This window comes from Gopherus flavomarginatus, chromosome 5, assembly GCF_025201925.1.
Source record: "Gopherus flavomarginatus isolate rGopFla2 chromosome 5, rGopFla2.mat.asm, whole genome shotgun sequence".
NCBI lineage: Eukaryota > Metazoa > Chordata > Testudines > Testudinidae > Gopherus > Gopherus flavomarginatus.
Window position 1 is genome coordinate 143,432,626 of NC_066621.1, and position 144,179 is coordinate 143,576,804.

At 41.5% G+C, this 144,179-nt stretch overlaps 1 protein-coding gene across 2 annotated transcripts; it reads right to left on the minus strand.

The window, feature by feature from the left end:
• Positions 1–2,665: 2,665 nt before the first annotated feature.
• On the minus strand, positions 2,666–99,360 carry JAG2 (jagged canonical Notch ligand 2). 2 transcript variants are annotated; one of them, XM_050952523.1, is made up of 26 exons: positions 99,008–99,359; positions 97,923–98,246; positions 60,747–60,801; positions 50,041–50,295; positions 48,664–48,724; positions 33,037–33,167; positions 32,491–32,610; positions 29,357–29,470; positions 27,852–27,965; positions 27,143–27,256; positions 26,488–26,534; positions 25,986–26,159; positions 23,118–23,268; positions 22,445–22,609; positions 21,651–21,764; positions 19,646–19,759; positions 19,054–19,167; positions 17,900–18,016; positions 16,762–16,789; positions 15,401–15,486; positions 12,785–12,898; positions 12,483–12,598; positions 9,810–10,058; positions 9,184–9,315; positions 7,955–8,111; positions 2,666–4,743 (listed from the first exon to the last, which is right to left on the minus strand). In XM_050952523.1, exons 1-26 carry the CDS (start codon positions 99,086–99,088, stop codon positions 4,268–4,270), a joined length of 3,723 nt encoding a protein of 1,240 aa, XP_050808480.1. In that variant the 5' UTR covers positions 99,089–99,359; the 3' UTR covers positions 2,666–4,267. The 2 variants fall into 2 exon arrangements, with proteins under 2 accessions (XP_050808480.1, XP_050808481.1); XM_050952524.1 differs by lacking the exon at positions 27,143–27,256 and having other exon boundaries at positions 99,008–99,360.
• Positions 99,361–144,179: the final 44,819 nt, after the last annotated feature.

Here is a 144,179-nt window from a genome sequence, read left to right on the forward strand (position 1 = left end):
TCCATCAAACATTTTGCTGTGACACCCTAAATATATTGGGGAGGGTGTGTATTGGGTCACATTGGTCCTGTGAAGAAAATATCAGAGTGAAGCTTTTCCAAGTATAGGAAAGGTCATTTCAATTCGTATTAAATTGCTGCTATCACCCTTTACAGTCTCGTTTATCAACAGATAACATACAAGACACTAGGTTAATACTTGTTTTGGCGAATATGGGAAGTGGTTTGTAATTCTGCCGCCTCATTGTTTCATTCTTAATATCTTTATCACTTGCTTATGCACATAAAAAGGCACTAGTTTTTTTGGCACTGGTATGTTTTCACTTTGGAAGGTGTAAAGATAACCCTGCCCTTATGAAGCTGTTCAAAAACACAAGCAACTTCTACCTGTGGTAGACACAATAGCTATTTGAAGATTTGTATTTCAAGTGCAATGTTTTGTATTGCTTAGTGATCTCAAACATTATCTACTTACTTGGCATGTTACATCATTATTTAAATAAAATTAGCTTTACAAATACCATTTGTTAAGATCCAACTCCAAGATCTATGGTGGATAGCAAGACTCATAAAATAAGGCCTGTAATTTCTCACATTCTGCTGCAGTTGTAAGTCTTCACGATGGTGTTTGGACATCAGGTCATCCAATGCAGCCAGTAAAAACACCCCCTCAATTCCTATATCAGCACTAACTTCTAATACCAAAGTTTTTCCCCATCCTCTGCAGCAGGTAGCCACAGACATTGGCAGGAGTTCCCAAAGGCAATAGGCTGAGTTTCTGCATCTTGAAAAGATATTTTCTTCTCTGATCATCATAAGCAGCTAGTGCTGATCCCCTATTGATGTGGCACAGGGATATCTTCTAGCAGATGGGAGTCCTGGAAAAACCAAGATTGGCTTTGGGAAGTCACAAGGGGAGTGAAGTCTCTTCGCTATAGCTTTGGATGTTTTTTGTGGAACCAAATTTGTTATATGGTTCATGCACCCCACTGCAGGAATTAGGCTTATTAGCCTAAAGTAAAAGCAGATAATTCCTGAAGTATCTCAGAAACAGCTCTAGTTTAAGTCAAGCAATATCAGTTCTTCAGTGAAAATGTATGTATTAACTGTATGAAGATTGAAAAATGAGCTTTCAGGATCAATAGACTCCAGTGCCCCTGTTCTCTCCATCCCCAGATCAGATGCTAGGGCAACACCACAACACTGAGGCCCCTATTCCACTACAGAAATAGTCAGTCAGTCAATAGAGGAACTATTTATGGTAGAACCTCAAAGTTAGGAACACTTAGGGAATGGAGGTTGTTCGTAATTCTGAACAAAAGGTTAGGGCTGTTCTTTCAAAAGTTTTGAACTGAATGTTGATTTAATTAAGTTTTGTAACTTTACTATGCAGAGGAAAATGCTGTTTTCCATTTTTTTTTTTAGTAGTTTGCATTTAACAGTACTGTACTCGTTTTTTTAAAAAAGGTCTTTGCTGGTGCCTGATTGTGGACTTCCAGCTCCAAATGAGGTGTGCAGTTGACTGGTGAGTTCATACCAAGGCTTTGGAGCACAGGCCGGAGCAGCTACGAAGCAGTGGAGCTGCAGGTTTTTGCCTGGAAATGGAGCTGAGATGGAGCACAGCTCCACAGCCCTGGTTCATACCTCTGAGGTTCTATTGTGGTATGTTAGAGGCAACATAGGTTTGCGTTAATCAAATAAGTCACTTATGTTTAAACCATGTAAGTTACTACAATTGGCAAGAATATAGTTGTACCTAAAGCAGACCATATACTAATATGGTGTCATCCTGTACAAGAACTGGACAGCTGGAAGTCCACAGTGTGATTCAAGTACTTGCAGTGAATGTTTTAGAGAGTCTCCCATCTTTAACTGAGGAAGCAGGGGAATATAGCAGTAGAAAGGCTGCTGTTTACATTAGCCAACAGTTGAGGTTGGAGCCCCTCCATACGGCATGCAGTCCTGGTGGGTAGCATATCAGCTAAAAGCAGGCTTAGTGCTTCTGAAATAGAGATGGCGAAGGATGAAGTCTGGAATTTGATCTAGAAGCTGAAGGTGGATACAGTAGTGCCCCCAGGTTCAGTTTCTAGAGCTAGCAGTTATGCTAAACAGTGAAGTATTCCATTTTGATGGAGCATCAAGGCAGCCAGATAGCACAAGATACTGCTATCATTTTTCCTTAAGTGTACAGACGTTCACAGGAAGCCAGTTACTCATGGCTATAGGAACAACCCACAGCTAAAGCAGCACTCTGGTTCCTTGTTAATCTCACCTCCTGACTGACTCAAATTTGAAAGTGCTGCTGCAGAAGCAAAGTAAAACAAACTTCTTGAAATGGCAACTGACCCCACTACTCTGCCCTTCGAAGTCTGATGTGGTAGTGCAGTAGAACAAGGAGGGTATTGAATGCATTTTGAAAGCAAACACAGTTTAAAATGTATTACACACCATGAGGGAATCATTTTATTAGATTATGGAAGACAGCAGCATTTACAGTACAAAAAGTTACAAGGGTAGCAGAAAAAAGTATTTTTGGTTTAAATACTTAGGATTATACTGGGGAACATGTGAAGGATAGTACCCTTTCTAAAGCTACCTTCTAAACCAGGTTATCAAAATAAGTTTTGAATATTTAGCACAAAGTAAAAAAAAAGTTACAACAAACGTTGTTATAAAATGCTTTAATAAATAGTTTTCTTCTGAAAGTTATTTAAGAACATGTCAAACAAAATGTACTAAACAGAAGATCCTGCAAAACAATTCCTGCGTTCATGTATAAAATAATTGGTTTCAAAACATTCATGTTTACATTGTTCATTGGCCAGGGTTTATACTTTCAGATAAACATCCGCTCTTCTCACTGGTAAGATAACTAAGCATACGTAGTGTTATGTTTTTCCAGTAATTAAAAATAAACGTATAGTTTGCCCAGTTATAGCAATAATAAAGCTTTTAAAAAGTCAAACACAAAATGCACAAGCCTTCCATTACGAACAACCGTTTCTCTTGAGGTACTCCATCTTCTGACTTGGCCAACCTTTTTCTTAGAGCGATAGATGAATAAGCACAACAGAAACAAGAATGAGGAAAATATTGTTCCCTTCATTAGGCTTGTATTTAAATGCAAAAAAATATGTAATACCACATGTAATTAACATTCACAAAAGAAAAACAATGCCTTGCTATGTTGTACTGTACAGTATATGCACCCTCTAGTGTTCTTGAGATGGGAAGAACTTGGGTAAAATAAACGTTTCTGGACCTATTTACACGTAAAATGATTGTGTTCCAATGAAAATACAAAATGACCAACAGATTCCTAACATCGATTGTATCAACTAACATCTTCTTCTAATCTGGACATAATACAAAAAAAGTTTTATAAACTGCCATAAAACCTCCCTTTCGGCAACATAAATTAAAAGGAATGACGTAAAAAAAGACCAAAATATTTTAAGTTATTAAATCAAATATACAGAGTGATTCATTTAATATATACATATTTACAAAAGAAGCATTTTCACAATTACAAAATAAACCATGTCAGTTAGGGAAACAGTTCTCAAAATTTAACTATATCGGTATGGCAGTCTTTGACAGTTGCTATAGAAAAAGTTTAATCTCAAGGCACTTGTCACATGCTTCAATACTGCAATTCTAAAGCAATTAAAACAAAAAATAAAAAAGGCCACTTTTGAACCACAGTTGAAAGATCTCTATAATTTTTGTTCCTGTTACAAAGTGTGTAAGGCAAATTTGAAAAAAATCTTACAGAAGCTACTAACGTAACAAGTGCAGTGAGCTGCCATTAATAGAGATTTGAAGTCAAGAAACAGTTTAAGTTCACACAATTTCCTCAACCAGGAGGTTTTAAAGCCACCATTAAATTAGAGCAAGTAATAAAAAGAAATACATTCTGTAAACAGTGTACAGTCTCTTGTAATAAACTTTACATATATATTGAAAATACAACCTCTCTCCTCTGCCATACAGTGAGTGTATTACAAGTAAACTTTACAAAAATAGCAACTATCAAAGATTACTCTTTTTTTTTAAATCTGACAGTCATTGAATAATTTATACAAGGCTAAAGAAACAAAATAAACTTTTTTTATTTTATTATTTTTATTTATTTATTTTTTTTACGCAAAATAAAGAAACTATGAACATTTGACTCCAGATATTTTAGTCCTTGATGCAAAGTGGAGATGTCAATTTCCCCCTCCCCATTAAGTGTAGGCACAGCACGCCTATGTTCTGAATACAGGTTAGCCTCTACCGCCTTCAAAGTTTGATGCATTCACATTTTTTACAGATCTGTTGTCCATTTTGCTTATATGATGGGATCTCTTTACTGGACTGCTCTCTGACGTGTCAGATGCCTTTGCTGACAAAGGCACTGCGAGTTTGTTTGTGAGGAATTTGTCCATTTCCATGACCTCTCTTTCCTCCTCCTCCTCCTCCTCTTCCTCATACTCTACATACTCCTCCACTGCATCACAAGTTCTTTTTTGAGGAGATATAAAATTTTTACATTCATAACGAATGTCTTTGTTACTGTAAGGTTTGTCTATAGGATTTCTTATGGGATTTAAAGGTGCCCATTGGTTGTTGGTACTCTCTTCTCCAGGTGGGCGACTTCTCTCTCGCTCTTTTCTTCTCTTTCGAGTCCACCACACACAGATGATTATACAAGTCAGCCATACAATACTAAAGACTACACAGAGTATTGGAACCAGATAATCTAGGGGACAAACCAAAACAGAAAGCTTGGTTATTGAAACTAGTTAGACAATGCTGAGCATCTGCAATAAGAAATATCCATATATATGCTGTAGGTACATACTCTCAGAATCCTTTTGGAAAGGATGGAATTGCCACAATATATCAAGTTAATTTTCTCTACTCCTTTTGAGTGGCAAAAATGGTTCCTGAGAAATATGATGGCAGAAAAATCAGAGGAGATTTCTGTTCTACTGGACATTGCTACATGAGAGTATACCAGTGGTATGAAACACTATTGGAACTACACTGATTAGTTGACATCTGGATTGACTACTTCCTGAAAGGTAATTGGAAGAAAAGTTACATATGAACTATGTATTCATTGTTTCTCTCTCTTTTTATTGCATGTCTTTATGTGAACGTATGTACTCCTGATGATACAGCTATTTTCTAGAAAATGTAACTAATCCAAATACTTCTCTATATAGATATATAGATAAAGCACTCTCTGTATATCCTCACTTGAGTTAATGGAAACTATATTCTTTTCAAATATGTCATATGTTTTTGGGGTTTTTTTTAAAACTTGCTTGGTTTAATACCCTGAACAGTGATCATGTGAATTAAACCATTACATCGAGCACTCTGCTTGTTAGTTTTATTTCTAAAGGTACAAGTTTTTCATTTGTTCGAAGTTACTGATATTTGCCATGACTGCATTCCGTCAGTGCAAACAGATACCTTTGTAGTGTGATATGCAAAAAGGTAACAGTCAATCAAAGTAGCAGTTTTTCCTTTCTCCTTTCCAGCAAGCCCCAGTGAATGCTTCCACAGCTACATGAATACAGAAATATGGCAGAGAACAACCTAGTTGCCCTGCAAGTTATGTTTTTAAAATCAAACTCTGGGAGATCATTTGCTTTGGAAATGTATTTTTGCTAGCTACTTTTACATCCAGTGGAGGATAATTTTCAGTTTACTTCTCCAAAGTCCGGAAGGGAAGCAGTATTAGAGGCAAATACAGAAGAGAAAGTTTCAAGAGAATTCAAAAGATGGGATAGTTGGTGCTTTTCTTTGAGACTTGGGGTATTGCTAGGGAAGGATCATGCAAGATTCTAGCCATATCCTATGCCAGCCAACACTACGCAGTCAGTCAGATTGTGTAGCAGGAATACCATGCCATTAGATAGATTATGTGTGAGCATTCACCAGTATAAAAGTGTTATATGGCCATGGTACCTAGCTACACCAAAGATCTGGAACACACTTCCTTCTTAAACAAATGCCAAAGAGATGGATTTGTATGTCTGTCTTGCCTTGTCCAAGAAAGAAAAAGTTGTTCAGAAGTTTTTTTTGGACAAGCTATTTTCTTATGTAGAAGCCTCAGTTTCAGTTTATTGTGACTGAGGCAGCCAATGAGGGTTTGCAAATATGCCCTGCATGTCAGAACATCAAATGCAGCTTAGCCATTAAGACTGGAGGGTTGAGTCAACTTGGAATGCAGAGGGCCCATATTATATTTCATCCATTTGGAGGACGACAGACTTCTACAGAGTTATGCTTCCTTTTCCCTCTGTCACAGAGGAACTAAGTCACTGCTGTGCTGTCAAATTCAATTAGATGGTGGCTGAAGGCAGAATACTTCAAGGAGAGGAGGGCCATTCCCACCAACTTCACTGCCAAGATGAGGATATTAAACTTGCATTCTCATGGCAACTGACTTCCGCTTTCTGCATAAGCGATGTCGCATCACCACTGAAGTAGGTTTGTGCCCATGGTCACCTGAATACAAGAGGTCTTGGAAGGAGTCCCCCCCATTCAGGTAGGTGACTTTGTCCCATCACCAACCCCAGGATGGTCGGTCTGCTTAGATCTCAAAGTGTATGAGAGGTAGATGAAGTGTTTAGCTCAGAATCTCCTATCTCAAAAAGATGTGCCTGATCATCCCATATACCTTATGATTCAGATAGTCATGGATGGAGATATTGGCCTTCAGAGGCAGTTGAGAATTAAGAATGAGATACTGTTGCCAAGTTAATTTTAAAGTAGGCCAGAAAAAGACCATGAACAACAATATTAATTTGTAGATTCCATGTGTGTTCTTAGGAAGAGATGGAGCAATCAGGAGCCAAGCACACTGCACCTACTATTTTAAGGATGGGAGGGAGTATTTGATGAGCTTCCTACAGTTAGACTGGCTTCATCCTCTGGGGCCTTCTAATCTATTGGAGAAGTAAGTGGGAGACTAAGTGATCCCATTCCTCAAGAATGACTCTCCTGGGGGCAGAAGATATGACAGCCTGGGATCAGAATCTGGATCCAAACCTACCTGCCTCTAGAGAATTCCTGTCCAAGTATGCAGATTTTTTTTTTTTTTTGCCTTAGAGGACTTGGGGGAATACGTGAGGAAAAAATGTGTCAAATTTCTTGAAGGATAGAAAGTATCCCCTTCCCCACCCCAGCAGTGAAAGCAAGGAGGCCATACATGTGACTGACCAAGACTGTTGGTAGGAGGACTCCTTGGATGAGACCCTGGAGAAGTTAGGAAGAGACTGGGTATATCTCCCATCACCATAAGGCTCCCATTCTGGGATTTCTTGTTAAGTGGGGGCGGAGAGGAAAGAGTCCGCTAGGGATTTTCCACAACTGCTTCCTATACATCTCTTGTGCTGGGAGGGACTGCTGGTCTGGGACACCTAGCATCTAGATGTTCTGCACCTGCCCTCACAGTCTTCACTTGTATCGCCAAGTGAAGAATCCATGCAGAGAACCATAATACAATCTGAATGAATATGGAGAGCAATGACTGACTGTATCAGGCCAGATGTTAGGAAACGGTGAGTATCTTTAACTCTTATTGAAGTGACTAGGCATTGAGTATGTTCAGCACTTGAAAGGTTGCTCATATCATGACCTTTTCTGCTCCTGGGATGGAGACTTTGAAAGTTATACTATAGTTCCACTGGTGCCTTTTTCCCTAGGACAAGCTGGGGGGAGGGGAGGAGAAGAGACAGAGAGAGGGGCAATCCAGTGTGCCATTAAACGACACATTTGTTATGAGGCAGGAAACTGAGATCCTGCTACAAAAATGAAGTAGAGAGAGGGTGACAAAACAGCTTCTTTATGATTGACTGCTATTGCCCTCCTGGCAGGACATAGGAAGAAAGTTACAAAACTGGTAGCGTCAGAGCACTGAGTATACTTAAAACACTAATGTATCTTTGACTTACCCGATGATGAATGCCCAACAACTATGGTCTCTACTTTGACTTCAGTAACTGCCAGCATAACAGTGCTGTTTTGCCGTTTGGTGATTGCATTTACTATTGTATTAGCAGCGTTCTGTATTAGACTGTTATCTTGCTCATCTTGGTGTGGGATAAAAGACTAAGAGGGAGAAATGGCAAAATCATTTTTATAATTCCCAATCTGTACTTCTCTATATCAATGATTAATCTTAATTTAAATTAGTAGTACAGATTGATAGTTACACTGGAAGCAGTTTAGAACATCCTAATTTACTATTTCCACAGGGTGGCTGGTTCAGTTTGAAATAGTATGGAAATACTAGGACAATACTATACTCTAAATCTGTCATATAGCAGGAAGGCATTGTCTCCTGCTATACAGCAAGTAACAGCAGCAGACCTCTCTATTGCTTATACCGTCGAGCCAAACTTAATCATAGTGTAAAGAGTTTCAAGATATCTCGATATTAGCTTTCACTAATGACATAATCCATTATATTTAAACATTGCAGGTCCTCCTATTTGCATCATAGCTCAATATGCTCTTTACTGGCACTAGTAAGCAAAGATAGTCTGATAACACACCTTCTGGCTGGATTTACTGTCCTACAACCTAAAAGCAACTTACAAAATAGATCCTGCCCAAACTCCCTTACAAGGAACCAAATAGTTCACCAGATTTGAGTTAACTACACTTAGCTGACTCATATCCCTGACAGATCTCCCCCATGGCTCCCTCCACTAATGTTTTCAGTGCTTTCTCTGAGCATCCTGGAGGCTGAAGTTCTCTTTACCCACAGTAAACGTACAGCAGTCATGAAAGTTTCTTTACTCAGCTTATGTGCCCCACCAATAACTTTTTGCCCTCAAGGACAGTTTAGTGTCTCTGCTGAGATTGTCAATAATCATGCCAGGTGACTGTTTTTGTGATTTGGGTCACTGTGCACTAATAATTGTACTCTATTTATTTCAAATAGACAACTTAGCATAAAAAATAAGATGACAGCAATTATCTGCCAATGTGAGAACTGAGTGTTTTCATACAGATCTATGAGGTAATAAACAATCATAGTCAAAATTATAGTCAAACCTTAATAGGGATACTAGTTTCTGTGTTTGAACATGGGAAGAGTAAATAAAAACACATTCAAATCAATCTAACTAGACAAACAATTTTCATGTTTAGTTCAGGAGAACCGTCTAGTACTTACAATAGCAACTTCCACTGCATTCTCTGTGGAGTATGATAGATCACACAATACTATCAAAGTCCTGTCACTAGAAACACTCCGAGTGGCTGGTAAATATCGAATTTCAGAGCAAATGTTTTCAATGGTAGTGCCCTATTAGAAGAAAGATAAATCATATCTTTTAGTGCAAGTTAAAAATTGTATTTAAAAGGCTACTGGTGTATGCAGCTTTTTCCATCAATTTATTTTACATAGTTATATGAATTCTGGCAAAAACAAGCATGGGACAGATTCTCTGGTCTATTCTAGCAATATCTGGAGAGAACCAGAGCTGTTTGAAAAGCATATACTGGTAAGTACTTAGCTAGTTTTATATACATGTTTAAGGAGGAGAAATATTAAAATAAGCCTTATTTAGCCCTCTAAATTACAGTGGGGTTGTTTTTTTGCGCGCATTGTGGCTGAATGACAACATCATGGAGCAAAGTTCTCACAGTACAGCTACACACATGATAAAAAGCAGCTTTGTAAACAGAGGGCAGCAGCAGACATTGATAATAAGCATGTTTTATATGCACCTACACAGGATATACACCAGAATCTAGTGTTTCTATACGATTGGGCAAGTACAACATTTTTGTTCTCACCTGAGGTACCTTGTCTCTGTTAAAAATTAAAGTAATTCTGGCACAATTATTGTCTAAATATCCAGAACTAGGCGGACACTTGATATTGACAGGTAGAGGCTCTGATGTGCTGCATTCTCCCCAGTTGGTACAAGGTGGTTGAAAACATTTGATATACATTATCTCTTGGCATTCTTGACCAATGGGGCACCAATTATTTGCATGATCCTGATATTTCTGTAACAAACATGGTTTACCCCCACACCACACCTAGAAATTAAAGGAGATGAAAAATTCTGTGAGTTATTGTTGATTAGCTACAATAGTGCATTACAACTAGAATTTACAGGAATTACCAGTAAGCCACAGAAAATGGTGATGATCAAATTCGACTTTTATTCTTACTGAAAACAGTAATTTCCTAATTTCCTACATGTCATGTGCTGCAGTTTTAACTACTGTATCTCTCTAATAGTGTGCTTCAGATTTATACTCATGCTAAAAGCTTGGCCATGTTTTCCCAGTGTGACAATGATGATCATACCATCACCACCACAGCCTTACAAGACTTTTCATACAAAGCACTTAAAGATGCTAAGTATCATTATCCACATTTTTGGGAAAATGAGGCCCAAGGTCATCCAGCAGACTAGTGGCACAGCTGCGATTATTATTCGTATTACTATAACTTCTAGGACAAGGACCCCATTGGGCTAGGCACTGTACGAAACACAGAACAAGAGAGAGAGTCCCTGCTTACAAACTAACCGATGGATACAGAACATACAAAGGGAAGTGGACGGAAACAGTGAGACACTTTTGGTCCGTGCGATGGGCAGTAGGCTCAGCACAGCGGCAGCCTATGTGGTGTCACATCTTTTCTGTGATGGCTACAAAGAACTCTAAGGAGGAATTTGAAGGATGACAATAGTTAGTCCTGCAGATAGCTTGTGGGCCTCCTTCTAAGCTTGAGGAGTGTTCTATCCACTAGGCCAGGGGTTCTCACCTTTGTCCTTCTGAGCCCTCACCCCCCTGCCATAAGATGCTATAAAAATTCGATGGCCCACCATGCCACAACTGTTTTCCAGTAGATTAAAAGCCAGGGCTGGCATTAGGGGTTAGCAATTCAGAGCAACTGCCCAGGGCCCTGAAAAGCGAAGTTGCTCAGGCTCCAGCTTCAGCCTGGGAAGAAGGGTTCAGGCTTTAGCTTTGGCTCAGGACTCAGCTTTCTGCCCTGGGGCCCCAGAGAGTCTCATATGTTGGCCCTGCTCTCTGATTTATTTTGGAAGACCTGCTGAAACCTGCCTGTGGCCCCCCAGGGAGCCCCAGACTCCTCATTGAGAACCACTGCATTGGGTCATGTTACCTCTTCCTGATAACTTGGGGTGGGAAGAGACACTCAGGTGAATAAGTACCATGCTACCTCACTAACACACCTCCTTCCTAGGAAGGTGTATTACAGGCGAACACAGTTACTGAGAGGTATAGAACACCTCAAGCACAGCTACACTAACTGCATACACCAGTAAATGGTGTATCCTAATGTTATACAGATTCTTTTCCTAGGAGCACATATGGTGCCCTTGGAAGTCTAGACTGGATAGTAAGGATGTAGGCAGTCTTTGTCGTAGCCATGTCAGTCCCAGGACATTAGAGGGAATCTCTTTCACTGGACAACTTCTACTGAGCAGAGAGACACGCTTTCAAGCTTACACAGAGCTCTTCTTCAGGTAAAAAAGATATTACTTCACCCACCTTGTGTCTCTGGATATTAAGGAAGAATATATTTTATTCCATTATGTATGAAAGAGCCACAAAAACAAGCTGTTTATTTACTGTGCTATAAGTGGAATTTATCACACCTTTGATCACCTCACTTGCACTGCACCCACTAGTCTTCACTAGGACCATCATAATGAGCCTCCAAAAAGCTCGTAATCATGTTTTTAAAATATATCAGATCTCAAATTCACATTATAAACTATCTGAAAATGATCTAGAAAAATCTTAGTTATAATTTCTTTGCACCTGAGGCACGTGTAGCTGGACAAAGAATATAACAGCAGCTAGCTTTACTGCTGGACCAATCTGCAAAGTGGTCAGAGTTTTTTTTTTTTTAAAAACTTGGCATTTTTTCCTACAAATTTTGTAGGAGACTATACTGTGGTGTAGTATTACAGAGATTATTGGCGCTCACGTGAAATTAGCTCTATAGCTCACAAGCAAAGAGCAACATTGGTACTATTTTTCATAGCTCTCCAGCTGAAAAGCCAGTCTGAGTTAGTACAGCAAGTCCAACTGTACAGTCCTGAACACAAGCACTGTATTTAGTGATAGTCTGAACGCAGGGCAGAAGTTTGGAATGTTCGATATAGCAAAGTGGAGACGAATTAGTGGGCAGATGATGCATTCAAACTGAATTTATCATGCATCTTTGCCAATATGATACATATATGTATCATATTGGGTAAGGTAATGTATTATAGTATATAGTAGGGGTGATGTACATGGGGAAAGAATACAGAAGGAAGGGGACTGAAGACTAGTAATTGCACATGAAGAAATCCAGGTACATGGGGAAAGAATACAGAAGGAAGGGGACTGAAGACTAGTAATTGCACATGAAGAAATCCAGGTACAGAAGTACAGCTGAAAAGAGTATTTCAGAAGAATATTTATAGGTCTAATCATTACCTTGGTGCAGTCAATATGTCCATCCAAACAGTGGCAGTTGTTACATTCTTGATCCCATCTGCTGCCATGAGGAAATGACATTCCTTTAAGCCAGCAAGATTTTCCAAAACCAATTACTTTAAAAAAAATTGAAGTACAGTTAGTCTTTTAAAGCACTGAACTGACACAGGCCTAAAATTAATTTGATCTACCTACAAGAGCGAATAGCATAAACAATAAAAACTGTGTTAGTAATGAAATACTCAGTTGCTTCCTGAGTTATTCTACTAGTTAAAAAAAAGAAAAAGGAAAAAAAAAGTTACCTTCTTGACATCTAGGGCCAACTCTTCCAGGAGGACAGGTGCACCTGTATCCATTTATTTCATCTATACAGGTGGCACCATATGCACAAGGGGAGGACTGGCATTCATCAATATCTAAACAAAATCAACAAGTAAAACAGTCAGTGGCAAAGATTCAGCATGTTTCATTATATGCCTAATTACAAGCGATCAAATAGGACATGATCTGCCATCCTCACTTGTAAGGAATGTTTTGCTATGGGTCTGTGCAAGAAATAATTTGGACTTCTGTGCTACATGCAACATCTGCTTAGTCTCAGCAGGTTGAGCCTTATTAAAATGCATGTCCATTAATGTAGGCATCTGAATTCAAGCACTAAGTAGTAAATTGGCTTGGCCGTGCTTAAAACAAATGGACTTTGTTAATATAATTTGGCTCATCAAATGATGAAAAGTAATACTTATGAGTCTAGTCTCTTCTTCATACACCCATGTAACTTCTGTTAATGTCAACAGGAGAGGAAAACAGATCGAGTTAATAGTTTTAAAAAAAAATGGAGCTAATTATCTTACTTTAAAAAGATTTTTAGAATCTCCTGCAATCAGAGCAAGAATTTTCGAAAAGAAACTCATATGCCTGGCCATAAAAACCCACCCCTTTAAAAGAAGGGCTAAGAATCAAATGCATATGTAGATGCACAGGGAGATGTATTTTTTGTAATGCTAAGGAAATGAACAGCTGTCATTTATACAAAACATCCTTTAATATCAGAATATACACAGATACTTAAAGTTGCAAAACCATGAACACCGAGGGCAGGTCTACACTATCGGTTAAGTCAATCTAAGTCAATCTCAGGGGCGTGAAACTCCCCTCCCTTCCTAAGTGATGGAAGTTGTGTGCTGTCCACACCGGCGCTATGTTGGCAGGACATAGCTGATGTTTCTCGCCGAGGTGGAGTAAGGTGCAGCTGTGCTGCTATAGGGTAGACTTGGCTACTGTTGAAAAGGAAAACGCGTAGGGTGTCTCAGCATTTCTCCTTTTCCCAAACAAACAAACATTTTAAAACGATATTTGAAACTTATAAAACAAAATTTCTTCTCAAGATTCACCATCATTATATAAGTGAGTGTGGTTTTTAAGTTGTAGTTTGTAACTGGAAGTAAAAATGGTATGGAACAGCAACATGCCAGTTATCAGCACAGCTAACGGAAAATGACAGCAGAAGTACATGTAGTTCTCACTGTCTCTTATGCCTTCCTGGAGGGCCAAGGGAGTGGTTTACCATTCTGTGCTAGATTCTTGGCAAAATCCTACAATTGGCTGGTGTTTTAGGAGAATACAATAGTACCTAAACCAAGCGAGTATGTTACCACTCTTTGTTCCTTTCAAAAGGATCCTAGTTAAGTCTATCAAATCACCACATATATGTTGATCAGCATTCACTCAGTACCACCACTGTCACCCTGAAGAAAAGAGTCTTGGGTCAATTCTCTAGCTTACTACACAGTAAATAAGGAAGAGTGCAAATCAGGAATCCTGTAACAGATACAGCTGTAACCATTCTAATATAGGAGGATAGCTTTATCCCTCACCCCATAACTAGGCCACAAGAGAGTCTGCTTCAGCCTCCGACCTAATGGACTTGCTCATGCGTTTAGGTACAGATGTCCCAGGTTCAATATCTGCAGATAATCCAGCCACGGGCATTGTTGTAAGTAGGGTGATATAGTTGCCAAGGTAACCCCGGGCTCCCCACTTGATACCCCTTATTGGGTCATCTAGAGAGTAAACCCAGGAACTCTGGGCCTAAAGGCGTGAAACTCGTGCTGGAGTTGAAGGACCAGGTGCACAGGCACAGAGACAGTCTATGTGTGGTCTTGCCACGAAGGAGGACAAAGAGCCACACTATCAGTGTGGGTTACACAGTACTAACCATTTCGGGTTTTTATTTAAATTAACTACAAAGTTAATGTTTCAATGTAATGGTCATGGTCTTTTGGTCTTCCATTTCCCCACCTTACAAGCCACACAAAATGCATCAGTTAGTTTTTACACTTCTCATGGTCCATATTGACGGATAGCACTAAACTGTCCTTAAGATAAGCTTGCAAATGTGGTGCTACATGTTCCATGCATTACTCCTTATGTGACTATACCCTGCCCTCATCTTTTTGTTTCGGTTAGCTATGAAATTTCCAACCCGTTACATCGGCAGTAAGAATCCAGAGTAAAGAAACACTAAGTTATTACCACAAAGAAGGCATTTGTTATGGTTTAAGCATAAAAATTTGCAAAACTGTTCTCTCTCACTACAAAGCTAATGGCAGGAATAAAACCCGAACAAAACAAAAACACCTACATAAAATCCAGCAACAGATCTTTTGAGTACTATTTAAGCCAAGTCATTTTAGTTGCATTTATCAAATGAATAAAGGGATTCTGTCCCAGACAAAAAGAGCCCATTATTTACAAGGTGAGGATCAGTGTCTATGAATAATTCAGTTAGCTTCTGCTTCATTATTTGGAGTACAGCTGACCTAAGCTTAATGCATGAAATGTCAAAGGTCAAGATAACAAAGATTTTGGGTCTCGATGGCATGACCTCTCAGTTCTTCAGCCATACAGGTACTTACTAATTCTGCAGTCAGGACCAGCAAACCCGGGTGCACATTCACATCGAAACCAATTCACACCATCTACACAGATGCCTCCATTGTAACTGTAAAAATAATAAACCTATCATTACAATTAATGCTCTCAGGGTAGGTTCACAAGCCTAAATATAAGCAAAAACCTCAGTTCTTTCACATAGTCTGTTCAAATGCAAATTTCTATTGTCCCTATTCATGGTATTTTCTCACTGTTCAACAATATGGAATTAAAAATCCTTGCTAATTCATAATATGAGTATATTTAATAAACCATATGCATTGTTTTGTTGGTCTTTCTAATTAAACCTTTATTAATTAAACCTTCTGCTGCTGTTTAAAGGTATGGTCTGTTCCCACTAAGAGAAAGGCTATCTGGGATACTGTTAGATAAATTATATTGCTTAATAACGCATCTGATAAAACTATTATAGAAACTGTGGGAAAAAAGAATAAATTAGGAACATTTATAAAGATATGACCACAACTCAGGAAAAAAAACACAATGGCTGTGCACAAGCTGTAAAACAGAAATTGAAGGTTTTTCTCCCAGATTGTTTGGAAGTGTACAAAATGCAGAGTTTGGATCAGAAAATGAAAACTTGCAAGATTTACTGGATGTTTGCTTAACCCAGATGTCTGCATTTTAAAAACTTAAATTTTACATAAAACAAAAAATTATGGGAGTAGCGTTGTTAGTAGCAAAATGTGTTAGACAATGGACAAAGGAATCTGTATTTTCAGCATCAAGAAAACGTGTGTATGAATATCCTGCTACTTATCAAATTTCACTAAGACATTTTAGAAGATTCAGAACCAATATTTGATATTAAATGTGATATAATTTCTTGTATATATTATAGTAAGAGCTAAGCAAATAATTTTCAATGAATAATATGGGTGGACTAAAATTTGTGATGACTACATTTTTCTTTCAGGGAGTATTTTTCATTCAAACTTGATAGTAAATATTTTAATGTTGATCTTAGTTGAGATTCACTACATAAAATGCTATTTAATACTTCTATTCTTTGACTGGATGAGCTTTCAAAAGTACTTCTGGCATGAATACTAACACAAGATTTGGAAATAAATTCTTATAAATATTTTCACCAGTGAACTTTACATTGCTCTATTGTTGGCAGAAAGTAAAAACAAAAAGGAGCACAAAAAAAGCATATTTTGTTAAAAGTTTCAGCAAGAATGTTTTCTTTATAACCCCAGGTCTAATTATGTTTAGAGTGCAATTCTAATTCACTGAAGTATGAATATTTTTAAGAATAACACATAACAGTATGTTCAATTGCTATGAAAATAAAAATAAGCAGAAGTTTTTTAGTGCTTACCATGGATGGGGGTTGCAATCATTGGTATCTATAACAGAAGAGTAAATGATTTGTATGAATTTTAAAATATGTAGCATGCCAATTATAATCTGTAAAACTAAATCTATAATAAAATTAAAAACCTAAAAGGAAAAAGCATAGTAAGCCAAAAGAAAAAAATTATTTTCATCTACAATAAAGGAAATATAATATGGCATGAACTACAAAAAGGGTTGTTTTCAGGTGAAACTCCATAAGATGATTTAATATTAGCTTTTACATACATAGAATGTAAGTGACAAATGCTAAAGATTGTATCTGACCATTTAATTCAGTTACCTTTGAACTCATCTCAGTTGGACAGATCACAACTTCAGCGATTAAAGTGCTGTGGGATAGCAGCTAAATTCAGAAACAGATAGCAAGACTACATTGACAATTACAATGGTATTGGCTATTGCTAATTAAACCAGCCTCTAGTTTCTTAAAGGAGCTCTACTCCTTTGGCCTTTCATATGCATGTTTGCAATTTAGCCAGTTACAATAAAGTTTTTTTTAAAAAGTATTTATTTTACAAAACCTTGCAATTATAAGCAAATTCAGAGTTTTTAGGGTTAATATCACCAGTATATTCAACTCTGAACAATCTAATGAAGGCATAATTTCAGAGTTGAAATAAGGTGAAAATGTAGTTCAGATGCAATGTTTTCTTCATGTTATGTCTTGAAGTAGCAGAAATGCAAGTTTTGCCCCACCTAAACAAATCATCCTGTTGGTATGTCACTAAAATAGTGAAATGTTATACTAAAGGAAAATAAAAGCCAACCATTTTAGCATTTTAAACAGGATATATAGTTCAGTCTGCTTTTTCCTCCTGCTACTAGTTTGAGAGACAAATATCCAGAGAGAAAACAAATCTTTGTAAAGTTTTGGAAATAAACTTTCAAAGATCATTTCTCCATAGGAAATTAAACGTTTACGTTGGCAAAAGTTAGGTGCAAAACAAACAAGCTCTCACAGTCCATTAGACAAGCTTTGTCCCCTCTAGCCTGAATGATTCATATATGTTGGCACCTGAACATTAAAAACCTGCTTTGGTTTAGTTAACAGCTTTGGACCAGACACCCTAGTATCTTAGTGGAAAAAAGGGAAGTCTTACTCTGCGTGCATGTACGTCCTTCCCATCCTTCTTTACAGATGCAAGAAAACGAATCGCCACTGCCAACACATGTTCCCCCATTCATGCAAGGGTTAGGAATACAGCTGCTGTTTTTAGCTTTGATTTAAACAAACAAAACAATTATGTAAAACAGTATCAAAATCTAGGATTTCAAAAACTCTGAACCTATGAACCAATGAAATGGGGGGCGGGGACTGCCATACTGGATCAGAGTCAAGGTCCATCTGGTCAGTGGCCAGTACCAGATGATACAAGGGAAGGTTTAGGAATATAAATATAGAATATTATATCCCCTGTCTTAGGTCTGATCCTGATCCCTATTAGTCAGAGATTGCCGTAAGCATGAGGTTTAATATATCTTTCAAATTTTTGTTATGATTAACTCTTGGATTGAACATTTGTATGGATAACAAGAATATCCAAAGTCTTGCTAGTTTCTTGGCCTCATACTCTTCCTGTGTCAACATCTAAAGACACAATGTGGTAACACTGAATGCCAAGCTTTGATTTAAAATTCTATAACCTAGTTAAACATGGAGTACGATATATGTGAAATGGAACCAGAGCCCAGTGAAATGACTAAAACTGTGCTGTCTTCATTTTTCATCTCACACTCCTAGTGGAAGTTTAGTACTCATGAAAACAGTTCTTTAGAAAATGGAGACTGATGTCTTCCATTTGTTCACATCATAGGTACCCATCCCCCCCCCCCCCCAAAAAAAAAAACACACCGCAAAACAAAAAAAAACCCAACCAAACTACAAAAAACCCAGCCCCACAACACCCAACACAGCAATGCAAGCTTTCCCACATTGCTCCCAATGAACTTCTACCATGCTTCTCCATGCCTATTCCATCATTACCTGGAAGTCTTAGTAGGTAGGAGTCATGGTGCTAATTGTAATGCATATTTTTTATTATATGGACATTCTACTGAATACTGGGTAGAAAATGACAAAATTCCCATTCAGAGTCTACGTGAAATGAAAGGCATTAAAAACATGGTCACTGGCCACTGGGTTGGATTTGAACTAGCCCCTCCCAATTACCAAACATTTGAGAGCTATCGAGAATCCTCTCTGCCTCAGCCCATTTTGGACTGTACCACAGAGTGAGTAAAGTTAAAAGCTTACCAATGTTGCAAGTGCTCCCTTTCCATTCTGGAGGACATGAACATCTAAAAGTGTCTCCATCATCATAACATGTTCCTCCATTGCTGCAAGTATTGGCATCACACTGATAGTCACCTAGGAGCCACAACGAAACAAGAACTAAGCAGCACATCAAGAGTGAATGGAAGATAGCCAAGATATTAAACATTTTCTGTGACATACACTGCAGAGTACATTTGGATGTAGTTTGATTTCAAATTTTTAGAACAAACTTTATACTTCAAAGTAATACCATTAAGAAAGTGCACAGTTCCATTTGCTCTGGTATTATAAAGAAATCAAGCAAATGTCAGTTGTCTGTCTTCCACTGTTAATTCAACAGACCTAAAATGCAGCACAAGAGTTTTTTGTTTGTTTTTTTTAAAACGGGGAGGGGGGGGGAGTTCACTTTTGGACTGGGAAGGAGATTATGAATATGGACTTTGATTCCTCCACAGGTGCTGTCTCAAATTCACTGCAGAAAACTGGTAGTTTCCCCTCCACCCTCTATGGGAGAAAGAATACAAGTACCGTATGTGCACAAAAGATGGATATGAACAAAGTAAACACTTACGTGAATGGCAAGTTTTGCCTTTCCAACCATTTTTACATTCACAATAGAAGTCATTCACCAGGTCAATACATCGGCCTCCATTGTGACACGGATTAGGGGAACAGTCGTTAAAATCTATTAAAAAAATTCAAAATGCTCAACAAAATGCGATAGACTGGGATAGATGAGTTTCTTTTTCTAAAACTTAGGTACTGTATATTGTCTTTTGTAAAGAGATAAAATGTCTCCAGACAGAGACAAGAACTGGTCAGAACTGCAAAGAAAGCTTCAGACCTTGGCACAAACAGCAGCAAAAAGATGACATGAGAATCAAGGAGTTTAAGACTGAAAACCATGAATCAAAGAAGCCTTAGATGTTTAAATTTTCCTTTAAGAATATTTCAGATTCAAAACAATTGTTGGGAAAGGTACTATACTGACCAATCTGGATACCGAGCTTTTACTACCCATAGAACAGTTACTGCGTTAGAGCAAGCTTCCTTACACAGGGCGTGAGCCGAAGCCCACTGGAATCAGTGGGAAGATTCCAACAGACTTCATGGGGCTCTGGATCAGGCCCATTCTGCCCTACCAATGGCCTTGACCCAGACCTAGAGGGACCACCTCTAAGTGGTGTTCAGTATTTGTTAATTTAAATACTTGGCCCCTCTGATAAACTTTTTGGATGAGATAAAATCATCAACTGACACCATTAGTACTACCTGGGAGTTTTAGAACAGGAAGAGAAGAATGCTTTTTTCTGTTGAACGGGGGCAAATTTTTGTAGGCAGAACAATTATCTAAGATGGAATTTAGCCAAGACACTACATTAACATCTCTTGCAAAAGGACCAAAGAGTTAAAGGCCCTTGTTTCACATCTCATCTGAAAGATGGCACCTGCTATACCCTAGTAAGCCCCTAAATCCAAGGTTTAGAAATGCTTTTTTAATTCAGAGGGAAGAGAGATCTACTAAAATACCAACTCTTTTCTTCTTTGCAGTAATCCATCCAAGTACTGATCAAATACCCTCTTTGCGTTCATCAGTCCAAGGTGGTAGGAAGATAGGCCCTACTCATTCAAGAGGGGAAGTTTTTCCCTCATGGAAAAAGATCCAGATAGGATATAACTTGGTAACAATTGATAGTATATTCTAAAATCTAAGTTATATTAAGCTAGTTCTTTCCTTCCAAACTCAAATTACATCAAATTGTTATGGTGATGCTTTTTTAAAATATGCTAGTTCAATTTTTGCTATATATTTAATCTATAGTATTAGATGACTCAGTGGATTCTCATTAGTGGGGTGGATGGCATACCTCTGAAGCAGAAGTCCTTGGGGGAAAAAACAACACACAAAACTGTGCTCTGGGGGAGTTACCCAGGATACTCCAGTACATCAATTACAAATAACTAGTCTAGACAGCCTCTGGTTGGCATATTTTGGTTTGTACTCTAATAGTACTTCTGGAGGTATCAGTAGGAGGATTTATGATCCTATCTTAGAGTTTAATTGAAGAAAACAAACATCTCTGCAATGAAGACTTTTTGAGCTATTCCATTCTTCCAACCTCTAGCACTTAAGATATAGTTGTGGTGCATTAATCTAGATTTCCATCATAAAAAAGACTGATTCATATCACAGGTTTGTTTGGTTTTTACTACACCTGGACTATCAGATTGCTTTTGGTATGGTGACAACTGTGTTGCAAGAATGTTCTAAGAACCAGCATATGGTTTCCTCTAACTATTTAGAAAGCATTAGTTAACAGGATGAAGAGTGATAATTACTGAAAGCTTTTATCAAAAGCACACTATTGCAAAATCAGGTTACATTCACATTTAAATAACTGATCCCCTTAGAAGCTGCATTCTTAAAGCCTCCTAAACAGTCATTTGGCAAGTGGAATAGGAAATGCCATGGTTCTATAGAATGAGTTTCTCTGACCAACTCCAACATTATTAATTGCAAACTAAATGCCTCAAAAAATACGTTATCAAAGCTGGAAATTTTTAGTTGTACCCACTTGTGTCACACAATTCTCCTTCCCAGCCACTCAGGCAGAAACACCTAAATGAATCTACTTCATCAATGCAAGTCCCGCCATTCCTGCAAGGTTTTCCAAGACAGTCATTGATATCTAAAGAGAAAGTCAACACAGGGTTATAATTGGGACTATGTTAATCAGTGCATTAAATGCAGAAGACTGTTTCAGGTTTATGTTAAATATTTTAAAGAGCTACGTCCAACAAAGTGTGTGCCAGATTGACAGCTCTGGAATTTATGTGCTCCATTCGTCTACAGATAATGGGCGCGCACACACACACTTTCAAAAATTAAGTGGTTCTAATCATATTCTCAATGTTGATACTGGGAATTTCCTTCCATCTGGCAAATACTTTAAGCCATTGTACCAAAAATGCTAACAGTGTACGGCAGGCTCTCTTACACTACCTCACCAATATGCCTGAAAACCTGCTCCAAGAAAGTTCAAACTCTATGTCTGATGAATCCATAGCTTCCTGTGGAGGGATTGCCCATGAGGGTGTCATTTGTAAAGAAGACACCCATTCCCTAAAATCTGGATTAAAACCACAACTGGTTTTACAGAGAAAACTAAAGTTGTATCATAATAGTATCAGTCATTATCAAGATGATGTGGGTTTGAACGAGTGACCTAGAAGTGAAGCACTCTGTATAACATTAACTATCCATTTTTTAAAGAAAATTTCAAAGCAATATTCCTTTAATGATTGAAAAAAATCTCTAAGCCTTCAAGCTCTTTAAAAAGATAGACAGACAGGACAGACTTTCACTTACTTTCATGACAGTACGTTCCAGTAAAACCCCTCTCACAGGCACAAGTAAAATTCCCTCCTGGCTGACTAATGCACCGTCCATGAGGCCCGCAAACATTAGATGAAATGAAACGGATACCTTCCTGCGTAGCATTTGTGAATACTTCTATTGTACAGCTGTCTATTACTAAGAATAAAAAGGTAAATCAGTTACTCAACACCATTAACTATATATAGAAAAGATTGTGCCAACCAAGAACTGTGGCTTTAAGCTTAGAGTAGTGAAAACTTTGTTTGTATCTTATTGGAAGACATTCTATGCACACTCTAAGATTATAATATTAAGTAATACACAAAATTAGAAGCATATTTCTCATTTCCCCCAGCCATCATGTACTTGACATGGTCCAACTTCTGCTAGTGACAGACAAGCTTTTGAGTCACACACAGCTCTATGTGGCTTGAAAGCTTGTCTCTCTCACCAACAGCAGCTGGCCCAATAAGATATTCTCACCAACCTTGTTCTCTCTAATAACCTGGGACTGACACCGCTACAGCTACAATGCATACACAGGCTAACTACAGCACTTCGGTAAGAGACACCACTCCCTGCCACTCTATAATCCTCTCCATTTTTCTCCCATTGTGTTCTACATGACTGCCCCAGTAATGAATTCCTGGGGGACAGCACATACCTTTGCAAGAACTGTTCTTGCAGTGGTCCTTGAGGTGAGAACAATTCTTTCCATCATAGTCATCAGAGCAGGCACAGTAATAATCTCCTCCTAGATCATAGCATTTAGCCCCATTCTGGCAAGGATTAGGTTCACAGAAATCAATATCCATCTGAAATAAAGAGAATCAGCTATGAAAAACTATTTCCCAGTACAGTAAGCAGCATTATCAATATTGCCATTGACACAGATGAAATTATTTTATCAGGAAATTAATATTAAACACAATGTTTATAAATTGTCTGTATCGCATGCCATTCTATAGTTTGATAGAGGTTGCAAGTTACTTTAGTCAAGTTCACTGCAAAGCAGTTCTGTTACTACTATAAAGGATCATTTTGAAGATTCAGCAAGGACTTGTTTGCAATAGTTTAGTTTTGTCAGCAAGCTGAATGTGTAAAAAAAGGGTAAGAAATTATGCATAACTAAAATACAAAATTTAAACTCAAGAAATGTCACATGTGATTGCTACCTTTACTATTTCTCTGTGTATGCTCTCTAATACTCAATACTATAACCATGAATGTGCATATTTAAGAAAGGTGGTTTAAAAGATCTCTTAAATCCTGTCTGTTACTATCATTAGGATGAAAATGCCAAAAACTTAGACAAAAAAAAAAAAAAAAAACTCACAGCATCTAAACCTTTACAGACACATCCTTTTAAGGAAGTGACTCATCTTAATATACAGTCTTCGTATGTCTGCTACATTTGCTTAAGACAGCCCTTACATGTCACTGAAAGAAAAAAGTACCCTATACCATGGTACCTTTCCTACCGACTGCTATTCTCAAGGGCCTGTTTTACTTTAGGAAAAGCTTTAAGTACTGTCCTGTTTTAGTGTTCTGAGGGAAAAAAAAAGGAGGAGATTTTATTAGCTTCACTGCAGAGTTTTCATTATCCGTAAAGTTGTCAGAATTACATGCAAATAATTTTTTCAGACTGTCTATAGCTTAAAAAAAAAAAAAGAGTAAAACTTAAAGGCTCAAATATCATAGACTTGTTTCAGTTCAATGCAGCATGTGCAACTGAAATTAGAGAGTTTTCAGCAAGCTATTTTGCTCTATTCTTTTAAAGAGCATTTCATGCAGACTACAAAAAGCATTTAGATTCTGAGAAAGATATTCTCAGATCTTGTTCTATCAGACGTTTCCATTTGCTTCCTTCCATTAGAGTAAATTTCCCTTTCTCAATTCAAGTTCAGTAGCTGCTACTTTAGCATCTGGAATCAGCAGCAGTGATTTCCTGCAACACTCATGGCAGTCAGCCAACCCCCTCTATTATTCACCAGGTTTGATAAAAACTTATACATTGTACTAGAAACCATGCAAAAGGAAGATCATTCGAATGATCAGACCATGTAGAAATAGCATCTGAGCTGTGAATTAATGGATCAGTTTAAGAACTGGTCCACGGCTGTTACTGGCAACTCATTTTTTAAATTTTAAAGAAATGACAGGGTATTGGTACTGTAAAGTAGTTGTATTTCAAGCAGAGGAATTACTTTTGCAATCTTTTATTAAATTGAAGAAATCCCTAAATTCTAATCTTCTCTCACTGGTGGATGTTGCTGTTCTACAGTTATATCAATGCTTGTGTGACTGCTCAGAAATTCACATGATTGAAAATTAAAAAAAAAAAAACTAGATAATGGATGTTAAGGGGAAGAATTATAGGTTTTGCTTAGAAAGGGTTGAAAACAAAATCTTCAGCATCATGAGTGGTTTTAATTCTTACTCATGCTTTTGTATGCAAGTTCTAAACCCTGCTGCAAGCAACATCTCCACACACTTCAGGTGAGATATCAGATTTAATATCCAGATTCTGCACTCTACTCAGGACTGGTGAGGCCTCAGCTGGAGTACTGTGTTCAATTCTGGGTGCCACGCCTTAGGAAAGATGTAGACAAATCAGAGTCCAGAGGAGACTCAACGAAAATGATAAACGGCTTAGAAAACCTGACCGATGAGGAAAGTTTTTATTTAAAAAGTGGGCATGTTTAGTCTTGAGAAAAGACAACTGAGGTGGAGACTGAAAAACAGTCTTCAAATATGTTAAGGGCTGTTACAAAGAGGATGGTGATCAATTATTCGCCACGTCCACTGAAGGTAAGACAAGATGTAAGGGACTTAATCTACAGCACGGGAGATTTTGGTTAGGTAGTAGAAAAAACTTTCTTGCTATAAGGATAGTGAAGCTCTGGAATAGGCCTCCAAGGAATGTTGTGGAACCCCCATGACTGGTGCTTTTTAAAAACATGCTAGACAAACACCTGTCAGGGATGATCAAGGTTTACTTGGGTCCTGCCTCAGCGCAGGGGGCTGGACTTGATGACTTCCAGCTCTACATTTCTATAATTCATGAAACAAACACCTACCCACATGCTTATCTTGAAGCACATAGTCCCAGTAAAGTCAAAAGGACTACTCACAAATAAGTTTAAGAACAGGCTTAAGTGTCTGCAGGACTAGGCCTAAATACATATATGTTTTAGTATATCAAAAGAGCAGAGGTCTTTAACAAATTTTGCTCTGAATTTCTTTTTGGACTTGTTAAAGAAATAATGAATCTTAAAACACTTAGAAAGATTCACCAATACATGTGCTTACAACGCTTTACAGTTACACGCATTAGGCTGTAGCTTTAAATGTTACAACCACTATATCACTCACTGTACAACAAATTTGCTTATTCACACACAGAGTATCAAGTAACAGCTGCATTAATCTGTAATGCTCTGGCCTTGGGCTGCTCTAATTTAAACCTGAGATACCTTTCTTTCCAGAACTCAGTCCAAAGCTATTACAGCAATTTCAACACCGCTCTCACCTCACAGAAAGCTCCCGCAAAGCCCTGCTGACATAGACAACGGAATCCATTGACCAGGTCCTCACAACGTCCACCATTTTGACATGGATTGCTTGCACATTCATTTATTTCTATCTCACAGTTTTTTCCTAGATAACCGTGAGGGCATAAGCAATGGTAACCATTCACTTCATCCTACATAGAGGGGGAGGAAAGGGCAAGATTGGAAGGAAATGGTTATTGTAAAGTATGGTGTACCTCAGATTTTCAAGACTGATCTTGAATACTGTATTTACAAACAGCAGCAGTCAGATTTTGGCTCAATTAAAGAGATATAAATCAAACTCATGAATTAAGCAGTACACGAGCAGTTTGTCTCTCATCCCACTTATTGAACTAATCTGTAGATACACATATTGCATACAAGTGCTAATTAAAATCTAAATTAGAATTCATATTAAAGATGAGCACCTTTTCCTTTACAAAAAGTTAATATGATTAACATATTTTACAAAAGCATTACCTTACAAGTCCCTCCATGTTCACATTGTCCATGACAGTCATTAATATCTATTGAAAAAAATATACAAAGCCATTAAGAATTTAAAGCAGAAGTTGGACCCCTTGAAGTTTAAGGGTCCAGAAAATAATTTTTAAAAAAAAGTCAGTAAATTATTTTGAGGGAAGGATTTTGACAGGATGCTTAGGGGTAAACAGGTTTGATTTTTGACTGCCTTAAAACTCATTCATGTTTAAATCAGAATACAAGCTGAAGTATCATATCAATTACGCTCATTATTTGATAGAATATTCTTCTAAGGTAGAACGGAAAGACTGTATTTTAAACTATATTATTCAATATATGGTGTTTGTAGGTTTACAGTTTTAGTCCAATTCCACAGCAGAAATCAAAAGCTTAATATTCAATAAATGCTTTATATTCAATAAATAAAGCATTTCTATAGACTTCAATATGCACTCCGTTTACTTTGCCAAAAGTTAGGAAAGCTACAGAGACATTTTGAAACAGCATAAGGGTTCTTTTCCCTTCAGTCACTTAGAACTATGCTACCTTTAGGTGTGATAGTTCTTTTTTTAAAGAGCAAGTTATCCTGGGGTCGACACACACACACACACACACACACACACACACACACGCTAAAAGAAGAAATACTAACTGATATGACAATTTACTCCTTTCCATCCTGGAATGCAGTCACAGTAATATCCACCAATGAGATTTTTGCAAGAGTAAGCATTAAGACAGGGTTTCCCCTCACACTCATTAGCATCTGTGAAACAAGATAAAAGAAAGGAGAATGAAGAACAAACCCAGAAACAGATCCCCTTTGCACCAAGCAAAGCCTCCATGCAATCCAAGCACCAATTACAAGAAATAGTAGAATTTTACTTATGTATGCCATGAAAATTGTCTCTATATTGCAGCTTTTCAATGAAAATTCATTTACATTCTTTTACATGCAAGTAAAAGAAACATCTTCCCCTTAGACAAATCTCACAGATACTGTTAGTTATGGAAGTGAGAGAAAGCTTTTCTAAAATCAGCCATTGCCACCATTAAAAAGGAGCTACCATCACCACTATTGCATTTTGAAACAGAAAAAGTAAACATCCTCTAATATCTGTTACAACTGTATGTAGGTCTGGGCTTTAGATGCTTATAGGTACTAGTGTTGCTCATGTCCAGTTTTGCTACCAAAACTATTAAGCAGGAACCAAGACATCAAGAGTAAATGACCCACATCTTACAAGTTCACTGAAATATCTATCCTGACATAAGAGCTGAATACAAAAAACCCTTTAAAAAAAATGAGTAAATGCGAAGTGTGGAATTGTCTTCAAGAGTCATAAAAAGCAATTACTTACCAAGCTGGCAGGTTGCTCCAATCCACTGTTGTGGACATATACACTCAAAGCCATTAACACGATCAACACAGGTCCCTCCACGAGCACAAGGGTTGGATTCACATTCGTCAATATCTGTAAAAAGAAAAGGTAGCTGATATAAAACAGTTTTGGAAAGTATGAATTGAGTTTTTTCTCAAAAGGGAGCTGGGGGATTTAGTGTCACATCTTAAGTGAACAGTGTGGGTAAATCCTCTGCACTGCCCAGAAAATCTCAACTTTTGTTCTTATTTAACCTCAAACATGAAAAAAAAAAGTTTCAGGACTTTCTATTTGTGATCTATGACACCTCAATATTGTGACATTCAGCGATTTTTTTTGGTTTTGGTAGTATACTGTTCTGTATTTTCCCACTATATCCCAATAAAACTAAAATCTTTGGGGACTGAAGCCTGCCATTTAAAACACAGTTCTCCCACTGTACAGTGCTGTGTACACCATTGTTTATAAATTTATGAGTCCCAAAAATTTTAGGAAGCTCTCTGCCCTCGTAAAAGTAAAAAGATTCAGTGAATCTACTAGCACAGATTGAAAGGTTTAAGAACTACTTCATAGGTTGCCTTCAGTTAAAGCAAACCAACCCAAACATTGCCTAAGGCAGATGAACTAGTACACTCTACCCACAATGAATTGGTTATTAAATTCCACATATTCCAACTAAAAAGGCTTTCAGATCGCTAATATGAAGTCAGCAACAAAACATACTCTGCTCTTAAGTTAAAGTGGTGCTCCTGTGTGGTTATGGAGTTAAAACATTACTAATTAGCAACCCATACAGAATTGAGTACAAAATATTTACATATAAATAAGTTAAGCAGCTTGAAGAGAAACATTTTCATAACATTTATTGCAATGAGGGAAGATTGATTGATTTAGGTGCAAAGAAACTTGGAGCATAACATACATACGCTGTGTTACATAAAGCAGGTAGTTAGATGTAGGGCTTGTCTACACACACAGCGCTGCAGCAGTGCTGCTGTATCACTTTTGTGAAGATGCTACTATGCTGCTGGGAGCTTCGCCTGTCAGCATAGTTAAGCCACCTCTGCAAGAGGTCTTAGCTATGCTGACAGGAGAAGCTCTCCTGTTGAATAGCGCTGTCTACCCTGAGGGGTTAGAACGGTATAACTATGTCGATCAGCCGTGTAGATCTTTCACACCCATGAAGTTTGTATGCAAGTCTGATGTATGTTTGTAATGCAAACATGTCCTTAGTTAGGCTTCTGTTCACTTTTAGTCTTACACTGCAAAAATAGCTGCTTGTTTCAATGCCTTCCTGTTTTTCTAAGTAACTCAAGAACAATACCATAGACATACATGATAAAACAGTTTGGAATTCACAATTACTGAACAAAAAATCAACTGGTACAGCATGTTACCCACTTTACCACGTGGGAGGCTTATTTAGCCAAGTGTATAACAATCCTTCAAGCCCAATATGCTAAATTCAGCTGAATTGTACCTACCAACAGCACATGTTGGTCCGCTCCACCCTGATGGACAAAGGCATTTGAAGCCCGATGAAATTTCATGGCAGCTTCCACCATTCGCACAAGGGTTTGATACACAAGCATGCTCAGCTAAAGAGAAAAGAAAGTCTTTCTAAGTAGAATGATTACACAGTAACACCTCAAACAGGGTCTAAGATGATTTTTATTGGACACCACCTAGTCAGAACTAACTCACCAGCCAGAGGCAACATAAAAAGGGAGGATGCCTGCACAGATGGGAAGCTCAGGCTCTCCCATCCTTACCTGCTGTGATGGGAAGGGTACTAGATTCCTGTCAGGGGACTGAACTTGGACCCTGCTCAGGGGCACCATCTTTCATATCAGCCTCTCACCTCCTATAACTGCTAGGAAGCAAAAGGGAGACCAACTAACGCCTCAGAACCACCTGACGCTTGGAGATATCTCCACTAACTTATTTCTCCCTGCTACTCCCTCCACAGCCTCTGCTTTTTGATCTTTTACTTCTGAACTGCTCCAGTGCCTCTCTCTACTGGATAAACAGCAACAGTTGAAGTGAGAAGGTCTCATTGACAGAGTAATTTCACTCTGCTGCTGTTCCTTGGGAATTCTGGGGAGTAAGATGGCCAGTAATATACAGGAGGTCAGACGCAATGATCACAGTGCTCTCTTCTGGCCTTGGAACCTATAACGTACTGCTGTCTGCATTGTACTGGATTATTTTTGGAAGGTTTTTCCACCACCAGAGAAATAGTTGTTTTAAAATCAAGTTAGACTCTGGATCATTTAGGTCAGGGGTCAGCAACCTTTCAGAAGTGGTTTGCTGAGTCTTCATTTATTCACTCTAACTTGAGGTTTCGTGTGCCAGTCATACATTTTAACGTTTTTAGAAGGTCTCTTTCTATGAGTCTAATATATAATTAAACTATTGTTGTATGTAAAGTAAACAAGGTTTTTAAAATGTTTAAGATGCTTCTTTTAAAATTAAATCAAAATGCAGAGCCCACCAGACTGGTGGCCAGGACCCAGACAGTGCGAGTGCCACTGAAAATCAGCTCGCGGGTCACTTTCAGCACATGTGTCGTAAGTTGCCCACCCCTGATTTAGATGCTTATCGTTTACCAGGGAATGTTTCCCTTTTTGACCTTAACCCACAAGGAGTTCACATATTTAATGTAATTTGTCCTGGGCAGTAGATAGTCATGGGGAAACAGAAGTGATTTAACACTAGAATAGTGCAATAAACCATTCTAGCCCTTAATCTATAGTAATTATAGCTAAAAAGCCATGGCATTAGGAGCCACGTGTGCATTTTGAGCCCCCTTTTTGCCAAGAGAACTAGAAAGTTCCATCACACTTTAACAAAGTGATGAAAGTACTATATTGTTGTCCATGTTACCCACATTGGTGCAAGAAGCTCAACTAGCTACAACCATAGTCAAGATTGACTATTTCCGTAGCACCACTAGATCACATAGCTCTATAGGAGAATAAATTAACCCGGGGTATGTTTTGATAAGTTTACAGTCTATGTCTGGAGATAACACAATGAATCATCAATAGGTAAGTGGGAGAGAGAAGGAAGGAGGAAAAAAAGTGCTCAGGAGAACGAGCAGGGACACTGTTCCCCCTGCCAACAGTGATGATTCATGAACAGCAGCAGATTTTGATCATTTGGAAGAGTCACATTAAGAAGTTCCCATCCAATTGAGATTACATGCTGGAGTAGCAACGGGGAGCTCCAGTGGTGAGCACTGGAGGTTAGCAGTGGAACAGCAGCTGAAAGTGAGATTTTTGAAGGGGTTTAGGATGTTTGCCAACAAAAGAAGAGGTCTACAGAGTGGTCTGAAGAGTCCAGTGAGCAGAGTGATAGCCCATCAATTAAAATGGGCAGGGACAAGAGTGCAGAGGGCAATGGTGAGAAAAAGAAGTGAGATGTATACAGAAGATTCAAGGATAATCTGACCATAGTACAGTACACAGTCTTGAACATGAACAGCCAAAAAACCGGGGAAGAGAGAATACAGGAAAATATAGCATAGCTATGAAACTGTGGGAGAGGAAGTAATTTTCAGAGTGGAATCGGATAGACTCAGAGCTGCGAGACTGACATCAGGGAGGCTGAAGGGGAGGAGACTGAAATAGAATTATGCTTGAAAAACTCTTCTATGCTCCCATGAACAGAGTTTTGTAACTAACATTTTAGAATCAACTGTTCTTGAGAATACTCCATAGCAGGCCGTGAACAGAGTTTTCAAACATAGTTTAACCCTGATGAATAAGATCCAAACTGTGATATATCTTTGTGGGAAATGCAGTTTCTTTTCTTCAAAGTGAGGATCAGGAGACTAAGTGGCTAATTTTTGACTTTTTTAGAAAGTAATATTTTTTAAAAAAATTAAATCGATAAGTGCTCTCCTCCCTTTTCTTTGATCACAGTTAGAATACCTGCTCAGGTAGACTTCTACTTTACTACAGGGGTCAGAGCTAGAAGTGACTTTCACAAACGCCTGTAGCATCCTTAAGGTGATCCAGGTGTATATCTGCATGTGTGCACAGGAGGAAGACAGGGAGAGAGTACAGCAGAAAAAGGTGCACCTGCACCCCCTTCCCAAAATAATATGGTACAGTTTAATACTGGAGAGAGGAAGGGGAGGCAGCATAAGAACAAAACAAAAAACAAACAAAAAAAGGTAAGAAAGGAAACAAACTGGGCCTGATTCAATCTCCACGGCAGCCAGCGGAAGACTTTCCATTGTCCTCAGTAGTTTTTGGATTAAGCCTTTAAGAAGGAAGACAGCAGGTTGTTGCTACCCAACTTCATCTGTACCCCTTCCTCCAAGGACCTGAATTTGCAGGTGGGTGGAGAAATCTCTTCCTGCTTTCCAGAAAGGAAAAAACCTGGGATTTTGGAAGTGACCTCTTTTAATGACTCCCCTTAAAAGAAATAATTCCTTCCTCTCTCCATATGTGGCTTAGATAGGGGAGATCATCACTGCAGATGGGAGATCATCACTGCAGGGAAACCAGCAGGCTGCTTAGAGCACCAAGAGCACACAGCTTCCATTCCCCTCTACAACTGCTTAACATAGCATCACATTCAAGTAGATGCATGCAATGGTCATCAGTACCAATTTCACAATTCTTTCCAGAGTAACCATCTGGGCAAGCACAGTGATATTCATCTGGTTCGGTGTTCATACAGGTTCCGCCGTTCAAGCATGGATGGTGATTTCCACAGTAGTTTAAATCTGGACATAGAAAAGAAAACGCCAGTTGACAGGTGTAACATAAATCCCAAAGTTACTGTTTTAGTTCACAGTCAAGAGACTACAGGCAGACATACAACGCCTTACTGGCTTGAACAACATTATGTCCTCCTCCCCCTTAATCCATTTTGACTTCAAGTCATCAATCACTAGCAAGCCTATCATCCCATTGCTCTCCATGGAATAGGAAAGGATGGACAAGAGACAACTGTATCAGTAAGAGGGTAAAATGTATCATTCCAAGCCCCTGGCTTTAAAATGTTTTATTCTTATGATGGCTGAGCAGTCTTCTGCCACAAAAAAAAAGATTAGTGACAGATGTGCTCAGATAATTGCACGTTGCAAAAACTAATAAGTTACCAGTTAATCAAGCAATTTTATTATTTTTTCTTATACATTTTTAAGTACCTTTGTTACACAGCAGACCACCCCAGTTGGTTTCACAATTACACTGCCATGGTTCTTTACAGCTCCCATGAGCACAGCCTGGGTAGCGGACACACTCATCACAGAACTGTCCTTGCCAACCATAATGACACCTAAGAAGTAAGTGCACAGGTATTCAGAGTGTTTCATGTTGAACAATCCACTTGTTTAAAATAATGAATGATAAATGTAACAGAATATTGAAGTGTATTTTCTCTTTTAGAACTTGTTCTGCAGTTTGCCTAGTTGAAGAGTGGTATGCATCTTTACAGAACTCACTAGGAACAAAGACAGCAGACCCCCAAAATATCACAGTAACTTATTCTAACCAGTATGCACACATACATACCTGTTCTTTCACAAGAGATCCAGCCCCTACACAGTTAGAAATTATCTTGCTTTACAGCAGTGTAAAAAGATGGGTTGCAAAACTTTATTAGAAATGAAGACTGCAAATTCTTTTAGTGGACAAAGAGGCATACATTGTATTTTTGTTCCGTGAAGATGGCTGGTGAGAGATTAGCTAATTTGTTCTAGAGTACTACACTTCTTTCAGGACCCGGGGGTGATCAAAGATGCAGCTGTCTTGTCAATTTTCTCTGAGTTATTTTAAGAACTCTTTCTTTATGTTCCCACTGTTCTTTAGCAGCTTATTCTAGTGTCCTCCTTACTTGGAGCAGACGAAATAAAAAGTAACGAACACTTGAGAAATACAAAAATTAAAGCATTTAACACTTAGTAACAAAACTTAACCTGCTTTCTTCAAAAACCTTTCCCTTCTCATTGGATTGTTTATAATAATGCAGACATAGAATCATAGGATTGGAAGGAACCTCAGGAGGTCATCTAGTCCAACCCCTTGCTCAAAGCAGGACCAATCCCCAGAATTTTACCCCAGTTCCCCAAATGGCCCCCTCAAGGATTGAACTCACAACTCTGGGTTTAGCAGGCCAATGCTCAAACCACTGAGCTATCCCTCCCCACCATACATACTACAAGGCCAGAATTCTGTTAACAAAAAAATACCTGGTGTGCTCTATAGGGAAGCTTTGTCTTACACTTTAAAAAAAAAAAAAAAAAAAAAAAAAGAAAAGAAAAAGCAAGCTTTCCAATCAGAAGGTATGGCTTTAAGTCAGAAGGAAACTCTGAATAACTATAGCATTAAAAGAGAGACTGCCCCAAGAGAGCAGGTGTACTTATCTTAAATTGCCACCAACAAAAACAGCAAGAATTCCTTCCTTACCTCAGATACTCTCTTAAAAAGGACCATCTAAATATTCCAATACAATCCTATTTGACAGTTCATTTTAACAGACAACCAGTTTAACTGGCTGTTAAATATGCTTCACTATATCCAGAAAGTCTCATTAGAAAAATCTCTGTTAGACTACATTGTATGGCTATAATCCCCATATGCTCTGTGAGGGAGGTACGTCAGCCAATAAAGCTATATTTTTCATATCAATGATAGTGTCTCAGTACCAGTACTCCTTTGGAATGCAGGAAAAGAATGGCACTAACATTTGTAACCATTTTCTGAGTGGAAGAGGAAAATCAAACAGGGAATCCCCATTCACTAATGGGGACTAATATCTTAGACTGTTTAATAAGGAGTTGTGGTTTCTGAGACCATATGTTGGCAGCATGATCATGCTGTACTCCGTTAATACCAACACAAACTACTCCTTGCTTAAAGCTCTGAATTTCTGCTCTTCTGTATGTAGTTACAAAGGTAGCTTCTTTGGTGTACTCACACATGTTTAGTGTCTCAGTGGTAAACTTCTGGAACTATACTGTGGAAGTGAGAGTGCTAGAGATTCCTATTTACATACAAATTGTGGGGATGACAATGTAATTGTAAACTCAGTTATCTACTTATTTCAGGAGACAAAGTTTATTCAGATAATTAAAAGATTCAGGGGTTTGCCAGGAGTCTGCAGAATATACAAGCTCTATAGCAGTTCTCTCCTCCTGTGTTAATATATTGTATGTTGAAATAAGATAAATATAATCAGAAAGCTAGTTCATACTAAAAATTCATCCTCCTTCCTCTAGGCAGTACTAATTACATACCCACAGCGTACAGCTGTTTCCAGTGCTAGGATACCTACTTATAGCTAAGCATGCATGATTTCTTTAATGTTTTAAAATTTTGGCAATAGAATTCTGATATTTAAGTGCATTCTCAACACACTTCAGCTTCTGTAACTTGGTTCATTATTGCCAACACGAAACCCGTTTTAATCCAAAGAATAAATACCTACTGACAAATGTAGCATGTCAATGTGACTGACAGGAAAGTGTTTCAGTAACTCCTATTTAAATGGGCTATAAGAAATTGTGATAGTGCTCTAGGAGCACGGAGAGGGCAATGTAAAGTTATCTGCTGAAAAATGGAATTAAAAATGGTTTTAGTCCCTGCTGGAACACACAAAAATGCTTATTTGGTAGGAAAGGGTTACTACTTATTCATGACATTAACTGTAAACTTTGTTTCTAGTATAAGTTGAGTTACCATAATAACCCTAGGGAAATCATTTCTACAAGCTACCAGCAGTCCAACCAAAGGAACACTATGTTTACGAGTCAAAAGGTTACTATGTGGTAAACTGATCAGTCTTCAGTTTACAAGGAAGAATAAAATTAGGATTTCCTCTCAAACAGGAAGTCTGGTCGCATCCTACATTAGCAGGTGCTAGAACAGCTTTAATTCCACTTCCTTCTTGAAAGATAACTTTTACATGGATCTCTGCTCACTCTTAGAGCAAAATGTGATAAAAAGAAAAGCTTGTTCAACAGCATGTGTATTGAAACTTGTGAGAAAATCATGTAAAAGCATTAAGGAAAAGAACTTCAGTTCACCATGATAAAAAACAAAGGTTTAGAGAGGAGTGGAGTTTATTTAGAAAAAACAGAATTCATCTATTTCACCCCAGTAAACAAAGTCTAAAAAGAGAAGCTGTTTATGCAGCCAACAGTGGACTAGTTTAAATTTCTGCCATTATGAATGGAAAAGCATTACTTGACGTTTCCATAATCGGAGGATTAATTTTGAACCCAATTATGAATATTGTAAACCATTTTTCCTATTTAAAGTGGAATTCACCCTGTACAACAACCTAGGCTCAGAAAATGCAAGATTCTTGATTGGGGTTAATATCTTGTCCCTTTCTCCCTTTCCTTTTCTGCCAGTGTTACTAGCACTAACTTTATGACCATGGGTAAGCAAAAGCAAATCAGAGATAGCTTAATCTAAACTTCTGGGTTACTAACAGTACAAAGGAAGTTACCATAAATAGATTGTCATAGTTTAGGGATTTCCTGAGGGAAGGTTAAGCATACGCATCAAGTCTCAGACAGGTCCACTACGTCAGCGTTAAGATCAACAAAGGGAGTGCAACAGGCACATACTGGAATGATCTTCAGTAATTTTAATTAAAAACAATGATCAGTTCTACAAACCTATCTTAGCTGCTTTCAAAAGCAAATGAAAAGGGCTGCATTTTCTTTAGACTACAGAGGGATTGGTAACAATGGAAACCTAGTTTTGATTAAGGCTGAAGTAGGCTATTTTAAAGAAGTATTAGCAAAACATGTAGGGACATCAAATTTCACAAACTAAATAAAGGTAACCAAAGGAAACAATTGTGCCATAGATCACCACATATGCAGTTATTTTAAGAGATATGAGCATGAATTGTATCATCAATATATTTAAATTTGTATAAAATATTTGTTCAGATTAGAACAGAATATCAGGGCTGGAAGGGACGTCAGGAGGTTATCTAGTCCAACACCTATCTACCACATTACTAGTAAGTGTGGCATGAAGTAGGTAAATGAGGATGTTACAGCCAATACATTTGTAGAAATGCTAAGTTTGAGTGCATTAAGGCTGTGTGAAACAGCTGACACAAGGTCAAGATATGCCACAAGAGTTAAAAAAAACAAAACCACACACACACACACACACACACACACGGTACACACTGCAGCCCCAAATTGTATTCAGAAACAGCAGCAAAAAAGTATTGAAAGGCAATGACGGGTTGACAATGTGGCTGAGATATGTTTCTTTAATTGGAGTTTTGATATTCTACTACAAAGAGATTAGTTTTAAAAGTGTGAAGACTATACAAAGTTAAGAATCAATTTTTCAAACCATCATTTGTGAAGAGGAGTATTTATCAAGACAAGACATTTAGTAACCATCATGCAGTTGAAGGATCTGATCTGGCAAAGTGCCAAGATGTGCTCAGCGTCTATTGACCTTACTAGGGGTTAAGGGTTCTTGGCACCTCTCTGGAGGTGCTTGCATCTTCTATGATTGGGCCCTTAGTTTTCAAAGCCAGATTCTAAGCACATGGAATTATAAAGCTGCCTGTTCACTTGGCTGTTTCATGTAAGTCTTTGCCATTTATTACATGTAATTTACTTTATTTTCAGTTTTTCCAACTTGTTCCACATTAGCTTTTGAGAGGAACAGAAATTATACCACAAGTGTTTGCAAAGTAGACTCACTGAAGTCACTTGGATCTTATTCTCCTCTTATCCATCTACCAAGTCCATCAGGTTATCCCTACTGGTGTTTAAAATAGGCCAATCACTTTGAGGCTATAGAACAGCACACTGTACACTGGAATTAGTTAAATTATCACTCTCTCCCATAGCCAGGAAGTCAGGATTTAGTTGCACAGTTCTTTCCCCATGAGAGAAGTAGCTGAGCTTAAGTTTCACTTGGAAAAACTTGTAACATACATTCCTGTTAAACAAAACTAACATTTGTGACCAGAGAGAAAAAGTGTGAGAGGTAATATATATATTTATTGGACCAACTTCTGTTGGCAAGAGACACAAGCTTTCAAGTTACACAGAGCTCTTCTTCAGGTCTGGGTGGCCAAAGCAGTGAAACTGACATACAAAGAGGGATATCTTAATTTTGAGAGCTCCTCCCTTGCAGAACTAGAAGCCAGGGGAGTGTTTCATATGTCAGACTGTCACATGAGTCAGACTCCATGCATAGGGTCCAGGGATAGCACCCTGACAAGAATCTCAACAACTGAAAGCAGCTGGGCTGGGAATTGCATATGGACCTCCCTTGGGGACTCCAATTAGTCTTTTGCAACTACTTTTGGATAGTAGGCTTCGTGTTCTGGCTAAATATGTCAAGCCCTGGTGGTAACAAATCTCAAAACAAATATGAGGAAAAAAGGTATTTACACTCAGAGCTAAGGCCCACCTTAATGGCTAATTGTCTCTAAAATAAATTAACCCCCAGTGGGCTGAATCTAGTGATCCTGAATCCCACCACTTTGCTTTATTAGTCTATCTTTAGGAAAGAGTGACATGGAACTGAATGGCTTTTACACACACACACACACACACACACACCAAAACAAATTTGGGGGGCACAGATTTATGCCAATTTGCAGACCACACTTCTATAGACTGATAAAACTCCTCAAAATATGCAAGATTCTTTCATTATATCTGCACTAACAGGTACTTCTCCACTGCAGTTATACTTCAGTATCCCACTACCATGTATCCTGGCTGGCTGTGGAACATTAGGCTCCTATCACTCTTTCGGTTAAAGCAGTTCAAGGAAGCGGAAGGAACCTATTATGCTTCCAAAAGCTGAGCTGAAACACTTCAGCCTAAAATAAAAATCCTACATCCTGCAAGGCAGAATCAAACATCACAACTGTGTCCTGTTACTCACGTGTATTTTTTTCCCCCCTACAGAACCTTCCTGACAAATAATAAAACTCCTCCCGCACTTAGACTTCAATTAGAAATTTTAGCCAAAACATTCATGACAGGAAAACAAAGCAGATCCAGTGATGCCAATGACAGAAGCAAAATGCATCATTCAGTGGGTGGGAAAAAATCCACTAAATTTTATGATGACATACACAGGATGGTGTTGCACAAGCCAAAACAATAGTCATGTATAATTATTTACTTAAAATACATATAAAGGGTCTGCTTAATTTAAGAGTTAAATTGTTATATATTAGGAGACTATATGATGTAGTTACTAGACGCGGACACTGAATTGGGGGATCCAGGTTTTAAGACCTGTTACTGTACTAGCTCAATGAGGAGTGGTCAGCGATGTCTGCTCAGGTCTGTTAGAGGCTTTTCCCTCCAGATCTGGGGGGCACTCTGACTGCTCCAGGAGAAAAGCTTAAATTGGGCCTCCCTCACCTTCTGAGTTCTTTTCAAGAAAGAATGCCAAACTGAACACTTCTCAGGAATATGTCCTCTACACCAAAACAGAAAAGGCACCTTGAGCGCCAGGCTTGCAGCAGGGTAACATTAAAAGAGGAGAGTTTTGAAGCCTGGGGACTTTGCTTCAGTCATAGGTTCTAAACCCCCACGTCAAGGAAGGCCCTAACACTTTTTAATTAATTAATTATTATTATTACTGTTGTATTTGTATTAGCCAACAGCCTTTAAACAACTAATACTAAAACTACACCAACTACAACTGTACTATTTACACTAGTACTATACAGATACATACACACACAAAGAAAGGACCTAAATTATAGTGTGCAAAAAGCAGTGGACACTGCCAAGGGTTCCCTCTTGTAATCACAGGCAGTAAGAAGGAAATGAGGAATGATTGGGCCCATCTGCTCTTTATCCCTCAGATAGGGGGAGAAAGTGTAGCTGGGGCACTGACACCACTCCAACAAACACTGGCCAAAATCTCATTTCTAGTCTATTTGACTTAGTCTCTATAGGACACGTTTTTCTTTATCTCTAAGAAATGATTTTTTTTTAAAAGAACAGATGCATGATATACACCTACCCTAGTTCTATGCTGATTAAGTTTTACTTTAACATCATATTGAACACTGAGATTTGGCCCCTTTGAATTGTTTTTGAAGCAATATTCTCTGTAAAAGCTTAATAAACAAAAGGAAAGTACACACACTTTACACACAGCACTACCATCCTGGCAATGTGGGAACAATGAAGCTCGGATACTAGACATACCTGGAACTTCTCCAAACACATGCCAAAGTGGATTGTGAGGAAATGAGAGATTAAATTATTAAGTGTACTGACAACTCGTTGAAAAATGTTACCAAAAGACTCAGATAACCTATCTCAAAGAACTAGCCTTTAGGTTCTCCCATATCTATGGCCATCCAAGATCACTGTGGTGTGCAGAGCCCAGTTACTCTGAATAAGGTTATCTCAACAAATAACCGTTACACTAAAGTTAACCTCATTGCTGTGTAGCACAAACAATACAATCTAGTATTTAAGATCTACCGTTGTCCAAACTGGTTTAAAAAAAAAAAAAAACTCAACACTCCCCCACCCCACACACACACCCCCAGAAAACAAAGTGCCCCCAGCACCTGAACTTTTAAGCAATGGTCTGTGATGTGAATCAGTTCAAGGTACTGTGAAGTCACTTTTCAGAGTAGCAGCTGTGTTAGTCTATATCTGCAAAAAGAACAGGAGTACTTGTGGCACCTTACAGACTAACATTTATTTCAGCATAAGCTTTCGTGAGCTACAGCTCACTTCTTCCGATGCATAGAATGGAACACAGACAGGAGATATTTATACACACAGAAAACATGAAAAGGAGGAAGTATGCATACCAAAAGGAAGAGTCCAATCAACTGAGATGAGCTATCAGCAGGAGAAAAAAAACAAAAACAAAAACCTTTGAAGTGTTAATAGATGACCCATAGAAGGTGTGAGGAGAACTTAACATAGGGAAATAGATTCAATTAGTGTAATGACCCATCCATTTCCAGTATCTGTTTAAACCTAAGTTAACTGTATCTAATTTGCATATTAATTCAAGTTCAATAGACTCTCTTTGGAGTCTGGTTTTGAAGTTTTTTTGTTGCAAAATTGCCACCTTCAAGATCTGTCTCTGAGTGGTTAGAGGGGTTGAAGTGCTCTCCCACTGGTTTTTGAATATTGTGGTTCCTGAATAACAAGACCACTTAGTCTGCAACTTAAGAAAAACCCACTTTTTAAAGACAGATTAGTGGTCCCAAATCTAGCTATTTTATCACACAGTTTTAGCATCTGATTCTTGTCTACACAAGAAGAAATTGGTTTGATATCAATGTCATTTTGCCTGTCATCTGAGCAAGCTTTTCATTGTTGTTTCTTCTGAACTGACTCTGCAGTAAAAACCACTACCATATGAGGAAAACCATTTCTGAAGCACAGCATATTCCTTAGCAAGTAGAATTCCTGCATATATTTTAAAATTGCTTAACTCCATGTTGACACTTTTATTCTAGAATGAGGTGCTAGCATAATAACTACTTTCTCAAGAAAATAAAAACAAACAAACAAACAAACAAAACCTGAAAAATCCTCTTCCTCACTCCCCAACCACGAGACACAGACCATTAATTCTCAAGATAACTTTTTACAGGGGCTTGCTATAGGGGTTCCCAAAACAAGTTAAAATGAAGACCTGTATTTTTGTTTTCCTCTCTACCTTGCTAACCAAACAAAAAGATACATTGATAAATAGCTCAAGCAACACCAACAAAAGGACTTTAAAAAAAAAAAAAAGGAGGCAAGAAAGCTTTCCAGCAGATAAGGATGACAGTTCTGCTGCTGCCAAAGGCATAACTGAGAATTTCGTTATTTACCAGCTGAATGGCTACATCAGATTGCTACAGTTCTAAGGTCTGCCTCTACAGAAGCACTTAGTCCAAGGAATCACTTTGAATTACTTAATATCAAGAGTAAAAAAGCAAAAAAACTACTTCAGTAAAAAGCTGTAATTAGGATCCTCACACTAAATCAGAGATGAAAAACAGATTTTGCAATTTTTCTGTGTATAAAAACAATTGTGACGTTTGAGAATAAGGCAAATCAGTTTATGAGCCAGACTACTGGCACCAGCAGACTTCCACGCCTCTCACACCCATTCGCCTTCCTCCCATTTTTCATTTTCCTTTAGAATTAGAAAGCAGTCATTGTTTTTACCTGTTAAATGAGGGTGGCAATAGTCCAAAAATCCAAAGAAGGAATTTAGATTATAATTCAATAGCTCCAAACACAATTATCCCAAGTACATCTAAACAGTCTTCCTTGCAAGGCTGTAAACAACAAAAGGTCACGCCTGCAAGCCGTGTTTAAAATTCACTCCACCTTTTTATAAGAAAATTTCTACCATCTAGTCAAAGTGTTCTTTTCTAAGATTCACCGATCTCTACCATGGCATGCAAGTACGGGGTACACTAAGTACCACCTGTGAGGTTGGCTTATCCAAATCAGTAACAAATCATTTGTAGAAACATATTTTAAGACTTGTTGCATTAATGGAAGCTTTAGCATCATTGTATTAACTTCTATAGATCAGTCCAATCTCTCTCTGATGGACATGCAGATCAAGGGCAACTATTTTTTTTTTAAAATGGGGTATAAAAATTGTAGTATCGACCTACTAGTAAATCTTTGATACCTTAGTTGATTTTAACAGTCTCTCTACTTGCTAACCAATTTCATGGATTGGTGACATCACTTGTAGGTATGAGGCAAGTCTCCAAAGAGGGCTATATATTTGGAATTTAATGAATCCTTCTTCCCCCCCTTCCCCATCATATACATAAAATAAGCTTTCCAATGGTATGTTCAGAAGAGCTGTCAAGTGGTGCTGTAAGACTGTGAGGTGAGGTGAAACAATGGTATCCAAAATGAGAAAGGTCTTTTTTGCAATTCTAGAAATACTGCAACATGACTAACTTAAATAGCAAAAACTGTAGTCTATGTCAAACACCTTAAGGTGGTGTTTATTGGCCAAAACTACCATGTATTACAAGATTTTTTTGGTTTTGCACAGGCAAGTTCTCCCCCAGAAGCAAGGAAGCTATTTAACATGCAGAAAAAATGGCAAATATCTACATTTTGCAATATACTAACATGAAATGTTTTCATATGGCATATTCTTAATTGTCAAAGTACTTTACAAGGAAAACATTTTCTATACAGACGCTCCCTGGGTTACGCAAGATCCAACTTACACAAATTCGTATTTACGGAAAAAGTTCCATAAGCCGGAAATAGGATTTCTGAGGTGCAGAAATCTTTGCATAACGTACGGGTACACATTTCTGACTTATGCAAGGCTTTCTGGAACAGAACGATTGCATAAGTCGGGGGGCATCTGTATTTCCAATTGAAATTTGCTGACCAGATCAAGCTCACAGTGAAGATTGTGCACAGGTAGCATTAGATTGCATGCCGATAGTTTGTACTGAATATTGGGAAGATAATGTATGTGAATTCCTAATGTAATGCTTCTCCATTTGTACATTTTTGTACATACACTGTAACATGTAATTTGCCTGGAAGAAGGTTTTAGTTTGTAGCTGGCTCTGCGTGCAGTAATAGCCTTTGACATATTCTAGAAACTAGCTTTTTAATTCAATTATGCTTATGTATGGGTCAGCTATAGTGTTAGAGATGAACATACACAGCTTTATAGTATGAATATGCAAAACCTATGGAAGAAATGGCCAAAGTAGCAGCAAACATACATCTAACAAAAAAAGTCCTTGACTGCACCGAAGAGGGATGAAAAGAATATTCTACCTCTTCCCAACTATGTCATCCACAATATGACAAACCCATTTGATGCTGAGTCACAGCCAAAAGGTGCTTATCAACATATCTAATAGACTGCATGTGACAGACATACAAGAGTCTCTACTGAAATAGCAGATGTTGGTGAAGAATAAATGGAGAGATCTGAAAGAGGAACAGCTGATTCTGTTGGGCACGTAGCTTCTTCAGACAGTTAAGAAACCTGGCATCACTACATTTGCTGACATGGCCAAAACCACCAAATACAAGTCTGGCAAGAGCGGGACAATCACAGCAGCTATCAGTAAAAAAATGGTCTTCCACAGAGCCCTGTCCTTAGCAAGATGCAGAGATTACGTTTCAATAGCAACTGTTCTAAATCACCCAATAGGACCTGTGCCTATGTCCCTCTTCCTTGCTGACAAAACAAGGAGAATACCAAACACTTAATTAGGGCATCAGCTGGAAGAATCCATGAGCTAGGAGTATGCAACAAAGAAACCATGGTGTACATCAGAGATGACATGGTTGTTATACAAATGATGGCCAGAGAAATTTCACACACTTGATTAACTGGCTGCTGAATACTTGAGGCAGGTCGTGAAAGAATTTGACCAAGCTAATTCTGTAACTGAAGTCTTTGACAGATATGACAAAGTAAGTGTGAAAACTGCGGAAAGACTACACTAGACAGGATCTAAAGATGGCTACAAGAGATACCAGGTGATTGGTGGATGCCCTGTGCCTCCATGGAAAGAGTTCCTAAACATGGCATTCAACAAGCAGTCACTTTTAAACCATATATTCACGGGGGAATTTTACATGTACATGATAAAGTAGGAGCACGCCCAACACAAACGCTCCTTCTAGCTGGAGGCTTTTCCAATGGTAAAGCAGCAAAGTCCATCATCAGTAGAGGTGCTGAAGAAGCCCAAGAAGGTACTCAACAGGAAGTGATCATAAGGATGCCATGGTATTTTGGTCATGTGATACACATTTTGGTCCTTGCAGTTTCCAAAAATGGAACACATACAAAACATGGATTGAAACAGAAGCCATTACCAGCACTTCACATCTGTGCATGCAGCTTGTGAAGCACTCACTCCTGACTTCTGTAACATACTTCCTGCTATGTAAGTATTAGCAGGAGTTTCTGAAAGATCTTATTTGTGCCTGTACCAGTAGGGATCACTGCACAATCAACTGTCTCTGTAGCCAGAACAATATTCCCTGCAGAGAAATATATGTGCGTGCCAAGCCAATGAAGACTTGGTAACCCATGCATGCTCGGCAGAGACCATAACAATGAACAAAATGACAACAATAATGGTGACTAGAAATGTCACCCGTGTTATTACATTTCCAGGATATCTGTTCAAGTTTATTATTAGATTTTGTTTTGCCCTTTAGTTTGTTGTTGTTATGCTTTGAGGTCAAAGAAATCCAATTGTGTCTTGAAATACAGTCATTAAACAAACAAATTAAAGTGACCACTGAAATACTTGCATGTGCTGATGGTGTCATTGTTTACCTCAATTTCTGTGGAAATGGCACCACTTGATAGCTCCAAATCATACCACATCTTATAGTGGACATAAGCAGCTTTAAAATGAGGTGCATGTGGTTAGAGGGTACATTAAGACACCAAATTGCTAGCGTTGGCCACTTTCCATGGAGACCTTAGGTGTATTTCCATATCTGTGAAGAATCTGGCAAGTGGAATACAATCCAACTGTAGCATTTTTATACCTAAACTTTCCTCTGCTATTTTCTCTTCCAGCAAGAGAGGCTGCTGTTTAAAAACTTCCTGAATATATGAGTGAATCCAACTAGACAGAACAGAATAATGGGAAGAGCCTCTAGTCAGAGCCCTTGAGAGAGACTGGGACTCTACTTTTCTGAAATTTAACTCAACTGGGGTACCTTAGAAAAGCCATATGGATATCAAATATTAAGGAAACAGCTTTTGTTCTTTAGAAACCAAGGGGATACGTAACAGGATTCCCTCCTTTAGTTTTAAAGCTACCCCTTTAAAAAGCCCCCTTCAAAAGCATCTGGTCTCTTGGGAGCCTCAACCTAATCTTTTGATCCTGTGTGTTCTCCCCCTTTGAACCTTTCAAAGGCATTTTCTTGGACTCCCTTTTGTGAGAACACATTCCTGTTAGCCTGTTTCAGCAAGATGAGGGTACTTACACTACCTCTCCTATATGGTTACATGTCTAGCTTTCCCCCCCCCCTTGTAAAAAAGGTATTAGCCTTAGGCAAAGCAAGGTATAATTACACCAGCACCTTTTTTTCTTTTGGTAAAGCTTTTGTCAATGAGGGGTGTGAAAAAAGATACACCAGACTGACTGACAAAAGTGCCAGTGTGGACAATGCTCTGCCGACACAGCTACCGCCGCTTGTTGAGGGGGAGGTAGTTATGCCAACGGGAGAGCTCTCTTCCATTGGCATAGAGCAGCTAATGGGAGACCTAGCCGAAGTTTCTGTTGTCTTTTCATCTCAACTGGTATTCCCTTAGATGCCTTTTCACATTCCCACTGGGCTGGGCCAAAGAGATCCTGTGGCACTACCTGGACATCAATAAAGCTCTGAAGATGCCCCACGCACCTGAACCAAAATTCAGGGAAGTATTTGCTCAGTTTTTTCCCCCCTCTCAAGAGTTCTCACACTGGGGAACATTCCCAATCTAAGCTGTTGGTCATTTTCCCAAGTCAAAGTCATAGGCCATGGCTACACTAGAGAGTTGCAGCGCTGGTGAGGGGGTTACAGCGCTGCTACTTAGGATGTGGCCACACTTGCAAAGCACGGCCAGCGCTGCAACTCCCTGGTTGCAGCGCTGGCTGTACACCTGGTCGAGCCTCAGGGGTAGGGATTCCAGCGCTGGTGATCCAGTGCTGATCAGCAAGTGTGGACGCCCACCAGCGCTTTTATTGACCTCCGGGGTATAAGGAGGTATCCCAGAATTCCTGTCCACAACAAACCGGAAGAAAGGGAGAGCTCGGAGTTCAGCCAAACTGCTTATTTAAAAAACAAACAGCTCCTGTTTGCTGAGCGAGCGGAGGCAGGCAGGGGAATTACTTTGGAATGTTCACAGCTGTTTGCTTGAAGAGAGAAACAGCACTCTCACACGGCAGAGGGGGAGGGGGAAGTCTGTGTTGAGCAGTTGCTTATCTGGTCTGACGAGTATTTAGCAGTACATAATTTGCATTTAGTGAATGAGAGAGGAGTAGGGGAAGGGAGTTAGAACTTTTAAAATGATTGAAGGTAGGCACTGTGTATCTTCCAGTCCTTAGAACTTGCAAGGCAGGGAGCTGAGAACAGTGTCAACTCCAAAAATCCATTCTCTCTGTCTCCTCCACGCTCCCTGTCACATTCCACCCCACCCCCCTCTTTTGAAAAGCACGTTGCAGCCACTTGAATGCTGGGATAGCTGCCCACAATGCACAACTCCCAACAGCGCTGCAAGTGCTGCAAATGTGGCCACACTGCAGCGCTGGTAGCTGTCAGTGTGGCCACACTGCAGCGCTGGCCCTACACAGCTGTACGAACACAGCTGTAACTACCAGCGCTGCAAAACTGTAAGTGTAGACATGGCCATAGTCTGAACTGGTGGCAGTGAAGTCATAAGTGCATTTTATAACATTGTATGCAGTGTTGTTGTAGCTGTGCTGATCCCAGAATATTAGGGATACAAGGTAGGTGAGGTAATATATATTGAACCAACTTCTGATGAAGACAAACAGACACTTTCGAATTTATACAGAGCTCCTCTATAGGTTTAGGAAAAGAACTCAGAGCATCACAGCTAAATACAAAGTGAAACAGATTCTTTAGCATAGGTAGTTAAAATATATTTCAAGGAACCCTTCAAGATAAGCAGCCTGTTAACACCTCTCCAGTCACAGGGGAGAAAAGGAAAAAAAAATTTGGGGAAGTAGGGGCAAGTTTAGTAGGTTACATAACTACCCTCCCCACAAGCTTTTTTTTTTGTATTCCACAAAACAGAAACTAACCTCAGTTAGCCAAGACTTTCATGTTGAGAGCTGCAAGATATTTCCTTAACAAAAAAGAATGTGTCTAATTAACAGAGAACTCAGTGTTTTGATAAGCTGGCAAGTAGTACATAATTATAGAACAGACTGATGCTTATGCTTTGGCTACAAACATTTGTAAGTACTTGTACAAGCAGCAAGTTTTGAAAAGTTGGGACAAGTATATTTAAAAAGCCAGCTGCAATAAGATAGCACTAGTTCTCTCTTGACCAACCTTGTTAGATGTTAGAACTCCTGCAAGGAAGTAATAACTAATTCATGTTCACTGTGGCAGGCACTACCTGTTCACCTTCCCTTTATTTTCAGAGTGGAGTTAAGTGGTTCAACCAGGAGGGAAATAGAGCCTGGGACATACCTGCAAGAAACCCTAAGAACAGGCCTGGCTGGGGGTAGAATGCATAGGTAGTGTTTTATTTAGTGTTCTCAATTGAAAAAAATATCACCTCAAGAAAAGGATCGAGTTTGGCACCGATCCAGAATGTACCTTTTGTGCTGGAGTTGAGAAAATACCATTGACCCATACAACTCATTCTTTAAAAAATAAATAAATAAAAACCAATTGAAATGAAAGATTGTCTGTTTTTTCAGAAGACCTGGATGAGACCTAGAAATACTCAAAGTTAGAGCAGGCTAATAAATTTTCTGCTATTGCAGATGATCTTTAAATAGAATACAGCGCTGGTTCTTGTTTGAAGTGCCTCATCTAATCCCAACTGTTTTCTGCAAATCCCTTCAGTCACAAACACAGAAGCAGACAACCTCTGAAAGTAACAAGTTCTGTGAAACTCAAAGTCTGAAATAAATGTAACTTAATATTGCATAGTCGAAATATAGTCTGTATCATACCCATCCAGCCCATTTTTTATTTTATGTACACTGCCTAATTGCTAAAATCACTGTTAAAAGCAAAGTACTGGAAAACCAGTGTTCTTCCTTCACACTAAAATAGCCAAGTACATATACTTACTTGCATTCCCCAGGTACACTGCAACCCCCATGGAGTAAATTACATCCTTGTTTACACACAGCTGTGAATAGAAAAAAAGGTTTAAACTTCAGTTAGTATGGGCAGTAAGACTTCAGTTAATACAGAAACCCTAGCTCCTACTCCAGCAATTAAAGCAATTTCGTAATGGAGTAGCTTATTCATTGCTCATTCCTAAAACAGTTTTCCTTTCAATTAATTCTTACACAGACATCAACAGCACAAGTATTTTAAAATAAAATAAAATATATAAATAAGAGTCTAGCTCTTCAGGCTTGCTATTTCATTAAGTTTTAAATAAAAGCAACTGTGCCTCTTGTTTGGCCTGGATCTACAAACATGGCTTACATTGTTAATGTTATACCACTTAATATGATTTGTTACATGGGTTCAGATATTTTAAGTTACTCAACCTTTTAAAATAAGATAAATATAGAACTGAAGACCAGAACACCTTCAAAAATTATACAACATTGGCTAAAATAGCTATAAACTGGTGTTCTCATCACTTTACTTCTGTCATAAGTGAAAAAAACACACAATTTTAGCGCTAGTTACTCACTGAAAGATAGGAGGAAAAATGCTGCGGGACTAAATTGAACATTGCAGGTATATTTAAGAAGGACTGCACTTGAACATTAACGGACATCAAAAAGCTTTCAGCTTTTTATACATTAAACTTTAAACAGCTTTATCCTCATTTTCAAGAGTTACAAGGACCTTTTTCCCGGACTGGAAAATGAACACAGTCTTACTGAATCTAGTACTGTAAAATGTTATTAAAGCTAGCTTCATTTTGGAAATCTGTTAAGCTATAATGTATCATTTTTTCTTAAAAATTTAACTTCTTGAACAAAGTTAACCAGTACCTTCATTTTAAGTTAAAAGGGCATTTAATTCACTGGTTTAAAGACCTGATTTGATAGGCACACAAGTCCTCTCTACAGCAGCTGGATCCCTTTATCAGATTCTGCCAAGAGCCTCACTTCACTCTTAATAGAGCAAGTCAGGGTTTTTTGTTTTTGCTTTTAAAAAACAAAAGCAGCAGCATCCAGCAACAAAATAGTGCTTGCATTCATAGTGGCAATTCATAGTCATTCATAGGAATAGTGACTAGGCATTGGGCCAGGAAAAAGAGAATGATCCACAGTTAGCTTATGGTTCAATTCTAAATGACTTTTTTGGAATTGTCAGCAAACTGAAAAATCCATTATTTGCCCACCTGTAACAAAGCAAATCTATTTGTATTGTGCTAGTGCACATGGCAGTATAGTTGGAGCAGCATGCTAAAAAAAATTTAACCTCAATATAACTTCTAGTTTCAACAACAATTATGTAAAATAGTAAACAAAGTATTACCTTGTTTACATTCTTCTCCCATCCAACCTTCCATGCAGGCTTTGTTTCCATACTGGTCACACGTGTAGTGACCAACAAAGTCATTACGAGGTCCACAAAATTTATTGCACCGTGTGCTGTAGTAATTCTCATCACATTTCACTCTTATTTGCACTTCAAAATGAGCTACATGCCCCTTAAATGGCAGGGTCTTCCACCGATCCTCAGGGTTGATCATACCAGCGTACGACACTCTCTCTATTAACAGCTCTTCATCTTTTATAAAGAGAAAACAAAAACCCTAATATATTGCAAGCCGGATGCACACTATGCAAAATTACTTTTTTTCCCCTGTATTAATTGGTTAAAAAGACTTTCAGTACAAAAAAAGAACAAACAAAACAAACACATTTAAGTTGCTAAAGGGCTACTGAGTCCAAATTTATTTCTCTCTGCCTTGCAAAGTTATAGGACTTTAGGAAATGGCTTTTTGTCAATGCATCCAAATACATCACACCCATGCAATGTCAATCAACAAGCCTCGTATACGAGGCTCTGTTCTTTTTTATTCTTAAATTGCAAAATCTGCATAAATCCAATAAATAAATTGTTAGAATAGGGGTTCTCTGATGTGAGTAATAAACAAAACAAAAAGCCCACAGTACGTTCAGCTAGGATGCTCTAAATAGACACATAAAACAGGATTTACTGAGGGATACAATTGTATGTATGTAAAAAGCTCATCCACCTCACGGAACCTCCCTCCAAAATTTGAAATCGGTGACTTAAATGCCAAAGTAAGACATCTAGAATTACAGAGAGTAAACAACTCAATCATGAATATTCCATATATTACCTTATCACGAGTTCATTTTTTCCAGTACAATTAAATGAATAGCATTTCACCACTGTGTAACTTTCATATTATTCTCTAGGAAATGACAGTCTAAAAAAATAAAGCATGGCAGGTGGCAATCACAGTGAATTAAAGGATTGAGTGGACAGGAAGCCTTGCCCAACAAGAGGGTTATGGGACACAGATTTAAGGAACTGCTACCATTACACATATTTCATAGTTAGAAGACTTAACGACTGCCAGCATTGAAAAAAGTTCTTGAGCAATAAAAAAAATTAATGAATTTGTTTGCCAGAAGAGAGCTTTAGCTACCAAGTCAGTGTTTAGAAACTATAATAAGCATTACTTCCCCTACTCCAGATGTTATGTATATAAAATCCTAAAATGAAAGGTTACTCACATGGTATTATTACTTACTGAAGTTAATCTAGAAAAGTCATCTAAAATTGCACATACTTTTTACTCCTGTGAAGAGGTTATAACAACCCCTGAAGTGGTCATTAATGTACTGACTTCGTGCATAACAAAATATGCTAAATAAAGATACTTTAGCATTTGTTTTCTCTGAACACCAAATGTTTCAAATAAAAATAAAGCACAAAAGGAAAGCTAAGATGAGTAGACAGTTTCCACCTGGAAAGATCAAGTCCCATATCTCCAGGTCTATGGTTCAGGTCTAGCCCAGCCCACGCTGGTAGTAGCGTGACCAGATGTCTCGATTGTTGGGTCTCTCTCTTATATAGCAGGGGTTGGCAACCTATGGCATGCATGCCAAAGACAGCACGCGAGCAGATTTTTAATGGCACGCTGCTGCCTGCCAGAGTCCCAGCAAGCAGCAGTGTGCTAATAAAAATCCTGCCCAGCACAGCCTGGCCCAGACCACTCTTCGCCCTCCGCTCCCTCCCCAGCCCGCTCTTCTCTGACCTCTGGTCCCGGTCCTGCGGCTCCCCTGTCTCTTCCCGTATTGTGCTGGGTTCCTCCCCCTCCTCCACCCCTCCCTCCCGATTAGTTGATGGCCCTTGCGAGGGAGGGGGGTTGGGAAGAAGCAGAGTCAGCATGCTCGCTGCTCCCAGCAAAGGCAGAGAAGAAGTAGAGACAGGGCCTTGGGGGTGGGGGTGGGGGTGGGGGTGGAATAGGGACATATCCTCTCCAGTCTCCTGCCCTGACCTCCCCCCCCCCCCCCCCCCCCCCACACACACACACACACACACAGCCCTCTACCCTGACCCGCCCCCCACCCCACAGCCCTCTACCCTGAGCCCCGCACACACCCCAGACCCCTGCCCTGAGCCCTGTACCCCCCTCATACACACCCAGCCTTTTGCTTGACTCCTTCACTCCCTCTCCCCCCAACACCAGCCCTGACTCTGGCACCCCCACATATACTCAGCTCCTCCCCCACATCCTGACACCTGCACCCCCATCACATGCCTCCAGCCTTCTGCCCCGACTCTTGCACCCCCCCAAATACCCAGCCCCCCTCATTCTGACTCGACCCCCCACATCCCCACCCCAAGCACCAAAAGGGAGCTCCTGCACACACACACACACCCCACATTCCCACCTGCACCCCTCACACCAAATGGGAGCTGCCCAGGTAAATGCCCCACACCCAAACCTCCTGCCTCAACCCTGAGACCCCTCCCTCATTCTGGCTCCTGGCCAGACCCTTCACACTCAGCCCTGTGCTCAGTGCACTCCTACCGTCAGCTCAGTGCAGAGAGAGGAAGAGAATGGGCCAGAACCAGGGAGAAGGTAGTACCCACGGTATGTGGGCAGGGCCGGGACCCCAGACCGGAGGTGGGCTGAGCGGGTCCGGCAGCCAGGATCTTGACTGGCAGGAGCCAGCCGCTCAGCCCACTGCCAGTCTGGGTTCCCGGCCGCTGGCCCCGCACAGCCTGCTGCCGGTCTAGGTGAACAAAACCCCCGACCAGCAGTGGGCTGAGCAGGCCGGCGCCGTAAGATCAACATTTTAGTTTAATTTTAAATGAAGCATCTTAAACATTTTGAAAACCCTGTTTATTTTACAAAACAATAGTTTAGTTATATAATATATAGACTTATAGCGAGACCTTCTAAAAAACATTAAAATGTATTACCGGCACACGAAACCTTAAATTAAAGTGAATAAATGAAGACTCAGCACACCACTTCTGAAAGGTTGCCGACCCCTGTTATATAGGATCCTATTGCCCCCCACCTCCTGTCCCGATTTTTCACACTTGCTGTCTGGTCACCCTAACTGGTAGTGAATGACATTATCTTACTACCGCATGGTTTCAGCACCCTATGCAAAGTAAGTTTGTCTATTAGTAATTGGCTAGACAACACAATCATATAATTAGCATAACAGTCTTGCTGGCAGTCTTAGAAGATGAACATGAGACCTGTGACCCTGCTTGCCCTTATCATGGCTAGGCACACTGTGACAGTATGGGGCCTCTTGTATGTCTGTTGCCATAGTTGTACCTCTCCAGTAAAGACTAGAGGACTTTAGTGGGACTAGAGGTCAAGTGAACGTTTTACAAATAAAAGTCATTCAAACATTAGAAGAAAACAAAAAAGACTATAGAAGTATAGTCTCTAGAAGTAGAAGTCCTGCCTCCTCCCAAAAATACAAAGAGGGCCCAGAGAAGAGCAGCAAGAATGATTAAAGGTCTAGAGAACATGACCTATGAAGGAGGGCTGAAAGAATTGGGTTTGTTTAGTTTGGAAACAAGAGAAGACAGAGGGGACATGATAGCAGTTTTCAGGTATCTAAAATGGTGTCATAAGGAGGTGGGAGAAAACTTGTTCACCTTAGCCTCTAAGGATAGAACAAGAAGCAATGAGCTTAAACTGCAGCAAGGGAAGTTTAGGTTGGACATTAGGAAAAAGTTCCTAACTAACTGTCAGGGTAGTTAAACACTGGAATAAAATTGCCTAGGGAGGCTGTGGAATCTCCATCTCTGGAGATATTTAAGAGTAGGTTAGATAAATGTCTATCAGGGATGGTCTAGACAGTATTTGGTACTGCCATGAGGGCAGGGGACTGGACTCGATGACCTCTCGAGGTCCCTTCCAGTCCTAGAGTCTATGACTATGAATCTGTAATAGCATTTCCTCTTAAGTTCTGTCATTAGTGTATGCTATCTATATCTTCCCTTCAAAAATTAAAGAACTCAGATATAAGAATTATGTAAGTTTAGTTCAAGCACAACAAGGCGCTCAAGTTTCAGTAAGATTTCTGGCTAGTTATGCTCACTTCCTCCAGCCCAGTAAATATTTTAAAAGTTAGAAGTAAATATAAAAAGGTAGGGAGATATCAAACAGTAAAAATCCACATAAGAAAGCTATTTTTTAAGTCTGTTAAGACTGGCTTGTATTAAAAACTGAATTTATAAGATAGATAAGTTCAAATATCTGCTTACTGCTGTTCTTTAAGGACATGCCCATAAGTCCTTTTATGTGGGTTCTTTTCTTTTGCTGCAGCACATGAGCAGTTCAGAATAGGCAAAATATACACCTTGGATGGGCCACCCTAAAGCTCTACAAAGAAGAAGTTTCAAAGCCAAATAAGGACACATTAAAAACTAGTGTGGTGTATTACATGTGAAAAAGTTAGTGACAGTGAGATATAGATATAGAGATATAGATCCATCCTTTTTTTTTTTTTAAACTGCAGGAACAGAACCAAGTGGTAGAAGGATGTAGAATCCATTCTAACGGCTATAGTTGTTTATCCTTCAGCTTAGTACAATGGCACTCTTACTCAGTTAGGAACCTACATGACCCCCAAGGACTGACTATCATGGTGGCTCAAGTAAACATGCACTGATAACTGTTTTCCAAGTGTGAGAAATCTACATAGTGTCTACAAACTAAGAGCTGCAATGACCACCACCATATACTCTTGGAAAAACCCACCGAGGTATTGCAGTCCACCTGACTTAAGACCTGAACTGAAAGGAGTAGCTTTGGTAATGAAATCTCATTAAACATAAGTGGGCTAGTGCACATTCATTAGATTCAGTTAAGGCATTAAAATAGTGATCATTTCTGGAAGAGTTGATGCAAGCATTTCCACGCAGAACTTTGTTCTCATGAATCAGAAGTGAGGTTCAAATGCCCAAACTCCCGACTTTGCCTTTTTTCAGAATAAGATATAATCATCCTCAAAAATATTTTCATTTTTGGGAATTCTTCCGGGAGCTCCTGCCTGACAGATTATTTAGAAGCCTAGATAAGTATTTATTTAGGAAATACAAGGAATTGGCTCTGGGTCAAGTAGAGGAGGTAAGGTGGGGGAAGGCAGGAAAAAAAGTTGTTAAGCAGCTGTCAGAGTTCCAGCATCAAGTGTTACCAGAGTCATAGTCTACTTCAAGATTAGAGATGAAGAAGGCCCCTAAATCCCATGTAGTCAGGAGCTGGCCTATCCAAAGGAAGAGTGGTGGAAACTAACACGCCTCTTCCACTGCGAGGCCAAAATCTCCTTCTAGGAGAGCAGGGGTGCTCAAACTAGGGGCCAAGACCCCTCAGGGGGTTGCAAGGTTATTACATGAGGGGTCCTGAGCTGTCAACCTCCACCCCAAACCCTGCTTGCCTCCAGCATTTAAAACGGTGTTAAATATATTAAAAAGTCTGTTTAATTTATTTGGGGTGGGTCAAACTCAAAGGCTTGCGATATGAAAGGGGTCACCAGTAAAAAAGTTTGAGACCTACTGTAGTAGAGTCTGAGAATCTGACTAGAGGATCTTGGATTTTAGAAACTCTTATTATCCCTTTATCTCTTGATGAGATAAAGGAGTTGCCTTTTAAAGTTTATTTTATGTCCTTGTATAACGAGTCTCCAGGCAGCCTACAAAAAACTTCACTTCTGTAAATCTGGCAACAGGGACTTTGCCTAGTTCTCAGCTAGGATTACTTGGCAGGGTATTTAAGAAACTTATCTTGCCGCAAGACTTACCCAGGGCCGGTGCAAGGATGTTTCACGCCCTAGGTGAAACTTCTACCTTGAGCCCTCTTCCATCCCCGAGCCCCTGCCCTGAGGCACGCCCCCCCCCCCCCGCGGCAGCTCCCCATCCCCCACCCTGAGGCACCTGAGCTCACCCCTGCTCCACCTCCACCCTGAACACGCAGTCCCTGCTTCACTTCTCTCACCTCCCAGGCTTGCAGAGCCTGAGCTGATTGGCGCTGCAAGCCTGGGAGGCGGGAGAAGTGAAGCAGCCACGGCGTGCTCAGGAAGGAGCCAGGGCAGGGAGTTCCACTGCGTGCCGCCTCCCCCCCCCACCACTTGCTGCAGGCGGCTCTCCCTGCGCTCCCTTGCCCCAGCTCCCTCGGCCTAAATGCCAGCGGTGACCGGGGTGGCTGAAGATCCGGCCACAGCGGTCGTTGCCGAAGAAAATGCCGCCTCCCCAAATCCTAGTGCCCTAGGCGACCACCTAGGTCGCCTACATGGTTGCACTGGCCCTGGTCTTACACATTAAAGGAAGTGTATGCTACAGAGACAAACGAGACATCGTACTCAATAGCAATTTGACTTTTTTCTATGATCAGAAATCAGTTTTCCCACAAGCCTATTTCTTTGGAAATAAGGTGGGAGAGAGGCTTACATGATAGAAGAAACTAAGAGCATTAGCTGCTGAGTTAATATTAGACCTCAAAGCCCACCTGATCTTTGGGAAAGGAATCCCCACAAAAGATGGCTCAGACAGAAATGCCACAGCTGTATCTGCAATTGGTAGCTGTGCCATAGATTCTACCTACTCAAGAAACCAAAAACAAAAAAACAAAAACACAACAGAAGAATGATTTCCCTGTTTGCCACCAGAGCTGCCACTGACATGGGTTTTACATTAACAAAAAGGTAGTTACTGGCTGGTGCATAGATACCACCTACCAGTCATCTCCAAGGAAACAGATACCCAGAAACCTGCTGTTAATTTCAATACTGTTCTGCCATATCAGAAAGTAGGCTCTGGAGAAATTAGCCTCTGCAGAACCACCCACTTCCACAGGCTCTGGCTGAGACCTTGCGGCCCTTCAAAGGAGGATCTGGAAGACAACAGCCAGATGTTTTGCCTCTGTGGCCTTCTTGTATTTTATGACTGATCTTATTCTAAGTGGGATAAAACACATGAGAGACTCACATTCACTTTCCTATCTCCTCTTCACAGAGAAAGGAAATATGCCAGGACCCACTAGTAGCAGGCTGGGAGGTAGTTAAATTGCAAGCTACTTTACCAAGCAGACACTAGCCTGCTTTCCTAAAGGGTCTACGCTGGGCCAAGACAACCTTCCTTCCCTCTCCTAGAATCATTTTCTTTTCTGCTATCTAAAGGCTTGTCTACTTGAGGTCACTCATGGAATTTAATACAAATTAACTAATGGTGTGAATTAGAAGCAGATTAGTTAAACGGCATTAAATCCCTGTGTGGGACTTGTAGGATAACTGGTTTACTGAATTAAGGCCACTTCAATTCTGAATGAGAGGGTGCACACAATTAATGCAGTTTAATCCCTCTGTAGACGAGACTAAATCCAATGACACCTGGAAAGTGGACAGGGAGGGCCTGTTATGTTTGAGAGGAGAGAAGCTAGACCTATACATCAGTTTTACAACCATGCAATTTGTCCCTTCCTTCCACCTTCTCCCCCACAAAATCCCCCAAAACAAAAAACCCCAAGAACCTCAGCACATCCACTTACTTCCAATCACAAGTAAAGCAATACTGCTTATAGCAGCTCTTTGAAGCATCAATTTTTTAACAAGATCCTGGGCTAGGAAATTTTGAGAGGAAGCAGAAGACAAACAAAGCACAAAAAGGGAAAGGAATGGATGAGAAAGACAGGAAGTACAAGTAGAAGAAGATCTGGTAGTTTTGGCCTTCTTATAAAATAGGGTCTCTAAGCCTCATAAGATAAAGAATGTTCTTTAAAATCTCCAGTGTTAAAAAGTCTTTCCCCTAGAACCCTAAAATAGCAAGCTTAAATTGCAACATAGCAGAAAGAAAAAAAGTTACTACATTAAGGGAAGGATAAATAGCTTCACTTCACAAATCAGGTATTTTGTTTAATTGGTGCCATGTCAGGTTATGGGATTGATAAAGGCTTCCCAAATTCAGATTTAAGGTTTTGTATTGGGGTTTCGGATGCCAGACCAACTAACTACATTAGCATGCACCCAAGAATGAAGGAAACTTACTCAACTGCACTTGTATGCGTACACATTAGCACTTTCTTTAGCGCTGCAAACTGTATTCTGACAATTCTGTGGTCTTCTACAGGTTATGCAAATCCATCAGTAACAGAGCAAAAAATGCTTATGGACTATTGCTCAGTCCACAAGTGTTTCTAGACTCAGCGAAGCTTATTATAATAAAATCTTCCTGTATATGCGTTTTACAAGATTGTAAAACATTAGCCATTTCCTCAGGCCCAAATAACACTGATTACCTTTCCATTAAGCTTCCTTAAAATTCAAAGTCATTTTAAGTTCTGAATGTACAAGACATAAGAAGTTACAAAAGTGTCACAGAAGCACCGAGGTTTCATCAGTTCATGTTTGTAAATGTCTTTAACAAAGACGTCAAATGTATACTAGATGTGACACCACATCTCCCTCTCTGAAAGCAGAGGCCTCCATGCATACTCAATGGATAGTTCTTTCCTTCTCCACCTCTGAGGGGATTTGCCAGATAGCACTATGTAATTCGAGTATACTAGTGTGAAGCTTTACTTCATGGCTGCTACTTCAGTTCCTTCTAGAGATTTAAATGCATCTTTTGAAGTTTTCAGGAACAGAGGCTGGAGTTATATGGCACTTTAATTCCCCCCACTTTGCACAGAGCTATGGTCCAGAGATAGAGGCGAGCTGAACCCATTCATGCTGGGCCCCCTACTCCAGTTGTCATCCCTGAAACCTGGAGAGGACAGGGAGCTTTGACAGACCATAGTGTTGCACAGACTAGTAGCAGAACCTGGCTTAGTTAAGTGCTAGCAGCACAAAATATAAAAAATTTTAAAAATCAGCTTGATTTTATTTTTCAATTCTATAAGCAACATAGTTCTGCCAGAATTTAACAAAGATGTTTCTGATAGATATGTTCTCAAAGCATCTTACAGATATGAACTTATTACAGATATTAAGGAAGTTAAAAAAATGAACATCTAATTATGCTCCTAAAATGTACTGGCGTGGACTGCTATTAGTGCCACTACCAGCTGGATTCTTGGTGGTTTCAAGTTCACAAGAGCCAATCCAAGAGAACAGAGTAGATTACTTCAATTAGCACAAAACAATTTAGCATCCAATCACTCAAAATATATTCAATTTTGAGGACATTCTGGAATGATACCAGTGCAAGACAAAATTCAGTGTTTGATATCTGAACTAGACAATTGTTTCTCTTTGGTCAGGTTCACGTTGGCAAGCCAGCTACCCTATTATAGGTGTCCCAGATATAACACTATCAAACCACCATTTTGCTTTGTAACTACATTCTTTAGTGCAGCTGAAGTGCTTTTTTTTGTATTTGTTATACAAAATAAACAGAGTTCTAAATATATGTTACTAGAGCAAAAAGGTTTGTATCAAGCCTTAGAGCATTTACTCTCAAATCTTAACTTCATCATATAACCCAACCTTTACTAGAACCTATGCTTTAGGTCTCATTTAGGAAGGCATCCATCTATTACTTGAATAATCATGGGTGTCCTCTTAAATGGGCTGATACAAAAGTGTGTGGGGGGGGGGCCCTGGGTTAGTCTGAAAAGGGAAATATTTTGCCAAAGTTTTTAAGCATTTCCAACCTCTCTTTTACCTTCCTCTAAATTTAAATCAGCTTTAACAGCAGCCATCATAGAAATCATGAAGCTTTAACTACTCTTAACATTCAGAACCCAGCACCACTAATCAAGACAAAAAGTTATGGGGTATCACATTTATATGTTCTCCTAAGCAGTGTGTTCAAATTAGATTCTTTCATGCTATTGGGAGAAGAAATGTTTTAAATGTTACATTACGTTCTGTTTCTCCAAGAAACAGCAGGGGGACATCCTTGCCCATGTTGTCTGCACAAGTCAGTTAGTAAATACATTAGTACTTTTTTTAAAAAACCAAAAAAAAAGTGACAATGAAATTATAGGGCAAAAACAACTAAGAAAAGGAATTACATCACTTCTATGTCTATATCTATATTTCACACCACAAAAGTATGGTGAACATTAGCTAGAGAGGTCAATCATATTTAAGTACACTTTCTTCTGATGGATGAGGATGAGAGAAATAGGAGTTAGTTTAATGCCCATGAAAACTGGGAACTAACCACACTTGTTAAGTATGAGATGCAGAGGCCAAAGGGGAGGGAGGGAGAGAGAGTGTGTGTGGGGAGGGGCGGGGTGTTCAGTAGTGTGGGCACAATTCCCCTAGTAACAAGAGCATTCAAGACTTGCTTGTCCTTGAAACAAAATTAAGAACTACAGGGCATCAGGAACCAATGACTAGAATATATTCACTTGCCATCATCCAGTCCCTCAAATAGCTTGACAAAAATATGAGTCACATTTTCCTTCCATCGGGCTTCTAACAAGTTTTCCACTTATCAGAGAACTGCTATTCATAGTGTTTGCTTATGGAAGTCTGCCCGATTATTATGCTTTGAGGTTTCATTTACCTCTAACAATAAGCCACATTAGAAATTTTAGTGACTATCACTCTACATTTTTTCCCTGTTAAAAACTTCCAGTTTTCAGTGCAATATCCCAGGACACATGCATTCAGAAAATGCTTCCCAAATCCAAGATTCCAGTTTCAAACATACACAATTTGGCTGTACACTGTGTAATATACTTTTGGATGAGCAAAATATGGAAGTTCTTCAGAAATACTCACCATTTTTTGTTTCGTTATCCCAGTCCCAAGCTTCTATTATTAATGTGAATGATCTCTGAAAAGAAACACAGACACCAGTTAGATACCAATTAAACAAAACCAACCAACCCACCCACCCATATTTACAAAGCCAGCCACAAAAGTGATTTGGAATCGGCATGTGTTATTGCCAAGAGAGATCCACGGTTCAAATCTTCAAGGGTACTACTTAAAATGTTGCATTAGCAGCATTAGTTTGTGAAACGGAGCTGGTTTATGTTGCTTAAACAACACACACATATGAAGACCCTCTATACCCAACACAAGTTATAGTTCCAATTAGGCAGAACATCGCAACTGTACAAGTTACTGTCCTATTTCAAATAAATAAATAAATAAAACAAAACAACACTTCACATGTATGGCACTATTAACTACAAGAAATAGCTAATAAGTGTTTAGGCTAAGAAAATAAATTAAGAAGAGGAAAACCACCATGAAGATGTCCAAAATTCCAATAATCTAAAACTGATCCCTGGTTTAGATTTAGAGTGTTTCATTATTAAGACCTACCGAAAACTGACTGATCTTTTCATAAAAAGGGGAAATGTGAAGAATGCACCTGGAAAAGGCTGGGCTTGTCAGCAAAATTAAACAGAGCATATATGGGGGGTCGGGTGGGGGAAAACGTTCTTTGGTGAACAACAATGTTACCTTTCTAAGAAAAAAAAGAGTGAAAGCAACACTTCCCAGGTTTTGTGATCTACAATGAAGTAGCTATAGTTTGGAGGCAGCAGTGGGGAAGAAGAAAGCTTTCAAGTTGAAAGCTTTCAACAGTCTTGAATATTGTTTACACCACAGTATCCAATTAGTCCGATCATAACTGTCTAGCACATTTAAGTGGTGTACTTACTCAGAGGGGAAGCTACAGTCCTATTTGTAGGTCTAAATATTTACTTGAGCTTAGTTTCAACTGAGAATAGCTGTTTATCTACTATATTATCTTACAGTCTTGTTTACATCAAACTAAAGTGCTCATATAAATTTAACTAAAACAAACCCAGCTGTGCAACAGCACCCCAGGACTCTTATGGGAAACATAATATTCATACAACTTTATGCTTAAATTAGAGGCATAAAAAAAAAGTCTCACGTTCTCATATACTACACTTGTTTGTGTAAAATGTAGTATGTGCAACATTCCTTAATTACAGCAAGTTACAGAGTTGAAGTGAACTGGACAAGTTCAGTTTTCAGATAGAAGCCCCCTTGTTAGGAAAGGGAATCTGGGTCAATTTACATGGTTATTTTTGGAAGGAGGCAGCAAGGAAGGCTATCTAGGGCTACCCTACCTTTACATTAGCAGCTGTATACCAGTGTTTTACTATAGTTCTTTAGCACTGAGCCCCTCTCAAAAGAGCTTGTTAAGACTTCTAAGTTTACATGCTTTAAAAGCATAACAACTTGTGCAGCACCTCTAGAAGATAAAAATAGAGTATTTTTAAAAATACCTGCAGGAACCAGAACAATTGGCATACTACAAGAAGTCAGCAGAGCCTATTTAGACATGCATCTTCTAGACCTCATTTTTTTAAGATACAAAAATGCTGAGTTATGTGAATATTGGGACATTGGTTACAATCTCTGAACAAATGCGCTTCATGCACTTTCAGCTAAAAATGCAGTTTGTTATGGTTTGAGGGTTCTCTCTAGAATTCTGCAGACTCCTGCACTTTGCAGCTCGTCAACTGATAATTTTAGTATAAATAACTTTTCATTTAGTAAAGTACCAGGAAAGATTTAGCCCAATTTCTCACTGGAAGAGGTAACAAGGGGACAGTGTGGGGTAGGGAAGTGTATCTTTTCTTTAGTGAGAGATTGCTTTGGAAAAGGACAGCTGGTAAGAGCATAGCTAGGAAAAAGACAATTTATTACTTGTTCAAAGTGTGAAGGCTGCTGTGTTACATTTTCAAAAGACCTTCCCCACCCCCTTTAACAACGAACAACAAAAGTAGAGGTAAGAGGGATCATTTCAACTGTTCCTCACAGGATATGTAGCTGTGCTACTCAAAGTTTTAAGACCTACCTAAATGCACGTTACTTACATGGCTACTATTCATTTAGAGTATAAATGTAAGATCTCAGAAACTACAAACAACAGGGATAGACAAATACTCCATGAAAGTTGTATTCTAGTGCTTAAGAGATTCTCAGCATATGTTCTGGCAGCCCTCTTACTGAGCATTGTTCTAGTAAGAATATTGCAATCTTTGATGTATTACATATAGTTTCTCTCTCGCTCTAGAATGCTCTAGAGCTCAAATACCGGCCCTAGATCAAATGGCACCACAGGCGAGGAGCATCTTCAGAGTTGTCTTCCCCCCTCCCCATTTGTTAAGCTTTGGAATTCCTTATTTTTTATTACATTTGTGGCCTATTTCACAACTTCGATACACAATTTGCATACATGATTTATCCCTGTCATCTAAGATGCTAAATTTGCACACTAGGATCTGTAAATCTGTATTATTCGTGCCCTATAGAGGAAAACATTTTTACTTCTAAGATTATAGAAACATTTTAATTTTAATAATAACCAAAGTGTACTAACATTGAGAAATTTAACTGGGCACCAAGATCAGGTAGACCAGTATTAAATAGCGTTACAGTGGGTGACAGCCTTAGAACATTAACCCTAGTCATATAGTTCAAAAAGGATGCTTTTCTCGCCTTTACCCTTGTGAACTGAAGCACAGAGAATCAGACAGATCCAAAGACTGGCCAACTGCATTTTCAAGGAATAAGACAGCAGGCTGTCAATCTCTCAGCCATCGTCCAAAGATATGTTTTAATGACCCTGAGCTTTGAAAAGATGCGTTCACCATTCTCGACTGTCAAACATTACTTCTTTTGCCATGCTTAACACGTAACAGTATTTCTTTTATACTGTTGCATAGACAGGAGTTTGATAGATATCTCTAGTGTCATTAAATATATGTCCTTTATTAGTTGCTATTAAAACAGAGTTTAAGAACAAGTGTATACTTTCACAATTACACAATAAAACAAGATTCACAATATTGTAGCTGGGCTCTCACTTTGTTTTTATATCTCATTGACCAACTGGCAATACCCCACCCCTTATATGCCCAAAAGAGTATGGCTGACAACATTCCAGGAGGTTCAAGGAAAGCGTAATTCTCAGAAAGTCTGTAGAATCTCATGGAACCTTCCAAAGTTCCAGAACATTCGGAGTTTAGTGAAAAATGAATCCACATTAGGGTGACAAGACAGCAAGTGTGAAAAATCGGGATGGGGGGGTGGTAACAGGAGCCTATATAAGACGAGAGTCCCAATTTTTGAGTCTTCTCTATAAAAATCAGGACATCTGGTCACCCTAATCCACATACAGAATACCTGAAACAAAAAACATTCTATTTTCCCTTTTGTCACTAACAAAAGACCCCAGACCCAACACCCTCAGCGGTCACCTGGGTTGCCTGCCCCCAAATCCAGCCCTGCTTGGTAGCATCTATTCCTTCCCCCAAACTCCAACTCAGAATTTTGCTTAGGTTCCTGCTTTTATTAATTTATAAGAGATCAAAAGTTTTCTAGTCTGTAGTTTTACCTCTTCAAGGCCTTCCTACCACTAGTGTGCCATTGCATCCAGTTTTAATTGCATTAAAACAGGCTACATGCTTTTGACGGCCTAAACATCAGGCCCAGATTAAAGGCACCTGTGGGTTACTGCATGTGCAAAAAGTGAGACAATGATTTCTGTTTACACCAATCCCAAAAGGGTTCTGCAAAGTTCCCATCCATCTTGAATGTTACTCAAAAATAGTCTCTGCTGTCCAAGAAAGTTCTTTAAATTGCCATCTATTCAGATGGGTATAGTTTAGTCTAGATTCTAGGAAAGTTTGAGGCAAAGTCCAGTTTAGTTATTCCACAGCTTCTCTGAATCTTCATTTCAAACATGTATTTAGCATGACCCACTCCAGGAATCACTGTCCTTACATTAAGTGCACTAATTATTAACCAGCATACACCAATATCCCCAATTCCAGACCACAAACTAGCAACATTTTTCCACATTTCTTAAAATGAGAGTATGCAATAGCTTTGTCAAGTCCATTGGAACCCGAAGGTCTCATGGATTAAGAGTCCAACTCAAGCAAGATAGATACTTAGTGGTAACGATTCTGCCACAAATTAGGTTTGTATTTCAGATGAAATGTAGTATCAGTTTGCTGTTAGAGTGCAAACACTTTGTCTCTCTTCAGATGGTTAAAATTCCTCTGAAATAAACAGAGGAAGGGGACTCAAAGGGAGTCCAATCGTGTATGCAATTCACCAATAATGTAAACAGTAGGTCCCCTAATCTGATAAACTACTTATGTGTTGCGGTTTTAACAAAAACACAAAAACTTTAAGCATGAGTAGTCCCATTGATTTCACTGAAATTACTCACCTCGCTTAAAACACCCATACAACTGTTTGCAAGATGGGACCAAGGCTTATAAAGGGGAAACCGGTTGTCAAAACCAGAAGAGTTCTGGAAGAGTAGTGACCACTCTTGTTAATTAAGGCAGTATAATCCGTTTCTACCCTCAGTTTCAGTTATGTTTTTCAGTTTGGAACTCTCTCCAAAAGGTGAACATTCTTCATAAAGGCATAAAAGCAGTTCAGCTTTTAAGGAGGATTGTATACACATTTTTAGCACCTCCCCTCTCTTTTTAAAAAAAAATAAAAATAAAAAGGCAAGACACATCCATTTTTTTTAAAGTATTTTTACAGCTGAGGGTAAAAAAAACACTATAATTCAGCACAGTATTAACCCTCACTGAAAATGAGATTTGACCAAGTTATGATACTTTGAAAGAGGGTGTTTTTGTCGGAGGTGAGAGTGTCCGGTTTATTTTGCCAAGCATATCAAGTGTACAGCTGAAGAGAACTTTACTGACAATGCATACATAGCTAATTTAGTCGCATACTGTAGTGTAACAGAGGTGCATATATAGGCTGAGAGAAGGTTTTCATAGGAGTCCAAAAGTGTGAACAGAGTTATGAGGTAATTTATGTACTTCAAATTGTGTGTAATAGTGAATCCCACAGCTGAAGGTGCAGTGCCTCAAATCTATACTTACACAGTAGTATATGATTTCTAAAGTAACACAAAACTTATGGATTTTTCAACAACCTTATATCAACTTGCAGCTTCTTGTACTGGATATACACAACACTCTATTTACAATATTTGGAGCAACAAAAATTTCCTGGTATACACAGGTCACCAAAGTCAGCTTAGGCAAATGGCCTCATTCCCTGAATTACACCAAGAAAAGGCTGCACGTTCGGTAAAGAGAAAAATTTACAACACAGAGGTGCCCAGAATGCTAAAATAAGATATGCCACACCAATATGACAAGTATACAAGAATAAAATTGAAAGATGCTATGCACGTAAGGTGCAGAAAAATTGTATGGTTTTGACAGTCATGAATTGCATGATCACACATGTGCAACTTAAGTTTTGGACTCAAATTTTAAATTAATTAATACAAATATAAGAATGTTGACTATTGAAAGGTGCAAGACAGTTTTATGAAACTGAGTAATTACACTAAAAGTACTTTCTCCCTGCCCCACCGCCCCAAAATGATGTTTAAAGGCGACATCTCAAAACTTAGACATAAATAGGGCCAGAAAAGGGATGAAGAAAGGACCCATGCCATTAAATTTGGAGACTTGCTGGTATCCCATACTCTCACTGGTCTTTAATATCTACTTCTGCCTAATACAAAATAGCTGTGTCATAAACAGATGACAAGGGTTAATGTCTTTCACCTATAAAAGGGTTAACAAACAGTGACCTGAAACACCTGACCAGAGGACCAATCAGGAGACAAAATACTTTCAAAACTGGGTGGAGGGAAGTTTGGGTGTGAGTTCTTTGTCTTGGTTTGGTGACCCTCTCGGCTCTGAGACGGCTCTCTCTATCTCCAGGCTTTCTAATCTTCTGTTTCCAAGTTGTAATACAAGGATAGTAAGACAATAGGTTATGACAAGCTGGATTATGAATGTCATTTTTTTAAACTACCACTGTACCGATGTGAGTATATGACTATTAAAGGCATTGACAAGAAGTTTCATTTTAAAAATGCTATCGAGTATTACATTTGTTCACCTGCAGGTTCTCTTTTAATAGTTCTTTCATTATACTTCAGTGACACTCTCAGTTAGGGCAGTTCTCAGTTATGAAATTTCCTGATTTCTACTTGGCTGTGGAAAAGAGCATGAGTGCTTTTGCATAATCATTATTTTATTCAGCTGTTCGGTTATGAGTGTGGTATCAGAGCCTCTACCAAAATCAAAATATGCTCAATTTGCTGTTTGCTCTTCTACCTCTCTAGAAAAATACACCAATACACGTTGCCATCTCAGCTTCTAACCTCATCCTCAACTCCAAGTATTCAATATATTTAAACAAAGGAATTAATTTTTGTGGTAGGAAAAGGTCTCATCTAGGATACAGTTAACACTAAAACAAGAGACAACTCCATAACTTAGTCCTCAATTTAGTGCACGTACAACTATTACAGTTTCAACATCTGCAAAACAAAAACAAAAAGCCCCACACTTTTTTCAAGCTGATAATGGGTCTGTTCTATGAAATACAAAGGTTTTTATTAGCCTTTTTGCATCCCCAGTTAAGATAACAGCAGATATCCATCTGACATCCATAGAGCTACTAGACCCTCCAATTACCTCTTTGAAGGATATATGCTGCATCTTGAGACACCTAAGATTATAGTCCAACTATCAAAAGTTATCCAGTAGTAATGTGACTGCATTAACATTATATATAAATATTGTATACACTTACCTTATCATAAGTTCAATTTAACACTCATTACCTGCTCACAATAGTGACAGATATGTACCAATACTAGATAGAGCATGATTTTGATAATAGTACTGAAAGATCAAATTTACAAACGCAAGACTGGTTGAATGTAGCAAAGATCAAGCTCTTCAGCTAGAAATAAACATTACCTAGAAGGCCTTATCTTCTGCCACATGCAAGACAAAATTCTTCTCCAATACAAGGTGTTTTATACCAGAACATTGTTTGCATCCCTAAAGGCAGCAATTTGGCGAAGATTTATGAAAGCCAGTAGTAACACTGCTCCCTCCCCCCCCCAGGCCACGCCTTATTTACATTTGATATCTTTTTATTAGGAAAAAAAATCCCCTATAATGCTATTAAAGCGTCAGCCAGAAGCGTAGCTCCAAAAAGTCAGAACTAGATCAAGCGATTTAGGGTTAGTTTTAAGTACATTTAAATTAGAATATAAGCTAGTAGTCTAGACAAGATTTCCCTATTAATACAACCTGTCGTTGTTCTTGCATAGAGACTTAGTCACCTATGGTTTTTTAACTGTAAAAACCTCTCAGAAGCAATATGTCCAGTGAAGCTACTTTGAAAAGTCAAAACTACTGCACATTCTCTTATCAGTATGAAAATTGATAAAATATCAACTTGTATGTTATATCAAACAGCTTCCATTAATTGCTTCATATCAGATAGCATTTAGTGTTCTAGTGCAGCATTTGCTACCACAACGATGAAGACAATTCTCTCCCCCTCCCCCAAATCAACACCTAATATGAGTTACTGACATATCAAGATATTATGAACAGCTGACAGCACTATAAGTTTTTTTTGACTTTCATGTGCAAGTTTCCTCTTTCAATTAGAAAGTGATTAAACCCAATCAAGTGTACACGTGAATGAAGCAATTGAGAATGTGTCAAAGGCTACCAGTTATGCAAACGTTCAGTTTCTATTTTCCTCCAAAGAAATACTACTGTCTGTGAACTAAAGAGAACTATCTGATGAAGTATCATTAGACTACTTGTTCAGGTTTCTGAAGAGATGCATTTAAATACTTGTTAAATAAAACTGAATCAGTGTCTTCAGGATGATTTTAAGGCTTCATGTTGACCAAAACCACTTGCTGAATGATTTTTATTAAACAGACCCAAAAATAAAAATTTAGTTTTGTTAGGCAGTGTCTTTTCATGGGTTAAACTTTTAACACTTATGATATATTCTCAAAAAGCAACCACCACACAATGGATCAAATCCTAATTTCAAGGACATTAACATACCAAGAAAGATTCATTTAAATCATACTTAGCCTGTTGATGTACACACCACAATTAGACTGTAGTTAACTTGAGGTTAATTTGTAATCCTCCCTTCACGTTCAAAAGATTTGTTTTTTTTTGTATAACTGCAAATTTTAAGTCTGTTATCTGGAAGTGACCCAAGATCAGTGTTTCTCAAGCTGGGGTCACTGCTTGTGTAGGGAAAGCCCCTGGCGGGCCAGGGCGGTTTATCTATCTGTCCCATCCGCAGGTCCAGCCGATCACGGCTTACTGGCTGCGGTTCACTCCTCCAGGCCAATGAGAGCTGCTGGAAGTGGCTGACAGTAAGTCCCTTGGCCCACGCCGCTTCTGGCAGCTCCCATTGGCCTGCAACAGCGAACTGCGATGCGTGGGAGCCGCGATCAGCCGGACCTGTGGATGGGGCAGGTAAACAAACCGGCCCAGCCCGCCAGGGGCTTTCCCTACACACGCAAGGACCACAGTTTGAGAAACACTGCCCTAGATGTATTGTTTCTTGTTTCAGATTCTATAACAAGCCACTGTATATTAAAAGGGACCTACCCTTAATTAACAGCATTTCAACTGCATTTCGGATTCTGTCGTCATTAAAACAGTTTAATCAATATTTTAATAGGATGAGAAGGTTGGAAGAAACAATGAATGCATTATAAAATGGAAAAGACTGGCTAGTGAACCTCTCTACATCCAAATGTTACAAAGTGTATATTTTCTGTTCCATGGTTAAATTAGCACTTCTGTATGCATTGTCTACTCCAGTTTCACAGTCTGCAGTCTTCAGTGAAGCAGGATCCCACCAGTATCGAGTGACATCACTTATCCCTGGCATGCCTCAGAGGAAAAAAAAAAAATAGATGCTTTTATGTTGTAGAGATGCTCAATTCTGTCATTTTGATTGCCTCACTTCAGGCCTCTTGCACTTCACAGAGCAGTATTATTCTGACTTGATAGTTACCAAGGGTCAGTGAACTAATAGAAAGAACCTCTCACCATTGCTTCCTGTCCAGCTGGACCTATTAACCCAGTGCAGTATGGCTGAATCTCCCAGCTCTTAAGAATGGGATGGGAGGGGAAGACGTCTTAAGAGAACCTTTAGGTTAGAGAGACAGAACACTATCCAGACTCCTACTCATTGTCTGATAGCAAGGGGATTGGGTACAGATGCTGCTCTCCAAAACAATCCAGTTAGTTCACTCAGCTGCATGGGAGGCAAAGAACATCTAGTTCAAGATCTTGACAAGATGCACCCAAGAGAAAGGAAAAACAAGGTGCGAGAATTAGATCTCAAAAAGATGAGAATTGAGGTTAGAGAATCCTGCAGTGATCTCTTCAGAAAAACTGAAGAGAAGTAACTTTTTCCTTCACTTATAATACAAAAAAAACAAATAAACCAACGAACCCACCCCAAACCAAAACACATTTTCTTTATATCACTCCTGGAAAGCAAGAAACTTTAGGGATGTTCTAGATGTGAAGTTAAAATTGCAACAAACCCTACGTGCAAGAATTGGCCAGCTGAAGAGAAGGAACATCCTAACCACCACCACTCCCCTTACCTTGGAAAAAAGTCCTGGGCCTAGGGAGTCCCAAACTAGATTCCAAAAAGGAATCTCTAAGCCAAGCAGTTATACTGTGTGTATTAAGAGGAGTGATCAAATAGCTATTTTACAGACATCTGTAACAGTGGTAGCAGCCTTGCCTCAATTTTAAACAAGCATTGTTAAAACCTATTTTCAAACCAGGTCAACTACTACAAAGATAGTTACACGCCTCTTGGCAGATACCAAAAACAAAACAAAACAAAAAACCCACAAAACCCAGCTGAAGGGCTCAGAAACTTAGGACCATGGCCAGGTCAAGTTTTTCAGACTCTGGATTCATCAATCTAAGGAAAAAAAAAAAAAAAAAAAAGTGTTGCAAAAAAAATTCTTCCTCTTCAAATAAGCCTTTCGACCATGAAAAGAATTACATTGACACACCTATCTACCCAAATAAAATCTTGAAACAAACAAAAACAAACCCCACACCCAAGCAGAATTTTAACTCCAAAAGAGGCGATCCAGAGGCTCCATTAAATCCACCCCAGACTTCGCTGCTGATATTAATTGTATGCAGAAGGTACTCAGATGCCAAAATGATGGGCTAACATATGTAACTTTAAGACAGAGGTAACAATGTGAAACACCGACATCTATGCAGACATACCCATTTAACAGCATTGTCCAACAAAGTGCTATTTAAAAAACGAAAAACCACATACACGAACAAGGAACTGAGTGCTTTAGTCTATTCCAAGTAGCACCCCAAAAGGATCTTTTAACATCAAATGCACAGCGATGGGCATACATTAGCTGGAAGAACACAGTCAGACTAATAGACACATTAAAGATGGAGGGAAAGCTACAACATCGTTCTCCAATGTGTCAAATCCATAGCACTGCATTACTGTAAGTCTGATATTCAATGGCAATGGTTCAATAACTAGAGCCTGAGACTCACTATGCAAGTCAGTCAGTGGTCAGGAAGAAGACATACTGTTCCAGAGAGTTTCAAGGGGCAGGGGGAAGAGGAGGAATTTTTAGCCACTTTGTTAGGATCTCATTAATCTGTTATAGGACAGAGATTTATTTTTATTTTATTTTAAGTCACAGAGACACTGATCTATTTTCAGTTAGTTCATGATAGGCCAAAATGTCTGTCCTTTAAAGTTGTCCTTTAAAGTTAGGCTAAAAAAATTAAAAATTACTTGATCACTCAGTTTTTGGATAGGATGAACAGAGGACTCCACGTTGGTCTGCAAGCTTTTTCCATTAGCAGTTATCCCCCCCTCTGGCATCCACCAGAAGGACATTACTCATCTGCTCTGAAATACAATTTCCTCCATCTATACACACTCTTTTACAAGCCAAGCTATCAACGAAGACTCTGGGGCTGGGATGAAGTAAGGTGCCCCAGTTTTGAGGGATCCAAAGCCTGAATCACAACTTGATGGACACTTTGCATTGCTATCTGAAACAGAGTTCACAACCACACTTCTCTGCACCAGTATAGAGATATTAGGATCAAATTTTGTTTCAACTGAGTTTTGCCAGTACCTTCGCTGCCAGAGCAATTGGTGCAAAGGCATATAGCAGCCTCCTTCTCCAGTGATTGAAGAACATGCTCCCTTGCTAATGCAGTTCTTTAGCTGAGCCATGAGAATTCAGACATTAGTGATTCCCTCCCAACACCTTCCTAGAGGAAGGTCTGATCTTTCACTCCCAAATCCTTATGAGTGGTCTCTGGATTAACCAAGGAGACTCATTACATCATTAAGTATTCTCCTTTCCTGCCAAGTACATGGCAACCATAAAGATCACATGGGACAGAGTGCACTCCTGAGGGAGGGGCGGGAAGGTAAAGAGAAGAATGCTAGCTGTCTAGGCTGTAATCTCCAGCATGTTTACATATAACTCCTGTTCTTGGACAGGTCAAGTTTCAAGTATGTGGGCTCTTAATTCCAGGCAGTCAATTCCAGCCACTAGTTTGGACATTTTTAATAGTATCCTCTCCCTAGACTGACTAAGCTAGACAATCCCAGATCATAGAATAGCAGGCTTTCAAGGAAGGGAATTTTCAGTCTGAGATACTAAAAGATTCTCCCCCTCACCCCACCCCCAACAAATTCAAAGGTAGCGGTAATTATGACACAGAACAAAGTCACAAAGCAGCGTGATATTACAATGATTTCTGTAAGGTTATGTACATGTTCTCACCATTAAAGTTAGTAAAAGCCACCATACAAAACCCGAGTGCATTGCTTACGTACAGGAGTCCACTAAATGTAGTTACTTCTAAAATATGACTGTGCAAGAGAAGCTGCTGGCTTTGCTACTTAAAATACATCACAATAAAAACTGAAAAACAGACTTTATAAATAGTAAAAAAAAAAAAAATTCTGTGGGATTGCTACAGTTACTGACTAACTACACACACACTGAATAAGGCCAAAAGTGTTTAGAACTGTTAATTTGAGGCTCCTTTACTACATGTAAAGAAAAATAAAGAAGAAATGGAAGTTTCATATGCAGATGATTAATGTCTCCACAAGACAAGTTCATCTAGATGGAAAACCATCCATTGACAGCTAGTCACATAAACAAACAAACCAAAAAAGAGCTTTCCTGGTTAACACTAAGGACAAGTCTAGACTTTGTCAGGATCTACATTACAGAAAGGTGATCCAACTAAGGAGTTTGTCATTGAGAAGATTTTTTTTATTTTTAAATTAAAAGAAACATCTTATGCCGATTTGTCCACCAGCAACATACATTTGTGTCATTAACCAAGACATCTGGTTCACTGTTTATGCAGCACCCCTAGGGGCAGGGATCTTTTTGTTCTGTTTATAAAGCACTTAGCACAATCTGATTCTGGTCCAGGACTTGACTCCTACGTGCTACAATAATACAAAAATAAGAGACTAATTAAACTAAAGATGCACTTACCAGTCTGTTGTAATTTCAACAAAATTCCATTTTTTAGGTCTCAGGAGAAAAATAAGTTTACAGAAAGAAGACTCAAACAAACAGCTACATTGAAAAACTCACTATAGACATGCACCCTTAAACCGTAACTATCCTGTTACGATAGTCTTGAACAATTTCATGACAAGGCTTTGCTAAAGGTTAACCGGTATTCCCTGGCCTCATTCTACTCAGTAATTGGACCCAGTTTGTCAGTCTGTTAAAAAACCTGGGACCAGCTTAATACCCATATTGCTGAGCCAAATATCAAACCTAATCTTGAGGCCAAACTCTGCAAGGACTGTATCTGTTAATCAGACAGCAGTGCACCTTCACATCACTATAACCAGTCAAAAACAGGGATGAAATACAGGCTTGACTGACTTCAGCTGGGCCAAGATTTCATCCAAGGATTTTTCTCCTATTTTAAAAAAAGTCTCAGGAAACAAAAAACTACTTCTTTTGTTTTCTCCTTTACCAATCTGTCACCCACATAGAGAGGGTAGAGAGAGAGGCAAAAAGGCATCCTTTAAAAAGTGGAAGTTAAATCTTATTGAGGAAACACAGAGAGCATAAACTCTGGCAAATGAAGTGTAAAAATATAATTAGGAAGGCCAAAAAAAGAATTTGAAGAACAGCTAGCCAAAGACTCAAAAATAGAAGATAAATTTTTAAGTACATCAGAAGCAGGAAACCTAGTACGCAACCAGTGGGGACACTAGATGATCGAGATGCTAAAGGAGCACTCAAGGAAGATTAGGCCATTGCGGAGAAACTAAGTGAATTCTTTACATTGGTCTTCAACGCTGAGGATGTGAGAGATTCCCAAACCTGAGCCATTCTTTTTAGGTGACAAATCTGAGGAACTGTCCCAGACTGAGCTGTCATTAGAAGAGGTTTTGGAACAAATTGATAAATTAAACAATAATAAGTCACCAGGATCAGACTGCATTCACACAAGAATTCTGAAGAAACTCAAAAATGTGAAATTTCAGAACTATTAACTGTGGCAGGTAACTTATTTAAATCAGCTTCTGTACCAGATGACTGGAAAATAGCTAATGTGACACCAAATTTTTTTAAAAGGCTCCAGGGGCAGTCTTGGTAATTACAGGCCAGTAAGCCCAACTGCAGTACCAGGCAACCTAGTTGAAACTATAGTAAAGAACAGAATCAGACACAGACGAACATGATTTGTTGGAGAAGAGTCAACATTCCCTTTTGTAAAGGGAAATCATGCCTCCCAAGTTTACTAGAATTCTTTGGCGGGGCGGGGTCAACACACACACGGACAAGGGTGATCCAGTGGATACAGTGTACTTAGATTTTTCAGAAAGCCTTTGACAAGGTCCCTCACCAAAGGCTTTTAAGCAAAGTAAGCTGTCATGGGATAAGAGGGAAGGTGCTCTCATGGACTGGTAACTGGTTGAAAGACAGGAAACGAAGGGTAGGAATAAATGGTCAGTTTTCAGAATGGAGAGGTCAACAGTGGTGTCTGCAACGTCTGTACAGGGAGCAGTACTGTTCAACATATTCATAAATGATCTGGAAAAAGGGGTAAACAGTGAAGTGGGAAAATTTGCATGATATAAAAATACTCAAGATAGTTAAGTTCAAAGGCAAGTGCGAAGAGTTCCAAAGGGATCTCACAAAACTGGGTGATCGGGCAACAAAATGACAGGCGAAATTCAATGTTGATAACAGCAAAGTAATGCACACTGGAAAACAATCTCAACTACACATAAAAATGGAGTCTAAATTAGTTGTTACAATTCAAAAAGATCTTGGGGTCATTGTGGATAGTTCTCTGAAACCATTCACTCAATGTGCAGTGGCAGTCCAAAAAAAGCTAAATATGTTGGGAATCGTTAAGGGATAGATAAGTTGACAGAAGATATCATACTGCCTCTATATAAATCCATGGTACGCCCACATCTTGAATATTGCATGCATCATCTCAAGAGAGATATTGGAATTGGAAAAGGTTCAGAAAAGAGAAACAAAGTGATTAGGGGTATAGTATGGCTTCTGTATGAAGACTGGGACTTTTTAAGCTTAGAAAAGAGACGACTCGGGGCATATGATAGAGGTTTATGAAATCATGACTGGTGTGGAGACAGTAAAAAGGAAGTGTTATTTACTCTCTCTCATAACAAAAGCTAGGGGTCACCAAATGAAATTAATAGGCAGCAGGTTAAAACCACAAAAGGAAGTATTTCTTCACACACAGTCAGCCTGTGGAACTTTTTGCCAGAGGATGTTGTGAAGGCCAAGACTACAACACGGTTCAAAAAAAAGACAGACCTAGATATAGTCATGCAGGGTAGGTCCATCAATGGCTATTAGCCAGAATGGACAGGGATGGCATCCCTAGTCTGTGTTTGCCAGAGGCTGGGAATGGGCTACAGGAGATGGATCACTTGATGATTACCTGTTCTGTTCATTCTCACTGAAGAACGTGGCATTGGCTACTGTCAGAGGACAGGATATTGGTCTAGATGGACCTTTTGTTTGATCCAGTATGGCTGATCTTAAGTAGAACAACTTAGCATGGCTGGCAAGGAACTCATCACCTGAAGTCATGAGGCACTAAGACAATCTGGAAATTCGCACAATGGAGACAAGCTTGATAGTACCTTTAAGCTAAATTAGAAACAGGATTTAGGCATCCCAGAAGTTGATGGCAGAGAAATCCCCTAATGAACCACTTCAGTCAGACTGAAGTGTTGTCATCCATAAATATAAAGTCTCCAGATACTTTAACAAGTGCCTAGAATCAGACAAAGATACTTCAACCAGGGAATATTTTTCTATTCAGTCTCTTCCTGAAGGAAGAGGGTTGGTTTCCTGAATTCCAGGCGGGGGCCATTAGATAGCCTGAATTGCTACCTGTTAGACTGAAAAGCCTGCCATCTCATTTCTGTTCTCCCGTGTAGGCACTTCCCGAGTGATCAAGCCGTTGCTTCAGGCTACTTAAAGAGAAGGTTAGGAAGCTCAGTCTAACTGATCACTATAAGGACATGTTTTCCCATGCTTCAGTCATTCAAATCACACCTCAACAAAAATGATTAAAAGGTCTAGAACACATGATCCTATGAAGGAAGACTAAAAAAAAAAATGGGGTTGATTTAGTCTGGAAGAGACTATTGAATGGGGACAACAGTTTCCAAGTACATAAAAAAAAATTATTACAAAGAAGAAGGAGAAAAATTGTTCTCCTTAACCTGAGGATAGGACAAGAAATATTGGGCTTTAATTGCAGCAAGGTTTAGGCTGGACATTAGGAAAAAACTTCCTGTCAGGGTGGTTAAACACTGGAATAAACTGCCTTGGGAGGTTGTGGAATCTCTGTCATTGGAGATTTTTAAGAGCAGGTTAGACAAACACCTGTCAGGGATGCTCTAGATAATATTTAGTCCTGCCTTGAAAGCAGGGGATGGGACTAGAAGACCTCTCCTGGTCCCTTCCAGTTTTATGATTTATGATCTCAAGGTTCTTCTCTGTTCTGTATTAGTAACCTGTCTTCATTATTTACCACTCTCCCAACTTCTTGGGTCATCTGCGAACTCTTTCAGTGATGATTTTATGGTTTATCTCCCAGGTCACTGAGAAAAACATAAGACCAACAACCGATTCAAAATGATCTGGACAAATTGGAGAAATGGTCTGAGGTAAACCGGATGAAGTTCAATAAAGACAAATGCAAAGTGCTCCACTTAGGAAGGAACAATCAGTTTCACACATACAGAATGGGAAGAGACTGTCTAGGAAGGAGTATGGCAGAAAGATCTAGGGGTCATAGTGGACCACAAGCTAAATATGAGTCAACAGTGTGATACTGTTGCAAAACAAAAACAAACAAACAAAAGAAAACACGCAAAAGTGATTCTGGGATGCATTAACAGATGTGTTGTAAACAAGGCACGAGAAGTCATTCTTCCGCTCTATTCTGCGCTGGTTAGGCCTCAACTGGAGTACTGTGTCCAGTTCTGGGCACCGCATTTCAAGAAAGATGTGGAGAAATTGGAGAAGGTCCAGAGAAGAGCAACAAGAATGATTAAAGGTCTTGAGAACATGACCTATGAAGGAAGGCTGAAAGAATTGGGTTTATTTAGTTTGGAAAAAAGAGAAGACTGAGAGGGGACATGATACCTGAAAACTGCTATCTAAAAGGGTGTCATCAGGAGGAGGGAGAAAACTTGTTCACCTTAGCCTCTAATGATAGAACAAGAAGCAATGGGCTTAAACAGCAGCAAGGGAGATTTAGGTTGGACATTAGGAAAAAGTTCCTAACTGTCAGGGTAGTTACACACTGGAATAAATTGCCTAGGGAGGTTGTGGAATCTCCATCTCTGGAGATATTTAAAAGTAGGTTAGATAAATGTCTATCAGGGATGGCCTAGACAGTATTTGGTCCTGCCATGAGGGCAGGGGACCGGACTCGATGACCTCTCGAGGTCCCTTCCAGTCCTAGAGTCTATGAACCTTGTGAGACCCTGTTCAAAAAAAATGCCAATTACTGACTGTTTACAGTTACATTTTGAGATCAGCTAGCCAGTTATTTCATTCAGTACGTGCCACATTAAGTTTTATATTGTTGTAGTTTGTTTTTAAAGGGGAAAAAAAAATCATGCAGCTATAGATGCATTCCAAAGCACAGACCCAGGAACGTGCACCTGGCACCAGCTGTCAAATAGGGCCAGGTCAGAGTACAGTTTCAGAATTAGGAGACAGAGAGGGAATAATAATGAGTTAAAACCTAAGCCAAACCCTGCTACATTTGGGGGGTGGGGGGAGAATACAGGCCTTCTGAATCCAAGACTGCACAGAGGCCTAATCCCAGGTTTTATAGTTCTGAAACGACTGGATTAACAATTCCAAGAAGTCACATTATTCAGTAAAGCCATAAGCACTGCCATGCTGGGAGAGGTTTTGATTAATACGCAGGTACTGTGAGGAACAGTCTTCTCAGGGGCTTCTTTTAGAGGCTAGAGAAGTGTCCAGGAACTCAACATTCACATCTAGTAACGCCAACACTTCTTCCACTAAGGAGAGCTGGATCCCACCACATTTTGTATGTCCTCAGCGTGAGGGGCAGGGTTTGACTGACTCTGCCTGAGACATGGACATGCCTCCAGAGGTCCACTGTGCAGGACCAGTGCTCCCTAGTAAGCTGCATGCATCAGGAGTAAGAGCTCCTCTTATAAAAGAGAAGCAAGAGCCTCCTCCCCTGCAGTGCCATTTCTTCCAGATGTCAGAGAAATAGGACAAACTGGTCACACACAGATTCTTCCACAAGTGCTGTGATGTCAGGAAGGAGAGGCTACTCAAGCAAAGTCAGATACAAACTGAAATGTAGCCTTATTTCCCAGGCCTAACACTTATCAGCTTCCAAAACAAAGCCAGGAGACAGCATGAGAATTACTTCCACTTGCTGGAGCCAGAACAGGAAACAGAGCTAATGCTGCAAGCAAATATCTGTTTGGGAAAGCAACAGTAGAGCCCCTCCCCCACTCCATCTTCCTTCAGTTAGCTAATGAAGTAAAAGCAGCTAATGAAGTAAAAGCCACTTGTACTGGTATGAGAGGATAGTGAAGTAGTCATGTTTCTGTGCAACATCATTAAGTATAATCTTTGATAACAGTTTTGAATACTTAATATTTTGGCAACATAGTCAATAGCTAATTTAAGTCAGCCAGAAGTCTCAAACTACAGCTTTATTATAAACAAAAATTAGGGTATAAGTCAATTCAACAAAGCTTTCACCTCAGAAAAGCTGCTGACCAAATATTAGAAATGCTAGTGTAAGTTGCTGAAAACAAAAACTGATGGTCCCATGAATTGCAAATAGCTGTTGTATGTAGAACTACCACCATGCCAGTGTTAACATCCTTGTCCCCTCAAAACTTATATTTCCAAATTTAAAAAATAAAAATTAAAATAGTACTCTGAGCTGGGATTCAAGCTCATCAACAGGCTTAAGTCACGTGAATCCAAAATTTTTCTGTTCTACCAGATTCCTAAGTGAGTGAATCCTGTGAATCCTTCCTCAATGTCACTCTTCATAAATACTTCTGAAGTGGTGAGAAGTGAGCGCGCGCACATTAAAAAAAAGACATTTCAGTTTTTGTAAGTTGTCACAAAGTTCATTTTTATGTCCCTCCTTACTATTCAAAGGAAAAGCAATCTTTTTATATATAGTTAATCATGTTAAAGTTAATTTAAGAAAAATCAGTCACCACTTCAACAGAAAGTGTTTTTTAAATTGTTATGCTAATATCTTTTTAACCACTTTGAAATTTGGTTTCAGACACAGCCAAAGATTTTTCTCCTTCCACTAGTTTTCTGAAGAGAATATTGTCTTCAGAGGAGACATGATGGATGAAGACAATAGACATGCTTTTTGCCTGGTCATAACAGCCTAGCTTTTTGCCTGGTCATAACAGCCTAGAGCAATTTCCTTCTCTACTTCCATCCCAGATGCTTTCATGAATACACAATTATTTAAGATTTAGTGCTCTCCATGCCAGCTGATTGAAGTAAGCTTCAAGCCATTTCCAGGAATTCACATGGAGTGCTCCAATAGCAGAAATATACAATGAAGCATCTATGAAGTTAGAAAACTTGCAATACAAAAACAACTGTGATGCAGTCTTGTGTGAAGTGCAGTCAACACCATTTTTACTCAAAATATTTGACTATTCAAAGAAACTTCCAGCCTTACTACCATCCTTTTGATCTGTTTTGGACATGCAGGGTCATCTACCTTCTATTCACTTCTCAAAGGTCACTTTAAGTTTTGATATGCAAGTCCTCCATGACCTATATTTGTTACAGGGAAACATACCTCCTGCGTTCTCTCCTTATGCTGATGAAAATGAAGTTAAATTGTCTCTTTCAAAGTGTATGTAATGACCATGAAGAGCCATTAACAGTTTACATAAAATTTATGCTGATATTTAGAATTCAAAGCTGAACCAGTAATTAATACTGTTCTTCCCCTCCCCCCATGCTCCATGTGGCATGGATATTATCAGGTCCTCTGGGTGTTTCAAGCTGTGCATCATTATAATTTCAACTTCAAGTCAACAGGGAATTAAACTAGCCATGTAATAATGTACTTTAATTACTGTTCTAAACAGAGAACACCTGCATGCATTGTATTTTGTATTACAACTGTGTGTGTACTAAAAAGGCAAATTGATATTTTGATTATACATGCCATACAATGGAGAAACTATGACAAACATGTTTGCAAGAGTGAGTTATTTTTAATTCTTAGCAATTTTAATATTCTAAAATAAAATCTTGTAGCACTGTAGTCTCAAAGCTTAAGTAATTAACAAATATTAAACAAAAGGTTAGATGTATGCTTTTTAACAAAGCCTTATTCTACATAAACAGGTCCCTTGTCTTGCTGGATGTGTAAGTAATTAGAACTTCCTGCTAAAAGATGAAACATTTATCCATTCAAACGTGCAATACCAGACATGTCCTTATGTAGACAGCTTAAAAATAAAAACAAAAAAACCTCTGTACTATCAATATGAAATCACCCCTATTTTGAAGGGGCAAGTACTTGAGCGAGTTTCCCCCAATCCTTGGCTTCTAGCTAGTTCCTCAAAGAGTACCAATTGCTACTGCTTCTGTGGCATGGCCAAATGAAGAACTGGAACGAAGCCACTTACAACCATCAAGATGTTAACAGCTCTTCACTACTTTTTAAATCTAGTCCCATAACTTAGAAACTATTCTCAAGCACTCCCAGCACAGTATTGGTCACAATTAGTAACAGCAAAACATGCAACCACTACAAAAAGTGTGTTTTTAAGCTGAAAAAAAAGTGTCCAGTTTGTCATGGCTTCCTTATTTATGGTTGCTCAATCCAGTTTCTTGGCAAGCTAGTAAGTAGGAATACTTGATTTTGCAGGATAGCAAGCTTTTGAAGATCTTATTTGTGACAATTACAATCCATGATACTTTGGCTGGTAGTTCTCATGAGGGGCAGCAGGACCTAGTGGTTAAATCACAGGGCTATGAATCCAGAAAGCCAGTTTCTCTTCCAAAAGTTTTTTTTTTTTTTTTTTTTAAATGTGCAGGTCATTTAGCACCCCGTTTTCTTCTCTGTAATAAAAGAATACGGCCTTACTTCATAGCACATCTGTGCAGTGTGAAGTATAAAGCTTTGAAAGCCTCAAACAAGAGGCACTATAGAGATATGGTGATAGTTCTCGGGGTATTCAGGACTGTGATTCACCTGGTTATCCCCCTGCCTCCAGTGAGACTAGCTTATGCTTAACTGGATTCCAGTTCCCTGACACCTCCTGCCTTCTAGTCACCCAAATAATCCTCTCTGGGCTATGCCACCCCTTACTTTGCCTCAGAGAGTAACAATTGGTGCACCTTAGCCCCCAAAACCCTTTGAAGCATTCCCTTGAAGTGGACAGCCCCTTATTCACTGAACACTAACTAGGTCTGCTGCCCCCAATGGGAACAGCACACACACCTTCTTGATTAGTTCAACTTAGGATCAGCTCCTTGTACAGATGCCACAGCACAGATTTATAGCGAAAACTGTAAGTTTATCATCAAAGATTAGGATACAAGAGAATGAGTGAAGATAATGGAAACAGAAGGGTTACATATAAAACAAAATCAATACATGCTTTCTAGAGCCTAAACTTAAACAGGGTAACCTCTTATCTGGAGCAGTCTTATCTTACCCCTAGCCTTGGATGGAAACACTGCAAAAGGCTGACGGTAATCCCATTTTGTATGTAAACATGCGGTCCATTTACTTCTCAGGTGCAGGATGATTGAGTTCTTTACTTGTCCCTCAGTTATAGTCCAAAAAACCTTTGACATGCATCCTCAGATAAGGCTTTTTTCCCCTGCTGTTCTTCTCTTCCTGTTAAGTCTCAATCCTTCATCTGCATTTAGCTCAGACTGATGACCGCAGAGTGAGACAATACTCACTTTACATTGCAACAGATGGATAAACATCTCTGCTCCAATAGGAAACCAGTTTTTCACCTCTGCTGGAGGATTAACACCTTGATACAAACTATAAGGAAGTACTTCCTTTTTTTATATTATCTATATCTATACATACACACACACACACACACACACACACACACACTCCTCCTTACATAGTAGCAGTACATAAATTTTATGACAATATTCCTAACCAGTGACACACCTGTTTTCCTTTCAGAGTGATAGCCGTGTTAGTTTGTATCAGCAAAAATCGAGGAGTCCTTGTGGCACCTTAGAGACTAACAAATTTATTTTGACATAAGCTTTTGTGATGAAGTGGGTTTTAGCCCATGAAAGCTTATGCCCAAATAAATTTGTTAATCTAAGGTGCCACAAGGACTCCTTGGTTTTGCTGTTTTCCTTTGATATCCTACATGATGTTCTTTGGTGAATCAGGATGTAACATACCAGTCTCAGGAAATACTTGTAAACTCTATGCACCTCCCCCCCCCCCCACACACACACACACACAGAGTTGCCAGTTTTGGTTGGACATATTCCTGGAGGTTGCATCACATGACAATCTTTAATTAACGATTAATATGTTTAAATTCCTGCAGTCTCCAGGATAATCCTGGAGGGTTGGCAACCCTGAACCGCTCTGTGCCCCTTTGCCAGCTGCCATTAAGAGGTTCCTGGATCACAAGTGTAAGGCTACGTCTACACTACAGCATAAAATCGAAATTACTAAAACTGATATTATAATATCGATTTTATGCATCCACACTAGGGCACATTAATTCGGTGGTGTGCGTCCATGGTCCTAGGCTACCATCGATTTCCGGAGCAGTGCACTCTGGGTAGCTACATTAAAGGAATGAGACCAATAACTTCGATTTCCGTCCACATTAACCCTAAATCGATATAGTAATATCGATTTTAGGGTTACTCCTCTCGTTGGGGAGGAGTACAGAAATCGATTTTAAGAGCCCTTAAAATCGATTTAAAGTGCCTTGTAGTGTGGACGGGTACAGAGTTAAATCGATTTAACGCTGTTTAAATCTATTTAACTGTGTAGTGTGGACCAGGCCTAAGTTGTTTTTTCCCCCTCTAGAGGGCTTTACAGCTGCACAAGACCAAAGGATCTCACCTCGCTATTCCGCCCGACCACGACATTTTTCTTAAATGGTTTATAAATACAAGCTATCAGAAGACGACTTTAGAAAGGCTGTCACTGTACCAAAATGATGTAGTCAGTGTGAATTTCCTATTGGAAAAGCTGTTCATTACTTATTTTGAGAAGGAATACACATGTAAGCTATTCTAACTGAAGCGGTACTTTTGATCTTTAATATGTGCATCTTCTTTTCAAGTTAAAAGGTAATGCTGTGGAAGCACTATGGCCTATCAAAAGGACCTAGAAGCTGGTTATCCAAATCTCCAGAAACTAAGTACAGTAGAACTTCAATATTGCAAACAACTCAGGAATGGAGGTTGTGTGTAACTCTGAAATGTTTGTGACTGAACAAAACATTATGGCTGTTCTTTGACTTAATGCAGTTTTGAAACTTCACTATGTGGAAGAAAATGCTGCTTGTATCCATCTTAATTTAAATAAAACAAACACAGAAAGTTTCCCTACCATGTCAAGTTCTTAAACTTTTTTTAGTCATTTATGTTTAACACTGTACTATACTGTATTTGCCCCCCCACCCCACCCTACTGCCTGATTGCGTACTTCCAGTTCCAAATGAGGTGTGTGGTTGACCAGTCAGTTCACAACTAAATGTAGATCCATAAAATCTCACTTACATGATTCCTTTACATATGCAGTGTTCATATACAACAGTTAAAAATCCAAAAGGGCTAACACTATATGAGCAAAGACACTATGAATTGAAATCCCAGCAAGACAAAGGTCACCATTCAAATTGCAATTAATCCCTAAGAACACTTGCACTGTACAAAATTTCCAGAATGTGGGGCAGATTTTATCATCAGATATTATAAAAAAGCAAGGTAGACTGGTTTGCTCTGCACGAATAATAGAAAAGACCCTTTCCCAGAAAAAGGCACTAGCGGTCCAATGAAGTACACAACAATAGTTACCCAGGAAGATTAGACGAGTCACAACAAGCAGATACTGAAGGGCAAAAAATTTAAGTTTCACATGTATCTAGTTTTAGCCTAAGATAGGGGACTGGAACAGTTTCCAGTATCTTAAAGCAAAAAACATATTAGGAACTATTGAGGGGGAATAAAAAGGGAAGAGGAAGATTCCTCTTTAAAAAGAGATTTATTTATATATATACACACACACACACAAATAAATGCCAAATACAGTCTAAAGAATAATACAGGGAATAAAAAACCCACCAGATAAGATGTGCAAGAAGGGACAATATATACACTTTAAAACTTAAGTAAACTGCAATCTATTTACAGCCTGCTTAATACTCCAGTCTTATCCCAGGTTTAAAAAAAGAAAAAAAAAGTTATTTCAGAGAGCAAGCACCTGTGCATCTGTCCAAGGGGCATATAATTGGTTATTTAAGAACTATTAGTCTGTTTCTTAGCAACCTCTGTAAGCTCTAATCAAGTAAGGCCAAGATTGTCATTTATCCTTGAAATGCCATGCCCCTTTCATCTAATAGAGGATTCTAATTGCTATCGGGCAACAAATAATAGTTTTAGCCATGGATAATATCCATGCTCACTACACATTTCAGCTGAGACTTTTTTGATGCTAGAGATCAGGAAAGCTCCTCACTATATGCCTTTCCCTTTATTTCATTTAGCTAACAACGGCAATGCTGACTGCTGAAATAATCCATTTTCTTCCCCTCAATTTGTTTAGATGAGCTGCCAAGCTAAAACCACTAAAACTAGGGGCTAAGTGTTTGTAGTTGGATCCTTTGGGAAGAAAGTCACTATATAATTACAGTAATTAATCACTGGAATAATTTACCAGTGTCATGGTGGATTCTCCATCACTGACAATTTTTAAATCAAGACTGGATGTTGTTTCTATAAAATATGCTCTTGGAATTATTTTGGGGCAAGTTCTACGGCCTGTACTATAGAGAAGATCGGAGGAGATGATCACATTTGTCCATTCCAGTCAGATTCTATAAAGAGGTAAGAGCCTGGTTCACGAAACAAGAATTTTTTGCAACAGTGAATGTCTTCAGTATGACTTTATATAAGAAAAGCATCTTTATACCAAAAGCAGCAGTATGGAAATGTTTCCAAGCAAACCATTATACTTCATGAGTCCCCCCAAGAGTATTTAAGCCCCCAGAACTTGTGAGATGGGTAAGCGGATTATTTTATCTGCCATAAAATGCAGCCTTTTCAATGTGGAACACTGCTGGCAAGAGCAACACTATGGCAAGAGTTGAGACTAAAATTAGCATACTGTATCCAGTTTAAAAGCACACAGTTAACTTAGCTAGCAAGAATGAAATTATCCAAGTAGGAATCTGGATATATGCCACTGAGGACTGAACGGACCTACAAACACAGTCTCAGTGGATTTCTGATGGTCTCTATTCTAAAATTCACCCAAGAATGTTCCATATGACATTTTGTTATGAGTTGATCCCTACTAAATTAAAAGCAACAATCGAAATGATTTAGATACCTACTAGCCAGAAGTGAATGGTGGCATCAGCAGCAAGATCCAGGGCAACTCACTGGTATGAAGTTTAGCACCCTGACACACCTCCACTGAAAGGGACAGGATGGTAGGATTCCTGAAAAGGTGCTCTCTGTAGCCACTTGCAGCAGCTCCATCTTTTGGATGATTCATAGATTTTTTTTCATAGATTCATAGATTCTAGGGTCAGAAGGGACCAATGTGATCATCTAGTCCGACCCCCTGCACAAAGCAGGCCACAGAACCCTACCCATCCACTTCTATAACAAACCACTAACCTATGCCTGAGTTATTGAAGTCTTCAAATTGTGGTTTGAAGACCTCAAGCTGCAGAGAATCCACCAGCAAGTGACCCATGCCCCACGCTGCAGGAGAAGGCGAAAAACCTCCAGGGCCTCTGCCAATTCCTTCCCAACCCCAAATATGGCGATCAGCTAAACCCTGAGCATGTGGGCAAGACTCACCAGCCAGCACTCAGAAAAGAATTCTCTGCAATAACTCAGATCCCATCCCATCCAACATCCCATCACCAACCACTGGGCATACTTATCTGGCGATAATCAAAGATCAATTGCCAAAATTAGGCTCTCCCATCATACCATCCCTTCCATAAACTTATCAAGCTTAATCTTAAAGCCAGATATGTCTTTTGCCCCCACTACTCCCCTTGGAAGGCTGTTCCAGAACTTCACTCCTCTAATGATTAGACGAAGGTTTCTAACTTCAAGTCTAAACTTCCTAGTGTCCAGTTTATACCCATTCGTTCTTGTATCTACATTGGTACTAAGCTTAAATAATTCCTCTCCCTCTCTAATATTAATCCCTCTGATATATTTATAAAGAGCAAGCATATCCTCCCTCAGCCTTCTTTTGGCTACACTAAACAAGCCAAGCTCTTTGAGTCTCCTTTCATATGACAGGTTTTCCATTCCTCGGATCATCCTCTGCTAAGTTCTGATACACCACCCTTGCCCCCATCCCATTCCTGGAAAAAATATTTCCTCTTTCAACCTGTTCCTAGGAGCTTCCTGGCTGCCATAAGTAAACCAATAGGGTGGGGAAAGAAGAAGAAGAAGAAGAAGAAACAGCAGAAAGTAAACTTTTCTTCAACTACTGTACCAAATCCTCCCTGCCCATGGAGTAGCACCATTGCTTGCTTCTGCCAAGGACTTTTGAATCAGCATCTACACAAAGTTGACACAGGATCATTAGTTTTATTCCACTGACCGGGGGGAGGGGGAGAGGGGCGCAGGGTGGAGGGATGCATGGGGCAGGGCAGGGGAAAGAAAATGTTATAAGCATGAGTATCTACAACAGTCTGTAGATCAAAGGACAGTGCTGAATCTAGTCACAATTACTTTAACATAAAGTTGGTTGAGGTAAAATCTACATCTTGCCCTGTCTACGCTTAGTTTTTATAACCTTTTAGTTATCTCCTTGTAAAAATACTTCTCTTGCAGGGTCCAACTGCTCAAGACAGTATTATAAGTGGAAATGATACAGAGCTTTTACAATAATAAATTGTGACAAATAAAAACAGCCTTCCCCACCTTTTACCCCAGGTTTATTTTGTTTAATTATATTATAAATAGAAATAAAATTCTTTGATTGCAGATTGACTATACATTAGAACAGATTAATGCAAATGTCCTGTATACTGCAACAAGAGTGCAACGATCTCATTGATGCACTGCCTGGAGTGTCTGCTGAAATGGACGGATACCTGGCAATCAGAATTTCTTTCACATCTATAATGCTAAAGCCTGCACAGCCTGAATTAAGCTTCAGTATCTTTACAGAAGAGAACTTTAGTAAAACATTGGTATGTCAAAGAAGTTTTAAATGTTAGAATGAAATAAGCTTTCAGAGGCACAGGTATAGAATCAGAGAAATGCAAGACGGGAAGGGACCATCTAGTCCAGCCCCCTGCACTAAGACAGGACTAAGTTTAAACTGTCTTTATATTACTACTATCTGAAGAGTTATTCAAAGTACTCGAGGGCATCTGAAAGAAGAAAGGTCAAGAAAGTATAACAGAACAGGTGGTAGGCCACTACTCTCTCTATACTCCAAGATATTTTTACAAGAAATTCTAAGTTCAGTTACATCTGAAATATGCATTAGACATCAAGGGTTACCTTTCCATTGAAGTTTGGAAGAGAGGACTTTTCTATAGTTACACAAAACGTCTCTTCATACTTCCTGCTCTGGGCAAGCTGCAATATTAGTTGTTGGTACACACAGCATGACAGTAACAAAAGCCCTCCCCCCCACTTTATGTTTTGGTAGGCAGCACCTGCAACTACCACTGAAATCAAGTGAAGAAATCCACACTCAGCATACCTGGAAATCAGAGCCTAGATCACCATCTCGCAAATGCAGCCACTAGGGCTGCATGTGGCCACCAGGGTGTTTCTCCGCAGCCACAGCAGGTTCCTGACTAATGGGAGCGGGGGGGGGGGGGAAGAGAGACAAGAGCATCAGCCCAGCCCCTACCCTTCCTCTCTGCTGGTCCTGCATGCACCACCTCTCTGGAGACACAGGTGGGACAAACAATGCTTAAGGAGCAAGGTGAGGAGTGGCTAAGGGGTGAGGTGAGCAGCTGTAAGGGAGAGGAGGCAAGTGGCAAGATGAGTGGCAGGCAGGGAGGGGAGCGAGAAGGCAAGTAGGGGGCCTGGTGGGGTAGTAAGGAGGCAAGCGGTGAGCCAGCAGCAGGGGAAGGAGGTGGGCGGGGGATGTCTGGCTGCAAGCAGGGGAGGTGAGTGGTGAGCCAACAGCAAGCAGGGATTCTCACTGCTGGCAGGGGGGTGAGGAGGTGGGAGAAGTGAGAAGGTATGCAGCAGGCCAGCAGCAGTCAGGGGTGGGGGTGAGGCAATGAGGGGTGAGCGCATAGGCATTGCCCCTGACTCCACTCCTTCCCCGCACACCTCCCCCTGCCCCCCAGCAGCCAGAACCCCAAGCCCCGCTGCCTGGAGAAGCCCCAAGCGCCCCCCCCTGCCTGGAGAAGGCCCGGGCTAGCCGAAGCCCCAAGTCCTCCCACTCCCACCTGTTTGGAGCATCCCTGGACCAGCCACACCCGTGCCTTCCCTCCACTCCCCTTCCCAGACATGTTAATTATTATTAGGGCTTCTGTTATGTCAAAAGCATTTTTAAATTTACTTCAGAATTGTTGTACAGACACTTACTTCTACCAAAAAAGCAAAAGAAACAATACTACTTAAAAAAAGACTAGAACATGGAAAGCACCTTATTTGTGTTTAAAGAATAGAGATAACCGTGCATTGTTTTTACCAAGTCTGCAAAAAACCCCAAAGCCTTACATAAATAAATTACAATGATTTGGATGTATATATGTGCCTATTACTTTATTAATTTTAGGGGGGAAAAAAAGTGTCTGTGTTGATGGCTGCACTCTGAGGCCACCAAAAAATTTGATGCAAGAACCCCTAGCCTAGATCATTGCTATATCATCAGTGAACATGCAAGATTTCACTCAAAAGCTCTCTGATCCAATACTGAAGGGATACTGTTTACATATTGAACTAGTCCCTCATACTCTCTCTCACACACACAATCCCAAGAGGAGTTAGAAATGTGAAGACAAGTACAAAGCAGCTGGAAATTTATCCAAACTCCTATATCCACTAACCCATAGGAAACAGAAAGCAAGATTTCCTTGTACACCCCAGTCTCTGTATTTATAAATGCATAGCAGAGACACTGCAGGGGATGATTTCTGATGCACACCCATAAATTATGATTATCTGGAAGTGTCATTTTGGGCTTTTAGGACCGAGCATGTCCTTTTAGAGTCTGAGAAAACTTTCTGTGATAGTTATTACAGTACTACTAGAGTGTTCTCTAATTGCCTAGCCAAAATGCCATAAAAAGGCACTAATTAAGAGTAAATATTTCATTTGAAAGATTATTAAAACTAGGGGCTTGCCTACCCAAACACCTATTTTGTGGCAAGCTGGGGTGCAAATATACCCCACATTAAGTGTCCATGTGAACATTGCTGCTGCACATTAAAAGTTCCCTACTACACTTGGATCTATCCTGCTTCGAAACAGTAGACTGATGCACACTAGGGAACTTTTAGTGAGGGGCAGTAGTGTCCACCTAGAGACTACAGGCACAGCAGGCTAGCACAGAGTGGATTTACACCTACCTTACGAATATGAACAGTCTGTGGCAAGTCTTAAGAGTTTATAGCAGGGGTGGCCAAACCGTGACTTACAAACTGCACGTGGCTCTTTTACAGTTGAAGTGCAGCTCGTGGAGCCCCTCACGCCCCTCCCCTCCCTGATTATCCACCTACCAGGCTGGGCAGGTGAGTTGGGAGCCTCTGCCTTGCAGCAGGGTGGTAGCGTAAAGGCTTCTGCCCAGCGGGGAGGGGGATCTCAGGGCTTCAGCAGGAGTGGGGCTGAAACCCCAACCCTGGCAGGCACTTCCCGCAGGGTTGAAGCCTTGAGCCTCAGCAGATATGCCCTGCGTCTCGAACTTCTGAAGACTTTCATATAGCTCAGAAGATCAGTAATTTTGGCCACCCCTGGTTTATAGGGAAACTTTGTATGATCAGCATAGATTTCCATTAAAAAAAGCTGCATTAAGTTGGTTGCAAACATAAAATATCTATGCAATGTGTAGCTACCAACTACTTCATTTTTCATATTAATTTCCCATTATACTGGCCTAATTCATATAATGTGCTTATACTACACCGATCCTTGAGAATTTTAGTTTGTTAGATGATCTTACGTTCGCTTTCTCTCCTTCTCCTCATGCACTCTATTCTATATCAAGTTTTGTTGCTTTAAAACTTGAGTGTCAATGGGGTTAAGAGACAGCTTGTCAAAAGTAGGAGGTTTTACATTTCATTCTAAAGGCATTTACTTTGCATCATTAACTTGGGCTGGTCCCATAGAACACTGAAAAGGACATGACCTTGAATTTGATCCAGTAATCAATGGGAATCCAGTGAAGAAAGCATTGCTGATCAGAGATCCCAAGTGCATTGTGTTATGGTAATCAGTGCCTGAGTGACAAAAGAATGGCTCACTGCAGCCAGACCCAGAACTGAGAAGATGGGGTGCTGTTTCCTAGCCAGGGGTGGGGGAGGCATTTTCCAACCAAAGCTATTTGGGCACCCAAAGGCAGCGAGGAATCCAGGTTAATTTCAATCCAAATCTCTAATTCTGCCCTTGCTACTACCATGCAGCTCCCAGAGTTTGAGTTAGGGGAGTCTATGTGAGCTAGCTGTGTGTGCAGGATTATGCTTAAGTAGACAACATCTAAAGAACAGGTTTAAATTATATATTAAAAGGTATAGTGTCAAGTGGATCTTAGATGTACTGATGCAGCCAAGTTAGTCTTTCAACAGCTTTGGGTAGGATATATTCCACACTCTAGTTCAAACTTTATCTAAAGCATAAACAATTCCAGACCTCTGGATGAGACGGATCACCCTAGTATCTGGGTACAGCATACAAAACTTAAGAGTTAACACCCCCACCCCAACATACACTTTCATACATAAAGATCCAATACCTGAAAGTTCCCCTCAGTCCCACAAAATTTTGACTGAGAAGGATACTTACAGGCTAGATAAGAAGAGCTGAAACACCTATGGAAATCCTAGACTCATTCCAAAAGCACGGGGCACACTAATCTTCTGGCAAGTTCCTGGAGGTAACAAATTAATTAGAAAAAAAAAAAAAACAAAAACAAAAAAGCCTAACCACTCAGGACTTTGGAGACAGAATCAGCGCTTTGAATTTTACCTAGAGAGTTTGACAGCCTGTGTAGCACACTGCTGTAATATGCTCTTACCTGATCATCACATTCAAAGGTCTGAAAAATGGGGGTGCAACTCCTGGTTTTCCATTCTCTCTGTTCAAAATTTTCAATTTCAAGAACGGTCAGTACAATACACCTGCATGTTTGACTCAACTGCACGGCCAGATAGAGTACCAATATTTTTGGTGCCTGGTGCAGAAAAAAAGTGAAACATTTTTGCCATGGAATTCCCCATTTCATGGCATGGGGAGATGCGACATTGCATAGCTACAGAAGACCAGAAGCAATGGAGCATTGAATGCAACAGTTCACACCTTGTAGGGCTACTGTTTCAGCCAGGAATCACTGCAGCGGTTTACACTGGTTCACACTTTCCAGGTTCTCTGCTACCATAGGGGCTGAAGTACTATTTCATGAAAGGAGGACAGAGGAAAGGTGGTAGCAATCCCACAGGTGGAGAAGCTCTGGTCAACATTCTAGGATATGTTCGCTCTCTGACAGGTCAAAATGTGATCTAGTGTGTTAAGGTGGGCTATTGTGCAAAAAAAAAAAAAAAAAAAAAAGTGCTACACAAGATATTTGCAGAACATTGGCATACATGCCCACCTTCTTGGCAGGGACCTTACAGATACAGCTTGACTGTCAGAGGAGCGGACCTCTTACAGAGCAGACACAAGACAGACCCTAACAGATAGGGGGAAGGGAGACAGAGAGAAGACAGACCCTCTTTGAATTGGCAAAGCAAGAACCTAGCCTTGGATAATTAGATACACATAATCATTATCAAAAATACCCAGTACCTTCCAACTAAGATTCTTAGGAGCTCCTTATAAACACTAAGCCTTACTGATGTGATGGAGAGTCAGTATTAAGTGACCCAACTCCCAATCTTTTCCTCTAACCATTAGTCAACACCCCACCAGTTAAACAGGTTGTGCTGGGATAGCCCCATTCATATATAATACACTTTTCAATGTTTCTCTCCTGATCACAGTACAGAACCAATTTTTTAAATTAACGGAAGCCTACACATTTTGTGGAAATGCATGACCAATTATTATACTCCTGCATCTTCAAGATGTTTGATAGCCCCAACTAAAGAGATACTATTTCAGAAAGTCTGAAAGCTACCTTATCACTTATCTTACATGTCACTTACCAGTTGCCATGGCAAACTTATTCCAGAATCAATCCATCAATTTAAGAAGAGCCTGTTCTGAAGCAAGAGATTAAATTTGACTATAAATGTGACGTTTCTCATGATCGCTTGATCTACATAGGTCCCAGTAATGTAAGTTAATGCAATGCATTGGGCAAAGAACCTACCACTTTAAAAGCTCACATTCCACAAACTTTTAAATATAAAAATCCAGTAGAGCTGAACTTCTGCATACAAAAGCATCCTAATTGCATTCTATATCGAACAGTTTTGATTGTCAACATGCCTTGCAATGAAGTCAGTTTTCAGTAGTATTTTAGTCAGATGTTGACACTTCTATACTTAAAACACAAAATAAGACGATAGTGGTTTAGAAGCAATTATTACCATCTATGCAGTTTATATTTATGAATCTTTAATATTTCAGTTATAACATTTATGTAGTTCTCTTGAGAAGTACTTTTATTTTAATGAAGTTAAATTTGTTTATTGATAATCTTTTACATGTTAAGCTTCTCAAATTTTAGAGGAGGGAGGGGAGAGTTGACATGGATGGGTGAAGACGACAGCTGTATTGTTCCAGCTGTTCCTCAACTTCTCCCACTGCCAAAAAGTTTCTAAAATTGCTACCTTGGAATATGTCTTTTGCAGAAACTTTTTGGCAGTATCCCAACCTTCTCTTGCAAACAGATCAAGCTACAAAGTTTTAATTAAAAAAAACCCACACACTAACAGGAAACAGGGAATGAGCAACAATTGACACTTCATATCACCTTGTAGGTAGCACTGAACTCAGGTGTTTCAGCGTTATAGAACAGATTTGTCATACCTCAGATTATTCTAAAGAAGACTGTCTTTTTAAACAGAGACTTGAAATATGCTAATCTAATTGAAAAAGCATCTTAACAGCTGAAAAGGGTGTTTCTATTAACAGTTACAAACATTTCATTTACAGCCATTGTTAATTTGTGATATTAACAGATTTACACAGAGGAAATAATACTGGAGACAAGTTTTCCTCAGTGTTCAATTTGTCCTAATCTCCTTAAGTAGGCAACCAAGCCTTCAATTAGTGGCCAGTAAGAAGTCCACATATACCAATTTTTGTTTTCATTAGGTGATACTTTATCCACAAAGATTTTTATATTTTTTCCCTGGCTTATACAAGAAGTTTTAAACTTCGAGTCCCTTGGTGACAGTAGATGCCAAACCAAATGCATTTTATGTAAGTTAAGGATATGCTTTCTTGCCCTCTTTAGTGGCATCTCCTCCAACTTGATCAGTAAGTGACATTACTTGTTACTGGTGTGCTTATGTGCACACCGATGTGCATAAAACTAGCCTCATGACAAGAGTACAGCAACTGAGAGGTATGCCAATATGAAGAGTTTACACAAAGTGACCTGTTTTGAAAGTGGCAGTTTTAAGAGTTTGATGTTTGAGTCATTAAAGTTAACTTCTTAAGGACTATTCACCAATGAACACAATTCAGCTCCAAACATGGAATTGTTTCTAGCATTGCTGTTAAAATATGAAGTCTTACATGAACTGGGAAGTCTTTCAATTTACTTTTGTTCACCACAGATCTTATTGTATAATGTCATGGAAGTCTGACATTCCCAAGATCTCTCTCTCTTAAAGCTTGACACTAGTGATGAGGCTACAACATACCAGTTTAAATGCAGCATACAAAACAGCTTGGGTAGTTTTTAAAGCTGTAGGACAGCTAGTCTACAGTTATTTTTAGAGTGAAGGGTGGGCAGGGAGAGGACTTTATTTCTTCCAAACTCAAAAAGCAAGCCACCCACCAAACTGCATTTTGTGACTGGGTGCACTGTTTAAATAAATTACAGGTTGCTTTGCAACAGCTGCACAGACACACTGGAAATGAAACACCAAGTGTTTCAGCTTCAGTGCTTCCATAAAGTGGTGTGGGTAGTGGAGTAAAGGATTTGATGGTTGACAGATTTAAAAATTTTATTAAAGTAAATGCTTGAAATGAAATACACATAGGTTGAGAGGGAAGGTACTGTACATCTGGGGTCAGGCTTGGGTTATGAGGTGTTACAGATACTATTTGCAAGGATGAAAAGATACATACATATCGCATAACCAGCATAGACCCAGATTGGGGTGCAAGGGTTTTTTAAAGTGTCAGTGAATAAGCGGGCTCAGGTTCACCACCCATGGAATGAAAAGGAGTCCAAGTCAGTATCAGTGGAGTGGATAGGTACGTGGGTAGGGTGCGTCCTTTGGTCCCTCAGGGAAGGAAGTGGGTTATATCCCTGGTCGGCTGTCTCAATTACTCAGTGTGGTATTTGGCGGTGTCCAGTGATGTGTTTGGTATAAAATGTCTCTGGACCACCTGATGGCATCAGACAGCGTGAGCTGCCTCATGAATTACTTGGGTGCTGCAAGTACTGTACTAAATTTGCCTGAAGTAGAAAGGCCTCTTGAAGTTTAGGACTTCTTCAGGGTACAGAAACATAGTAGATGGTAGCTGCAAGATAGGAAGGTGCTTATTCTGACAGCAAACATTCGAGAGTTGAGCTCAGGAACCTGTATCATGAAGACTACCCAATTCTCTGCCAGTTTCAAGACGCAATACTAGAAACTGGCACAATAAAATAATGAGCTAAGTTACCTCTACTTCCTCATGCACACCAAGTATAAAACGTTTTCAGATGCTAATGTTGCTCACTTAGCTTAACCAAAGTCAAGTTTATAATTTCACCACACCTTTATTTTACAGCTGACTTTTTAAAAACAGAAGACATCTTTGTTTAATCCTTTATCACATTTCAAGCTAGCTGTTCAGTCATCCCAAGTATCATTTATATAGTATTCACCATACTCCATCAGCAGGGAGCCTTATAATTCAATAGAAGGCTAGGAAAGAGTTAAGAGTTGCAGTGGCCATTAGAAGCTAAGCCACTTTGTACACAGAGATCAACATGTAAGAGCCTGTATCCATTCCAAAATTCTTCACGTGGATTTAAGCAGCGAAAAGTTAAAGTATCTTTCTAATCTGAAGTATCCCCTCTCCCTTCTGTACTACAAAAAGCCTGTTTAAAGCTGACCAGCTCCCTCATTAGTGGGAACTGTTTGGAGGATGAGTCTTCAGTAGTATTGAGGATTTAAATATTGTGGAATTTATTTCTTTAGCATGACCAGTCTTAGCTTCGTCATTCAACATTTCCAACGACCCTGGATCTCCAGAAGAGGAAGCTCTTACAAGCTCCGCACAGCCCAAGGCAAGCACGGATCCAGTCATTGCTCGTTCAGTACCAAAACGTGCTCGGCCCTAGACCTGCCACAGGCGGGGTTCGTCCTCCAACGTTGGGCTCCTACCCTAACCAGGCCACGCTGCCATGAGGCGTCCCCACTCCTCTGACACCAGCCACTCCGCACCCGACAGCCCCCTGCAGGGCGGCCCCCGGCAGCTGCCGAGCGGTGCCTGCAGGACCACACCTGCCTGGCGCGGGGCGGGAAGGCGGGAGCCGGCTCCCTGCTCGCAGCCTCTCCCGAGCTCACCCCGCTCTGCGCCACGTGACACCGACCCCTCTTCCCCCTCCCCCACGCCCTCGCGCCAGTCACACGGGCCGCCCTGGATTTCGCGCCCCCCTCAGCGCCACTCTTGGCTGCTGCAGCCCCCCCCCCGGCAGGGCGCCACCAGGAGCCCTGAGACAGAGGGGCCGGGGCGTGACCGGCCCAAACCCAGCCCCGTGCCTCAGGCCCGGGCGATGGGGCCCCGCCCGCGCGGAACGGTTCCCAGCCTCCGCTGGGAGCTGGGTGGGGCAGCGCTCCTGGCGTCTGGGCGCCGCGTACCCCCCAGCGGCGCTCACCCGCCTACCAGGCTCGCAGCCTCCCCTCCCAGCCTCGGCCCCGCCCACTGCTGCTCCAACGGCCGCCCGCCAGCCACTTCCTCCCGCCCCCGGGGCCGGTCTAGTTCCAGAAGCTGAGCAGCTCGCGCCCTTCGCGAGCCGCCGCACGCGCTCTCCACTCACTCCCCATCGCCTGGGGCCTGGGCAGCGGCTGCCGCCTCGCCTCGCCGCCCCACGCCCTAGGCTCACCGTGGTGCAGGCGCCCCCTGCCGGGAGGCTCCCCTCAATGCATGCCCCATTGAACTGCAAGCAGGCAGCACCTTGCGCCACAAACAGGGGAGGCTCCAAGGCTGTGCAAAGCTGCAGGACCGGGAGCCAAAACAACGTGTCTCCTTCCATGCAGAGGCAAATGCGTTTTGCATGGCTTAGTGCTCACACCTGGAATCTGCGAAAAGCACGAGCTGTCACGCAACTGATTCCCCAGCTGCTCCTGCAGGACTGAAACGCCCTTATGTAGATACTTCTGGGATTAGTTTTTGTTGTGTTTAATTTATTACACTGCAGCCTGTGCTTTATATCTACTACTGCCACAAATACTCGAGTCACCAGACTTGCAGCCTGTTGCAAGCGTTTCTCGAATGCTTCCCTATCACACAAGGGAGTTAATACAGCTCTCCTAGCCCTAGAGATCCCGATCTGCAGGACAAATGAAATTTTTGCTGGTGAAATGGGGAAACCCCAGCTGTGCAAATGTACATGCAAAAAGCAAGCGTTAATATTAAACCTGGTAACCATCTTCCATACCGCCTCTAACCTCCACAAGCAATGAGCGCACACTCTCTTCAATAGTCTACTAGAGGGATTGCAGCGCAGGGTGGAAGGAAAAAGACAACAACTCAAATTAGAAAGTGGAGCAACGAACACAGGGAGGTCGTAACTATTCAGTCATCCATTTGCAACTATCAGGGGAAAACCCTATTTCCTAGTTTATTCCTTCCAGCCTATTCAATGCACACAGAAAAACGATTTTGCGTTGAGGAAATTAAAGCGTGATAGAAAAAGGGATGAGAGTTCAACCTACCGGCCATGCAAACTGAAAAGGTATAACAATCCTGCCCACGTCATGATTTTTGCCCTGATGAGAATATTTGTTGCTGTTCAAAGAAAAAGTATTTCCACCGAGAACTGGGGTAGATCCGGATCCGTAGTTGCAAGGTCCAATGGGAGTGATCTTGGCCTGATATTCCTTTAAACAAACTTTCACATAAGTATCACATTCATCCCGGGTACAGTTCAGGTTCTGGGGACTTTTCATGCCATCACAACATTCCCCATTCAACAATTCTCCGTTTACATTCTTCACCGAGTTAAGCTGCAGCTCGAAATAGCCCGTGGATTGGGACACCTAAAAATAAAAATCAAAGGGGAGTCAACCTCATTACTATAGCGTCTTGGGAAAGTGCATGGAAGTTTGCAATCAGCCAATACAAGGTTTCCTCCCAAGCCTTTCCGTAAAGCGTTTTGCTATTAAAATTCTATTTACTATAAAAATAATACAACTAGAACTGTATAGCAGTTACTGCAGCAATACAAAAAGCTGCACTAGGTAACTGCGCTGCAAAAGTACTGTACATAAATATCCCACTGCAAGGGAGACAGACACATTTTAAAATCCCTCAAGGCTGTATAAATTACTGATAAAGGTATGAAGAGGAGACGTATACAGAAGTGAACACCCAACTCCTGAAATACAACCGTAATTATGATCTCTGCAAATGCAGCTACGTTTCCTTCACACCCATTTTATTTTAAGCGGTTCTGTATGAAAACGAAGGTTACAAGTTGTATATGTTCTTCCAACACAGCATATTGATTTCCTCCCCTCCTCCTTTAAACCCACGGATCTAATGCCATGAACAGGAGACTGACTGAAAGGCTACAGAGACAGAAAGAAGCCATGGCAACCCCCACAATGAGATCAGGGTTTTAGGTCTAGGAGCCATGCCCCAAAAGGGGCAATGCTAAAAAGACAGTTACCTCTGCCTACGAAATTAAATGTATTCCCCCTCCTCCACCGCACCCCATTTGGTGGGAGAGATGAATCCCTTTTTCTGCTGTAGCCCCCAGGTCATTTCCCCACCACTGTGCAACCGCCAATCTTCTTACCTGCACCCACAAAGTTAGGAGCAGCCCCAGGCTCAGTGCTGCTGTGAGGGGAGCCCAGTGCCGCCCGCTGGAACCCAGCATGCCTGCTGCTCCGAGCCGAATGGTGCTTGATCAGAGACGGGCGAGGAAACCAGCCATGGACCGGCCGCTGCGCGAAGCATCGACGGCGAAGGTCTCTACATGCACGCGGCGGAGGCTCCTCTGCTGCCCGGGAAGCTTTCCCCAACGCCCCGAGAGGTGCAGGGCATGGGCTGTCAGCGCGGACCGCCCAGAGCGCTCCCGCAGCAGCAGCGCTGGTACGCAGGCAGCTCGGCTCGCTCTCTGCACGCCCGCACTGCACGAACACCCAACAAGTAGGTGCCAGAGTGACAGCTTCATTACCCATTAGTCACCGGCGCCTCTGCCTTCATATTAATGAGGGGGACGGGCCCAACCCAGGAGCAGGCGGGTGTGGCCATGAGCGCTGCTCCTGTTCTTAAAGGGCTGGGGGACGGGGAGACGGAGGGGAACGCCGGAGATGGGCGCAGCTCGCGGGTGTGCGCGCTAACCGTAGCCCGGGGGTGCATGCCGACTAGCCGCAGGGATCGGGAGTGCGCGCTGTGCGCACCAGTACTGCTCGTGCGCGCCCATGCAGCCACCACCTGCGCGCGGGGGGTGCCCTAGCCACTCCGGCGCGGTCACAGCTGCGTGCCCTGTGGATTGTGAGAGGTGCGCCATCAATCGTTCAGCGGGTGTGTCTGGGGGGTGGAAAACTTTACCAGACCTTAGCAAACTGGGAGGGAGCGATAAGAGAGCAGCTAGGGCGAATGCACCGGTTAGAAGCCCAGTCCTCTTCCCGTCCCTGGCCCCACCTGCTGCTGGCAAGGGGAAGGCTGGAGGGAGTTCGAGGGGTCCCTTTTCTTTCACTCCGCCTTTGGGTAATGAGACGTGACATTACCCTCTGGCTGATAAAAAGGAAAATGGATTTTCCTTGTCTTACTCACAACTCAAGGGCCACTGGCCGGGGGGAAAGACGTTGGTACTATCCCAAGTTTCCTGCTAGCTGGGAGAAGGCCGGCTGCTCTGCCCCACATCTACCAGCCTCCTAGCTGCTGAAAGGGGCGACTCCAATTTCTGCTTCTCCATTTTTGTGGTCGTCCTCCTTTCTGAATGGCTATTGTCCCGACTTCTGCTGTTACTCGCAGCTTTCCCAAGCAGCAGCCTCCGCTGAGTGAAATTGACATGAATCTTGCCCTTTTACTGCCCTCGACGTGGTTCTGAACAGTACCGATCAAACTGAGCAGAGTGTTAATTTCACTCTGCTTGAGAAATCTCAGAACAGCAGAGGCAGTAGAGTTGCCTGTGCAACCTTAATTTGGTCTCCTTATGCACATGCATGATGACACAGTCCTTAATTGCGGGGTCACTTTTTCCGTGGGACCCCCCGCTTTATTCTGCATATGCTACAGACCTTTTCTGGGGCTGAATCGGTATTGGAGAGGAGACTGTTGTCTGTAGGATCCCTACTTCTTTTGTTGCAGAAGTTGGAAGGTGTTTAATGAATGAGTCAGAGGTTTGTAGGAAGAGAAAGGAGAGTCTCATTGTTAAAACAGTTGAATGCTGCCCTGGAGAACTGGATTCTATCCCTGCCTGCACCACAGATTTCCTGTGCTATGCCAGGCAAGTCACTTCAACCATACTTCTCACAGGTAGTCACTAATTGTGTTCCTCATTTCCTGGGTGCCTGACTTGAAATGCTGGGGTCTGATTTGCAGAAGTGCTGAATACTCACAGCTGCAACTGAAATCACTTGGAATTGTGCTTTAAACATATGACTTGTTATCAAATGTTATATCAGGGCCTAGGCATCTCAAATTGGGCACCCAAAATGAGTGACAATTTTTGATCTTAATCTCTGTGCCTCAGCTCCCAATCTGTAAAATTGTTTCTGTCCCTGTCCTGTCTCTTCCCTACTCCTAGCTCCTTAGCCTAGTCCTGTTTTTCCTACCTACCCAATCTCACCCTCCACCACTCAGGATTCTCATCCCAGTTCCAGGTCCCTTACTCTCATCCCAATTCCTTGTCACCAGTCTCCTTGCCCGCCCAGTCCTAGTTCTCCCCCTGCTGGGCTCCTTATCCAATCTCAACCTCCCTGGCTCCTTGTCCACCCAGACCCAATATGCCCCTCCCCCAGCTTCTTCTCTGATTTCAGTGTTAACGCCCCTCTCAGGCCAACCGGCTTCCACTTTTTCCAGTTTCCCTTACTGACTCCCAGCCTCCGCACCCCCACTGGCTCCCAAGCCCAGTCTCCACACCCAGCCTCTCATCCCAATCTCCTTGCCCACCAGTCTCAGTCTCCCTCCCCTCCAGCTCCTAGTCACAGTTTTTCTCCCTCCACTCCCCAACTCCTTTTCCCAGTCTGCACCTTTCCCTCCATGCCAACCCCTCTCCCCAAGTCTGGCTTTTGTCCCCTCTGTATCTAATCAGAAGGCTTCCTTCTCCACAACACCTGGGTGTCAGCAGGGGTGTCATTGAGAGCACTAGCGCCCTGCTCAAAGCTCCAGTGCCTGGTCCTGCCCCACCCCACCCCAGCTCAGAGCAGCAATTACAGAAAAATCTGGCTTCACCACTGTAGCCATAGGCAACATGCTCAGTTGCTCAGTGGGAATGGTGCAGGCACAGTCTGGTCAGCACTAGCAGCTGTGAGGGGATGGAGCATGGAATCTTCAGAGATTTAACTACTAATATGAAAGAAGTCTCTACTGAATACTAGTGAACTGTGATTACTCATTGTTTTATGACCTGGCCAAATTTGGTCAGATTTTCATGAGGATGGCAAAAAACACATCTCTGACACAAAGGCCATCCTCCTTGACAGAAAGCCTGGGAGCACTGTTCAAAGAAAATGTCTCAAGAACTTTTTTAACGTGGGCAAAACAATGTATTTTTCCCTAGCCTCGTTCTTAGGGCCAGTCTACACTAGAAGCGCTACATCGGCCCTGCTGCTGTAGCACATCTGGTAACGATGCTCTATGCTGACGGGAGAGCATCGCCCACTGACATAGTACTGGTGTGGACAGCACTTAGGTTGTGCAGAGGGATGTCTTTTTCACACTCTTGAGTGACATAAGTTAGATCAACTTAAGCGGTAGCGTAGACCTGAACCACTTTGGCTGAAATTTTCCAGAATATTTCAGCCTGAAGCAGATACCCAGCATGGAAACCATCCAGAATGGTTAAAATTTCACAAAGTTACAAGCAACTGAAAACAGGATCTTATAAAGGGAAGGGCTGGACAACCTTAATAAAAGGGGGACACTACTAGCCCAGCCTATAATATATAGAACAGAGGACTAAGTGGTGGGATCCTGTCCTCCTCGAGAGGCTAGCTCAAAGAAGTGTAAGAGCAGCACAGGAGAGGATTTCTCCTTTAGCTCCAGGGACACAGGTTTTGGTGCTAAATATAGCAGGTTTGATTTCTTCTGACCACAGAGCTCTGGTGTGTTACGGATACATTATAGAAGACTAGCTCAACCTTTAGGCCCTAACATTTTCTGCCACTCCTCCTCACATTAACCTTTTATTACTGATGATCCAGTAAAGTGGACCACTGGGAACAAATAGCTCAGAAATCAAAGGGCTGTAGCACTCCCACTGTGCTGAAAACCTCACAGAGCCAGCCCTCCTTCTTTCTTTGCACAGACCCAGCCTGACTCCTCATTCCCTCCAGCAGTCAGCCAGCACACCACTTCTCCACTATTCATGGCCAGCACGCAGCTGCAACTACTCCCCTAGGCTGACAGAACAGCAGCTGCGATGTGTGTGCCAGCTGGCCAGCCACTCACCAAAGTCCTCCTGCCCTCTCCATCTTCCTTTACTGCTGTGCTTTGCTGCTTACCCACCAGTTGGCCTGCTTCTCCTCCACCACCCCTTTCCCCACTCACCAGAGTCTGCTACAGGTACCCATTGCGCTGCTGGTCTGGACCCACCCAGCCACCCCCACAGCTATCATTACTCACCTGACTTGACTTCAGGAAGCATCCTTCAGTCTGCCAGTTACTCCTGGTTTTCTACTTTCCCCTCTAAATTAAAATAGCTCAAGCCTGAAGAGATGAATATTCATTTTCATTTATGCTCTCCAACCCCTTCCCCCCCCCCCCGTAGATGTCCCCCATCATAGCTGCATCCATCTGTCTATTGGTTAAGATAGCCTTGGCACTTTCATCTATGGTGTGTGCACAAATCTTCCTCCTCAAGACCTATGGTCATCTTTAGAAAGAGGTATAGGGTAATTTTCAGCGAAGGGGAGGTGGAGGAGGAACAAGAGTCAGTACTGGCATGATATTTTACTGTTACTACATTTAATTGCTAGGCAAAAACCTTCACTAACTCCCATCCTCCCACCTCTTTCCCTTCCCAGGTTTCAAAAGGAAGGGGAAAGTGCTATTTAGCTTTAACCTCTTCTCTGTGGTTGCTGGGGAGAGGTACTAAGCACTGCTTTCTGTCTAGTGATGAGAGCATGGTAGCTAGGAATTGGTTATACTGAAGTGGCAAGCAGCAAAAAAAAAAAGTTAGCTAACAGATCAGGCACAAAATGCTAAGGCCATTCTATTTGTATATACTTGTAATGATGATATCACACATCTACTTCAGCATTCTAAAGCCAGCATGTGTGTGGAAAAAGAATACATGTATTTTTATCACTAAGCTAAGAAAATACAGCACAAAGAGGAAAGAGGGTGCAGTAGTTACAGCACTGTCCTGGGACTCTGGAGACCCTGCCTCACTTCCTTGCTCTGTCACTCACTGCCTTGGGCAAGTTGCTTCATCTTTCTACTTTCTGTGCCTCTGTTTCCCATGGGTAACTATTATCAGGTGATCAGATAGCCTGGCACATAAATAGCTATGACACATATAGGGGAGAAGATGTGCAATGATATGACATCATTTAAAAATCTCTTTCTCAACTATAATCATACTTCAAAAAGAATAGACAGAGATGATCTACTTCCTAATTTGTCGTCTTTTCTGGTTATGCGTTTCTCCACAGTTTTAACTATTCCCTATTGTGTCGCAGCCTGAATCACGTTTTCCTGATTTTACTGTATTTTACTGTAGTTATTGAGCATGAACTTGCTTCAACTTTATTTCCTCAGAGTGTCATAGGTTTTCACTTTCTTCTTCTACAGGGAGGCATTTGTGTGTATAATGCTAGTTTTTGGAGCAGGTGACAGTAATGTTCACATGCCACAGAGGTGCAGATGAAAATGTTTTTCATTTGTGAATTTAGTTCCTTAGAAATGTGCTATGTTACCAGCCCTGGGCTCTGACGCTCACTAGTCACAGAACAAGTATAGCACAAGCAGCATCAGAGGAAGCTTCCCTCATGGCTCAAACAGTGTGCGTTAGACCTGGCCCGGAGAGACCACCTCTAAAGGGAGGCAGGTGAGTCCTATTTGCTCATTGTCTTCTCTCCTGAAATGGCCAATGGTAGTGGTGGTTTTTGTGATGCAGATTAGTGTCCCCCGAGAACTGTACAGAGATCACAAAATCCATGTAACAAAGGGTATTGGACAGCCCTGGGAGTTTTCACACAAAATGCTAAGGTCAGTGGGTGTTTTAGGTGAGTCATAACAGCAGGGTCTACTCTCAAATGGTAACAGTTTCCAGTCAGTCACTTTTGACCAGAGCCCTGATCCTGCAGGCTGCCTGAGCAGGCACATGGAGCAGTGGTTAGGGTCCCAGACTAGATTTGAACCCAGAACCCAAAAGATGAAAGGGTGCACAGCGCTGCCAAGTGTAACACACCTCATATTATACACACCCCTGCAACCCAGCCTGACTGTCACCCAATCCCACCTCCTATCCTGACTGTCATGCGTCTGGCTGGGCTGCAGAGAAGCAACAGCAGGTGTTTTGCTCACAGTTGTTACTCCACATGGGCAGGGACTGCTATGGTGCCTGTTGAGCAGGCGGCTCTTCTGTCTCCCAACTTACTACTTCCCCTGCTGGATCCCAGTGGGGGAACAACAGGGGCTTCCTCCGTGGGCCTAGGTTACCCTCATCACCAACTTCTGCTCCTCCAGCTACTTACCCCAGCATGAGTAATTATCTGACTACTCTCCACACACCATTTACCCCTGCAGCTACCCATCATAGCTCCCTCACCACCCACACAACTGGCCTTGGCACCAACACCCTGGATTCATTAGACTGCCCCCCCATCCGGTTCCGCCTTCATCTTAACAGGCTAGGCACCTGGCTGGTAGGCACTGTCTGCTCAGTGCTTGGAGCACGGTGATCTGTGCCCAGAGACACCTACGCTCTGCCTGGGGGAGGGGGCTCTGGACTCCTCTTCCCTCCCGCACCCTTTTCTGTTTCTCCCTCCTGGGAGAGGCAGGCTCCCAGATGCCCCTTCCTTACCTTCTCTTCGTGGAATCAGTGGCTGCTGAGCTGAAGTTTAACATCTAAAGGAACAGTCTCTTCCCCTCCCTCAGCCTCTTTCCATTGGCTCATTCCTATTCCATCTACAATCCATCCTGGTAAGTGTGAACTATGGATGGTATAAGGAAGCAGCACAGCCCCTGTGGAAATGGGACTGGGAGAGGCTGTGCTTTCTTTAAAACATGTTTTAAACTTAATTTTGTCATCTATGCATTCTACACGCCAAAGGAAACTAGAGAGCATTGGTCCCTGTGGCAGAGGAGGGGCTCAACTACCAACTCCTTCAGGACAGGGTGAGATTCCACTCCTACTTGCTCCCAATGCTCCAGGGCAGGATTTGGGCCTCTCACACGTGTTTATGATTATATGCAATTAACTTGCAAATGTGCACATTGGCTCATTAAATCATTTGTATAAGCGGAGACATGGAGCTGCAGAAAACTTGGCACCTATGAAGACACAGGAGACAGTATTCACTATATTCACTTGCCTTGTTGTCTTCAGCAATACATCGAAATGGACACTCAATGTGTGTGTAAAATGGGAACCCTCATAGGATTAATCAAAGTCAGAATTTATCCACTGGGAAGGTTAAGGGCAGGAGGAGCATGTTGGAAGTTATGGTGATGTATATAGTCTATTAAAAACTTAGCAGGGAAGGGGTTAACCTTCTCCTTCAAGGTACAAGGAGGACCACAGTTTCTTGTCCTAAGTGCAGCAAATTGCAGGACAGAACCAGCTTGAAAAATTCCTTCCTTCATCATCCAGCACACTCCCAGAGGAAAGTGTGGAGGGCTCAGTCTACTAATAAGAGTGGGGAAGGCTCTTCAAGAAGAGAGTTGGTGTCAAAAGATACTTGGAGGAGAAGGATTTCTTTTCCTGTCAGGAACTGGCTGAATTGAGACACTTTTGAGCTTTGCTGTGGACATGACTGAATCTAACTATGTCTTATCCCTGGACTTTGGCCCATTTCGTGTTTTTACAAGCATCTTTCTGCATGGAAACAAAGCAGCCTGAACTTGAAGAATATTGTTTGATTGGAGTCACTAACACAAGGCAAGGGACCGGATTCACCCAAGTAGGACTAGGATGGTATAAATTGCTGATCCTCTGGACCTCAAAGAGGACAACTGGTCTTACTAGCACCAAGATGGACAAGAGACGCTCATGGATGAAGAGTAGCTGCTTGAAGTTGAACCCTAGCAAGATGGAGGTTATGCTGGTGAACACAGAAAAACACTCCGGGGCACTCACAGCCACAGTGCCACCTTCTTAGGTTGAAGGCAAACACTCACAATTGGTCAATTCAGTCCAAAGTTTAGAAATGCTCCTGGATTCCTTATTGACACGAAGCTCTCAGATGGCAGCATCCTCCAGCAATACTCGAGTCTTGGCTAGGAGACTCTTTCCTAGCCTGGCAGATGATGACATGGCTGTGGTTACATATCTTTGTCACTGTCTGGACTATAGCTATGCAATATACTTGACATGAAGCCATCCACCCGTAGGAAATTTCAACTGGCACAGAATACTGCAGTGTGTCTCTTCAACCACACAGCGTTCAAGTACCACCTCAAACCTGTCCCCAACTCCCTACATTAATTTCCCGTAGAAAATTGAATCAAGTTCAAGGTCTTGGTCCTTATCATCAAGATGCTTAGTGGCCCAAGTTTAGGAGACCTAAACATTTTCACAGTTGACAGCTCTGCTCCTCACGCACAATAGAACTTTCTCCCATAAGAATAAAGCTTGTCTGTGCAGAAGACAGAACTGTCCCGCTGGCTTATCCCAGACTGTGGAACAGACTCACATCACAAACTTCATGGTCTTCTTCTCCAAGTGCTTTGACCTGCCTTTGTGTACAGTTAAAATTGTTTAAATATATCCTCCCCAAACGAAACACTATTCTGCACCCACGATTCTCCCCCTGGAGAGAGAATGAGAGCAAGAGAATAAGTCACATGTGACAGAAGGTAGTGATGTCACATAATGCACTACTGGAAGGGCTCTCAGACGCTATGCTATTAAGGGTGTATAATAGAACACCCCCTCCACACACACGTAATGCCAGACATTTTTTTTAGGTTGTGTCCCATTGTACCTGTTGGTGCAACATATATTTATTTGAAGCTGGTGTCCAGCATATAATTTTATTTAATGTGCACCTTTATGTGACCTTTCTGCTCTCCCTTCTGCACCTCCTTCCCCTTTTATTTTGATTATAAAACTGGTATCGTGGTCTTCCACATTTATTGCGTCTAGGTGATTTCTATGTAAAATATGCTCAATTTACAGTTAAAATATCTTTCTATCTAAACTACCAGCCCTGCAAAGTCCACATGGGATCTGCAAGTCAAGTTGGGTTCCCTCTTCTCATAGATCATCACCAGCAATGAAGGTGCTGCAGACCAAATTATCAATGGTCAGTTGAGGCTCTCCATTACATCTGTGCCATCCTGTTACCATCAAAGGGCTTGAAACTGGCTAGAATTGAGTAAGCAATTCTATTCCTAAAGCACAAGAACGAACAGAAACTAGCTGGTTCAGGTCTGTGGGGATAACATGAGTAAAAACTGATTTGTCACCAAAGTCAGCAGAATGGACTCTGAATACACTCAAAATCAGATCTGAGCTTCAATCCTACAATGATTTTTTCAATAGCACAGGGAGCTCACTGCAGAGTCAGGGCCCTGACAGATAAGATGGTATCATTTTTACATAGTCACTTTTATGGGAAAGTGATACTTAAAAATCACATACAATAATGGCAGCAGATAGATTACAGTACCTCTGGGTTTATTTGGGGCCAGTGTGTGCCTAAGAGAAATGACTTTCCACACAAGAATTCTTGGACTGTATTGCTTATACCCATTGCCTCCATGAGCACTTCTTTTCATCAGGATTAGATTCAGCCTTTGCCTTTCTTTTGGTCAGTGCCTGACATTGCTTTTTGTAAGAAGTTTTGTGGGGTGGAGGGGTGGAAGGAAGGAGCACATGCAAATATGGGCTCCCTCTTCCAGCCAAGGTCTCTTGCCCCAAAATAGAATTCGATTCTTTTCCTAGAGCCAGGTGAACTAAGCCCCAGGGGTGTCAGATGATTTAGCCATCGGCGTCTGCCTGTCACAAACCATAACTAAAACAAGATTACCCTGGAGAAGAGTGCTATTAAAGGAGGATACTACTGCTGTAATTTTGTTAAGGGACAGGATATTATTTAAAAGCCTTTTTTTATACTACTTGCTTTCCAATAAAGCTTGAAGTTGATTTGTCTTAGCCAGCTTAGATAGTGATGTCAAGACATATCATAGGTTTCACTACATTAGTCCCAACAAATATTTGCCACCTTGGCTTAGCAGAGGCTGTTAGCATACGGTGAACACTGTATCCATTGCCATGGTAGATTCAGTGTGCAGTACTGCACACGATTGTAGTTTCGGATTTTTTCCCATGCTCATTTTTCTGGCAATAGCCATTCCCCGCCCAGCATTTCTATACTATAACAGTTTTAAATTGCTCAAAATGCTGTACAGCTATTAAAGCCTTAATCTTGCAAACACTTAAGCACATGCATAACTTTACCTATGTGAGCAGAAAGATCAGGACCTAACTGCTTAATGCACACAGCACCACTGTGAAGCAAGTAGGTGGATATTATCAGCAGTGATTTGACAGGAGATCCAATGTATGTTCATTTAGTCATCCATGTAGACTCTCGTGGATGTATCCACTATCCCCAAGAGTGCTGAAAAAAAGTTAAATAAATTGCATGGCAAATATTTGTTTCGCTAACACTGTGGCTATGGAGGATTGTGAAAAAACAGCCTGTATGCAATGCTGTAGAGATCTGTGGGTGCAGAATCACAGATGGTTACATGTTGGCACATCCACAGAACAACAGAAAATTTTGGTAAAATCTGTCACAAAATTATCTCACACTTGCTGCAGAAATAAGCCCTGGAATGCTGCAGAATTCCATCTACCCCAACTATAACAGAGTCCCTGCTGAGCGGAGCTAGCCCAGCTGCTCCTTTAGATCAATGGCAGATCATTCACTTGGAAAGTTAGTGATCCTATTCTCCTTCTCAGAGTGACTTCTTCACATACCATCTGTACACACTCTGTGTATATTGAGACAGATAAAGAAAATTTGTGGTGGCCTCCAGTCCAGACAGATTACTGGCCTAGGGTAACATATAGCACCTTCTGATGTGATTTTTGGTGAAAACAGGAAAATAGCCTAGCAAAAGCCCAGGGTTAGTATGTAGGGTAAAACCAAGGGACTAAAAGGACCCATTAAACCAGATGCTTTAATCAAAAGAAAAACATTTTTGTACCACGTCAACCTGCATGTGGAACTATCTGTTATCAGATTCACAGATTTTAAGGCCACAAGGCTGATCAATCTAACCTCAGCTTTTTCCAGGCTTTCCTTTGCTTCAGTATTTAAAAGAAGAATAGATGTGGTTATGTGAATAGATTTCTCCATGACAAAGAATTAAGTGAAGATAGGTTTGTCAATATAACATTGAAGTTGTGCTTTATTCTTCACAATAAGTACTTGATTCCTATTTTAAATGCAAACCTCCAAAGCACCATAAAACACAGGCTTTAAAATGGCACTGAGTTAATATTGCTGTGGGACCTTTGGCCCGTTCTGACTTTGTTATTATTTTAACTGCACAGCTTTAACACAAGGATCCTGAACTCCACTCGGAAAGGAGTCCCCCTAAAGTCAAAAATACCAGATAAAAGGCCTGAATAAAATTTGAATATGAAGTTCCAGATTTGGTCCATGGTTTCTTTGCATTTAACTTCCTTTTTATAGTTAAGAAAAAAGGAAGAAAAAGTTGTCTGTGCTTAACAAGAGGGTGAAGTCTGTTAAATTCAGGAAAAATTCCCTTTCCCCCCTCCCCCTCCAGGTTTCCACTAGTCTCACTCGATCAATCTTGAAATAGGTAAGATGTGAATTAACATTTTTAAAAGCAAAATCTAATATTGAGTTATCTTGACTGTCTTTATGTTACAGACATTCAGACTGAAGCACAATAGAGGTGCCACACAAAAAAGCTTCACGTTTTCACACAAACGTGTAGTTAGACCAATATGCACATGTTGCAATGCAGGATTTTGTGGGCGTAACAAGTTCAAGTGCAGTTACACCTGGCTTTGAAAGACAAACCTTTCCAATTAAAAAAGAATGATAACTGACAAAGGATTAGCCATTCCTTCCATTTCCTGTGTTTGGAAAGGATATTGCAAATCTGTTCTGAATGGAATCGGACTAAAAATGCTAAATATGTTGATGCAAGTACTGAGTTAGCTGTCTGTTAAATTAGAATGAATGTTGCTCATTTCCCATCTGGTCCTCTTTGACATTACTTCCAGAATGCATTCACAGCTCTTATTTGTACAGTACAAATGGCTGGCTATAATACCAAGTTTACCTTTTATAGGCTGCTAACTCACAAAATAATGCTCTATTTCTACCAATGAAAGGTAAACATCTGCAGCCATTATGAACTCCAGCCACCTTCACTTATTAACCTCTTACTTCCTTTGCATTTAACATATTAAATGCATTTCCTGCATTTGAAAATTGGTGACTTGATAGTCCTGGAGACTGGACTCTTCCCTGCACAGAAAAGATACAGCACATCCAGAGGCAATCAAGCAACCCAACATCATCCCCACACAACTCTGTTCTGCCCAGACTACTAACGGGGCTGAAAGAGCAGTTAACTCTCCATCTCTGTTCACTCTTTGCCCTCTCTGTTGGGACAGCTCAGGAGAATGACAACTAGTGACAGTTGTGCTAGTGAATTTCTGATGTGAAGCCGTATCTACTTGGCACTGTGCTGGAATTGCCATCTAATTTCACAAACAGCCATCAGACAGTAACAACTTCATTACTACTGGATTTGAACATCTGATCCCTCAATTTCATATTCTCTTACCTAAATCACCGAGTCATTCTCCTATGGTCACTTTCACAACTATTTGGTTTTGACTGCTTAATTACTAGATTTTTTGAGTATTTTGATTATTTTAGCTTATCTCCTATGATGCCGTTCAAATATAGCATTGTGGATATTGTATTATACATCTGAAATTCTGTCATGGGGTGCTGCCCCCCGAAGGGCCCCCCTTGTGGCCCCTCATGGCCCTGTTAGTCCCCCCTTGGGTTCTTTAAATCAATGGAGCCACTTTGTTGGGTTTGATTAAGTCTTTCTACAAAGTATCACTCACTCCATTAGTCACACTAGTTCATACCCACTCTGGGTGCTGGCTTCTTGCTCCTTTCTGGGAGGTTCCCTAACCCTTGGGTTGCCAATTTTGGTTGAATTTATTCCTGGAGGTTTCATCACATGACAGTCTTTAAAGATTAATCTTTAATTCTTGGAGCCTCCAGGACAATCCTGGAAGGTTGGTAACCCTACCCAGCCCTTTTCCTGGAGTTGAGTTTCTACTTTATTTTCTGTCTCTCCTTAAGCCGGGAGTCCCCAGCTGTTCTTCTTGGAGCTGGATGTAATTTAGCTCAGCTGTAGGACCTCAGCAAGGTTCTCCTCCACCTGTCCCTTTTCCTAAAATTAGTCCTTCACTCCCATAGTAGGAGGGTTCAGCAGGCAGACTGTCCCCCTGCTGGTGTCCTGTCTGTTTTGCCCTGCCCTGCCCTGGCCTGCTACGAGGGAGGAGGAAACATATATGCCAGTCCCCTTCTCCAGCTCATCCCAATTGGTCAAGTGAAGATAACCTTGCCCTGCCCATTCTGCAAGGCTCCTGGTCCCTTAAAGAAACAGTAACTAACTTTCTCCTGAACATACTTATGTTTAAGACTGCTTCCTTTCTACCAATACCTCTTATTTCCTAGGATTGTGCATACATCAAAACCTCCCCAAATCTTAAAGGGCCATGCAACATGATGGGGGTGGGAGGTTGACCCGTAGGCACCACTGTGTGTAAGGGAGCAGATTATCTTGTCACAAACACCTACATTTTTGTCTGTTTATAGTGACCAAATAGTACAGCACAGCACAGAATTCTCTCCATAGCAACTACCAGTATTGACAGAATTTCGCTGCTTATTAAATAGGCTGTCTGTTTACATCTTAGGCATGAAAGAGTAGATTGAAATTGCAGTGAAATGCTGTAAACTGAACAATGCCATCCTGCCTCTAATATCTCCACATATAAAACGTACAATTATAGCATTTGGCAAATGAAGTATGGTTAGAAATTCTGTGTGGGGTATGAATGTTGATGGTGGATTGTGATACACTGTCATTACCATAAAACCAACAAGGGAGTGCTTCCGAAGCTGAGGGTATAATGGATGTTCTTGACATACATCCAGCAGAGTGAGAGGAGTCATACTGGTCACATCTCCTGGAAGGAGATTAACAATTTAAGTGAAAGTGTCAGCAGGGGGTTAGAAAAAACCCATGAATGGTACACCACCACAGAGGTAGCAGGCGGTCACTCCCTTGTAAAAGCCACAGTGTAAATGGCTTTTCAGATATTTGTCAAAAATCCAAAACAGGGAACAGAAAAACACAGGACAAACCCTGTAATGGTACTAGATTAATTTCCAGGACACACAAAGTTTTCTAAAATTTGCAGCTCTCAAACGGTGGTTCATAAAGCTCCTCCAGTCATCTACGGAATTGCTTCTGTCACAGTGATAAGGCACATCCGTTTCATAGCCCATGGTATCCAAAGGAGTGATGTGGCCGGCATCACGTTGGACTGCCTTTGATTGCCCTAACCCCATGGATCAAGTACCCATTTTGCAGCTGGGTGAACTGTAGAGGTATCTGATGTACCTTAAACGCATCAGCCTGATGAGCAATTGGCTCGGGGAAACTAACAATGATAAGGTGTCTCAGTCTATAAGTAATGATGCTTCCAGTAAATTCGCTCAGTCCAGGACTCTCTTGGGCTTCCTAGAGGCTTTTTGTCTTGCTGTTATGGCACAGGAGAAGGAGTCAGGAAATCTGGGCTCTAATCTTGGCTCACTTCAGTCCAAATTTTTAAAAATGGGGTGAAGTCAGGACCGGCACTAGCGTTTTTAGCGCCCTAGGCGCACGGCCATTTTGCTGCCCCGCGCGCTGGTCCCGCGGCTCCGGTGGAGCTGCCGCAGTCGTGCCTGTGGAGGGTCCGCTGGTCCGGTGGAGCTGCCGCAGTCTGCCTGCGGGAGGTCCACCGGCGCGGCGGTAGCAGCGGACCATCCACAGGAATGCCTGTGGCAGCTCCACTGGAGCCACGGGACCAGGGGACCCTCCGCAGGCACGACTGTGGCAGCTCCACCGGAGCCGCCTGCCACTCCCCCGCAGCAAAATGCTGCCCCCCAATAATCCTGGTGCCCTAGGCGATTGCCTAGGCTGCCTAAATGGAAGCGCCGGCCCTGGGTGAAGTCCTTGCCTCATTGAAGTCAATGGCAAACCCCTCACTGACTTTAAAGTTGCCAGGATATCACCCATATCCTTCAATTTTGGGTGCCCAAATTTAGATACCAAGGGCCTGACTTTCAGAGGCACTGAACACCCACAGTTCTTGCTGAAATCAAGAGAAGGCACTATAGAAATGCAAATGTATAGTACTCACTTATAATGGTTAGAGACAGTTTCGAAATGTACGAAATGGAGAGAAAGAGGAGTCACATCTTTCTGCTGCTGCTGCTGCAGTCTTTACAAGGGTAAAACTCCTTTTGAAGAAAGGACTATACGATCAGCCTTGGGCAGAACTTTTTCAACTTATGCCTAGCTCCAGAACACGGGAACACAAAGTTAAGCCAACCAGGGTCTGGGAACAGAGGAAATTTAGGAGAAATATTTTGACTCAACAAGTAATCAATCTGTGGAATCAACTACCTAGAACAAAGAAGCAATTAGAGGGAGTTAAAAATATGTCAACATTAGCGAGGTAGGAGGGGTGAGGTGTTTGATGCCAAAACTTCCTTCTGTCCCTTTGCTTCTAAGACAGCAGCCTCCTAGCAGTACTCTCGGCCCATTTACGTGTGGATATTTCTGAACTATCTTTCAAAGCATTCAGGAAAGCAGTTGTAAAAAGTGAGTAGTGCTGTTGGTACAAACCAGCCAGTAAACCCCATTATTTTCTGTTCTCTCACGGGTTGCCTTTCATTACATCTTTCCCAACACTGAACAAGTCCAACTAACAGTTAGCAAAATCGCTTTTGTGAAAGAACTAGCTTGCTGTAAGATACACCCATCTGTATCCATTTTCATTAGCAGCCCTGTCGATAGAAATTAAATTACATGAATACAGCACCATCACTGCCAACATCACTGCGGGAAATCATTAATTAATCCTCATTTACATTACTCAGTGCTACCATCAAATAGACTCTTCTGTTGCTACAAAGACATTTTCACAAATTATTGTTGCCACATGATAAACTGATTTACAGCACCTCACTAACTCCCTTATTGGTTGCTTGCCACCAAATGTACCAGAGGGTTCTTTTCATGGTCCGGATTGATCACTGGGCCTCTGAACTATATTCAAACCTGACACAAACACTGAATGGGCTTTTTGTTTTAAAGAAAATAACTCAGTTCTAAAATCTAATTTACTAGTCAGGTCTAATGTTCTTTTACGGCATTTTTAATGTGCCCATCACCATTGTGTCTAGACACCATAGAGTCTAAGCTTAATGACCTTTCATAGCAACAACAAGAGAGGACTGATCTGGCCCTCGGGTTGCATACGGAGAAAGGTTAAGAACAAAACTTTTTCCAGACCGAATGACATGAGATGTGCCTAAACAAAGCTAATACCTCAGAACTTTGAGATTTTTCAGTCTGGACCTAAATCTGGTTTTGAAAACAGCTCCTATCTTTATAATGGGCCAACCCCTCCCCAGGTCCAAACACTCCTGACCTCTGAGGTATTTAAAATCCCAGTGCAAATTCTGCAGTGTGATAAATTCACATCAGGGCCTGATTGTGCATTGTTTTGTACCTTGTGTAATCATTCACAGCTGTGCAAAGTGGATCAGAAATCCTACCAGATCAGAGGAGGAATGTTTTGCACCCACTTTGCACTAAATTTTCAGAAGTGCAAAGGAATACACAAGGTGCCAAGCAGTGCAAGAGCAACCCCAGGAGTCCATTTGAAGTTAAATGTCATGGAACTTTTCAGGATGGTTTATTCTTAGTTATCAGCTTTTCCTTTAGAGCACAGGTGGGAAACTTATTTGCCTGAGAGCCGCATCTGGGTATGGAAATTGTATGGCGGGTCATGAATGTCTGGTGGGGGATGGGGGGACTCTACGGGGTGTAGCATGGGGGGCTCTATAAGGGCTGTTACCGAGGTGGGAGGTAGGGGGGACTCATGAGGTGTGGCGCGGGGCTGGAGGTGGCTCTACAGGGGCTGTACCGGGGACTCCTAGGGGCCCTGCTGGCAGTGACGCCAAGATGGCTGTACCAGGCACCGCCACGGGCAGAGGCACCCTAGCTGGGACTGGTGGTTTTGAGGCTCTCGAGGGTGGGGCCATAGGAGACCAGGAGAGGATTGAGTGTGCTGCCGTGGGGGGAGGGGGGCTGCCACATAGGGTTGGGGTTCAAATTCCAGAAACAGCACAGTGAAGTCACACCTGCTCAGTGTGGCAGTAAATGGTGCTCATCAAGGGAACTGAGAGTCAGGGGCTGGGGAGTGCCGGGTGGGCAGAGTGGGGCAAGCCCCTGATCCTACTCCTTAGCGGGAGCTCGAGGACCGGATAAAAATGTCTGATGGGCCGGAAGCAGCCAGGCAATAGCAAACCTAAAATAAAGTCCCCAAAGCAAACCTGAAGTTAAGAGCCATGCATGTCACAATACCCATTTCTGTTCCCTGATGCAGATCTCTTATGAGAATTTACACGAGGGGAAGATCTGCTCCCTTATGTTTAGATCACAGGAAGGTAACACTACATTCCCAGCAAAGAATCCTGTGGCACCTTGTTTCTCCTCCCTTGGTTTTCACACCTCAACTGCAAAAACAGGGCCTCATCCTCCCTGATTGAACTAACCTCATTATCTCTAGCTTGCTTGCATATATATACCTGCCCCTGGAAATTTCCACTACATTCATCTGACGAAGTGGGTATTCACCCACGAAAGCTCATGCTCCAAAACATCTGTTAGTCTATATGGTGCCACAGGATACTTTGCTGCTTTTACAGATCCAGACTAACATGGCTACCCCTCTGATACTTGACTACATTCCCACTTCATTTTCTAGAAACAAGCATCCAGTGGTGCCAGTTCAATTGCTATTTGGGCACCTTGTCCAAAAACACATGGACTCCATCACAAATTTGCACCGACTCCAAAGTTTTAACACCACAGAGGCAAGATCTCTGCAAACTGAGGGTATTTCATACCTGTACACTTCTTGCAACTCATGGTGTTTCACTGCTTTTCATATGGGAATCATTCCAGACCAGAACTACATACAGGATCAAGAGCTGTACAGCTACATTTACTAACTCTAATTTTACTTTTTCCTGATGCAACGGCCCAGAGAGATGCTTATGTAACACCGACAGACCTCGGTCATCAGCGGGCGGCATTGAGCCTGGGACCTCAGTGCATGAGCCTCTACCGCATGAGCTAAAAGCCACATGACCCTTAAGTAAGGCTATAACAAACTCATTAATCACTAAGTGGTCTCGGTGCCACTCGATGGGACAAAACACCACACCCAGGAGGTGTGTGGGTTACACTTATTCTTCCCATTTTCGTGCATCTCTGCTTCTCTCTCTCTGCAGAAGTATAGGCCACAGTTGTGTCTTTTCAGGACTTTTCAAAAAAAGTATTAAACAGAGTTAGACCTCAGAGCTGTAGTTTGCAGAACCCTGAAGGTGGGTGTTAACATCGGCTGGCGGGCAGCCTCACAGAGTACCATACAATTTCCTAGTGAACATTTAATACATATACAAACATTTGCAAACGGTATTTGGAATATTTTTCAGTAACTTCTTAAAACTAGTAGCAGCAAGTCTACAGTTGTTCCTTATACAGATTTCCTCACTTTGTGGCTATACATACAATCTCACTGTTTGAACATGTACCTTTTATACTTCAGTATACCCATAAACACATCCCCGCCCCCGATCTTCTCACACCAATGATGTCTCAGTCTCTATCACGTGGCCTCCAAATTTGCATGTCACCTGGATGCTCCAGAGCCTGAGGAAAATGGCAGCCTCTCAGCTCCCCTCTAAACACTTCAGGATTTCCTCAGCTACACAACAGTCTGAAGTCCTTACAACCAGCAACAGTTCCAGATCCTGAGCTAACAGCTGACTGTGTCTCCTTAGTTTCTAGCAAGACAGAGAATCTGTAGTCACAATCCAAAGTGGGAGACAGTGCTTGGCTACAACCAACACAGACATCTTAATCCTTCATCAGTCAACTGTTAAGTGTGAAGGGCTGCCTCCAGCTCCTGTATTTGTAACCTTTCCCCACTAAGTTCCCATTGGCTCAGCTCTCAGATGGTAAATATGCAGAACCTGCAAGACTACTTACCCTTAATGGAAACATTCTGTGCAGGTTCAGAAACAGCTACTGAGAATGTCTAGTACTATAACTACCACACCCTGCCTCTTGATGTCTGTTCTAAGTAATCCCCCGCCCTACTCTGAAGTGTTGCCAATTTAGCAGATTTGCCATTAAATCTAGTGATCTTTTAGGACTCCAAAAGATTTGCCAGGCTTTGCTATGACAAGTCAGTAAACTGATTTTTTTACTAAATCTGTTGATAGTCTAGCAATGTCTGCTTTGCCCAGGCCAAGGGACAGGGCTTCATTTCCAGTCAGGCACAGGCAGCCTTGCTTGGAATTGGCGGCATGGCATCTGCACATGAGCACTGCATAGGAGGAGGATATGAGGAGGTGCCAGTCACTTCTCATACAGCTGTAGACAGCAGCACATGGCAGACACTGCTTAGCCGGTTGCTAAAGATGCTCGAGAAGTAGCAGCATCGAAGACAGAGCCTGTCTGCAGATAGTCTCATTGGGATTGGCAGGTAAGAGTCAAGGTCAGCCGAGCACTATGTGGGGAGTCCCCTGCCTCCGACCTTATCCTGGGAGGGGGAAGTCTCTGCTGGTTCGTCTCTCTACAGTGGGACATGGGGGGAGAGGTCTCGATCTCTCTGGCGAGAGGGGAGGGGGAGGTGGCAGCAATGTGAAGGAGGAAATCCCATTCACACACACGTGCCTCTCAGCCCCACCTCAGGAAAATTCTAGTTTTATTCCTGTGGCTGAGTTCCTGCTCCTGACTGGGGCATGCACAGGAAAGGAGGTGCTTCCCCACCTCCTGCTTTCCTCAAACACCAACACCCTGCCTCCTGCTTAATCCCTCCCACCTCCTGAAGACACCCAGTACCCACAACCCAGCTAGACGTTCAGCACTGCCATCCCCCTAGGCCTTTACACCCATCAAGATGCCCAGCACTGAGCCCCCTGCGTCCCCTATCTAGTTCCCTGCATCCTCCTAGACACCAAGCACCCATCAGCTCCTTGAATCCCCCTAGACACACAGCTCACAGCCCTCTGCATCCTTCACCTCTTGAAGGTACCCACCACCAATGCCTTCACCCCCAGACTGCTAGCACCCTTCTCCCCTTAGTATCCTGCATCCCCCAGACACCCAGCACCTCCCCTCAGGCACTGGTCACCCTCACCACTTTACAGAGCCTCTGACACCAATCCTTGAGACCCATCATCCTGTGTCCTACACAGAGCCTTTTGCCCAACTCTCAGCCATCCAGTACCCATAATGCTTCCACAGAGCTCTCTCCACCCCCAAGTACTTAACCCAGACCAGTTATGTCTTGTTACAGTAAATTTAAAAGGGAAAGCATCTGCAGCAGAATCATCAGAATTGTCCTTTTCAGTAAAAGAACCAATCTCTTGGATCCATACAGAAGAAAAGTAATTGGTAGGCTTGAAGCCTGTATTCACTTTATTTAAAATTCAGTGTTAATGATTTAAAAACCTCCAATTAACTGTTTCTATAGCTGCCCTAATGTTTGAAAGAAGCAACTTTTCTTTTTAGCTTTTATATTTTTGGATTTTTATTGCAAATTGCATGCTACAATAACATTCAAAAGTGTGACATTTAAAACTGATTCCACCACCATTTGAGTAAAACCCATATAGAATCATTCAGAATTATACAGATGTAGTTCATATGTTAACCATATTTTTCAAAAAATAGGAAAAAGAAACAGAGGAAATTGTTCCTTAAAATGTACCCCTGCAACCAATTTTACAAAAGCATTACAAAGTATTCTATAAAGGTTTACCAAATATCAAAACATTGCAATCATATGCACTCTGGTTTTGTTGTTGATTACAACACTCCTACTGTTTAGGCTGCTCCAAGTCAGTTACTGTAATAGCAGTAGAATCAGGTGCAAAAATCTAGCAAGTAACATGGAGTTGGGACATCTTTGTACCATGCAATGACAGAGACCAATAGAAAACAATCAAGCAGCTGGCCAAACTCAAATAACACAGGATCTCTGGAGTTTATAGATATTTTGCATTGTCTAGAGATTTTTCAAGGTCCATCTGGTTCACTAAATGGCAGTTGGTAATGCTGCCAGTGCTCTCTGCACATGCACAGACACACAGAAGACTCAGCTGAAATCCAGGTCTCCTTCTCATTGCTTCTCTCCTTTCTTCTGGGCTTAAAAAGCAAAACAATAAAATGCTGCATATACTGTATGTCTTGTCTGATCTTAGGGCTCTGTACTGTCACCCATCACCATATTATATCTCCAGTATCTGTTGAAGTATTGGCTAAGGGTGTAGGAAGAGGCCCTGCAAAGATGGCATGTGGGTCAGAGTTCTCCAGTGTGCCAGTGCCTGAGCATGATTCCGCTAAAAGGAAGTCTGAAATGAAAGCAGCAATCTCAGCTAAAAGAAAATTAAATGACAACGAGGTGAGTAAAAACCAAGAACATTTCTAAACTGTAAAACCGACTTCCTAAGAGCTCACTTCACAACCCATCTGCAGAGTTGCACTTTGCAAGTTATGTTGTGCCACTGACTTCTCAGAGCCATACATATAATTGTGAATATCAGACAGATAAATGTTTTTGTCTTATATTTTCTCTGCAGGAGCCGTATCAGTCTGTTTATACTGATGGGAGTTAAAAATGGGTAGAAGGGGAAATCGTGATCACCAATGGCTTTTGCAGATAGAGAGATAAGATAGTCTATTAGCAGTTCTCTTCCACAGACTGTTTTTTGTGTCACATTCACTACTTTTCCTCCACCACACAGGGGTTTGTTTTGGCTGGAACTAGATGAGCATTGTACCATAATGCTAACTACTTTGACCCAGGACCGGCACTAGAGGTTTGAGCTCCCTAGGCGGACAGCAATTTCGCCGCCCCGCGCGCTGGTCCCGCGGCTCCGGTGGGGCTGCCGCAGTGGTGCCTGCGGAGGGTCCGGTGCTCCGCGGCTCCGGTGGGGCTGCCGCAGTGGTGCCTGCGGAGGGTCCGGTGCTCCGTGGCTCCGGTGGGGCTGCCGCAGTGGTGCCTGCGGGAGGTCCACCGGAGCCCCGCGAGGAGCCAACCCTCTGCAGGCACGACTGCGGTAGCTCCACCGGAGCTGCCTGCCACCCCCTCCGGCAAAATGCCGCCCACCAATTATTCTGGCACCCTAGGCGATTGCCTAGGCTGCCTAAATGGTAGCGCCAGCCCTGCTTTGACCTACACAACAGCAAGTTCTTATAGCTGCTTGGTTTACAGGAGGATATAGTACACTGGGTCTTGGTTTTTTTCAGGTCAGGAATTAGCACTGACACCAGGCAGCGCATTAAGAAGAGTTGTTTTTATAGAATCATAGATTATTAGGGTTGGAAGAGTTGTTTTGAACCATGGTTTGCCAGTAACACTGGATAAAGCAGCAGCAGACACATCAGCCTTGAATTTCTACTTTCTCACTATGTTTTGAAGATCAGCTGAGCTTTGTCTAAGGCCACTAGGATATGGAAATGTATCGGGGAGCTGAGAATGTATGGAGGTATGAATTTTTGAAAAAAGTTACAATGGAGGTGGATGCACACACACACAACAACATCGCAGTCTCTGTCTCTTTCCCTCTCTCTGCTGTTTTAGCTATAGAAATTCATATACAGAGTTGCCAAAGAGCTATGTGTGGGTGACATTAAACAATGAACAGCAATTTCCCAGCTAAACAGCTTAATTTAGCTACAGTTAAAGCTGTAAATATATATCAGTAAATGAAAAGGTAAAGGCCAGAACATCAGATAGTTAAGCAATGCAAGGTTAAAATTACACACTACAAAATTTCTAGTGGGGAAATGCACATTTAAATAACCTTAATTACTCACCCTTATCCTGCCCCAGGATGAACCACCCTGGTAATATAGATACTGGGGGGCAGATTTGAGCCCCTGATAAGTCAGACTTAAAGCTGCCCTTAAAAGATCTCCCCAGTATAGGCAGCTCCTAACCTCCCCTTCCTGGCTCTACCCTGGTATACAGGCATGGCTGGAGCATAATGGCCCATTGGGAAGCCATTCAAGCAGGAAAAATTTAGATCAGCCTTAAGGCTACTTTATCTTGTGCCCCAGGATCAGAGGGTGGAAAGGACTCCCAGTAATTAGTGCCATCAAGGTTCTTCTGTATCTTCCCATGTCTCTAGGAATGAACGTATATAGATAATTTCGGTACACATTCTGCTGCAGTTAATCTGATGGAAAGCTCTCTCTAGGACAGTGGTTCTCAAACTTTAGCAACCTGAGGACCTCCATTTTAATTTAAAAATTTTCAGGAACCTCCAAGCCTCTCCACGTAGCCCTTGTCCTACCCCCTTTCCCCGAGACCATACCCCTTCTCCATCCCTCCTCCAAGGCCCCGCCCCCACTCAGTCGCTCGCTCTCCCCCACTCTCACTCACTTTCACCAGGCTGGGGCAAGGGGTTGGGGTGTGGAGGGGGTGAGAGGTGTGGGCTCTGGGAAGGAGTTTAGGTGTGGAGTTTGGGCTCTGGGCTGGGGCAGAAGGTTGGGGTGCAGGAGGGGATGAGGGGTGCAGGCGCCAGCTCCTAGGCGCAGGGGGAGGGGGTCTCTGTGCGCTGCCTCTGCCCACAAGCACTGCCCCGCAGCTCACACTGGCCACAGTTCGCGGCCAATGGGAGCTGTGGAGTTGGTGCTCAGGGTGGGGGGAGCACATGCAGACCCCCTGCCTCCCACAGGGAAGTGCTGACCGCTTCCAGGAGCGGCATGGGGTCAGGGCAGGTAGGAAGCCTGCCTTAGCCCTGCTGTGCTGCCAGACTTTTAATGTGCAGGAGGCGTTGGGAGGGAGTGGGAGGAGTTCATCAGTGGGGCCCATAGACCCCTGGAATACCCTTGGGGACCCCCAGGGGTCCACAGACCCCAGTTTGAGAAATGCTGCTCTAGGAGACAATGCTGTACAACTCTCAATGAAAATGTAAGCTAATTCTTAATTCATAGTAAATCATTTGAAATGCATGACTCAGTACTCTGCCATATTGTACTATATGCCAACATTAAATTAATGAGCCACAGATTATTCAATTAATAGCTACAGTGTGTCTGAAAAAAAAACCATGCCTCCTACAAATTCTAAGTTTGCCTAGATTTCATAGACCTATTTGTGACCTCTCACCACTTTGAAACTGTAGTAATTGCTCTGAATTCAGTGGAGTTACTCCTGATTCGTAAATGAAACCAAAATCAGACCCTAAATGTTATGCTAAATCAAGTCGAATTACTTGTAATTGGAAGCTTGCGCTTTATAAGATAAAAAGGCAGATATTTGTGTTTTTCAAACACTTGCAATTAGCTTCCTCTGCAGGAACTATATTATTCTTCCTATAAAATAATGCCAGTTGCTTTGTTAGACTATAAGCCTTTGTTCTCCAAAGCAAAGTAGGAATGTATGTGTGCTCTTATTTGGTGGAATACTGACAAGATTTTGTCAAGTAATATTAAATAGCAACCAGACTAAAATAATGTGGCATTATTAAATAGTAACAGTGCTGCCAGTGCAACAAAAATGGATGATGTTATTGTTCTATTCTTGTTACATCAGGAGTTTTTGCAAAAATAAATTCAGTAAACAAGTTCTTTCAAATACACACACTAAGCACTCTAGAAAGGAAATCACTGATCATGTTGAGAAAATGCTCATTTAACTGAAAACAATCTCCTTCACTAAACCCAATAATTGATTTCAATAATGCCATCTGGCTGAGGTTTTAGTCAGGGTGCAGCTGGGATAGCCCCTCTTGAGCAGGATATATCACTGTGCAGGCCTGACCATTTTACCCTCTTTCCTCCCTTGGACTGGCCTGGTTTCTAGAATGCCTTCAATGCTGAGCAGAGATGGCTGGAAACAAAGGCCATGACAGCTTGCTAGCCTGGTCACTGCCCCAAAGAACTTACTATCTTAGGCTCTGATCCTGCAAAGATTTATGAATGTGCACGACTTCACTCATCTGAGCAGCCAGTGGGACTACTGATGTGCATATAATCAAGAATGTGCATAAGTCTTTGCCCAGTTGAGGCCTAACTTGAGTACCATCATGACAGGGAAAGGGATTCACTCCTCCCCCATGCCCTATACACCTCTCTGGCCTCGAGGGGCTGGGGGAGAATCTCCCTGGCTCAAGAGCAGTATAGCTCAGTGGTTTGAGCATTGGCTTGCTAACCCCAGGGTTGTGAGTTCAGCCCTTGAGGGGGCCACTTAGGGGTCTGGGGCAAAATCAGTATTTGGTCCTGCTAGTGAAGGCAGGGGCTGGACTTGATGACCTTTTTGGGGTCCCTTCCAGTTCTATGAGATAGGTATATGTCCATATGTTTATTATATTATATAATTGGCTGTACAAACAAAGCAAGCTCTGATAATGGGAGTATGCTGGAGGCATGCTGGGGCAGGAGGGGCCATCTCCATGGTGTATGGTCCATTGGAGATTCTGGGCTGTGGCAGTTGGAGCTGCTCTGATTTCTGCTGGGGGCTGCACTGACCCCCAGAATCCAAGCAGCACAAAGGTGGCTTAAAGCAATAATCTAAATGGGAGGAGAAAGGAAAGAGAGGAGTTGAGTATGACACCAAGACTGCAAGAACAAGAGGATAGTGGAGTTATCTAGCAGGAGGACTTGAGCAGAAAATGCGCAGTTCTGCTTTTACCATACAGAGTTTGGGCTGAGATGCAAGGGAGATGGCTGCAGATGAGACTGGAAACATATTGGGAGAGGTCACGGATGACAAGATAGCTTTGGGAGTCATCAGAATAAAAGTCATTGAAGCCGTGAGAGAATATGAAGTCTCCTAGAGACATGGTGGAGAAGGGCAAAAAGATGGTGGCCAAATATGCAGCCCTGTGGATGTCAACAGGGAGCAGGAAGTGCCTTCAACCACCAAGGGAGATGGTGAAGGAGTGGCTGGAGAGGTAGAAGGAGAACTGATCCAGCATAGAGTCATTATGGTCTAGGGAAAAGAGAGAACTAAGGTGGATGGAGTGGTCAGCTGTGTCAAAAATGTACGTCAAGGATGATGAGGCTGGAGAAAAGAACCTTGGGTTTGACTGGGAAGATGACATGTAAACTTAATGACACTGACAGTATTATAGGTTGTGTCACCTATGTGTATTATCAAGGTTGCCTGAAGCTTTCCATTCTAAGATCCTGTTTTCAGTTGCTTATATCTTATCTTGAATGGTTTATGCTTGGCAGAAGTTTTCTATGCCAGGTGTTTGGCTCAGGCTGAATATTTTTGGGGGAAAGGTCCAGCTGCTTCTCAGAATGAGTTTAAGGAAAAATACATTGTTTTACTCATGTTAAAAAAATAATCTTAAAACCATTTGGAGCAGGGTCTTGAAATTTGGCAAGGGGGTGGGGTCGTCCTAATGTCAGGAATGTGCCTTTTGCCATTCGTGTGAAACTTGCCCAAGTTATAAGCCTCTGAAAAATCTCAGTTTGCACATGCTCAGTAGAGATTTGTTAGTTTGGCAGCTAAATTTTTAGAAGATTCTGTACCAGACTCTCACAGCTCCTGCATGCCAACCTGACAGACATGCGCCATTCCCAATTGCTCTGTTCTTCAGCACTCCTGCCTCGTTTAGTACACGCAACACACTGTGCTCTGAGAATGAATCAGGATTGTGTGGTACAGGAGGCTGTTGTCTGTAGGATCCCAACCTCTTTTGTTGCAGAAATTGGGAAGTGTTTAGTGAATGAAGCATTGGAAGGAGCAAAGATGGTCTCATGGGTAAGGCAGTTGAATGCTGCCCCAGAGAATTGAATTTCATCCCTGCGTCTGCCACAGAGTTCTTGTGTGATGCTAGGCAAGCCATTTAGACCAAAATTTTCACAGTTGAACACTATGTGTCTTCCTCATTTTCTGGGTGCCCAGCATGAGACATTTATCTTCTGTTTATCTATATAACTTGTCCTTTTATACTGCTATCCATCACTATAGCATCTGAGTGCTTATCACATACAATCCATAGCAGTAGCAAAGTAGCTAATTGACGTCATGAAGTCTCTGGCATTTCTTTCGGTTCAGGATAAAAACTCTGCTTGGGGTAGGGATTTTTTGGGTTGGTTGGTTGGTTGGGTTTTTGAAAGATTTTAATAATTTCTTTTGTTTTGGTTGGTGAGGGTTTAGGCATGGAAGAGTTTCAGTGTTACACTTGGTTTCAGATTTGCAGAAGTGCTGAGTACTCACATCTGCAGCTAACGTCAGCAGAAGTTGTGCTTTGGACGTATAAAGTGTTATAAAATGCCAAGAACTCTGAAAAAATAGTCCCCAAGTGTCCCAAATTGGACACCGAAAATTAGTGGACATATTTGGCTTTAATCTCTCTTGTGCCTCCAATCCCCAGCTGGATAATAATACTCCCCAATCTCACAGGGTATTGTGAAGACAAATTCATTACTGTTTATGAAGTACTCAGATACCATGATGAGAGGACCATAGAAATGCTCATGACGAAATTAAGAATTTTGTATTCAGTGTAGGGTTTGGATGTTGTGTGGTAAATAAGACCTCCAGCCACACACTGCATGAGAAAGATAAAAATAAATATTGAATAACTACCCATTCTCTACAGGAGTCCTGTGGAAAAAATAGTATGTGATCATATAACTAAAGACTATATCATAATACATACAGTCAAGGGGGCATTTCCTAACTTTTGAGTGCTTGACTTTGCAATCTTAATGTTCTTTTAACATAAGGGGGAGGGGGCTGTTTGTTTGTTTGTATGTTTTTTGAGCGATTTTTTGATGTAATTATTTATGTAGTGCCAAATTTATGACTAGTGCTTTACAGACCTGTACAAAAGACAGATCCCTGCCTCATGCTTGATCTTAAGACTTGTTTATCACCCACAGCCTCCACTGTCTTTAAATATCTCTGGATAACTCATTCACTTTAATGGGAATTGCAGTTGCTCAAACCCAAATCAGATATAACAGCATGGCAAATTGTTGACGAACAAAGGGTGGTAGTGGGCTCAGGAGGAATAATAATCATAACAGTAAGATATCAAGATAAGCTTTGTTATGCAACTTATTAATTCATTAATTATTATTATTGCTGTTTGCACTACCTAGGAGCCACAGTCATGAGACGGGACCCCACTCTGCTAGGTTCCTTTTTGTTCTTTTTTTCTTGTTTTATTTTAGACGTATTTTAAGTGAATGGGTTATTATTTGAGGAAATAAAGTTGGGAAAGAGATAAGAAGTACAGGTTCATGCTCAAAGGCTACCCAGAAGAAGTGAGCCTTACGTATTTTGTAAGAATACATAAAATATACATCAATAAGACAAGGCTTAATCAATTGACAAGAGTGGACCTTAAAAACTGGCCAATTGCCTCAGATGACTAAGAAATATCTGCAGCTAGATAATGTCAGTATTTGCAGCATTCAAGGCATTTCTTCTAGCAGCGAGTGTAGGACTGGAGTTGAATTATTTACTTAGGTAAAACTGTGACAATTTCCTGTAATATCCTGAACAAACCTAACTGAATTGAGTTAAACTGTATTGAATGAGGGCGAATCTCTTTGGGCTCCATTGTATTAAACATGCAGCTGTGTATGTGTGATTGTGGAATTGTATGTACTTTCATGGGAAGGATAAATAAGAGAACAACAGAGGGTGAGTAGGCAAATTCATTCAGAATGTGACCTGTCCGGAAAAGCCACCCCCGTGGAAAGGTGCACATACATAGTCCAGATTGGATTCTCCTGGGACCAACAAACAAAGAAAGGTTTTTGGATAAACAGCCTGGTTTTGAACCGGCTCAGGATCTAGCTAATGGATGGGCTCTCTGGTCTATGGAGAGCCCCAATCCGTAGCGTGGATTGGAAGGACTGGGTCTTCTGGGTGCTTGTTCGGAGCTGGAGCTGTGATTAACTTGTGACCACAAAACAATTCCTTTGGGTGGGGTGTTGAAGGCCTGCTCCCGCCAGAGCCCACGTGAAGGGCGGGGTTAACTCTGGTGAGCTTATTAGCACATGTGTAGGTTCTTTTATTCTTTTTAATGTGTTTTTTCTTTATAATACTTTATACCTAAAAAGCAGGTTTGCATAGGAAGTGTTGTGTGGTACCTTATAACTGCAGAAGTTACACCTGTAAACCATCTCTGAAGAGAAAGCAAGCAGGGATCCTGGGCTACCTGTCTGAGCTGGAAAATACACAGTCCTGAGAGGGACCTGTGCAGCCTGGCAATATCCTCTTTGGAAGGGAGAAAAGCACAAATCTCCGCCCAGAAAGGCAACAGCTGAGGAGCCAGAAGCCTGAGGGTGGATGCCCTTACTGGGCCCCTGAGGGGAAATACAGGTGCAGTTGCCCTGAACTGTGACAAAAAAAACAAACTATTTAGGTAGGTACAGGGCAACTCATGTATAAACAGGCACCACTCATGGAATGATGAGTTCCTGCATTCTCCTATTTCATGATCATTCCAATGAGAAATGCCTCAAAGGCCAGAGCATAGGTAACTGGTACAGGTAGGGAATGTCCAGGTTTCAATGGCACCTCCTGTGTCAGACTAACGCTGTCCATCTGGGGTCACAAGCTAACACAACTGCTGTAACCCTGCCTAACGCCAGGCTCAATTTAAGCTGACTGGGGTATCTGTTACTCCTAGGTTCCCATGGAGAGATTTAGCAGGGCTGGGGGTATTTTTCCCAATTTTATCAATATTTTTTCTCCTGCCAGCCCAAGGTCCTGCCTACATGTGCTCAGCCACCCTATCGCCTTGCTGTCAAGCACCACTATCTGAGCATCTGCCTCCCAGTTAGGGGCAGAGGTAGAGCTGGTTAGAAAATGGGTTGTTTTCTCCTCACAGAGTTTGACCTTTCAGATGAAAAATTCAACTTTTTGTTGGAAAACTGAAAATTGACACAGTGAAATATTTTCAGCCAACAATTAATTTAAAAAAAAATCAGGTTTTGAGTCGTCTGATGAAAAATCAAAACATTTTGGAGGGACGCAAACACATTCCACAACAATGTTCAATGTGTCGAAAGCCCAATTCTCTCTCACAAAACGTTTCAATGAAAAATCTTTGACTAGTCCTAGCGGGAAGCTCCAGGACATCACATCCTTCTATACCCACCACTGCTTCTCCTCGCTGGCAGAGAGGCTCCTGTGATTGCCACTGATCACCCAGGATCTTATCTTGCCTCTCCCTTCCCAATCTTTGGGGGAATAAAAATCCTCTTACCCTCCCTTACTCCTCAGACAGAGGGCCTTCTGGCACCTAAGAGACAGCAGGTATGGGTTGTCCTAAGATCACGTGCTGGAACAATTTTATAGTGGGGGTGCTGAGAGACATTGAACTGAACTGTAAACCCTGAGTATAATGGGAACCACTTCAAGCCAGGAGGTGCGGCAGCAACCCTTGTTCCAGCACCTATGCCTAAAATAGGAGGAAGACGGGAGCAATTGATGTTGGAGGGATAGGTAAGAAAGAAGTGAGAGATGGGATAAGGAAGAGGGAAACAGAATGAGGAAAAGACTGGGGAGAAACTGGGGAAATGAGTGAGAGGGCATGACTGGGGGGGAATAATAAATGAGGCGAGGGTGAGCAGGGTGAATGAGTGTAGGGAAGAGAATGAATGAGAATAGCTGGACTGAATTCAGAAGTGAATGAGAATGCGAAGTGGGAATAGATAGCAGGTATGTGAATGTGAAGGGAGAAGGCGCTGTGCTCCTAATGACTAAACTGGTGCTCTGTTAGCCTGGCATTAGAAGAACCTTGCTCTCCACTATACTGTAAAGCAAGAGATTGAACTGAGTCTATTCTACATAAACTGAGGAGAAAAAAAAGTGTTTGGGAGGTGGGGGGGTAAAAGAGAGGGAGCCTCTTACACCAGAAACTAAGCAAAGCATGTTCCTCACAGGGCAATGTTTCTGTGAAAGGACTAGCATGGATTGTAACTTATATATATATATATATATATATATATATATATACATACACACACACACACACACACACACACACACACACACACATCTTTATGACAAATCCCCAAGCCCAGGCAGTGCTCTGGAATGCTGGCCACTCGGCTGAATCTGTGCAGAACATTATACAGATCTACAGACTCTGGAATGACAGGGATTTTACAAGGGACATATACACATAAGACCCTGAAGCCTAATAAGGCAACCTTTTTCCTTTTGTTTAAAGACCTCGTAATTTATGTTTTTCATCATCTTACCAGGCAGAGAAGGGTGTTTACTTTTATTTGTTGATGCAGCAATTTGTAATGTATGTTGGAATCTGAGAAGTGCCACACCTTATTGACTAGAGAGCAACCTCAAACACCTGGCAAATGAGGAGGAAAACTGGATAGGTAAAGGATGGACAACTTAAAATATCAGAGTTATTTTACAACCTCATTCCCCACTGTATTTAACGTTCATGATCACAGAACGCTTTGCAAGGAGGATCAATGACAGGCAGAAATGAGGAAGGTAATGTTACTGCACGATTCAAAGAGGGGTGGGGAGCATCTGAATGGCTTAGAGGGAGGGAAAAAAAGTGTGCCAGATAGACAGGACAATACAAGAGAAAAAAAAACCCAAATGCAGTGGGTTATGGGCTGGGAATGAAGAGGCGTGAATGAGCCTAGCAGGTAGATACAGAACATAGCTATGAAGTCAGGGAGGTATAGTGAAGCGAGTCCATGGAGAATCTAACATGATAAACTGTTTGTTCTTAATATAAGCACATTCATAAACCAATCTAAACGCCCAAGCTTGAGGGAGAACAGATACAGAAACCATGCTTTCCACTGTGTAGAGGATGGAAATCATACCTGGAGATACTGATCCAGGTATAGTATCCTATCATATATTGTATAATCTCTCTTATTAACACTCTTCTCCCTAGGACACCCCCAGCGTTGTCATTTATAAGGAAGCTCACAGTTCTTTCTGCAGGTTAAGCTGGTTTTATTTTGTAATTACATACAACATGTCCCGTCTCGGATGGACCTCACCTGGCTGATGGCACTTCAAGAGCTCAGCACAACGGCTCCTACCCAATGCTCTACAATATTATTCGCCGCCAAGAAAAATTGTATCAGCAACAAGATTAGAAATACCCTCGTGTAATAGAAACCCACAGGAAGTTTTTAAATTAAGGGACTTATTGGGATTTACCCTACCTAGTCCCAGTGGGAAAAACTCCTTGTGTTTGTTTCTAATCCTAATTGCCGTAGGTGAGGAACATTTGTCCTGTGGCCTGTACTCCAGAGATCAACTCTCAGCTCTCTGCCACAGACTTACAAGTCACTTATTCTCGCTGCACCTTAGCTCCCATCTATTAAATGGGTATAACAATAGTCCTTTACTCCCACGGTGTGCGTGTCTTGTCTCTTTCTGCCAGAAGGCACAGGAACTCACTATATTTGTACAGCACCTAGCACAATGGGACTTGCTCTTGCATGAGGCCTCTACATGCTCATAGCACAATTAAAAAAAATAATAAGAGCTAGGAATGATCATTAATAAGCTGAAACTTAATTGTATTTTTAAAATAAAATCTTATGAGCAAGTGGTCATTCAGACAGACACATGTTTAAATAAATCATCTCATCCTCAGAGGTCCTGGGTGCTGAGAGAACTAAAAAGCAGCTCCGGCATTTCTGAATAAAAATCCAACACGAGGGCATATGTTCTCAGCAGATGCGTTAGTTCATTTTTTGTGTGTGTACCTTCTGTCACCTGCTGATTTACAGCAGGCAGGTCTGGGCCCTAACAGTGAAGAATTTAAAGTTCATGCTTTTGCTCCAGTGTCCTGGCATCTCCTCTTGTTTTCATTCGAGATATACAAGTGCACTGATGATTATAAGTGAGGGGCAGCAGATCTACAATTCTTCAAACTTTTTACAAGAAAAAAGTGCACGTTGCCTAATATGGGCTGCCCGAGGGGCTCTTTGCTTACAGCTGTAATTTTAAACAGAAGGCTCATGGGTTTTACCCCCTGCTTGATCCCATTTATTTCGCTACAGTGAAAATGTGGCAAAGTAGTTTTACTACTTAGTTGAGAGGGATGGACTTCCACGAACTGATGAGAGGTACTGGGTCAAGTTTGACAGTGCATTTGTCTACATCCCATCTGTACCTAGAAAAGGCCAGCTTCTGCTTTCAGTCACATTAGTGTAAATGTGACATAAAAGGGCTGCCTGAGAGCAGAATTCGGCAACGGTTAAGTGGCTGGTATGCTTAGATCACAGCCTATCATGATGACCAATATTATCTCATTGTTTCCTTGTAATCCCTCACTGGTCTGTCTGTGTTCAGCTGTTGTCTCTTGTCCTATGGTTAGACTGTAAGCACCTTCAGGCAGAGACTATTTTTTGTTGTGTGTTTGTACATGCCTAGCACAATGGGGTACTGGTCCATAACTAGGGTTCCTAGGTGCTGTTGCAATACAAATAATAAATTATGATAATAGCACCACAGCATGGTTTTACACTTACGGACTAGATCCTGCAATGAGCACCATGTGGGTGAACCTATGAGCCTCTTTACAGGAATGAAGCCTTGGGATGTATAACCCAAGAGTGAGATTTTCAAAGCCTATGCTTATGATCCTGACTATTATGCATGGAAGGACTATAATGTAATAAAGGCACTCTCTTTTACGGGGCAGCATGGCCCCATGGCCAGAGTCAATGGAGCGGCCCTCCTTTATGGGGCTGTGTTGGCCTATTGACCCACTGGGGAAGTGAGGCACCACCTAGGGGTATGTGGTGCCAAGGGTAGGGTGACTTGGGCCCTCCCTGCTCCTCCAAGTCCCAGCCCAGGGCCCCGGCAGTGGCGAGGGTGCTTGCCATTGAGTCTGTGGGAATCCTCCCCAAACACACTGTGACCTGTTCCCCAAGTGGAGCAAAGTCCTCTGGGCTGCTTCCTACCCTGTTTTCTTCAGCAGTGGTCCACGGTTCCCCTGGGCCTCTGGGATCCTCGGCTGGTGCAGCTCCTGATGGCTCGGTCCGTTCTCCGGGTTTTGCAGGCAGCCTGGAATCTGTCTGTAGCTCAATGCACCTTGGCTCTGTGGTCGGGGCCTGTAGCCACTCCCAGGACAGAGCCTGCAGTCTGCATCCTTCCCCTTCAGCAGCTTGCCCAGACTGAGCGAGGCTGCTTCCTTTTATAGCCTGCCTCCAGTCTGAGCATGCCCAGCAGAGTGGGGGGGCGTGTCCTCCTCGGCCTGCAATGCACAGTTAACCTTGTGGGACCAGTGCGAGGTAAGTACATCCCGTCACACAGCCCTTAATATAAAATGTTTCTCTTTTGTTTTTTAAGATTTATCTTTTGTATTTATATCTCAATGCAGCTGGGAACTTATTGGCAATATCTGATATCAGATCTTCTCACACTATGCCAAATGTCTACTGAGTGGTATTTTGTAGAGACAGCTAGAATGTTAAAATTGGGTAGTGTATATAGCTCTATTCCCACCATTGTAGATTTACTTTCAAGAAAGCAAGACATATCAATAAGCAAAGACGAGATCTAGCTAATAACTGCAGCTGATCAGGAAATTAATATTTCCCCCTCACCTCCAAGAAATTTTTTGACAAAAACGAATTTTTGTTTGCATTGCAATTTTTCACTATTTCCAAGGAAAATTAGAAATTTGTTTTTACAAAAAAAAAAGAATGGGTGTGGGAATTTTTTTTGTTATGAGTTGATGTGTGTGTGTGTGTGTATACATCAGAAAAAATGTGCAGCAGAAACTTCCACTAGCTTTACAAATGGTTTGTTAACATGATTTGATTCTGGTAAGTATTTTAAAATAAATAGACAACTACTAATACAAGTCTGTTTCAGGCTCAGATATTTTTATGCTCAGATCATTCAATGTCAATCTTCTCCCATAATGGAACAATTCTATCTTGAAAGATGTATTTTTTTTACCTTCAATTCCCATCTTTTCCATTGAAGACAAGACCTTACTCGTCTCAAAATGTGTATTGTTTAAATAAGAAAATATTTTGCAATATTCTACTTACATATTCCACTGATCCTTAGTGTATCAATAAATAAACACACCTTCATTGTAAAGTTATATATACTCTAGTGTGGCTCAACCTAGTATTAAGTAAACAGCAATAGCTTAGGGGAAGATTCAGGAAGGCTTTCTACATAGAAGACTTTAGAACATACTTAATTTTTTTCTTAGATTCATAGGCCAGAAGGGACACTGTGATAATCTCGTCTGACCTCCTATATCATACAGGCTATAAAACGTCTCCAAAATAATTCCCAGTAGAGGAAAATATCCAGTCTTGATTTAAAAATTGTCAGTGATGGAGAATCCACCACGACCCATGGAAAATTGTTCAAATCGATAATTACATATATTGTTGAAAATTTATGCCTTAATTCCAGTCTGAATTTGTCTAGCTTCAACTTCCAGCCAGTTCATGTTATACCTTTCTTTGCTATACTGAAAAGTTCATTATTAAATATTTGTTTTCCATGTAAGTTCTTACAGACTATAATTAAGTCGCCCCTCAACCTTTTTATTGTTAAGCTAAATAGATTAAGTTCCTTAAGTCTATCACTATAAGGCAGGTTTTCTAATCCTTTAATCGTTCTCATGGCTCTTCTCTGAACCCTCCCCAATTTTACAACCTCTTTCTTGAATTGTGGACACCAGAACTGGACGCAGTATTCCAGCAGCAGTCACACCACTGCCAAACAGAGAGGTAAAAAAACCTTTCTACACTGTTAGCCAACATTATATATATTAGATGTAGTACACACCACAGTAATAGGTATTATTCACACCATATTAATATAATATACATTATATAGATAAGTGTTGAGAAGTTATGTTAACTGAATGTATTATGATTAAGGCTAAGATTCTGTCATGGATATTTTTAGTAAAAATCATGGACAGCTCATGGGCAATAATGAAAAATTCATGGAAGCCCATGACCTGTCCCTGACTTTTACTAAAAATATCCATGACAAAATGTGGCGCCTGGGCAACTGCCAGTGAGCTGGGAACTCCAGAGGGCCCCCCCCCCCGGCTCCACTGGTGGCTCCAAGCTCCAGGGGTCTCCCCTGCCACAGGGGTGGCAGGGAGCTCGAGGGTTCTCCCTTGCCACCCAGGTTGGCCAGGAGCAGTGGGGGTCCCCTCTGCCACCGCTGGTGGCTGGGAGCAGTGGGGTTTGCCCTTGCTGCCCAGGGTGGCCAGGAGCTGCAGGCGTCCACCCTGCTATCTGCCATGACTGATAGTGGCAAGGGTTCCCTGTGCTGCCCGTGGCGGTCGGGAGCTGTGGGGGCACTGCCTGCCGCCCGCAGCTGGAGCTGTCAGCTGGTGCTGGCTGAAATCACAGCCTAAATAATGATATACCCATAATTCTGTTCACCAATGTCAAGTATCCCACAATTCTTTGCAAAGCTGAAGTTAGCTTTGACATGAGAAAATAGGAAGCTTGTCCAAAACAGGATATAGAGTAAGGGACAGAACAGCTAGTTAAGGAACTGGTACAAACTAGTGGGTTATATCCTAGTTACTCTGTAAAGTACTTTCTGGCTTGTATATCAGTCTGCTATAAATACATGGTCTTAAATGCATATTTCAGGGCATGCCTTCTGTGTAAGATGAACATGCTGCGAGATAAGAATTGCTTCCTTGAAGGAGAATGGGTATGTCTTCTTTCATATTGCACTGTTTTGTCATTAGACAATAAATTTGGCTAAGTTTGGTTATTAGGGCTCTTGAAAATGTTTAATAACAAACCGTGAGTATAATCAAAACAATTGGCTATACAATTAATCAGCAACTCCTACTTGAAAGTCCCCTGTCTGTGCATCTAAGGATCGCATTAGACCCATCTGACCACAGCATTGCACTGGGTGCTCTTGTTTAGCTGATTATCCCCCATTACCCCCAAATCTTTTTTGGAGTCACTGCTTCCCAGGATAGAGTCTCCCACATTGTAAGTATGGCCTACGCTTTATGTTCCTAGATGTAGACATTTACATTTGGCAGTGTTAAAATGCAATCTGTTTGCTTTCACCCAGTGTACCAAGCAATTCGAATCACCTTGTGTCAGTGACCTGTCCTCTTCATTATTTATCACTCCCCCAATTTTTGTGTCAGCCTCAAACTTTATCCGTTTAATCATCACTCTTTCAGCCTGCTGTGTTCAGCAGAAATCCTGCACTCCAGTGCATATCACAGTAGCCACTGATATGATGTACAGGACCAAGGGATGTGTTACCTGCAATGGAATTGGCTGGCAAAATTGGGGTCAGTGAGAGAGGAGCGATGGTCTTGTGCAGTGGTTCTCAAACTTTTGTATTGGTGTCCCCTTTCACATGGCAAGCCTCTGAGTGTGACCCCTCTCCTTATCAATTAAAAAAATGTTTTTATCTATTTAACACCATTATAAATGCTGGATGAAAAGCGGGCCTTGGGATAGAGGCTGACAGCTCGCGACCCCCATGTAATAATCTCATGACACCCTGAGGGGTCCCAACCCCCAGTTTGAGAACCCCTGGTCTTGTGGCTAAGGCAGTGGGTTGGAATTCTGAAGTACAGCTGGTCAAAAATCTTCCCATCAAAACAGTTTTTGATGGAAAACTGGGTATTCAACAAAACTTTTTTTTTTTCCAGACAGTGTATGCTTGCAATGAGAGTTAACAGAAATATGTCAATTCCCAATGGCTCCACTTTGTCTCGTGGGACTTGTAGGTTCAACTATCTTAGAGTCCCATTCTCCTCTATGGGCTGGGCTCTCTGGCTGGACTACATTTCCCATAATACATGACTACCAGAAACTCGTGTGATGGATCCCTCCACCTCACCAAGAATGAAGAAAGTGGGACATCATGGGCGATGTACTCCAGGCAGAGAGCCTGGCCCATAGGGGAGAATAGGAGCATAAGGTATTCAAACTTCAAATTCCAGGAAGCATGATGGCATCAACTTGAATTAAAATATTTTGGATTTAAGCCTAACCTTTTAGTTTTCAATTAAAAAAAGAGATCATTTGTCAACATTTTCCACAGGGAAAACAGCCCCTATTTTCCAAAGTGATGTTTTCAAGTTTGGGTTAAAATCCCAGCTGTGCCATAAACCTCCCATCTGACTTATAAAGCAGGGTTATCATTTAGACCATAAATACTAATGTTGCCTTTAAAATGTAAGAGCCTTGTTCTTGGCAGGCTAAAAACATCTTGACATCTTGCCTCATGTTGATCATCTACAAGAGCTTTCGTTTGCCTGCCCTCATCGGTACAAATCGTATATAAAATAAAACTTTTGTTTCTATAGAGCTCAAATCCCTGCTCATACATACCAACCTCCATGCACAGTAAGACAGTGCTTCTGAAAGCAACAGAGTGAGATCACTCATTCCATTACTTTTAATGGGTTAGTCCGCAGTGGCCCACCTGGTGCTCATGTTGCTAAATATAGCAGGGTTGAGTGGCACCAGCAAACACATCTAATTGTCATGCAGCAGATTTTTACAGTAGATGTCTCATGCTGATTTACCACACTCGTCACTTGAAAGATAAAGCATGCACAGGATAAAAGCCTCGGAGATGCCTTACAGATGGTTCACTTACAGCCCCTGAACTTGTCTTGGAAACAGTTGGATTTGAAGCCATTGCAAATGTTTGAAATATCTACACAACATATTTATCTTAGCTCATGGCTTCAGCACTTAGTGTGTCCTGCAGTCTGTTACCACAGAGTGAGGGCTTTTGCATCTGCCTGTCGGAAAAATGTCCCAGTGATCGTTCTCATGAGATTAATGTAACAGAAAATGTTATAAATATATAAATACAATGGGACAAATGCATCTTTGGAACAACCTTGCTGGTTCTGATGGAGTTATGCCTGGGATAAAATTGGACCAGTGTGTTTAACTGTGGTGAATTTAACTTGTGTGGGTATAAATATAAATGCTTTGGCTTAAAACAGTATGGAGAAGTAGCATTAAAATAGACCCGGTGTTGCAAAAAAATCTGTTGTATCTCACATAACTAGTTATCACAAATGAACCAAACCAAGATACCGAAAACAATGTGCTAAATTGATGACAAGGAATTGAGTTAATGTGTCCCACTTCTTAGGATGAAATTCATACCACATCTAATTGGTTTTTGCACAAGTTACTACTCAAGGGCTGGAGGGAAGGATTCTGCCCTGCAACCTGGAGCCAGGGCAAAGAAAAATTGGATGCAGCAACTCCGTGACTCTTTTGCTAGGGTGACCAGCTAGCAAGTATGAAAAGTCGGGACGAGGGTGGGGGGTAATAGCAGCCCATATAAAAAAAAAGCCCCAAATATCAGGACTGTCCCTATAAAATTGGGACATCTGGTCACCCTACTCCTTTGCAGACTCTGGTCTGGACCTCAATTTGAATATAATTCAGCAATGTGATGCAGTTGCAAGAAAAGCTATTATCATTCTGGAGTGTATGAACAGGAGTATTGTATGTAAGAGATGGGAAGTAACCATCCTGCTCTACTCGGAATGGGTGAGTCTTCAGCTGGAGTACTGTGTCCAATTCTGGCGCCACTCCTTAGGAAATATGTGGACAAATTGGAGAGAGTCCAGAGGAGAGCAACAGAAATGATAAAAGATTTAGAAAACCTGACCTATGAGGAGAGGTTAAAAAAATTGGGCAAGTCTAGTCTTGAGAAAAGAAGACTGAGGGGGGAACCCGGTAACAGTCTTCAAATGTGTTAAAGAGGACCATGTTTTCCATGTCATTGAAGGTAGGACAAGAAGTAATGGGCTTAATCTGCAGCAAGGGAGATTTAGGTTATATATTAAGAACAAATTTTTAACTATGAGGGTAGTTAAGCTCTGGAATAGGCTTTCAAGGCAGTCACCAGAAAGTTTTCCCCTAGCGGTACCTGTTGGGTTGGCTGTGGAGCCCCATGGAATCGCGCTGCTTTCTCTTCAGTTTCTGTCGACCTGCTGCCACTTCAGTTCCTTCTTGCTGGATACTCCGACAGACGGGAAGTAGATGGGTCTTGGAATGGACGTGAGCAACACATCTCAAAGAACAACAGTTATGAATGATAGGTAACTTTTTTCTTTTTTGAGTGATTGCTCATGTCGATTCCAAGTAGGTGACTGCCAAGCAGTCCCTAGGAGTAGGGGTCGGAGTTCACTGAGTCACAGAATGCAGCATCGTCTCTAGCCTGCTATGTAATGGCATAGTGCAACGTAAAAGTGTGAAGAGATGACCATGTTGCTGCCCTGCAGATGTCTTGAATAGGAACCTGCACCAGGAATGCTGCAGATGAAGCTTGCACTCTCGTGGAGTACACTGTTAATGCTGGGGCCAGTATCTTTGCTAGGTCGTAGCACGCCCTAATACATGAACCATGAAGAGAACCTTTGGGACGACGCAGGGAGCCCCCTCATCTGGTCAGCAATTGCAAAGAAGAGCAATGTTGATTTACCAAATGGCTTTGTCCGCTCAGTGTAAAAGGCTAACACTTGTCTGACATCCAGGGAATGGAGCATCCATTCCCTGTTATCAGCATGGGGCTTACGGAAGAACACTGGAAGAATAATGTCCTGATTCACGTGAAATTGTGCAACTACCTTCGAGAGGAAAACTGGGTGTGGCTGCAACTGCACCTTGTCTTTATAAAACACAGTATAAGGCGGCTCGGACATCAGGACCCTGAGCTCAGACACCCTCGTGGCTGACATTATAGCCACTAGGAATGCCAACTTCCAAGAAAGTAAAGTAGAGAGCATGTTGCTAGGGACTCGAAGAGAGGGCCTATCAGCCTCGAGAGCACCAGGTTGAGATCCCCTGGGGAAATCGGCTGACTTACTTGAGGGTACAGTCTATCTAGCCCTTTGAAGAAGCAGCCAGCCATGGCGTTAGCGAATACTGACCATCCAGCTGAGCCAGGATGGAAAGCCGAAATAGCAGCCAAGTGCACCTTTATTTATGACACCGCCTGGCCCTACTGTTTTAGGTGAAGTAAATAGACCAGGATGAAAGGAATCGATAACTGTAACAGAGGAGTGCCCTTCTGCAGTGACCAAATTGGGAACCTCTTCCTCTCAGCCAGATAGGTGGACCGAGTGGATGGCTTTCTGCTGCTGAGGGGAACCTCCCTAACTGAGTCTGAGCTTGCAAGCTCTAACGGGCTCAGCCATGCAGTTTCCAGCTGTGAGATGGAAAGACTCTAGATTGGGATGCTGGAGGCGGCCGGGGTCCTGCATGCTCAAGTCCAGGACCAGAGGCAGAGTTATAGGCGTGTCCACCGACAGATGTAGAACTGTGGTGAACCAGCGCTGATGTGCCCATGCTGGTGCTATCAAGATTATTGCTGCTCCCTCTCGTCAGACCTTCAGCAGGACCTTCCAAATGAGTGGGAAGGGCAGGAATGCGCAGAGCAGGTGCCCCTTCCAAGAGAGGAGAAAGGTGTCCGTGAGCAAGCCTGGGCTGTGATTCAGGAAGGAACAGAACTGCTGACACTTTCTATTGCACTATGTCATGAACAGGCCTATCTGGGGAAATCTCCACCTTTGGAAGATGTTGATTGTGACATCCGAGCGGAGGGACCACTCGTGGTCGCGAAAGGACCTGTTGAGGTGACCGGCAAGTTCATTCTGCAAGCCCAGAAGGTACGATGCCTCCAAATATATCAAGTCCCACAGCTTTAGGGCTTCCTGAGACAAAGAAGGAGCGAGCACCACCCTGCCTGTTTATATAAAAGATCACTGTCACATTGTCTGTCAGTACTGACACATATCTACCCTGTAGATGGGTTTGGAATGTCTAGCAAACGAGGCAAGCCACACACAGCTCCCTGACATTGACATGCAGCGAAAGTTCTGCCTGGGACCAGAGACCTTGGGTTCTGAGTCTTCCTAGGTGTGCCCCCCTGCATCTGTGACTAGGGACAGCAGTGGTTGAGGCCTGGAGAAGGGCACTCCTGCATACATGGCTTGCGGATCAAGCCACCACTGGAGGGACTCGAGGACTGGAGGAGTGAGTGAGACCAATTTGTCTAGGCGGTCTCTGTTCAGGCTGTATACCTGGGCTAGCCAAGCCTGAAAGGGACGGAGCCGTAGTCTGGCATGCTGTACCACATACATGCAAGCAGCCATATGTCCAAGCAGTTTCAGGCAATTTTGCGCTGTAGTAATGGACCTGCCTTTCTTTCTGGTTGGCCACCTTCACTACCAGAGTACCCAGTTGAGGATGAGTATACAGATACTCATACCCTTAGAGGGCACAAAGTACTTCCTCTCTACCCCTTTTGCCGTGGGAGGGGAAGAGAGGTGGGTGTTTGTCACAATACCTTAGTGGTGTAATATATAGTCTTAATGAGGGGCAAAGCCACTCTCGAAGGACCTTCAAGGACCAGAATGTCAGCCATAGGCTCAGTCTGCTCCGAGACCTCCTCCACCTGCATGCTTAAGTTTTGAGCCACCCTTCTGAGCAACTCCTGGTATGCCCTGTTGTCCATGGCAGGCAGTGTGGTGGAAGTGTCCACCACCACTTCATCCTGGGAGGATGAGGAAGATGCCCATGGGGGCATCGGGTCTTCCTGCCCCTCTGGTTCACGGGGATTCCCTTGCGCTGAAATGCCCTGTGCAGTGCCGGGCTTGGGGCTGTCTCGGTACTGGCCCTGATGCTAGGTACCACAGTGGTCTCAGTGCCGGCCTGCATGCCCATCTCCTGCCCTCGCGGAGGTTCCCCGGCTACCAATGTCGATGATGAAGGGGCCCGTGCCTCTGAAACCACCAACAAGGATCTGGTCCCTGGCTGGTAGGCCCATAGGATCCAGAAGGGCCACTGAGCTGGTGCATGCCATTGCGGAAGCCAGGACATCATAGATAGTGTCTGCCCTTCCTCCTGCCTTGAGCAGTGGCAGTAGAGGCATACGACTCAGCCTCTGAGTCTGACAAGAACTCCGACCCAGGCGACTAACGCAGTGCAGAGCAAGAAAGTGCCGGGGAACTGTGTCGAGGTGAGGGCGAGCGGTGCCCGTCATCGTCAGCTTGCCTCTAAAGGACACGGTGCCTCTTTGTGGCACTGATGCGGATGGGGGCAGTGTCATCGCTATGAGGTCCCTAGCCACCTCAAAAGGTGTTCGACGTAGATAGAAGGTCTATGTCCTCCTTCCAACACTCCCGCACTGGGGAGTCCACTAGAACTGGACTCGACAGACGTCGCCGTGAGATCTGAGTCAACGGTGCCAGCAGAGTCGGACCCAGAGCAGGGTGTCCTCGCATGGGACACACCACGTTAGTGCCTACTTGCTCAACTACTTTAGTGGGAGAGCGACCTCTGTCCATCTTCTTCTTATTGTGCTGCACTGGTGAATGGGAGCAGTGCTGGGCACTTGCACTGGAGGTCTTTAGTGCTGAGGAATGGCGGTGCCGAAGGTCCCTGGAGCCCAAGTCCTTTCGCAGCACCACAGCCTCTCTTACCCCACCCCTGTCCTGATTTTTCACATTTGCTATCTGGTCACCCTAGTCCTTGGTCGGACGCCTCTGCAGATCTTATACTTATCCATTTGATGAGCTTCCCCCAAGCACTTCAGACAGAAGTCATGTGGGTCTCCCTTTGGCATAGGCTTCAGACAGGACCTGCACCATTTGAAACCCTGAGACCGAGGCATGCCCAAGTCCCTGGAAACGAAGTGAGGGGGGAACCCCCCAACTGAAACTTATCTAAAACTAACTAAGTCTATTTGAACTAACTAACACTAAGATTTTAACTATTTACAGGTAACAATTAACAAAGGTCCACCAGGGGATCGGTTGCTGTTAGCAAGAGAGTAGCTGCTCCAACGACCGTCACTGGTGGTAAGAAGGAACTGAGGAGGCACCGGGTCAGCAGGGTCCTGTATTCACCATCATGAAGGCACAACTCCAAGGGGCTCCACAGCCGACTCGACAGGTACCACTAGGGGAAAAATCTTTCGGCGACTGTGCACGTGGTGCTCACGCACCTACTTGGAATCGACATGAGCAGCCACTCAAAGAAGAATTTCATCTTGTGTGTCTGATTCTGTAGTGCCTTTGGCATGCAAAACTCACTTCAGTGGGAACTGTATGGATGTAAAGAGAATAGGACTAGGCCCTTACGAAATACAGCCCTCAGCCATTTATACTCTCCCCTTACATCAGACCACAACAGCTACAGCATAGGAGGGGGAAAAGGGTATATATTTACCTCATAAAAATAAACAGGAGTCTCTGCTACATTCCTGGATTTATTCATTCTGAATAATGCTTGTCAAAATTATATTTGCTTGTGCTGTTCAGCCAAGCAATAGCTGGAGTGATATCAAGTAAGCGGTTCTGACATCTTCAGTAACAATGAGAGTGGGGAAAGGCTTGTGTAAAACTGGAGTGGTTCTTGTAAACTGAGGTATTTAGTAATAAATCATAAGATTTATCCTTTACATAGCGTGTTTCATCCATGGATCTCAAGGCAAAGGTGGGAAAGTATCATAACCCCCTTTTTATGGGAGGGAACACAGAGAGGCTAAATGCATTTCCCGATGGTCACTTTGCCAAGAGAGCGGCAGAGCAAGGACGAGAGCACATCTCCTGGCTCCCCTCCAGTACCCTAAGCCATGTGCCACGCTGTCTCTCCTAACATCTTTGAAGCCACAAGGTTTTAGAAATTACCTCTTGCTGGAGGGAATTTAATAATAAATAATTAAACTCCAAGTGACGTTAATGAGAGCAGTGGGTGCCAAGTACTTCTGACAAACAGGTCAACAGAGTTCACTATGATAATGCATCACTGAGATTGCTGATCAAGGGTCTTTAGCATGGGTTAACTGCGTCTTGGGGAGTGATGCATATGGCCAACATGCTTAAAGAAACAGCTAGATGCCTGATAACTGTCTGTAAGGGAATTACAGTTCTATGATAACTGAATCATATCAACCTCCATTGTGGTCAAATGGTTAAATTCTCTACCATCACCAAACCATGTTTTACCCATTTTATAGAAAGGAGAACACTGGCAGCTCTAAGGAATTGTGACTAGCAACCTCTTGCTTGGTTCAGCTAGCAGAGCTTCTCTTTTAGCATGGAGCAGCACAGTCCGCAATTCAAGTACTTTTTTTTTTTAATTGAGGTGCACCCTATTCATCTATGTAGTTGCACAACAGCCTCCCTTTATATATGTTTCTGTAGTAAAGGTCAAATAGAATAATTCACTCATTACTAGTGTGTCATGTGGACGAA

Bases quoted from the DNA above. Each gene is read 5' to 3' on its own strand.
- JAG2 (XM_050952523.1), bottom strand. From the start codon at position 99,088: ATGCTGGGTTCCAGCGGGCGGCACTGGGCTCCCCTCACAGCAGCACTG. The intron at 21,765-22,444 runs GTAAGTGAAAGT...CTTTCTCTTTAG, and splicing joins TGGAACGTACTGTCATGAAA to ATATCAATGACTGTCTTGGA. The intron at 12,599-12,784 runs GTAACTTTTTTT...TTTTTTTTAAAG, and splicing joins TGGCCCTAGATGTCAAGAAG to TAATTGGTTTTGGAAAATCT.